At 43.1% G+C, this 135239-nt stretch overlaps 1 protein-coding gene across 5 annotated transcripts; it reads left to right on the forward strand.

Moving 5' to 3' along the window:
* The first annotated feature begins 838 nt into the window (after window positions 1-838).
* Window positions 839-104157, forward strand: NFIL3 (nuclear factor, interleukin 3 regulated). 5 transcript variants are annotated; one of them, XM_084834032.1, is made up of 3 exons: window positions 839-919; window positions 5812-5903; window positions 101203-104157. In XM_084834032.1, the coding sequence occupies exon 3, from the start codon at window positions 101403-101405 to the stop codon at window positions 102789-102791; it is 1389 nt and encodes a 462-aa protein (XP_084690158.1). In that variant the 5' UTR covers window positions 839-919; window positions 5812-5903; window positions 101203-101402; the 3' UTR covers window positions 102792-104157. The 5 variants fall into 5 exon arrangements, with proteins under 5 accessions (XP_084690158.1, XP_084690156.1, XP_084690160.1 ...); XM_084834030.1 differs by lacking the exon at window positions 839-919 and adding an exon at window positions 1000-1100; XM_084834034.1 differs by lacking the exon at window positions 839-919 and adding an exon at window positions 1103-2068.
* The last annotated feature ends 31082 nt before the right edge of the window (window positions 104158-135239 follow it).

The following is a 135239-nucleotide window of genomic DNA, read 5'->3' on the forward strand; positions in this document are numbered from 1 at the left end:
AAGGTTGTATAATATTAGGAGGGGGTGTGGCTGTGAGGGGGCGTGGCTGTGACTGTCACAAAGGGCCCCTGCACTTCTGAATTTGCCACTACACTACTGGCAGGGAGGTTTGGGGGCTTTCCCCCCAAGCAGTTAAGATTTCCAGCAGCGAATACTCTAGACCTCAGCATTTCAATACTTTCCAATAGGTAGAATGACTTTATGAGAACAGGAAAAAACGTTTACATCAAAAATGGATGCCTGACCATGCAGCTGGTGGGTGCAGTCCTGTTGATACTAATTGGTGGCCAGCAGCAATTGTGGCCGTTGTTCCTGGCTCTGAAGCCATTGCGTGCCTCTCCAGTCTGCTCCTGAAGCTCCGGCCTAGCTGAAGAAGCCAGCTAGTCATTAAAAGACAAGAGACCGGGCAGGGGCATTTGGGATTTTGGCAATTCTGCAACAAAAATCAGGCTTTCTCCTCAATGAATCAGCCTTTCACAGAGCCAGCAGTTACAGACCTCTTCAGTCAGTTTGACTCACTGGGTCATGGAAACCTTATGCTAGAACCAGCCTGCTCTGTTTGGCAAATATTGACTTTTCACTGCCTGTTTCATTTTTAGTCCCAGCCAGTGCAACTGTGGGTTATTTAGTAGCTTGTAGATGAAAGCAATGGTGGAACAGCTGATTATCCCAATGATGTTATTACTGCCAAAAAAGGAAGTTGATCAGGAAAGACTGCAAAATAGAAAATTACCTATCTGAACATGCATGGATATCTTTTGGCTTCCTTAAATGTGGAATGCTGCACTTCCTGTCATGAGTTAGGCCCAGTTCCTTGTAGGCATTGGCCAGTCTGGCTGGGAATGATGGGAGTTGCAATCCAACTCAACTGGAGGACACCAGGTCGGGGCAGGCTGTTCTAATGGATCATTGGCAGCTGGTAATTGGCATGAATCAGTCACTCTCTAGTTACTGGCTCTGATCTAACAGATACATGTGTGTTGCCCCTTTAAAAAAAGTGGGGGGGGGGGAGGAAGCAAAACCCTTGCCCAAAAGCTGTTGGAGGGGAAGGGAGGAAGGACTGGATCCACATCCTGTTCCCCCTCCCAAACAGCTGATTGGTGAGATTTTGATTTTTTGAAGAGGGGCTAGATGTGTGCATGCCTAGGTGTTGGACTGGGTGTGGGGGTGCATCTGCACAGCATGTGTTTGTGGACGTGACCATCTAGCTCAGGAATAGACAGCCAGGTGATTTCTAGGTGTTTTGGACTTTGACTCTCATCAGCCCCCAGACAGCATGTCCAGTGGTCAGGGATTATGGGAGCTGTAGCCCAAAACATCTAGAGGGCTCTAACTAGGGTTGCCAGATCCCCGGCCCTGCCCCGAGTCTCCGGGCCCTGCCCCTGACCTTCAGGTGGGAGGGGAGGGGGGAATATCCGGCCAGGCAAGAGGCCTCCACCCATTCCCTCCCTTTCTCCCTCCCTCCCACACCTGCTGCTGCTTTCCCATGAAAGCTTTGAGGAGCATGCCAGCCCCTCCAGCGCACCCCGTGACTGCTGGCAACTTCCTGGCCAACTTTGCAGCTCTCCATATTTCTCTCTCTGGCATGAAGATCTGCCAAGACTGCCCCCACTGGGAGAGATCCCGCCACCTTATACAAGGCGAAATCAGGATGAGAGCTTTCGCACCCCCAGCCCAGGGATGAGGGAGAAAGCAAGTAAGGAAGAACAGGATAGGGTTCCCAGGACAACAGAGGTGGCTGATGCGCCCTACAAGTTTAAGAGAGACTGGCTGGTGTCTAGGGCAGGAATTCCTCTCCTGCTGCTGCTGTCTGTGGCTGCAACACTGCAATGCTCTTTGTCTCTCTCAGTCGGGACCTGAGGTCATTAACGGTCACAGAGATGGCAGCGATTAGACCAACTGCTTATACAGTGCAAGGCTGGAAGGGAAGAGTAGAAGGGCTAGGGCCATAGCAGCAGCAGCTGCCCAAACAGCATCAACCCTCTGAGGTAGGGGAGGCCAAGAGTACATTCCTATACCTGTCTCTTCCAAAGTGAGCCCCACTGAGTTCAATGGGACTTATGTCCAGGTAAGAGCTTATGGGATTGCAGCCTGAAGATTTAAGAGGGAAGCAGACAAAACCACAATCAGGAGGAAATTCAGATCCAGAGAGCTGCTGAAGCTTTACTTCCAGGAATATCTCCTAATTTCATATGCCGTAAAACTAGTTTAAGATCCTTTCTTTGAGGAACAAACTACCCACTCATGTTATTTAAAAGTTAGGGGCTTGGGAAGAAGGTAAGAGTTTGAAGATACACTTCAAACTTTGACCTTAATTCCAAGTCTCTAACCCTTTGAAAAATGTTACTGGGTAGTTTTCTCAATTTGTTCCTCAAAGAAAGGATCTTAAATATGTTTTACAGCATATGAAATTAGGAGATATTTCTAGAAGTAAAGCTTCTTAGTCTGCCCCTCCAAAGAAAACATCCTAAACATGTTTACATAGGTCCCACAAAGTTTGAGGGGATTTCCTAGTAAGTATGCTTAGGATTTCAATCAAGGTCTGTCTGTCTCAAATGCTTACGGGATTTCATCTTTCATATTACACAGTCCCCTTTTCACACAGGGCATCTCTACACCAGCCTAAATTCCTGCATTTAAAACAGGGCTTTCTGCTTCCTTTTTAAATGCAGGATCATGATGACTCCCTGTTTCACCCCCTCCTCCTCTCCATATCTGAGTCTTCCATTATCTTTCATTGATCTCACTCCTCTTGTGCTTAAACTCTTTTGAAGGAGGGAACTGAAGCAGAACACAATGGGGTAATTTAATAGCTCATTATCTGCGATCTATTTAAAAAGAGAACAAAGGGCATTTAGTGCAGGAGATGTCTTGGAGGTTTACAGCGTCATGTAAAGAGCCTGCAAACTTCTGTGAAGGAGCAATCTCAATTGCAGGATAAAAGCTCTGTGTGAAGAAAGCCAGAGGTATACAGAGCTTCTCTTTTGAAAGGAAGATGGCCTAAATCCAATTGTTACTCCCAACTAGAGTAGACACACTGAATCAGTGGGAACTTGGTAAGTCCACACTTATCTAAGTTCCATTGCTTCATTGGGTCTACTCTGGTGGGGACTTGCAACTGAATTGGTGATCTGACCTGTTTCTGTTATAGCAAGAAGTGCGGAGAGTGGTACTGCTGGATCCAGAGTTCAGCCACCGGAGAATCTGTGTTTTCCTTTTTAAAAAAAGGTTCTAGCCCTTACAGCTGCGAAGGTGTCAATGAAAGTGTGTCATAATTTCCGAGTGTTTTGCGGCCTGTTACATTCTGGGCCAGGGAGAGAGACGGTGGAACCCTCGGTAGCATGCTGTGACAAGTTTGCACAGCACTTTGAAGATAAAGTTGCTCAGATTCGTCATGAATTGGACACCACCATTAATGCAGTTCCATTGGTAGAGGCATTCAGAGAACTGTCTGGTCCAGTTTTATTAGATGAGTTTCAGTTACTGAGGCCTGAGGATGTGGACAAGGTGCTTGGCCAAGTCCAATCAACCACTTCTGTGCTTGACCCTTGCCCTTCATGGCTTATTAAATCAAACAAGGAGGGGATGTCTGGCTGGGTCCAGGAGGTTGTAAATTCTTCCTTGAGAGAGGGAGTGGTGCCTGCCGCTTTAAAAGAGGTGGTAATTAGACTACTCCTGAAAAAGCCTAACCTGGACCCAGAGGATGTTAACAATTATAGGCCAGTGGCCAACATCCCCTTTCTGGGCAAGGTGCTTGAGTGGGTGGTTGTAGGACAGCTCCAGGCACTGTTGAATGAAACAGATTATCTAGATCCACTTCAATCGGGCTTCAGGCTTGGTTTTGGAATGGAAACTGCCTTGGTCGCCCTGTGGGATGACCTCTGCCGGGAGAGGGACAGTGGGAGTGCGACCCTGTTGATTCTTCTGGACCTCTCAGCAGCTTTCGATACCATCGACCATGGTATCCTTCTGGATAGGTTGTCTGGGTTGGGAGTTGGAGGCACTGCACTACAGTGGTTCCGCTCCTACTTAGATGGCCGATTCCAGAAGGTGGTGCAGGGGGATTATTGCTCTGTGCCATGGCAATTGTGCCATGGGGTTCCACAGGGCTCTATTTTATCCCCCATGCTGTTTAACATCTACATGAAACATCTGGGGGAGGTTATCCGGAGGTGTGGGCTGAGGTGCCATCAATATGCGGATGACACCCAGCTCTACCTCTCTTTCTCATCAAAACCAGGTGAGGCAGTGGCTGTTCTGAATCAGTGCCTGGGCACGGTCATGGACTGGATGAAGGCCAATAAACTGAAACTCAATCCAGACAAGACGGAGGTACTGTTAGTGGGTGGTTCGTCTGCCCAGCTAGGTGATATTCAACCTGTTCTGGAGGGGGTTGCACTCCCCCTAAAGGATCAGATTCGTAGTTTGGGGGTGCTCTTGGATCCAGAACTGTCACTTGAGACACAGGTGAACTCAGTGGCACGGAGCACTTTTTATCAGCTTAGGCTGGTATACCAACTACACCCTTATCTGGACAGAGATAGCCTAGCTACAGTTATCCATGCTCTGATAACTTCTCATCTGGATTACTGCAATGCGTTATATGTGGGGCTGCCTTTGAAAATGGTCTGGAAACTTCAGCTGGTCCAAAATAGGGCAGCAAGATTGTTAACAGGGACTGGCCTGCGAGCTCATATTACGCCAGTACTTTTCCAGCTGCACTGGCTGCCAGTCCATTTCCGGGCCTGATTCAAAGTGCTGGTGTTAACATTCAAAGCCCTTAACGGCTTGGGGGCAGGTTACCTGAAGGATTGCCTCCTCCCATATGTGCCTGCCCGGACATTAAAATCATCATCAGCGGCCCTTCTATTTGAGCCCCTGCCAAAGGAAGTGAGGCGGGTGGCTACTAGGAGGAGGGCTTTTTCTGCTGTGGCACCCCGGCTGTGGAATGAGCTCCCTAGTGAGGTTTGCCTGGCGCCTACATTGTATTCCTTTCGGCGCCAGGTGAAGACCTTTTTATTTTCCCAGGCATTTTAGCTTTCTAAATTTTTAGCTTTGCTGTTTTAAATCTGTATTTTAAACTCTTGCACTGCTGCTAGGTTTTATTGTGGTTGTATTGTTATATTGTGGTTTTAATGTTCTATATATTTTAAATTGTTTTATTGTGTGCTGTTTGGTTTTAATTTTTGTGAACCACCCAGAGAGCTTCGGCTATTGGGCGGTATAGAAATGAAATGAAATGAAATGAAGAAAGAAAGAAAGAAAGAAAGAAAGAAAGCCTGCTGCAATCTCAGCATTTGATTTCTTTGATGTGATGTAACCCACTTTTGTTTTAAAGAGACATTTTTGTAAAATAAAAAACAAATTCTGTTTCCCAGGCACTGTTGATTCTCCTTTTCTCTCCTCTTTTCCTACCTTTACCTTAATGCTAAAACTAACTTTGTAGTTGTGATTGTCCTGTCAACACAAAGGATGTCAAAAGAAAAGAAAAGAAAGGAGCTGCTTGCTTTGGACTCATCTCAGTTATCATGCTGGTACGGCTGTGTAGATGTCAGCAGAAGAGTAGCATTTCACATGACTGGGTGTGTTTTGACAGTGGTGGAACCAGTGCAAAAATCCCACTACTCTAGGATGTAGTATGTGGGCAAATATCTTACAGTTTCTGTTGTGATGGCTACATATGTGTAACAAATGCAGTCATGCTGGGTTTCCTTACTGTTATAGTTGGATGCAAGGTTGCAGTGTAGCTTGCTGTATTACAATCTGAATTGAGGCATCTTGTGAAAATAATAGTTGGATTTCTTTGAACAGAGAATGATCAACACAAGAAGCTTCAGAGGGCTATGGATAATTTTGAGAAGCCTTACCAACGACAGCAGAATCCTCACGATATCTACACAGAAGTAAGTCCCATTGAGTTCTATGGAGTTTAGTCTTCACTCATTAAGCGTGTTTAGAATTGCATTGTTCAGGGGCATCAGTCTTTACCATTGAGTGTTCCCATCTAACTAACATCTCTACAACACTAGGCTCCCCTCTTCCTACAGTGGCCTTCAGGTGACTGGCCTGAGGGCATTTAAACTCTTCTTGCCAGAAGTCAATAGGCTAGATTAAATGTTCCCTACCCAGGCTTTGTAAACAGGTGAGAAGGAATGGTCCCCTCACTTCAGCTGGACCTGGGAACACCCCCTTTTAGCTAAGATTTGTATCTTAATTTCGAACCAGAGGAACATTTTCTAATTTGTTAGACGTTGTGTTTTTTATTTGAATTACATGCTCCGAGCAACTGTGGTTGATGCTTAATGTATCATGCTTAATGACATCACCGAGGCCTGCCCCCTGTGACATCACCTGACTCTCTAGGTCTCAGGATTGGGCCCTGAAATCTCAGGGCCTGGGATGTTTTGGACCTGGCAACCTTACTCCCAACCCTTGATCTCATTTCTGTGACTGCATATCCCACTTCTACACTCATATGTCTCTTCTAGAATTATTGTCTTTAAATTGGGTTGGGTTTTCAGTGAAGGCTATAAATTTCTTTTGCTTCATTGGAAGTGGGCAAAACATCGTAGTAATATAAAAGTCCTATCCTAGCATTATACCAATAAATGTATTCCTTGATAACAAGAGTCATCTGCATTGACACTTTATTCTATTCAAGGAATATTCTATTTGTTACAATTATTCAAGTGTCTTATTATATAACTGGATGTCGTAGAATTCTGGTGCAATAGATAAACTTATGTCTTGCTTAAGGTATGCTCTAACCCAGGGGTATTGAACCTCTTTCAGCCCATGGGTCAAGTTCCATTTTGGAGAAGCTTTGGGGGCTGCATTCCAGTGGTGGGCATGGCCAAAGACAAAAGGGGCAGGGCCAAAATACCAGCATATTTTGACTGTAACTAAGTTACTAAGCTGTAGGAGAGGCATTTGAACCTTTTAGGGGTTCAAATGGGGGAAAAAGTGCACAAGCCTGGGAAACTATCAAACAATCAGTGGTTGGGGGAAAGGGGGTGGGGCCAGGAAAAGGAAGACATCGGGTGGGCCAAATTTGGCACCCAGGCCTGAGGTTCTGCACCTCTGCTCTAACCTGTGCTTCAGTCTTATGGTTTGGAACAGGTATCAGAGTTTGAATACAAATATGAGCTATATAACACATAATAAAACCTGACTGAAATAGAAAGTCTGAACGAGAAATCCTTTATGACCTAATATTGGCTGAATCCCTAGTCACTGAAAGCCAAACAGGAAGGGCTTGCTGTTTATTTATTTATTTATTTATTTGTGCCCCACCTTTGTACCCAAAATGAAGGCAGCTTCCAAGAAATGTTTGCGCTTTTGTGGACCTTCAGAAGAAGGAACATCCATAGTTTCAGAATTGTGTTTCTCTGTGGTTCAAGGGGTAGAAAGTACCTGTGCTAGACAGGCAGATGAACGATCAGCATGCAGCACTCAAGTGGCAAGCAGGTGGTAGACTTGGCAAACAGTAAGCGGGCAGAGGGCAGACACCAATAAAACAAGACTGACAGAGTCTGTTGTTACAGAGGAATGGCGTGGTGGCCTTCCACAGAAACACATTGTCCGGACTGAGTGAGGACACAAAATCTGGGAGCTTTAGAGCAAGTAGTGGGACAGGATTGGCTCTCTCGGTGTCACCTGTTCCCCAGGAAGATTCTGTGCTGTGGCATCAACCTCCTCTTATATGAGACATTTGAGTGTTTGAGACTGTGTAATCCTTGTGTGTTTGAGACTGAAATATGACAATTAGCATATATTTTAGAGCTTCTCTTTCTGCATGCTGAACTATTGAGCAACAGAAAGCAAAAAGGACATTAGAGACGGAGATTTGGAGTTCATGATTTTGTGGTTTAGGAGGGGGACACAGCAGGGGTAATTTTATTCAGCCAGTTTTTCTTCCTCAAATGCTCTTTCATCAAAAGAGCTTTATTACATTATGCCATGTTTTGTGCTCGTGTTTCTAATATCACACTGACTTATCCGAAATGGCTTTGAAAATGTGCACTGCCTCCTTCTGAGTCAAATTCAGGCCTCATTAAAATTCATCCACAGTCAGTCAAAAGCTTGGAGCACTTGGGCAACGCTGAGAGGAGGAAGGGCCCTTTATTATATTTTATTTTTCTGATAGCATTATTATTTCAAAGAGTGTCCACATTTAGAGGCACCTTGGGTTGATATCACTTCGGGCTTCCTATTGGGAGAGCTGGTCTTTTATTAAAGCATTGTGACACGCAAACTAGTCAACAGTCTCTCAAATCAGCACCATTTCAGTGCATAATTACATTACTCCAATCTGGGGGGGGAGTAAATCTTGACACTCATTAATTTCAAACTCCTCATGGTATCAAGTGTTGCAGCTGGTGATTTGAAGCAGCGTATGAGAGCTTGGAACTCAGGCTGCACAGGGCAGTGTGTCTGAGTGATTCTGGCTTGGCGGGAGGGTTTACTGTCATTTGTTCTCATCTGGCACAAGTTTCCAGTTCCAGCTCCTTTGCACACTAAGATGACCATTCTGCAGATAAGGGAATGAAGCTTGGGGCATTTCCCCCCATGAGATACTGAAAAGAGGCTTTGACCTTCTATCCTGCTCTGCGTATGCCATTTGTGAATTTTATTGATGTAACAGAAGACATAAGAGAAACCTAAGGTACACTGGATCCACTGCAGGTTTTGTGTTGGTGGTGGAGATTGCTGTGTGTATTGGCAGTTTTTAAGAACCGCAACCGTCCTTTGGCAGCCACACCTCACAATTTTGAATTGGTCATGTGGAGTTCACAAGCACACAGAGACCTCTTTGCGCAATGACTTTGAGGATGCTTCTCCCAGCAGTACTTGGTGAGGACTCTCGATGATGTGCTCAAAGTCAATGGAGACAAAGGTTTGTGCATGCCTTTGGCCTGTGCATGACTGCTTCCATGCATGGCAGCAGTGGATCAAAGTCGGTGTGAGCTGCAGCTTATGCACCAGGCATGGTTCTGAGCATTGGTCCCTAAGCAAAGGCAGATTTACATTTCTTTTTGTGGAAATGATATAGTACACTCTTTATTCAGCAACTTGTAAATAATACGTCAATGTGAGATGAAAAGCAGAGCAGAGCCATTTTTGAAATGTACATTTGTGTCAATGTAGCATTTGCATTCCATTTCAGGTGGGAATGCAGAAACCAATTAAGGTCTCATATGTGAAAAAGGCCTGATGAATAGTCACTTGTCTGAAGCCACCTGTGAGATTCTAGATGAGCAATGATAAACCAAAGGCCAAGACCAACATGCTATCAACTGTACCACACTAGCTGTCATTTTTTCACTACTGTTACTGATACATGCTCTTTTAAATCCATTCCTAATTCAGGGGAAGATACTTATTATTTTATTATTTATTTCTCTGATGGTTTTCACATTTATCTGTTGCAGGCATAGGCAACCTCCAGCCCACAAGTCACATATCGCCCATGGGGAATTCCCCATCCAGCCTGCCAGCTTCGTCCCCAGGCCCCACTCCCCTTTTAGGAAAGTTCAGTCTGCTTTCTAGGTTCTTCTCTCACCTCATTATCAACTTGATATTGTATTAAATTCATACAACTTCAGTGGGGGATTTGAATACCTGGTGGGGGCGTTTTCCTGCCAAAACTGAAGTAAATACAGCTTATAAAAACCAGCACTTCATTGTATTGTGTAGCCAATTTATTTATTTATTTCTCTTACTGAGAACCTGATTTGAGACAGGATACTCTCTTTTGAACTCTGCTAATTCTATTTAATGATGGTAATACTATATGAGCTTATTCATATTTATCCTTAACGATTAATGAAAAGAAAGGCTAATAGCTCATGCATCATCTAGTACAATTAGGTCGCAATTCCATGCATGTTTAGACAGCAAAAACTCCCTGGCTGGGGCATGCTGGGAGTTGTAGGACTTTTTTCTGTCAAAATATGCATAGCATTCCACCCTTAGAAAATGAACATTTCAAGCAGTGGAAAATAATGTTATCTACTAGTTTCAGTAAGGATAGCTGCTTATATGCACAAATTAAATGGATTCCAGTTATGGCAGCCCATTTTTGGTAAACATAAACTGACCTATGCAGGTCTTGAACTCAGAATTCCAGATGTTGTGTTCAAGTGCTTATTTAAATGGTTGAAATAACTGGCTAACTGGGATATTTTCTTTTTGGATTATTTATTGTACAGGTGACCTATTCTTTTGGATGAAATAGACAAAGCTGAACACTAAAAACCATTTCAAAGCAGTCCTATTGAATGAGATGGAATTTTGTTTGCTTGTCTGTATTCAAAACTCTAAGAACACTGCACCAGGGTGGGCTGGGACAGAAACTGTCTACTATTTTGCTTCTGGCTGTATTGTTGCTATACAATACTTACAACCATTTGCTTTTCATGGTATTCCCTTGCACATTAGACACAGATTCTGTATTTTCATGGGTTGAGGTATTTGGATTTGAGGTGTGATCAAGGTGAGATGATGGGAGGCAAGGCTGAACTGAATCCAGAAAATATTCTAGGGATGTCTGTGGACCTATGAGGCAAATAAATAAATTTAGAGTTTTGTGGCTATGACTTTGTTTCAGTCATGTCCCCTCCTTCCACTTAAAGAATTTCCAAATTTTTATATGGAGACCATCATGAAGCAATGAAAGAACATACGGAGTTGTGCAATTGTCACATGCAGATCAGAATTCAGGAGTCTGGCCTAGACTCCTGCTCATCTCTCTTGCACTGCACTACAGCCTCCAACCCACTTGAATAAGGTCAAATCACACCAAGGTCGTGCATGTGTGCATACATGCATGCTTGCATATGTGGTACATCTTAGACTGTGCTGTCAGATAATGGACTTGACCTGTTGGCCACCAATGATGTAAAGAATAACCATGCATATATATGCTCTGTCATAAGGTTCATAACCAAGGAGTTTTTGCGGTTAGGAAAATACAATGAAATGAATCCTCAATAGAATCTGATAGGTATGTAGTTATTAAATGATAATCTTGCTCATTTTTTTCTTTTTCTCTTGTTTGCTTGTTTCTTTACCCTGCCTCCAGTGCAGGATATAATGTACATTCCATACCCGGTTAAACCTGATAAATTCTTGCTCTTATTAGTTGAAGCTTTCACATAAACTGAAATTACCCAGCCATATCTAATTTTTGTTGTGATTATGGTCATTTATCACTGTTATTTTCATTCTGGCAAATACCCCAGGAATAACCCAAGCTACCTTTATCACTTACTGGAAACCGCCAGTCATCTGGTTCCATGCTCACTGATACAATAACACAAAAACACTCAGTTCTCCGCAGTGCACTTTTATTGTGGACTTAACACATTCTCCCGTGCAATTGCATGACCTGATTTAGAGGTCATGAAGTGTTCTATTGAACCATATCCTGGAGCTATACTTATCTCCTACCCATTCATATCAAGGCCATCTTTCTTTTGCCCTTTTATCTTTTACTCTGGGCAGGCCACTGGTGTTTAAATGCTACCCCCTAACTTGGGAGCTTGGTTACTGATACTCACATCCTATGAAGAAATGCATCCTAAGCCAGCGGTAGGCAATGTGGTACCCATGGGCACTAATGCACCCCTGGACATTTTTCTTGGCACCCACCAAGCTGCCCTCCCATGCCCAATTCTTTTAGAATAAGGTAACAGCAGGTGGGATTGCTTCAAAATAAAGTCAGGGTTGCCAGCTGCTGCCATCTTCATTTCCCCTTAATGTCTCTGAGCTGCTTCTCTGCCTTCTACTCAATCTTTTGGGCAGGTTACTTGTCCTTTGTGACTAGCCACATTGCAGCTATTTTGTAGTGGTGCCTAGCTCAGGGTCAGAACCAGGACTGCTCCTCTTTCAGTCTCCTGTTTATACTGTAGAAGTGACTCCAATCCGACTGCTTTTCAGTGATGGCTTTCAAAGTGAGATGGGACCCACACTAAGGAGATGCAGGCAGTTCTAAGGGAAGTACCTATTTGATAGCCGATTAACCAGGTATTTTGGGCCTGCTTGCGAGAGGTAAAGATTAAATTTTTCATATTGCATTTCCTTTGTTAGCTATATGGTTCTCTTGAAGGGTTGGCACTATGGCATACAGAATGCTGAATTGGAGTTAGGATTTGACCATTCCTTATACAAAGATTTGTACAAAATAGTTAAGCAGAAATTTAATATCTGACTTACCATGGAGCCACTATGGTCAGGGCCGGCTCTGCCATTAGGCAGAGTGAGGCAGTGCAAAGCAACAGATACTGGGAGGCAGGGAGTGGCGGTGAAATGCGGGAGGACAGAGCTGTATGTGCCATGTGGCCTGCCCTGAGCCCTCTGAGCTAGCCTGGTGCCCTCAGATGCAGTGGAGGATGTTGTCCCATTGCCAGTATTGAAGTAAGATTCAGCTGCCATTCCAGTTGGCTTCTGTGCATGGAGTGGCAGGGGGGCGAGGAGCACCGTCTTGTCCTTTGCTTCGGGCAGCAAAATGACTTGGGCCAGCCCTGACTGTGCTGCATGCCTTCTTATACAGCTCATGAAAGAACTTTACTTGTAGCTCAGTTAGGGGAATGACTAATTCTTTCTGTATTATAGTGACTCATTATTTGTTCTGAGAAACAGCTTTTCTTAAGTTATGGTGCCCACTCAGTTATTCCCTCCCCAACCCTGTCAAATGTACTGCTTATCAACCCAAGCAGACTAATGGCACCCCTGGAAATGATCCTGCAGCTGTCTTCCACTATGTTTTATTAATAAAACTATTATGTGTTACATGACTATATGTAATTGAGTTGTTTTCTGCATCTCCATGGAAAATGTCTGTGTTAAATCTGGAATGTAGTACAGAATTTGGATTTACGAGCATTTCTGTTATACGCATACCTGCAATAGAAAAAGCAGACTTCTAGTCCTCAAGAATTTTGAAAATGGGCAGGCAGTAACTGTGCACCAGTTTATACAGTATGGCTTTAACATTACAGATATTAAAGTGTTATGAAATGTGGGTTTTGTGTGTTAAAGAAGGACGTTCTGATATGATGTATTTCTTGTATAAAATTCAGAACCGCAGGAGCTACAGTCAAACTGAGCGAGTGGTTTTTTCTAACGGGGACTCTAACGGGGCTATCCAAGGTGCTGGACCTATTTGAGGGATAGGGTTCAGCACCTTGGATAGCTCCTTTAGAGGTTTGGCTGGTTCTGACTGAAACTCAGAATGGAGTCACACCCCACCAAAATCAGAACCACCATCCTCCATTGGCTGGAAGTACTAAGTAATTACAGTGGTGTCGTGGAGCCAGGGCTCACAGGGATGCAGCACCAGCGCTTTTTTATTAGCAGGGGCACTGATGTCATCTGTCAGCCCCTCAGACTTCTCTGTTCCCTCTGAGTTTAGCTACAAATCCTCTAAGTAGCTGAGGGAAAATGAATTTTCCCAGCAAAAATATATTGTTCCCTGTTGGGAAGCAAAGTATTTTGGAGTGGCTTGGTCTTGAATAAGCAATTAAGACCCATTAGCTTTACGAAAGACCTGCTGCTGGTGGAGACCAAAGCTGCTAGAACTGGTTTGTTGATGTAGATCAACAGAGCTGCCCACATTTTGCTTCTCCTTGGGGGCGTGGCAGTGGGAACTATCATGATGAGTGCCTGCATGTCAAAATGTATCAGTATGCCACCGGTAGTATACGGTCATCTGTATTTGCCCTCAGCCTTGCATATGGTGCAACAGTGCCCATAGCATTTCTGTCTTTTCCAGCTCTCTCTTGATAGACAGACTGAGTGGTAGGGAAAGCTACAGAATTACTTGTACTTTAGCATGACACACTACTAAACAGACAGCTTGTTAATGGATTAGAATCCACAAGTTAAGTGAAAACCTAAATTTGTGCATCACAGGAACATTTACCAGCATTTTGCTTGTTTCTTAGCTTCCCAATACAGTATTCCATCATTCGTCTGACAAAATGATTCAGTCATAAGAATTGCTTCTGGGCGATTGCTTCTTTTAGTGTTGCCTTCTGTTGCATCTTTGAATATCTTAGAGACAGGGAACACGTACAGCAGCCTTCTCCAACCTGGTGCCCACCAGCTGTGTTGGATTACAACTCCCAGAATCCCCCAGCCAGCATCTGGAAGGCACCAGGCTGGGGAAGGCTGATGCAAAGACACCTTAATTCTGATTGGGGAATATGAAGTGGATAGATCTATTTCAGCATATAAGAAGCACTTTTTATAGTCTCCTGAGATGAAGATTTTGCTAGGTGAAGATACCAGAGGTAACTGAATGCATCACTGAATTGGCAGGGAAAGATGAAACTGAGATTCTTAAAACATGAAATTATTTGATAGCTTAATCAAAGTATGGGTGGGGGGGAATTAATCAAAGGGCAGCATTGTATTTTCCAGCCACATTTCTTTTATTTCAAAGCAAAAGGAAGAAAAGAATATCTCCCTTCATCTTAGTCAAATATGTATAACATTTGTTAAGTGTTAGAGAGCTGTGTTCTTTCTTTCTGCTGTACTTTATGTATATGACAGTATGTATATTTTCTCCTACACAACATTTTCCTCCATGTAGGAAAACTGTTATGTGTGAAGCAGCTCCTAGATGTCCAAAACCGATGCACATTCTCATGCAGCATAGCACAGTGATGACTACAAAATGGAGACTAAATTGTAAAGCACAAAGCTCACTCCAGAACCAAAAGGTTCTCTGTTTAGCTGGTGTGCAATAGGGGCAAGGTGGGTTGGGGCAAGAGAACGGAAACTTTAGCCACATTTTCTGTTCTTAGGTTCCTCATATGGGTGTATACATAACAAACTAGACTCAGTTACAGTGTAATCCTATGCACATTAACTCACAAGTCCCATTGACTTGAATGTGGCATAATCCCAAGTAAGAGCTTTTCTGCACAAGGCTATTAATCTGCTACATAACCTCTAGGTACCACTGTGGCATAGTGGAATAGTGCAATTCACAAGTGGAAATAGCATTTTCTTTTGCTGTATTTAAATAATACCGCATTTTCCATGCTCTACCACCCTCCTCCGAAAGTGCTTTTTAAAAACAGAAGCGAAACTGGAGGGTCATGACATCGTCTAAAGAACCCATAAACAACCATGAGTAGGGAATGATGAGCACACAGTAAATGCCTAGTGTAGAAAAGCTCCTGGTGACTATGGGATTTCTCAAGATAGAAGTTAGGATCTGGAGGGGAACAAGTGAGAGGGTGACTGGGTGGAATTGGAGAGAACCTGCCCTGACCTCAAGTGGAAAATCATGGGCTGTGATGGAACACTGGGCAGGCCAAAGGCATTTTGCTGCCTGAGGCAAAAATGGAACCCCCTTCTTCCCCACCCCCCATTCCATGTTCAGAAGCTGATTGGACTGGCAGTGCAGTGTTATTTTGACACTGGAGATGGCACAGCATCCTCTTGAGGGCAGCAGGATAGCTTAGGAGACACTGAGCCAGCCACATGGCCCATATAGCTCTATCCCACAACACTTCACCACCACCCAGCACCCAGCAAACCTAATGATATGGCCAGCCTTGATAGAACAAGGCGGGCTGGAATCACAGTACCTCAGAGAGCTCAAAGTGAGCAACTGGCTCCGACATGTCTTGAGGCTGACGTGAGGCCTTTTTTCGCTGCAAGCCAGATCAACCCTCAGATCATAAGCCATCCTCATCCTCTGGCCTGGAGCTTAGCACTCTGCCTCCTTTCTGTTAGTTCTCTCGAGGCTCATTCCCAGCACCAAAAGGCAGGCATTGGGGTGCGTGGTGCACTGGTGTGGAGTGGGCCCATTCCGGAGTGGGGCAGGTACAGGAGTTACTATCTCTGGAGGTCCAGTTCAGGGGTCCCTGGCTAAGGGTGGGGGCTGTAGAACAGGCTCAGGCTTGATGATGGGGACTGTTTCAATTGGTATCCAGCACTCTGCCTCCAGTGCTGCTAGCCCATCTGGTCCCTCCTTGTCTGGGTCAGAGACAGGGTTTGAGCTGTTGCTCAGGATAGGCGGCACTGACTGCAGTGGGAGGAATTTGTGTATGTTTTTAAATTTATTTGTATATCAGCCTCCCAAAACAGAAGTATTGATACAGAAAAGCACCAATAAAAATTCATAGAATAAAAAGACCAGCAACTACACTCTAGATAAAATGCCAGCGACAATTTGCAAAAGCTAGATAAAGCCATCAGACCAGGCTCCCCCAATCTCATGCCTTCCAGATGTTTTGGACTACAGCTCCCAGCATTTCTGACCATTGACCATGCTGGCTGGGACTGATGCAAGTTGAAGTCCAAAACATTCTGAAGGGCGCCAGGTTGGGGAAGCTAAAATATCACAAGCCTGAGAGAATAAATGTGTCTTCACTCGACTCTAAACAGACAACAGAGTTTGGTGCTAGGCAAGGCTCTCTTTGGCAACTGTTCCAATGTCAGGGTGCTACAACTGAAAAGGCCTTACCCCAGGCCTGAAATGCCTTAACCCAGATGGTAGAATGACCCTCAGATGGACCTCCAATGAGCAGGTTTGTGGGGCAGGAGGATGTTTTGAGGTAGTCTGATTCTAAACTATTTAGGGCTTAGACAGCTGACCATCAGCTTGAAAAGGACTTGGAAATGGGCCAGTAGCCAGTGCAGCTGTTTCGGGACTGGTGAACTGTTTCCCATTCATCCATCCTAGCTAGTAACCAAGCAGTTGCATTTGGACTAAGGCCGCGGTGCTGTCTGGATGAGATATGCAGCCATGGATGTGACAAGGAAAGAAAGTGGGAGTCAACATGATGGGTTACACATTATAATAAATTCCAAAGGATGGTGGCTGCAGAAAGATTGTAGGGGCAAGATGAAATATTTTTGTAAATATTTTCCAGAGTATTTGTGATTTTCGTTATAGTTGCAAATATAGTTTCTGAGGTGATAGTGAGTTATGCCAGCAGAACTTGTGACCCACCAAGCTGAACACATCCCATCAGCCAGGGATGAGGGACCACCTGGGTCCCAATTGACCTTGTCTTGCTTTCTTCCTTGGACTGCAAAAAGAGGAATGGTGCCAAGCACCTGGCAGAGCAAAATACATGGCTGCTAGGTGGCCATGTGTCCTAACAGTCATCTGAAGGTGTCTTCTGTTTGAAGGGCTGTTCCAAGTCTGGTTTAAAGATAAAGAACCATAAGAAGGGAGAGCTTTGCTCTGAAGTTGCCCATCAACAGTTAGCTAGACAGCACACAGGTTACCTGGTAACAGTCTCCCCCACTATGGTGAGATTTATTTTATTTGTATCTACATGATCGTCATTTCCAAATGTGCATTTAAAAATATAAATTAGTGTATGCAAGTTCTATACAAATCTGTGTCCTCCTTTTAGGTGCTGCATAAACAGTCATCCTAAAGTTGTACAGCACTGTACTTGGTATTGGACACTGGTATGATGCTAATGGAAAACATCCAGGTCCCTCACCAAGTTCCAAAATTCATGGTCTTGTTTTCTACATCACTTTACATCCCAGAGACTTCTACACAATTTAGTTTAGAGTTACATTTGCAAGTATTTAGAGAGATATTATTTTAATGTACATTTTTTCCTGCTAACTTCCAAAGGCCCTTTTATTGCCTTTTGTAAAGTTCATTTAAATGAAAAGCTGTTTTTCTTTCTATGCTTTGTTTCTGATAAACATATCTGAGTTCTTTCCATTAGACATTTATGCAATTATGGTTCTCTGTGCTCTGAGTCCATCATATACATTATCCCCATAACCCTTACAGTAGGGATGGGGAATATGTGCCCAACCAGATGTTGTTGGACTGCAGTTCCCATAATCCCTCACCATTGGCTATGCTATCTAGGCTGATGGGAGTTGCAGTCTGACAATATCTGAAGGCCATATTTTCCCCACCACTAAACCCACTAAAGAAGCAACCCACTAAAGAAGGCCAGTATTATTAACCCCATATTTCTAATGGGAAGCTGAAGCTGAAAGAAGATGGCATATTAAAGGCCATCTAGTGACCATGGTAAGATTTGAGCCAAGGTTGTCTTGGCCCATTGCTCACATTTGTAGTCATTAGACCACACGTTAAGGCTAAAAAATAAATAAATCATGTGATTATTGTGGACTTCCACATCACTGGCATCACCTTGTTTGAACTGTGCCCTTGGAACTTTTTGAATTCAATTATTTCCTTTCAATCCGTATCTGGTCTCTAAAAGGCCACCTTTACTCAAAGGCACAACAGATGACATCTTCCATTACGTTTAAATTAAACATTAAATGCATCTGCATCAAGTGCTGTTTGAAATATCTTTAGGTTCGTTCTTCCATTTTCTATTTTAATTGGCTGCTTACCTTTCTCTCATTTTTAAAGATAGGGTCATCTTATCAGGTAGAACATGGGATAGGTCTTGTTTTTATTCTCATATTATCTTTTGAAAGACATAGTTACAAAAAGTTTTACAAAAGATTCATCCGTAATGTTTCCATACCTGTTGTCAGCAACAATTCATTCAAATAACCATCAATAGCTTGGTTAACCCAGCCAATTACAGCCAGTTCACCTTTTGTGGAGGAAGGTTGCTAAGCGTGTGTGGCAGAACAACCCAAGGGCTTTCTGGATAAGAGTGGAGACAGCTTTGGTCATCCTAGCAGAATAATCTGTATTTAGAGGTGGATTGACAGTAGGAAATGCTGGTGCTGCTGCTACTATGACTACGATGACGACTACTATAGTGATTTAAACCTCTTTACATTCATTGTCTTGTTGCAATCCTTAAAACAATCCTGTAAGGCAGGCCAGTATCCTTAATCCCTGTATCACAGATGAGAGGCTGAGACTGGCTTGCTTCTGCCATGTCACCTACACATAAAAGGCCATTTTCTGTGTACATGGCCGAAGCAAGATTCCAGCTGTGGACCTTCTGGGTCATTGTGCAGTCTTTGAGCCACAAGGCAATACCTGAGAGTTTGTCCCTGTAGATATGTCTAGATTTCTCTGTCACATTTGATACTGTGACCAACCATATTTCATTGCCTTGTTTGGATCTAACTAGTTTGCTTCCAGGGGGCGCAGTGGAGTGTTAGGACATGTGCTTTAAATTCATCATCATCATCATCCTGCCTTTTCCCCAACACAAGGCGCCCCATACAACATTAAAACTTGTACAATTTACATGGATGTTCATATCACATACATGTAAATCAAACACATACACGAGGGATCTTTTGGTGTTTGGGAAAACCTGATACTCCAAATCTGAGAGAATCAGAGACCACAACAAGGTCTTTGAAAGCAATAGAGCCAGTGTGGTGTAGTGGCTAGAGTGCTGGACTGGGAGCCGGGAGATCCGGGTTCTAGTCCCCACTCAGCCATGGCAGCTCACTGGGTGACTTTGGGCCAGTCACAGACTCTCAGCCCAACCCACCTCACAGGGTGGTTGTTGTGAGGATAAAATGGAGGAGGAGGATTATGTACACTGCCTCGAGTTCCTTGGAGGAAAAAAGGCAGGATATAAATATAATAAATAAATAAATAAATAAATAAGCAATTCTTTGTTTTATTAAAGAAGAATTTAAAATGAATTAAAATCATGCATCAGGGGAATCAGAATCAGACATTAGCACTGAGAAGGTTAAAGATAATCAAACATTTAAAGTCAATAGTGAAGCTAGGTGCACTGGGATGCATAGACAATCGTGTGTGTGTGCGCGCGCGCGTGCACGTGTGTGTTTAAAAGAGGTTTGATAGAAGTGCAGCACCTCAGAGAGCAATTTTAACTTTTAGTGATGTGTGTGTGTGTGTGTGTGTGTGTGTAAGTAACTGATCATGGAGGAAGGGGGAGAAAGTGTGGGAGGGGGAGAAAGAAGTTTCAGCTTGGGAAAATCTGAATGGGGAAGAAACAGACTCTTTGGGGGAACTGTGAGAGTTTGGAGGAGGGGGTTAGAGCAAAGGTGGGGGTTTTGGAAGAAAGTGGATGAAGAGGCATAAAAGAGCAACAAGAAGCTCTAACGCCAAGGGGTTTTGGAGTTTGGAATGGGATAGAATATTAGGAAAAGGGGAGGAAAGAGAATAATTGGAGTATGGAGCAATTGGAGTACAGAAGAAAAACAGAAGATAATGCAAAGATATAGCTCTCCTTATTTGCTGAGTTGTGAAGCGATGGGAAGCTTTGTTGAGCTCCTTCTCTGGAAAAGAAGGGGTGATGGGAGGAAAGGAGGGGGTTCTCTTCTGAGCAGAAAGGTTGGAAGGAATTCTCTTTCCTTCTCTCCCTCCCTGTGTGATCCATGAATTTGAGTTGCTGTTTTTATCCTTCTCAGGTTTTAGTAATCAGAATAAAACAAAATAGTATTTCTTCTAAGATTGCTTGTGGATGTTGGAAAATGGATTTTTAGGTATCAGACATTAAGGGAAGAGAGAAGACAATGGGATTCTCTGACTTTCCTGATGTGAAGAAAGGATGGGAGTTGCTGGGTGCATATCTCTGGCTTTCACAGGTCCAGGTGAGCAAGATAGCCAGAGGGATTTTGGTGACTTGGTTTTGGGTTTCAGTCAGAGCTCTAAAGGAGCGATCTAAGATTCTTCACACCTTGGATAGCTCCTTTAGAGCCCTGATGAGTTCTGACTGAAAGCCAGACTGGATTCACCTCCCCACTGACATCAGAGCCACCAGCCTCCACTGTGGGGTTGGCAGGGTGTGGGAGGTGTGTCCCTGAAGTGGTTCCATTCATTCTTTAGTGGTTAAGAGCTGAAGGATCCAGGGGTCAGGAGAACATGGTATTTCCTTCTTTATTTCTGTGGATATGGATGAGGGAACACTCACTGGGACAGATGAGCTTCCAACTTCCCTACCTTATGGCCAAGAAGAAGCAGGAGCCACAGTAACTTCAATAACCTTCTTTATTCATAACAACAGAGCATCTTGGTAGCTTAGACTTAATTATATAGACCAGGGATAGTGGAATGTGTGGCCCTCCAGATGATATTCGACTGCATCTCCTATCAGCCCTAGGTAGTATAGCTGTTGGTGAGGGATGATGGGAGGTGCAGTGCAACAACATCTAGAGGGCCACACATTGTCCATCCCTTATGTACACAAACACACACAAAACCAGTTCTAGCTGGATTATGGCGTCAACCACCCAAAGTGGAAGGGGAGTTACAATCCCAAGCATGTCGCTTAAAGAGATACGTCACACATGCTACAGAGGGAGGAGCTGGATCTAGTTTCATTTTGCATGGGGCTTTTGCAGAAGGCAGAAGCAACACAAGCCTCTTGCGCTGCTTTTGTCTTCTGCACAGCCAGCACGAAGAAAGATGGACGTCTCTTGTCCCCTGTGTGCTCTTCAGTTCAGGGAGAACATGGGGGGAGTGGTGATTATCAGAGTGGGAAGGACCCATGTCATTGGTGAACCAGTCAGATGATTTTACTTGTGAAGCCCTGCCAATCGGACAGAGCTTACAATCATGTTTCTTCCAATAGTGTGTTAATGTTTGGAGCTGCTGTTATGATCTTAGCTCATATTTGCCTTATGGTCCCAAGCTTCATGCAGCATGATCATCTCTAATACTTATTCTGTTATACTTTTCCTCCCAACAACGTAAAAAGAAAAAAGTAAATTCCCCATTTAAAAAGAGTAATATTTCCTGAATTCTACGCATAGTGCAAATCATGCTTGTAATATGTAACCCCATTTGACCTGGAATGAAGCTCCTGTCGCATCTACTGATGTAATGATTTTGTTATTGTTGACTGCATCTATGCCCTGTTAGATGTTTCCTTTTACACAGGCCATGTATCATGAATCTGTTTGATCCTTCTTATTCAAGAGGTTTATACATATTTCCAGTTCGTTTGCCAAAGTATTTAGAAGCATAGAGGCTGGTGGAAAGATTTTGATTTTCCATGCTTTTAAAGCTGACAACAATATTTTGCTCTGTAAGCAGTTTGTTTTGGCTGGCCAGACTTAAACCATGCCAAGAGCTTTAGTTAGTAGCGAGGGTGTGTGGCAGTGTCTCATTTGGTCTGGAAGGTGTCCAAAGCATTTCAGTAATCAGGTGCTCATAGAATGGAGCTATTTACAAAAGGTGACATTGAGTTAAATGGGAGTTGGGGTGAATATGGAGAAAGAAGAGTCTTCCATATACGCAAGTGACATAATATCTCAGCTGGAAAGAAACTGATGCCTTTGGTCTTACTTTCTGAAGATGTTTAAACCACCTAACAGTGCAACCCTGAACATGTTTACTCAGAAGTAACTCCTGTGAGTTCAATGGGACTTACTCCCAGGTAAGTGAGTATAGGATTTCAGCCTAAATAGAATTGTTATGGTCATCTCTATCACCTAAACCAGGGGTAGGCACAGTGGTGCCCATGGGCACCAATGTGCCCCAAAACACCTTCCTTGCTGCACACTGAAACACCCTGCTTCTCCCAGTTTTTATTAAAAATATTTATTTATATTTGCTTACTGGCAGCTGGGATTGCTTCAAAGTGAAATGGGAACCTCTAGCTGCTGCCATCTTAATTTCTCATTAATGCCTCTGGGCAGGTTACTTGTCCGATGTAATTAGCATTGCCCATACATAGCAGCCATTTTATGGTTGTACCCAGGACAGTTTCTCACATTTCCAAATATGCCTACAGGCCCAAAAGGTTGCCTACCCCTGACCTAAACTGTTTATCTAATTTAGGGCGCAATCCTATGGCCACTAGTCAGTGGCAGAGCAGATCAGCCCCATGCTCCATGCTCAGAAGAGCAGCATGGCACAGGGGAACCAGCGCATTCCTGGGGGTGGGCCAGGCCAGCGAGGTGGGAAGCACTGGTATGACACTTCCTATGTGTTGTCCGGCCTCCCCACCCCATGCTCTGAGGTCCCATGGCTAGACAGCCAAAATCAGCTGTATAGGCGCAAAAGCAGGGCGAAGATGTACTCCTCACCACTCCTCCTTCCCTGCAGTGGATAAGTGGTCACCCCAGGTTCGGAGGCGACCACTGATCGCCATAGGATTGCTTTCTCCGGGAATGTCTCTTAAGAGTAGTATAACTGAGATATTTGTTTGTAGGGATTCATTGATCAGTCAGTCTTAAAAATGGGCCTTGCTATTAATTGAACTCCCCTTCATGGATCACTGCCTTGTTGTGGAAAAGGGGCTTGTGTAACTCAGTGAAGCCATAAGCTATGCCGTGCAGGGCCACCCAAGATGGACAGGTCATGGCAGAGAGTTCTGACAAAATGTGGTCCACTGGAGAAGGAAATGGCAACCCACTCCAGTATTCTTGCCAAGAAAACCCCATGGAACGTATCACAAGGCTAAAAGAGATGACACTGGAAGATGAGCTCCTCAGGTCGGAAGGTGTCCAATATACTACTGGGGAAGAGCAGAGGGAATTTCCAAGTAGCACCAGAAAGAGTGAAGCGGCTGGGTCAAAGCCAAAAGGACACTCAGCCGTGGATGTGTCTGGTGGTGAAAAGAAAGTCCGATGCTGTAAAGAACAATATTGTTTAGGAACCTGGAATGTCAGATCAATGAATCAAGGTAAGCTGGAGGTGGTAAACATGAGATGGCAAAATTGAACATCGACATCTTGGGAATCAGCAAACTAAAATGGACAGGCATGGGTGAATTTAATTCAGCTGACCATTATATCTACTACTGTGGGCAAGAATCCCTTAGAAGAAATGGAGTAGCACTCATAGTCAACAAAAGGGTGGGAAAAGCAGTACTGGGGTACAATCTCAAAAACGATAGAATGATCTCAGTACGAATCCAAGGCAAACCATTCAATATCACAGTAATTCAAGTCTATGCCCCAACCACTGAGGCCGAAGAAGCTGAGGTTGATCGGTTCTATGAAGACCTACAACACCTTCTAGAACTAACACCCAAAAAAGATGTCCTCTTCATCATAGGGGATTGGAATGCTAAAATAGGAAGTCAAGAAATAACTGGGATAACAGGCAAGCATGGCCTTGAAACAGGACAAAGGCTAATAGAGTTTTGCCAAGAGAACACGCTGATCATAGCAAACACTCTTTTCCAACAGCACAAGAGGTGACTCTACACATGGACATCACCAGATGGTCAGTATCGAAATCAGATTGATTATGTACTTTGCAGCCAAAGATGGAGAAGCTCTATACAGTCAGTAAAAACAAGATCTGGGGCTGACTGTGGCTCAGATCATGAGCTGCTTCTTGCAAAATTTTGGCTTAAATTGAAGAAGATAGGGAAAACCACTAAACCATTCAGGTAAGACCTAAATCATATCCCTTATGAATATACAGTGGAGGTGAGGAATAGATTTAAGGGATTAGACCTGATAGACAGAATGCATGAGGAACTATGCACGGAGGTCCATAACATAGTTCAGGAGGCAGCAACTCAATCCATCCCAAAGAAAAAGAAATGCAAGAAAGCAAAGTGGCTGTCTGAGGAGGCCTTACAAGTAGCTGAGGAAAGAAGGGAAGCGAAAAGCAAGGGGGAAAGGGGAAGATTTATCCAACTGAATGCAGAGTTCCAGAGAATAGCAAGGAGTGACAAGAAGGCCTTCTTAAATGAACAATGCAATGAAATCGAGGAAAACAATAGAATGGGAAAGGCTAAAGATCTTTTCAAGAAAATCGGAGATCTCAAGGGAACGTTTTGTGCAAAGACGGGCATGATCAAGGACAAAGAAGGCAGGGACCTAACAGAAGCAGATGAGATTAAGAAGAGGTGGAAAGAACACACAGAAGAACTATACAGGAAAGATCTTAATGTCCCTGACAGCCATGATAGTGCGGTCACTGAACTTGAGCTGGACATCCTAGAGGGTGAAGTCAAGTGGGCCTTAGGAAGCATTACTAACAATGAAGCTAGCGGAGATGATAGTCTTCCAGCTGAGCTATTTAAAATCCTAAAAGATGATGCTGTTGAAGTGCTGCACTCAATATGCCAACAAATTTGGAACACTCAGCAGTGGCCACAAGACTGGAAAAGGTCAGTTTACATTCCACTTCCAAAGACGGGCAATGCCAAAGAGTGTTCAAACTACCACACAATTGTGCTCATTTCACATGCCAGCAAGGTGATGCTCAAAATCCTACAAACTAGGCTTCAGCAGCATGTGAACCAAGAACTACCAGAAGTACAAGCTGGGTTTCGAAGAGGCAGAGGAACTAGAGATCAAATCGCCAACATTCGCTGGATCATGGAGAAAGCAAGAGAATTCCAGAAAAACGTCTGTTTCTGCTTCATTGACTACGCTAAAGCTTTTGATTGTGTGGATCACAACAAACTCTGGCAAATTCTTAATGAGATGGGAGTACCAGACCACCTTACCTATCTCCTGAGAAACCTGTACGAGGGACAAGAAGCAACAGTAAGAACCAGACATGGAACAACCGAGTGGTTCAAAATTGGGAAAGGAGTACGACAAGGCTGCATATTGTCGCCCTGCTTATTTAACTTATATGCAGAGTACATCATGAGAAACGCTGGGTTGGATGAATCACACAGGTCAGAATTAAGATTGACGGGAGAATTATCAACAACCTCAGATACGCAGATGATACCACCCTAATGGCAGAAAGCGAAGAGGATCTAAAGAGCCTCTTGTTGAGGGTGAAAGAGGAGAGTGCAAAAGCTGATTTGAAACTCAACATTAAAAACAACTAAGATCATGCCATCTGGCCCCATCACTTCCTGGCATATAGAAGGGGAAGAAATGGAAGCAGTGACAGATTTTATTTTCTTGGGCTCCAAGATCACCGCAGATGGTGACTGTAGCCATGAAATTAAAAGACACGTGCTCCTTGGGAGGAAAGCTATGGCAAACCTAGACAGCATCGTAAGAAGCAGAGACATCACCTTGCTGACAAAGGTCCGTATAATCAAAGCTATAGTTTTCCCAGTAGTAACGTATGGCTGCGAGAGCTGGACTATAAGGAAGGCTGAGCGCTGAAGAATTGATGCCTTCGAACTGTGGTGCTGGAGAAGACTCTTATGAGTCCCCTGGACTGCAAGGAGGTCAAATCAGTCCATCCTAAAGGAAATCAACCCTGAGTGCTCATTGGAAGGACAGATACTGAAGCTGAAGCTCAAATATTTTGGCCACCTAATGCGAAGAGAAAACTCCCTGGAAAAGTCAGTGATGCTGGGAAGGATTGAAGGCAAAAGGAGAAGGGGATGGCAGAGGATGAGATGGCTAGATAGCATTACCAATGCAATGAATATGAACTTGAGCACACTCCGGAAGAGAGCGGAGGACAGGAAGGCCTGGCGTGCTATGGTCCATGGGGTCACGAAGAGTCGGACACGACTTAACGACTGAACAACAACAATTAATTGAACTAATTTTGATCATTGGACTGCATACTTGTTCCTTCTAGAGATGCTGAATTCATGTTTTAACCACTTCATTACTCTTTCGGATAAATATCTATTCATATAGAAACAAAATGGCATTCTCTCTATCTGCTGGTTTAGCCTCTTAGATATTGGACTTCTCTAATGACTTTGCTTTGGACCGCGGTGGCTTAGTGGTTAAGACGCTGAACTGCAGACTGGAAGGTCAGCAGGTCAGCAGTTCGAGACCCGAGTGCTGCGTGACGGAGTGAGCTCCCGTCTTCAGTCCCAGCTTCTGCCAACCTAGCAGTTGGAAAGCAAGAAATTGCAAGTAGATAAATAGGTACCGCTTCGGCGGGAAAGGTAACAGCGTTCCGTGCACCTCGGTGTTCAGTCATGCTGGCCACATGACCACGGAAGCATCTTCGGACAGCGCTGGCTCTTCGGCTTAGAAACGGGGATGAGCACCGCACCCTAGGGTCAGACACGACTGGTTGGGGACACCTTTACCTTTACCTTTTTTAATGACTTTGCTTTGAATATGCTTGATGTTTGTCAGACACTGATGAAGTGGCAAAACAACTTGTTTAAAAATGTCAATTGAATTGAGAAACCTTAGTAACCTCAGTATCACAGTATCACATGCCGGATCATACTATGGGTAGGTTCTATATTCTATGAGATTGCACAGCTTATTGGGTAAAGGGGGCCTTCTCTGCAGTGGCCCCACACCTTTGGAAGAAGTTGCCATTGGAGGTCCGCCGTGCTCTCTCATTGCAGGCTTTTAAGAAGGCCTTGAAAACATATTATTTTACCATGGCCTTCTCTTGATATGACTGCTGTTATTGTTGCTGGTTTTATTGTCGGCTTTTATTGTTGTTTTTATTGCTATTTTATTGTGTTTATTTTTTTTATCAATTTTAATATTTTAACTGTTTTTATGTATTTTACTGCTGTGAGCCACCTTGGGAGGGCTTCTGCCCTGAAAGGCAGCCAAGAAAATTTTAAGATAAATAATAAATAAATAAGTGGGACAATATGTAGTACCTAATTTAGCCTTCCCTGACCTGATGCCCTCCAGATGTGTTGGACTGCAAGCTGCATCATTCCCACCCTGCATGGCAATGGTCATGCTGGCTGGGAATGATGGACACTGCAGTCCAACACAACTGGAGGGCATCAGGGCCAAATTGACACCTCATGTCATATCGATACGATCCCATCATGGTGATGCTATATCCCTCTTGCGCATTTATACCTCATAGCACTCATAATGACATCTTTTGTGATATTTTGGATAATACAGAATAAAAAAGTTGGAAATAATGCTAGAAAAGCAGTATATGGAATGCAATAATGTACTCCAACAGTTATCAGTGCACTTCAATCTTGATACAAAGCACTAATGTAGATCTAGCCCAAGTTGCAGAAGGCTGGCCTAAAGGGATACATGAGAAGCTGAAACCAGGGAATGGAATTCCCGACTAAGTGGAAATGGGAGGACAGTCCTACAGTAAAGAAGCTATTATCATTTTGAGAGGAATTGCTTGAGTTCTTCTGGTTTCTAGTCAACCTTAAATCGAAGTGAAGGGCAGGCCTTGAGCAGATGTGGTGTCATTGTGGCTGTCTGCCTGTTTGTTTCTTGCTTATTATTGTATGTGTATATGGTGCTTTAAGAATAATGTCAGCAAGAGATGGGTGTCTGAGGAGTTTATAATCAACATTACAAAGTGGGTCAGACAGAGCAGAAACTTGTTCGTACAGTTCTTGACTGGCTGATGGTAGACATATTACCAGTTCTCACCACTAGAGGAAATCTTCCTGGATTATGCTCAGCCCTGTGACCTCTGCTTCACTGCCTCTCGGGGCGTCACTTGGATTTGCACGGATCATTTTAAAATTGCAGATACCAGCTGCTGGGGGACTGCAGCATCTGCAGCATCTTGCAAGAGGGGTTTACCTCTGGGTAAGAGAGAAAAATAACCTGCCAGTGCTTTCTCTGCCAGACTACCAGTTCCTCTGCCTGAGAGCCAAATTGGATGGGACAAGGTATGTATGTATGTATGTATTTTGTTCATTAATTTCATTTCTATACTGTCCAATAGCCAAAGCTACAGAGGGGACACAGCTTTGGAGCCAGCCAAAGAGGATTCCAGGGGGAGGAATGGATTGCTTCCCCCCTGTGGGCGGATTCCCCACGGACCGGCAGGTAGGGAATCCGCCCATCCCTACTTTTGCCAACAGGCTCAGCTGGGAGAGATGAGAGGGAGAGCAGGGCCATTCCACCAGCCCTGCTAAAAGAATTACCCCCCCCCATTCCTTTCTCCTGGCATGTCCCATCTTTTTAGATTGTAAGACTGCAGGCAGGGACTGTCTTGTTTAATTGATTACATGTAAGCCACTCCAGGAGACTTTTTGGCTGAGGAGTAGCATAAAAATACTTCAATTAAATAAATAAATAAATAAATAAATAAATAAATAATTTTGACTCAGTTGCAGGCTTTGTTTTCTTACTTCCATCCCTTCCAAATATGCTGAAGCAGCTCCAGTATCTTAGTATAACTGTGAACCAAACTCTCCAGCAGTTGAATAATACATTATACTAATATATACAGCTTCATGGCTGAACTGAGACATTTTGCTACCTGAGGTGGAACAGCAAATGGCACCCCCAGTCCCAAAATGCCCCTTCAAGGATCACTGCCTTGTTGTGGCAAAGGGGCTTGTGTAACTCAGTGAAGCCATAAGCTATGCCATGCAGGGCCACCCAAGACAGATAGGTCATGGCAGAGAGTTCTGACAAAATGTGGTCCACTGGAGTAGGAAATTGCAACCCACTCCAGTATTCTTGCCAAGAAAACCCCATGGAACGTATCACAAGGCTAAAAGAGATGACGCTGGAAGATGAGCCCCTCAGGTCAGAAGGTGTCCAATATACTACTGGGGAAGAGCAGAGGGAATTTCCAAGTAGCACCAGAAAGAGTGAAGCGGCTGGGCCAAAGCCGAAAGGACACTCAGCTGTGGATGTGTCTGGTGGTGAAAAGAAAGTCCAATGCTGTAAAGAACAATATTGTTTAGGAACCTGGAATGTCAGATCAATGAATCAAGGTAAGCTGGAGGTGGTCAAACATGAGATGGCAAAACTGAATATCGACATCTTGGGAATCAGCAAACTAAAATGGACAAGCATGGGTGAATTTAATTCAGCTGACCATTATATCTACTACGGTGGGCAAGAATCCCTTAGAAGAAATGGAGTAGCACTCATAGTCAACAAAAGGGTGGGAAAAGCAGTACTGGGGTACAATCTCAAAAACGATAGAATGATCTCAGTACGAATCCAAGGCAAACCATTCAATATCACAGTAATTCAAGTCTATGCCCCAATCACTGAGGCCGAAGAAGCTGAGGTTGATCGGTTCTATGAAGACCTACAACACCTTCTAGAACTAACACCCAAAAAAGATGTCCTCTTCATCATAGGGGATTGGAATGCTAAAGTAGGAAGTCAAGAAATAACTGGGGATAATAGGTAAGCATGGCCTTGGTGTACAAAATGAAGCAGGACAAAGGCTAATAGAGTTTTGCCAAGAGAACATGCTGATCATAGCAAACACTCTTTTCCAACAGCACAAAAGTCGACTCCACACATGGACATCACCAGATGGTCAATATCAAAATCAGATTGATTATGCCCTTTGCAGCCAAAGATGGAGAAGCTCTATACAGTCAGTAAAAACAAGACCTGGAGCTGACTGTCGATCAGATCATGAGCTTCTTGTTGCAAAATTTCAGCTTAAATTGAAGAAGGTAGGGAAAACCACTAAACCATTCAGGTATGACCTAAATCATATCCCTTATGAATATACAGTGGAGGTGAGGAATAGATTTCAGGGATTAGACCTGATAGACAGAGTGCCTGAGGAACTATGGACGGAGGTCCGTAACATTGTTCAGGAGGCAGCAACGGAATCCATCCCAAAGAAAAAGAAATGCAAGAAAGCCAAGTGGCTGTCTGATGAGGCTTTACAAGTAGCTGAGGAAAGGAAGGAAGCGAAAAGCAAAGGAGAAAGGGGAAGATATATCCAACTGAATGCAGAGTTCCAGAGAATAGCAAGGAGTGACAAGAAATCCTTCTTAAATGAACAATGCAAAGAAATCGAGGAAAACAATAGAATGAGAAAAACTAGAGATCTTTTCAAGAAAATCGGAGATCTCAAGGGAACGTTTTGTGCAAAGTCGGGCATGATAAAGGACAAAGAAGGCAGGGACCTAACAGAAGCAGATGAGATTAAGAAGAGGCGGCAAGAATACACAGAAGAACTATACAGGAAAGATCTTAATGTCCCTGACAGCCATGATAGTGCGCTCACTGAACTTGTGCCGGACATCCTAGAGAGTGAAATCAAGTGGGCCTTAGGAAGCATTACTAACAACAAAGCTAGCAGAGATGACAGTCTTCCAGCTGAGCAAGTTAAAATCCTAAAAGATGATGCTGTTAAAGTGCTGCACTCAATATGCCAGCAAATTTGGAACACTCAGCAGTGGCCACAAGACTGGAAAAGGTCAGTTTACATTCCAATTCCAAAGAAGGGCAATGCCAAAGAGTGTTCAAACTACCATACAATTGCGTTCATTTCACATGCCAGCAAGGTGATGCTCAAAATCCTACAAGCTAGGCTTCAGCAGTATGCGAACTGATAACTACTGGAAGTACAAGCTGGGTTTTGAAGAGGCAGAGGAACTAGAGATCAAATCTCCAACATTCGCTGGATCATGGAGAAAGCAAGAGAATTCCAGAAAAACGTCTATTTCTGCTTCATGGACTATGCTAAAGCCTTTGATTGTGTGGATCACAACAAACTCTGGCAAATTCTTAAAGAGATGGGAGTACCAGACCACCTTACCTGTCTCCTGAGAAACCTGTATGAGGGTCAAGAAGCAACAGTAAGAACCAGACATGAAACAACCGATTGGTTGAAAATTGGGAAAGGAGTACAACAAGGCTGTATATTGTCGCCCTACTTATTTAATTTATATGCAGAGTACATCATGAGAAACGCGGATTGGATGAATCACAGGTCAGAATTAAGATTGCCGGGAGAATTATCAACAACCTCAGATATGCAGACGATACCAGCCTAATGGCAGAAAGCGAAGAAGATCTAAAGAGCCTCTTGTTGAGGGTGAAAGTGGAGAGCGCAAAAGCTGGTTTGAAACTCAACATTCAAAAAACAAAGATCATGGCATCTGGCCCCATCACTTCCTGGCATATAGAAGGGGAAGAAATGGAAGCAGTGACAGATTTTATTTTCTTGGGCTCCAAGATCACCGCAGATGGTGACTGCAGCCCTGAAATTAAAAGACGCGTGCTCCTTGGGAGGAAAGCTATGGGAAACCTAGACAGCATAGTAAGAAGCAGAGACATCACCTTGCCGACAAAGATTCGTATAACCAAAGCTATGGTTTTCCCAGTAGCAACGTATGGCTGTGAGAGCTGGACTATAAGGAAGGCTGAGTGCCGAAGAATTAATGCCTTTGAATTGTGGTGCTGGAGAAGACTCTTACGAGTGCCCTGGACTGCAAGGAGGTCAAATCAGTCCATCCTAAAGGAAATCAACCCTGACTGCTCATTGGAAGGACAGATACTGAAACTGAAGCTCAAATATTTTGGCCACCTAATGCGAAGAGAAAACTCCCTGGAAAAGACCCTGATGCTGGGAAAGATTGAAGGCAAAAGGAGAAGGGGACGGCGGAGGATGAGATGGCTAGATAGCATCACCAAAGCAATGAATATGAATTTGAGCACACTCCAGGAGAGAGCGGAGAACAGGAAGGCCTGGCGTGCTATGTCCATGGGGTCACGAAGAGTCAGACATGACTTACGACTGAATAACAACAAATCCCCAAATGCATGGTACCCAAGCCTGGCCGAATTATTTCTGAAAATCCCACAAGCACCTCTCACCCTCTCTGGCACAAAAAATACAATAATACATTATATAACAGAGGGAGCAATGCTATGGCCGCTAGTCAGCGGCCAGACGGCCATAGGATATGTCAGTTTCCGGGAACTGACCTCAGAGCCCGCGCTCTGAGGTTGGTTCCCGGAGAACTGACCTTCCCCCCTCCTGCGCTGCCTCTCAGGCAGCTCAGAATGGTGCCACGCTCAGAAGAGGAGTGCGGAGTGGTGAAAATGGGGCATTCCGGGGGGCTTTTGGGGGCAAGAAAGGCGGAAATGCTGGTATGACACATGGTATATGTTGTCCGGCAGTCGCTTCTCCCACTCCACCTTCCCGCAGCTAGACAGCCATAATTGGCTGTAAAGCCACAAATGCAGGGTGGCTGAAGTGTGGAGGGGACAATCCCCTCCATGCTTCTCCTGCCCTGCATTGGATAGACGAATTTGGAGGCAGCCACCTATCCCTATAGGATTGCACCCTAATTTGATTTCTTTCATGACACTCAAAATCAGCTGGCTGGGGCAGCTCCCTCACTCTTCCTAATAGTAGGGCCAGTCTGGCGATATGCTTAACAGAACAAATGAAATTAACACATTTCTAAGCATAAGTTTAAAAGCCCATACATGTTTACAGTGGTGTAGCTATGTAAGGCCCCACAAACCTGAGAACAATATTTTGTGTTCTCTCATCTCAGTATTGTGATGCTTCACTGAAATAGCAGTGGGTACACCAAAGCTTAAGGATTTATTTATTTATTGGTAAGGAACACTTTAGGATATGTTCAAAAATGTGCCTCAGAGAAAATAGAACGTATGTTTTAATAATTAATAATTGATAGAGGAGGAAGAGGAAGAGGCAGAGGAGGAAGCTCTCAGTGTTATAGCTTGTGGTGCTATGTAGACTATTTTAAACATTTTTTTTTGCTGCTGCATTGAGTCTTAGGATCAGACCATTAATATGTTTGCTGAATTGATTCAAAACTCGCTGCATTGATACTGGAAATGCTGTGCGTGTCATATGTGTATACTTAGCATAAGACACCCTACCAGGAATGTTAAATAGGCTGTTGTGTTTACAGCTTTCTGAAATGGAAGAAGATCAAAAACTGAAAATAGCTTTGACTTGTACAGTATTTGAAGAGGCTTAATGTATTTTCTGTCTATTTTGAATCACGATCACTATTAACAGGGAAGGGATGGAAATCTGAACAGTGCAGCCTTCATAATTTCAGTTCTCCATTGAGATCAGGCCAGGAGCAGTCTAAAATATAGTTTCTTGGGATGGGCACATTTTTGCTGAAGTAGGTCAAAAGGGTGAAATCCCAATTTCCTCTGCCTGCCTTGTAAAAAGAAGCCACAATGTATTTCTGCCTCTGATGTTTATTTTCTCTTGGGAAATTTTGTTTGATTTATAAAAAATAATATATAGAAGTAGCAAACTCCAAAATACCTGGGATTTTCAGTGTTCTGTACTTGTGTTTTGCACGTTTCACATAGCTTAAAAACACAGAATAACACAATGATGCTTTGCAAATTGTTTTATTCGTTATATTTTATTTAGTGACATGGCATGAATGACCCCTAATCAGATTACAAGAATGAATGAGACCAAACAGCACCTTACATAAACATGTAGTAGCCATAGTGAAGGCTGGAGAGTTGTACATGTGTTCACAGATTTGGCTAAAGATACAGAGGTTGGGGAGCAGGATCAGTGAGTGTGATCCTGCTCCTATACATTCACACACATTACACAGTGGAATTGTGTGAACTGTTGTGTAAATCTAAGGCTTTCATTGGTCTTGCATTTGTGTAAAGGCTCTGCCCCCATCCTATGCTCATTCTTTAAAATGTCTGTAGGGAACCCCTGGATTTCCAGCTATGTATGCAGAGGCTCCCTCCCCCATATATGCAGAGGCTCCAATAGGGGTTGGAATATACCTCCCCCCCACACCGCACTTGTTCTACAGAAATGAATAGCTTACATTTGAAAAGGGCTAAAATGTCACCTGAATGTAGCCCTCACTCATGTCTAGCATTACTTGGGTTTGATTACTTGTGTGTGTTTGCGTGGGCTTGGGAGTTCATCCCATTCTGCAAGCCACACCGAAACAGTGTTCTGTGCTAATCTCTTGCTAATCTGCATAGCAAACAAAGGGAATTGTGTGGTCATCACTGTGAATGGCACAAGCCTTACAGTGAAAAGATGCGCCAAACCTAGCTGTGTGGTCCTTTTTTGTTTCACAAATCTGCTTCCTTTCCATTAAAAGGCTGAAGTGAGAGCATGGGGTATGGACACGTGTGCCTCTTGTCTCTGTGCAAGTGCTGGGGGAGAGAAGCATAGTGCTTTAATTGCACCATCGCCTTACCTCATACAAGGAATTTTACAGGGAATCTAGAAATGTGCTTCCACTCATTCCCCTCCTGTGTTTTGCTAGAGCTTCTTCCATATTTACGGTTCTGCACAAAACCTACTAAGGAGAAAAAGATGGAATAGCTGCACAGTAGCTACCTTCTCACTGGTAGCACTAGAAGCCCTCTGTCAGGAAGCACCCACAGAATCTGGGACAGGGTACAGAATTAATTCAGTGTCCCAAGAATCTCTATTTTCATTTTGGGCCAATCTACACTTATGCGTTTTTTTGCTTCCAATGAGGTTTCACCACCCGTCTTTCACACTATGCACTACCTGCCTCGAATTGGAACTGGAATTTCCCACTTCTGTGCCCCGCTTTCAATACCCTGATATCCCGGTATTTCCTCTTAATGTGCTCTAATTTTCCACCTTCGCTACTGTATCTGGTTGTAGTCCCTTCCCCTGCCTGTCCATATATGGCAGTGTTTGTATTTCCCTCCTGTCCAGTCACAGCTCTTGACAGCCCAATGTCATCTTCTGGCTACTGATCACATAGTTTCTTCAGCACTCAGTGTTTCCTCAGCAACAAGCAAAGGGCTGGATGTGAGCGCACTTGTCTGATCTCGGAAGCTAAGCAGGGTCTGCCCCGGTCAGTAGTTGGATGGGTGACCACCTGGGAATCAGGCTTCCTGCATTGAGCAGGGGGTTGTTCTATCCCTTCAAATGAGACTAAGTTTTACCCCCTTCTATCCCCCGCTTCGGCTGTTGTTGTTTTTTTAATTAGGGCATTATCCTCGAAGAATCGTGGCTTCTCCATGATTTTTTTTCTCTAATTCAGGCATGATCTTTGAAGATTCGAAAATTCGAAGATTTGAAGCTTCAAATCTTCAAATTTTTGAATCTTCGAATCTTCGAAGATCATGCCTGAATTAGGAAAAAAAAAATCACGGAGAAGCTACAATTCTTCAAAGATGACGCATTTCATGTGAACCAGGGCAGACCGACCAACCGACCAATATAATTAACTAAAGATCTATAATGTTCTGGGGATGTAGATTTCAGATTTCTGTGCTGTTATCTCACAAGCACATTGATAATTGGGCATTGTGCTGTTCAGTAAATCCTTCTTCAGCATATTATTAGGCAATTTAACATTTCAGCAGGCCCTGAAGTGTCTGAAATAGTTGGGGGATTTGTGCAATGACAGAAATAGATAAGATGTTTGAGAAAAACAGTTTTGCTCTGTTTGGGAAAATCTCCACAGGATTTAAGAACACACTGATGTAATACAATTGGTGGTTTTATTAACATTCTTCTGGAATAACATCTACAGTAAAACCATAACCATATCCCCATTACAACCTTTTCCTGACCTCCACATCAGAGGCTGAGGTAAATCCCTCTTGAATAATGATGTGAGTCAAGCCAGTTGAAACAGTGCAGGAGATAGAGGGAACAAAATGAAATATGAAATATTTAGGGAGTTTTAGCCCAAATTTTATTCTTTTAATTGAGCTACAGTGGGTGTGGAAACTCTGGCATGTCAAGCCTCTGCACCTTCAATGAAAAGTACAGTTAGAAGATGGCCTGCCAGATGCCTTTTGAATTATAACAGGCTTGAGCAAATCATGCGATAATGCCTGGTTCCTATAAGAGGTTCAGGGCCAGGCTTCCTCTTTGACCTGAGCTCCAAGGGGATTCAGCTTGCGGCTGCTGCTCCCTTATATTTCCTTGGCCACCCTTCACCCCACCCTACCTGGATTTTACTCCCCCTGGCAGGACCACTATAGTTTATTGCTTATTTGGATGGTATTCCAATCATAACAAACTACATAGCTATGACTCTGGAAATAGAACTTAGAATGGCACCTGGGAGTGAGAACAGTTGCAGATAGGGGGGGCATTTACACATTGCCAAAAAAGAAGAAACACATCACATAAAAAAGGACACCAGAGGACACAGATTTGCATAGAATTAGCATATCTCAATTTCTAAGTGTAGATGCAGATTTGGAAATAATTACTATAATGTAATAGAAGTACCATAGTGGGGAAGACTGTGACCAAGTGACCTGTGTGCCTACTCAGTCTGCTGCTAGCTGTTGACAGGAAACTCCAAAGCCCCTCTTTGCTGTCCCTTCTTCTGTTTCTTAAACTTTAAACCAGACTTGGACTGGAGAGCCCTTCAAATAGAGGACAGCTTCAAATAAAGGACCATCCTCTGACATCCCTTCAAGCCGAGGACTGTCCTCTGTAAGATCTTTCCCCCTGCCTATGCTATTTATACTCATACCTTTCCGGCTGCATAGGACAACTAATGATGGGAGGACTACCACTGATATGTTGGACTAAGATGATGTAGTCCAAAGTATCAGGCGGGCACCAGGTTGGGGAAGGCTAGCATTGGAACTGAGCCATACCCTGAACTCTTCTTAGACTAGGAATCCCAAGGAAGAAGTTATTCATAATTTCCCATCATGGTTATCTCCAGTGTGTTGATGATGTGGGAGGATGTGTGCCTTCTTTGCATCTGTCCCATCAATTCTAACTTCAGAACTGTTGCTTCGGTCCCCTGCTGGGATATTCATAACAAATGCTTGAGGCCTGAGTAATCTGAGGCTGGGAATCCTTTTCAGTCCATTAGGCTGAGTAGATATCATGAATTGTTTTTGTTATTGTAAGTTTCTTATATGCCAAGACTAAAGAAAGTTATATAATGCTATAAAAGTGCTTGCATTATGCAGAAGAAGGCATTTCTGGTAAATTCTTTGGAAGTATTTACATGTTAACATCTCTTCTATACAGTCTGTAGACAAATGTATTTCTTTGTCTTCAAAGATACCTGTGTATGAAAGTGTAGATCTTATATAATTATATGAAAATTACAGGGCCAGATATCAGCATGCTGACAAGTTATAAGCAAGCATGGAGTCATATTAAAATGGCAATTATGAAATGACAGTTAGGCTCTTTTTCTTCCAGTCTGTTGCCACTATTCTTGAATATATCACACCAGCTTCATATTAAGGACAGACGTTGCCAGTAGAATTCATATTTTACATAATATTATCTGGAAGACATGGCTAGTGTGTCAAGACAAACATACTGTTCATATCAGTGGGGAAAGTGAAATAAAAAGGGAAGTGGTATTTGTGGGGCTAAGAGATGAATTGCCATGCTATTGAATTTGAAGTCTAGTTCTCTCCATTGAAATGAGAAGCTTATTTAATGAATGCTGAGCCAAGGAAAGGAAAGAAAAAGGTGTGGAAGTAGGAATTTGGCATTTCTCTCCATGCCACAGCAGGATGCATAAAAGTGCAATCTATTTTCCTGGATGAGCACAGAAATTATACCTAGAGAGAGAAAATGTGCTTAGAAATATACAACTAACTGTTAGTTTTCAAAGAGAAACAGTGCCTTTCATCCAGAGCTTGCTGCGTGTTCTGATATTGCACAGAGCTTCCCCTATTGAAATGACTATTAAATTCACATCCAGAGATATGGGCATCTCTCCTTCTGCTCCTTTGGAGCAGGTTTGGGGGATGCAGAGGCTGCAGGAGGAATCAGTTCCACCAGCACTGTCTGTTCCACTGGTGGATGGATTCTGGTGGATGGACACAAGTGGATACAACCCATTGGTGTTATTTTGCCCACAAGGAATCACTGAGCATTTCAGCATCCTTGTCATACTTAACTTTGAGTATGTATTTTTGTACATACAAGACTAGTACACTTCTCCTGACAAATAGTTTAATTAAACGCTTGACATGAATTGAGGGCCATGTACACCAATTGTATTTTGTTATGCTTTTCTGTCTTCATCTCTTCTTTGCCTACTGCTGGTAGGTAGATGTTGGTATTGGGTAGAGTTTGGACAAAAAGCTGCAAGGTATTATACTCATATAATACCTGAGAAAGGGAGGTGTATACAACTATCATAATAAAGAACAAGACTATGCAACATCCAAACAAACTAGGTAGTTCCATTAATTTAAGAGCTCTGGGATGGGAAGATGTTGATCGGATCTGCTATTCCCATCCCCAGTGCTCAATTTATGTGGTCATGATCAGTTACCTAATTCCCTCTTCTACTTGCTGTAAAGGTGAATAGACAGCCAAACTACAGGAATACGAGGCTCCTTGATACGGAAGGAGTACTCTCTCTGAGCCAGGAGGTGGCAATGCTAGCTGTAAGTGGTATAAAAAGTATGTTGATAGATTTTAAAAACTCTATTGTCCAAAAATAAAATAAACATGCATATGCATCTTTAATTTTGCGAACAGTATTTGCTATGATGACCCCATTCATCAAATCTCAGTTTCATTTATAAATGTAAAGAATTTTAGGGTGAGGTGGGGGACAAAAACAGAAGAGTTGTTAGAAAACTGCATTGAAAGTCAGTGTGAATCTTTTAAAGCTTAACTATGCTTGTCAGAATCTTTCATCCCAGTCTGCTGTACAGGGAAAATCGTGTATAACTTCAAGTTTATATGTTGCATCCTCTGATACTATCCTTAGTATAGTATCTCTTAGAATAGTATCTCTGATACTATTCTTAGCCACTTTATGTCCTCTCATGCTCTTTATTGTTGTACAAGCAGAGTAATAAATCTTCTGTTCCTATATGTTCTAATGTAATTATGTCCAACAAACTACGCTGCCAAGAGACCAGTATAGTAGAGCAGGAAGATCTTTTTAACTGGCAAATAACAAAACTTTTTACTGGCATCACTTCTTTCTCATGCCATCTTCGGAACATGGAAAAATAGCACCCAATTTATGTGACATAATAGCTCTTCTTGCAGCTACAATAAACATACAAGGAGGGAGAGTGTTTTTTCCAGGGATCTGAATCATGCAGGGAGCCTCCACAGACAGAGAAGTGGTTGTCCTCTCCACCCACTGCAGACAGCTCACCCTCAACATGTGGAGAGAGATGAGAATGGCAACAGAGGGTGGCAGAACTACCTTGCTCATCCTTGCTGTCCCTCTTCACATGTTCATTGAACCCACAGCAAGAATGCCTGCATAAAGCTTATGCTGTCTTTATATCCACCGCCTTTGAGTATATGAGCTTTTCTACATGAGGCTGTTTATTGGGTCCTGAGCCCCTGCATTTACTTTCGGATTCACCACAGAATTGAGATTTAAACACTACATAGAGTGTTTCCTGCTTTCCACCACATAACCTCTAGATATCACTGTGGTGTAGTGGAAAAGCCCAAATACACAAGAGGAAATCACGCTTTCTTTTGCTTTCACAGTTAAATACCACATTTTCCCTGGTCTAAAAAAACTTGCCAAAAGTGCTGGTTAGATGGAGAAGCAAAATTGGAGGGTCACAACATCATCTAAAGAACCTATAAACAATCCTGAGTAGAGAATGATGAGTGCTCATTAAATGTCTTGTATAGAAAAGTCCTGTGTTTCCATATCCTTGTTTCCTTTTTTTAAAATCTCCTATTTACTCCAAAGCAGTGGCCACAAAGGAACTCAGAGAATGCCAACACCCATAGTAACTCCAGTTTCCTCCAAACGCTTGGAACTGCATGGATAGGGAGAGGGGGCAGCCCCTGTGATGGGGGGCCAGGGCCAGCAGGGACATGATGGCAGGGCTGGGGCCTGCAGGCACAGCTAGGGTGGCTATATGTCCCCTTTTACAGAAGATAGCCCTATATTTGAAGGGCTGACAGAGGACCATCCTTTATTTTGAACGCGTCATCTATTTGAAGGGCTGTCCAGTCCATGGTAGTCTACAACCTATGAAGGAGCTGATCGTGGATTGTGGGGTAAAAGGGGAAGCGGTTGTCATGCAGTGCAGGCAACACACCCGCTTGTGCACAACAGTCCATCGGTTTTTAAACTGCCTTCTCCCTTATCAACCTGCCCAGTCACTGAGGTCATCAGATGGCATGCTTCTAGTGGCCCCACATGGACCTTTTGGCATGACTGGAATCCACCAGGAGAAGAGCCTTCAGCATGGCGGCCCCCTTTCTTTGGAGGTCCCTGCCCCTGGAGGTCAGGCAGGCACCAACACTACGTTGTTTTTGTCGCCTCCTGAAAATAGCACTGTTCCAAGAGGCATTCCTTAATTGACCAGTTACGGTTTGTATTGGCATTGTGTGTTTTTTAAAAACACGTATAATTTTAATGTGGTGTTTTAATCTTTTTATTCTTTTATTGTTTTATTTCTTGTGTTCACCACTCCAAAATCTGTTCTAGATATGGAGTGGTATATAAATATTATAAATAAATAAATCAGTAATTGCACATTTATATAAACAGAATGTCTGAAAAGCCCCCAAGTATACTGACTTTAAAGTATCCTAGGAAATCAATAGGACTTAATGAAAGAAACCGCATTTCAGAATGACGTTCTTTCCCCTCCTCACCCCCCTTAAAATTTCCATGTACTTAATAGGCATCTGAAAAGTTGCTGGGTGGTGGCCCTTTCCAGCTAGCTGGCAATGAGCTATTTTTGATCATAACCCTGAAGAAACTTATCCTAATGATCAGCCTTTGCTTGGCAGAAAAATAATCTTCCTCAACAAGTGGATTAAGTTTGAAACAGTAGGAGCATTGAATAGTGTAGAAGATTCCAGTGCTGATAGGTGATTTGTCATAGAGGCTCTAGTACACTGTGTACTAACTAAGAACAGTTTACGGGTGGGGGGTGGGATGTCTAGACTAGCTTCAGCATACAATGCCCTCAGCATTTCTTTCATCCTTCCTAGTCAGAGACGTAAGTATTGCAAAACAGCATGGGTGTTTAGACTGCAAACCTGGTTGCATATACTTGAAAGTACGTTTCACTGAAATCATTCAATCTTCTGAGCAAATATGTCTAGCATCAGGATGCCTCATTTCCACACATCTCGTTTCTAAATAATATTGCTGTAAACTTGCTGTTTGGTTTCCACATGACTAGAGATCAATGCAGAGTGTTTTCCTTTTTTTAATCCCTGTGTTTAAAATGGCGAATGACCACATGTTTTGTTCTTTTTTAATTTGGGGATTGGCATCTGGTTTCTTAACCCCTGATCTGGAGCCACTTTCTTATCTCCTGGCCTGCAGCACACGTTGCTCTACGTCTCTGCAAAACCCTTTCCAGGTACACAGTGATGTGTGCAGTTCAGCCAAGATTACAGTCTGACCCACAAAGAACAGCTTGGTCTTGGAAATGAGAAGACAAACAAAGAGCTGCATGGGGAGAAAAAGCAGCAGCATTCTTGCCATGTTGATGGCCTCACATCTATAAAACATGCTTTTTATAAGATCCGCAATGATTTCCTGCATTGCCCCTTAGGAATTCCAGATGCAGTCTCCTCCAGTGGAAAGAGCATTAGAGACTTACGACATTGCAGAAAATCTGGGGGGGGGGTTGTACTTTTGAGCTGTAGGACTGCCAAATGTCCATTGATTTTAAGACAGGGATGCAGAACCTCTTTCAGCTCGACTTCATTTCAAAGAAGCTTTTGGGGGCCGTGTTCCAGTGGTGGGTGGAGCTGAAAGCAAAACCAGTGGGAGTGAAACATACAAAAAAAAAAATCACTACATTCTAGCTTCAAGTTCTGAGCGCCAGTCACTAAGCTTTAGGAAAGGCTTTTAGAAAACCTTTTAGAATGGGGGGAAAACTGTGCAAGAGCTGGGAAACCACCAAACCACTGGTGGTTGGGGGGAAAGGGTGAGGGGGGAAGACCTTCTGGGGAATCGCCAAGAGTATTTTACAGAATTAATTAATTAATTTCATTTCTATACTGCCCAATAGCCGAAGCTCTCTGGGCGGTTCACAAAAATTAAAACCAAGGAACACACAATAAAACAATATAAAATATATAAAACATTAAAACCACAGTATAACAATACAACTAGACTAAAACTAGAATAAAACCTAGCAGCAATGCAGGGATTTAAAATACAGATTTAAAACAGCAAAGCTAAAAGTCTAGAAAGCTAAAATGCTAAAATGCCTGGGAAAATAAAAAGGTCTTCATCTGGCGCTGAAAGGAATACAATGTAGGTGCCAGGTGAACCTCACTAGGGAGCTCATTCCACAGCCAGGGTGCCACAGCACAAAAAGCCCTCCTCCTAGTAGCAAACCACCTCACTTTCTTTGGCAGGGGCTCATGGAGAAGGGCCATTGATTATGATCTTAAAGTCTAGGCAGGCACATATGGGAGGAGCTGATCCTTCAGATCTCCTGGGCTATCTTTCTTCTACACATCCCATTTCTAAACTGTATGGTTTTCACTTGTAATCCTGCTCTTTGGCTATGCCAAAAAAAGGCCTCTCCCTCAAGACTTTAAAAGAATTGTTTGCTTAACGGTGCATTGATGGCTACTCCAAGCCACTGGAACCTGGGTCACACCCCACCTGCTTGGGGGTAGCGTAGCCTGAAAGAAACAGTTCTGCCATAGTGAACCAGGCCGGATAAAGCCGCAGACATTGCCTCTGGTTGGCAAGAAGCAGCCTCGGGGAGCTGGAAAGGTGTGCTGTTGCTTTGGGGAACTGCTTTAACATCAGCCCTGCCTGCCTGGGCTCATGTTTCCTGTTGCCGCATCCTGTTACAAAAGCATCCTAACTCAGGTTCACCCTCTCTTTTGTACCACCTTCATTTATTTCCCAGGAAGGCCCAAACTTCTTATGTGCTGACTAACCAAACAAGGGAGGAATCCATCAAAAGAAAAATGACAATGCTCACATGATGAATGCATGCAGTCACCATTATTTTGCAGGGATATATCTCAATCCAGATTTACTCAGATATTTTGCTGCCCCAAGCAGCTGCACTTCATAATCAGAGACGTACCCTTGCAATGGATTACATGCCACAATAAAGGTGTTAGTTTTAAGGGGCCATGTGGGTCTTTGGTGCTTTTTATACAACAGGATAATGTGGCTTCCCTTCACTTCTTATCTTCAGTGGGTGGATTTCCCATGGCTGTCTCTCTCCATCAATGAATCCTCTCCCAGAACTGGCCAAGATGGTAAATGGAAAGATGCTGCTTGGAAGATCTTAAAAACTGGATCAGATGGTTTTCAGGCATCCTGAAATACATTGATGTGCGCCTTGTTTATTTGCATACTGCATCCATGTCATTTAGGAAGTAGGGCAGTCTGAACTGAAACTGATTCAGTCAACAAACTCGCCCAGGTGCAGCTTTCACAGCACCATTTTTAATTAAAGGCTAATTGCTGCTCCTTGAGTGAATCCAGCAGCATTGACTGATGTAAGACATTGGCAGGCCTGAAATCAAAACCTTCTGAGGTCAGATCAGATCCAGCATAAGGAAAGCTTGATGCAATTTTCTGCTTTTGCCAAAGTGGTACTTAGTCATTTAAAAAGGTACAGGAGAGCTGTTGTAGACAGGACAGGAACATGCTGTGGCAGAATATTTATGCAGTAGTAGGAGGAAAAACAAAAGGATTTGTATTTGATATGGGGAAACCTCTGGACTAGTTAAGCCTAAAAGAAAAAAAAGCATTATGAGCTGGGCTGAGGAGTGGTACGCCAACTTGTGGCAGTCCGGTGGCCATGAACTGTGTTCATGGGGCCCCTGGGTGGGTTCAAATAATCACTGGTGGATGTGGGTAGCTTGAAAAATGTACTATGTGATCCTGACCCTGTAGGCTCCAGAGTAGTCTTCTCCAACTTGGTGCCCACCAGATGTTTTGTACTTCAACTCACATCAGTCCCGCCAGTATGGCCAATGGTTAGGAATGCTGGGCATTGTAGTCCAAAACATCTGGATGGCACCAGGTTGGGGAAAGCTGCTCCAGACACTTAGTCTTGATTCTCACATTGAAATGGAAAACCTTTTTGGGGGTACTCTACCTTTTCTGGCTGCAGGTGGAAGGGTGTCACATTTATGAATGCTCCTCCATACAACAACAACAGATTTCCCTGCATATAGAAAACTTGCTTGTCAGGGAGAATAGGCTATAAGCTTTCTCTCTGATAACTAGTATTCTATGTGCAGCAAATATTTTTGTACAGAGACAAGTTCAACCATTTGAGATACACATACCTTGCAGTTTGAAGCGGTACAGTCCAGAAAAATTTACCAGCTCATTGTGAGAGCTAGCATCACCCTACTCCCAAAACAACTTGGAAATCTGTGGAAGCAGCAGCCAGCAAATGATATTTGAATCCATGTCATTCGTAGACTATTGAGGCATGAGGTGATTTCTGTGGTCAAATGAATGGAAGTTGTTGTCTGTCCAATCAGCAGGGAAGACATATAGGGAGGACCTGTCTTCCTATCTGAAGATTGCCAATCTCGTATTCAGAACTGAGGCTGGCCACAAGTTTATTTGGGCTCCCAGACAATCAGAAGACTAAACCAGAAATCTCTTAACTTGTCTGTAAAAGTGGGGGGGAAATCAGTGTAGGATCAGTCTAGCTAGTTGGTTGAGTCATAGGAACACAGGAAGCTGCCTTATACTGAGTCAGACCATTTATCCATCTAGCCCAGTATTGTTGACACTGACTGGCAGTGGCTTTCCAGGGTTTCAGGCAGGATTATTTCCTAGCTCTACCTGGAGGTGCCGGGGATTGAACCTGGGACCTTCTGCATGCCAAGCAGGTGCTCTGCCACTGAGCTACAGCCCTTCCTCCTAAGCCTGTAGGCCCCAAAAGCCTGAGAGTTGTTCCGGCCAACACAGACAGACCTTTTACCTTTTCATACTTGAAGTCTTCATCGTTTAAATGTAGATATAAAACATTTCTTGAGAAATGTTAAAATGACAGCCTTTCTAAAAATAATTTTAAAAGGGAGCAAAATCACCTATTGTAAACGTCAAGTCCTGTTTCTTCTTCCTGCCCACTTCCTGCAACACTAACTGAGGTCTGTACAGAGAAGGGGACTGGGGTAGTTCCTACTTGCCTGTTGTAACAGAAGGCCTACACTCCGCTGCACTGGTGAGGCAGAAACAGGCTGAGATGCACTCATAGGGAGGCCGTTTATGCATTGCCAAAAAAGAAAATGACAGAAGACACAGATTTGCATAGGAGTTGCTGGAACTAATGTATCTGTATAGATGCATATTCAGGAGTATATTCATACTATAACATAGATAAAAGTCTCCTTAAAAGTATGGGAGATGATCCTGTGACTAGATCTAGTTCTAGGACTTGTCAGGGGGAGGCGCGTTGTCTCTCCTAGAACCCTGCAGGGACCTCACCCCTCCCCTGCCACTGGGAGAGCTGTTTGGCTGGCTACATTGGGAGCCCAATTATACTGGGACACAAAGCGTACACTGCCCACGTGCCTTGTTTCCCAGCAGTATCGCAGGGATTTTTCGTGGGGATGGCAGCAGAGACTGGGTGGGGGCTGCACAAGTAGCCATGGGCTGCATGTTGCCCACCCCTGGGGTAGACAGAGTGCATAGTCAACTTCAGGCTTGTGATTTAAAGTATATTTTTATTAAGGAGTCAAGATAAAGCAGGATAGAGAGATAGGTTGAATTAAAAATAAAAGTTAGAATAAGATTGTCTATCTCTAATCCTTACACTTCATATAGATTCTCAAGTAAGTTCCAGGAACATACATCCAAGAAGCATCTGTCTTCATGTCAAGAAGCATCCGTCTTGTCTCCTGGAGGGAGACAAGAGTTTACTCAGGCAAAACAATGAACAGAGACAAAAGCAGCCCTACGTATGGTGGCTTGCGACAGAGGCACTTCCACTATACACATATATGGTAAAAAAATGTAAGGAGCCAGTCCCCAAATGTGTGTTTGGGGTGGGGTGGGGGCTAAAGCTGGGTCCTGGTTCCGCTTTAAATTATAGGCCTACATACAGAAGAAAATGTAAAACCACCCATGTGGCTTTTGCAAAATGTTGCCATCAGTCTAAAGCTACAAATAGAAAGATGCTGAGAGACACTCAACATCAAATGTTTGTGCCAGTGCCAACAAAAGCAGCCCTCTGCCAGAAAGCATGAATTGCATCAGTGTTTATTCAGTGCTCTTAAATACAAATAAAATGATTGGGCCAAAGCCAGCCCTGAGGGAAGCAGGCTGAATTCCAAGAATGCTAGGCGTGCTGCTCCCCATTTTCACCAGAACTGAATTAAGCCTACTGGTCTGTGTTTTAAATGATGCAAAGTTTTAAAATGGGTTATACTTGGATTGATGCTCTAGTCTTAACCAGCAGAGTGGATTCTTGGGTGTGAATCAGGAAAGAAGTGCCAGGTGTAATTTTGAAAGCATTGGGAAGGATAGATAAAACACAAAGCAACTAGACTTTGTTTCAGACTCTCTCAGGGTTCTTCAATCACAAGACTACTGAGGATTATAATACTAAGCATGGGGTCTCCAGGACCCTCATGGCATGAGACTTGGACCAACAGTAGCGAGCTACTGTTAGCTTTGTATATGCACTCTGGGTCTTTAGCTGTGGTAAGAATCAAGTGTGTGCAACCACAACCCTTGCAACTGGTAGGTAGTATGAATCCTCTGGTTTGGACGAGCCCTTTCTCTGCCTGTTTCATTTCTGGTTCCCATTTTCCAACCACTGACCTTGAAGAACCTGAGCTGGAAAACCATCCCACAAGTCTAGATTTGCGTATGTCTGGCCATGACCAAGCCCTGTTTGTATCAAATAGATGTGGTCTATTAAGCTGATTTGTCTTCAAAATAGGCTTCCATTTTTCCTCACAGGCTGCCTTGAGGACAACAGTTTAATGAAAGGTGTATTTCTCACGGGGGAACCATTCACACAACATGCTAGCTCATACTCAGTGGTTGAGTGTGGGTTGTTTTGAACCAAGGGTTGTTTGTTGAACTGTGGGCTAGTGTGTTGTCTGAACACAGCACAGGGTGGGTTTTCGTGTTGTCTGAATGCAGCCAGGATGGCTTGTTAACCATGCACTGCGGCTTGTTTCTAACAACAACAAACCATGGGTTTTCAAGGTGGCTTGTTTCAGAAATAAGCCATGCTGCATGGTTAACCAGCCACCCTGGCTGTGTTCAGACAACTTATTAACCCACGATGCAACAAACAACCGATGGTTCAAAACAACCCACACTCATTCGCTGAGTGTGGGCTAGCATATTGTGTGAACAGCCCCAGGGAGAATCTCTCTACTGCTTCCTATAACCACAGGCTATAGGAAGTTTCCTTATATTAAGTATAACTGGTCCATCTAGTTCAATATTGCCTTTACTAACTGGCAGCAGAACTCTAGCATCTCAGTTTGAAGTCTTTTGTATTATACCTGCCAGTCTTTTGGACTTGGGTGTCTCACTCATACTTCGTATGCTGCTGAAAGGAGGAAGGAAACAGACTGAGCAAGGAGAGGCCCCATCTCTCCCTGAGCATCCCTTGTGAGATTAAGAGGCTGGGACTTGGGAAAGCTACCAAAACAGGGCTGCAGCTTGCAATTATGTTCCATCAGCATTCCCCCTACCCATGGCCATTATAGTCACAGGTGGATTGTATGATGCAATATGCAAGTGAACACATGGTTCTCTTTCTTCTCAATCTGCCATGGCAGGGAAGAATAGAGGCTAAATGGTCTCACAGAACCAGTTTCAAACCTATATTTGTTGCCGTGAAAACTAGAAACTTACTTAAAGAAAATGAATATTATTTGAATGCTAATCTCTGCACTGAGTACAACATTCTGCACTTGCACCAGACAAAGGCCATAAGGAAGCACACATGGACAGCAATCACATGCCATGGTGGTCATTTAGGGCTAGCAGTATGTTTAGTGAAGCATGTGCAAATGTATTTATTTAAATCATTTTAACCCCACTCTTCACCTGAAAAGGCTCATGGTCAGCTCTGGTGCAAACTCTCCCACTGCATGAGGCGGGAAAGCATCTGTGCCACCACTGGCCACCCCTGCTGGCACCCTCTTCCTCCCCCGTGTCTGTCTCCCTTCTCCACCTGCTGCGTCTCCCCCCCCTCCGCCTGCCTACCTGGCCTGTCTCCCTCCTCCCCTGCCTGCCTGCCCACCGAGCCCATCTCCCTCCTCCCCCATCTCTCCCCCACTACTGACTGCAGTGCTGCCACTACTGCTGCCTGCTCTGCAGAGCAGCTGAGCTTCCTGAAGACCCACATCAGCTGGAAAAGAGGCTGGTGCAGCTCTTCAGAGAGGGGGGCCATGCCTGGCTTGAAGGGTCCTTCCTCAGAGCGAGGCACTGGGGGATGCCTGTACTGCAGGCGAGCTCCAGGCAGCCCCCTCCTTCTTCAGAGAACTCGGCCATCTGGTGGCAACAGTGGGGCAGTGGGGAGGGGGCAGAGCAGGTGGGTGACATTGTGGTGGCGGTGGTGGCTGCAGCAGCAAAGGGTGGGAGCGCAGTGGAAGCAGGTCTTCCTGGCGTGGTGTGGGGAGGGTACAGTTTGCTGCTACTCCTGCTCCGCTCCTAAGGCAGGGGCTTCACCCAGCCTCATTGGAGTAGGGGTGGACAAAAGTCACTTACCTGTCATCGAAGGCCGTTCGCGGTGGGGGGGAGGCGCTTCGCTGGTCCCCCCGTGAAGTTCAGGCCGGGGGGGGGAGGCTTCCCGCCTCGGCCCGGCCGAAATTCAGGCTGGGGGGGAGGCTTCCCGCCTCGCCCGGCCGAAATTCAGGCCGGGGAGGAGGTTTCCCGCCTTGCCCGGCCACGAACGCGAAAGTAAAAAAAAAAAAACGCCCCCTGATAGGCTACGTGATGATTCACGTAGCCTATCATGGCTAGATCTGCAAAGTCAGCCGTGATAGGCTACGTGAATCGTCACGTAGCCTATCACGGGTGACTTTAAAAAAAAAAAGCACGTACGCGAATGGCGGCCCCCATAGGGAGCCGCCATTCGCGTTCCTTATTTAGTTGCTGTAGTCTACATAAACATTTACGTAGACTACAGCGACCAAATAAGGAACAGGAATGGCGGCTCCCTATGGGGGCCGCCATTATCCGTACACTCTTTTTTTTTTTTTAAAGTCACCCGTGATAGGCTACGTGATGATTGACGTAGCCTATCACGGCTGACTTTGCAGATCTAGCCATGATAGGCTACGTGAATCATCACGTAGCCTATCAGGGGGCGTTTTTTTTTTTCTTTCATTGCAATGGCGGCGGCGGCAGCCGGTCGAAAGACCGGCTGCCGCTCCCGCCTCGCTCAAACACCCACCGAACCGCCGGCCGGACCAGCCACCGGGAAGGACATTCGGTGAATGTAAGTCCCATCCCGGGGGGGGTGCGGGGGCGGGGGGGGTGCAGAGGATTTCTCCCCGAAACTTGTTTGGGGGGCCGAACACGTTGGCGCTCGGCCCCCCGAAGTTTCGGGGAGAAATTCTCCGCCATCCCTACATTGGAGGGCCAGACCTGTTCGCAGTTTACATGCAGTGAAGAAAAAGAAGACAGTCTCTGCCCTCAAGCTTACAATGTAAAGGCTGACACAAAATGAAAAGAGGATGAAGAGGGAAGAGGAACAAAGCAAATTTGGACAGCAATCCATAAAGTTTAATAGTAGTTCTTACAGTGACCAGCTGGAATAGAAACTGTTAAGAACATAAGAAGAGCCATGCTGGATCAGACCAAGGGTCCATCTAATCCAGCATTCTGTTCACACAGTGGCCAACCAGCTGTTGACAGGAGACCCAAAAGCAGGACATGAGTGCAACAGCACCATCTTGCCCATGTTCCCCAGTAACTGGTATACATAGGCATACTGCCTCTGATTACTTGAGGTAGCACATAGCCATCAAGAGTAGTAGCCATTGGTAGCCTTCTCCTCCAGGAATTTGTCTAATCCCCTTTTAAAGCCATCTAAATTGGTGGCCATCACTACATTCTGTGGCAGCGAATTTAACTATGCACTATGGGTCCTGAATCTTCCACCAATCGGCTTCATGGGATGACCCTGTGTTCTAGTTCAGGGAGTGGGAAGCCAAATGTAGCTGGCCTCTCAGCTGAGCTGATGGAATGCCCCTGTTTCCCATCCCTCCCTCTGCTGCAGCTTGATGGAATGACTGCTGCCAGGTGAAAGTTCAAGGAGCCTGATGGAGCTGGTCAGTGGCTTGTGCCCGATGGAGCCCAAGCCACTGAACTGTGCCACAGAAGAATGAAAAACTAGCCACTCAGCAATAACAACAAAGATCAGGGCCACCCTATAGTCTGATATTTGTAGGTCAATGGTGGCAGGTGGTTCAGTGAGAGCAGTACCAAGGAGTTCCTATGCTCTCTTCCCAAGTAAGTTGAGTAGTTAGATTATGGGAGTAAAAGCAAAGTGCATCTGTTAACCACTGTATATGTTACCCTTTAGTCCTAGCAATTTCTTTACCCCTTGATTTCTGTCCCTCCTTCTAAGAACAATAAAACACCAAGACTGAAAAAGAATGTGGTGAACCACATGAGTTGAGAATGTGTTTTTAAAACCTGAGTAATAAGTTTATCATCATGAGTCATGTGTACTGTTAATATGCAGGTAATACATCTGATTAAGTTCACTAGTTAATACATTCATAACTGTTTTCTATGGTGTATCACTTGTACATGAGGAAGTCCGATCACATTCTTAAGTACTGAAGGCCATGAGTTATATTATTGTCATACTCCACACAACTCTTGGCTAACACTGTGTACAACAACAAGATTTTTCATTTTATTTTTTATTTTTACAGCAAGTCAAGAGTAAATTTCATCACAGAGAAGTAGCACTGTTTGGATTCGAGAGTTTGGCAGAAGTGACATTATATATTTCAGCTCCTTTGAAACAAATCCCAAAGTGGTTTACCAAAGAATAAAAACAAGACAAACCAAACAATAAAGACCACATACACACACACACACACACACTAGTATCACAAGGATGGTACAAAGATAGTGCTTGACTGGGGGAAAGCCAAAGCAAACAGAAATGTTGTCAACGAACACCTAAAACACCCCGGAGTTGAGGCCTGACATACTTTGGAGGGGAGATCATTTCACAGGGTGGGCACCACTGCAGAGAAGGCCCATCTCTGTGTTGTTGCCAAGCAGAAATCCATAGGCCATGGCACGGACAACAGGGCCTCCCCTGAAGACTGCAATGGATTGGGAGGTTGGTATAGGAGAAGACGTTCCTTGAAGTAACCTGGTCCTGAGTTGTATAGGGCTTTGTATACCAGCACCTTAAAACTAGCTTGGTAGCAGACTGGCAGCTAGTATAGGTCCTTTAACACAGGTGTAAGAGATACATGGTGAGGCACCCCAGTCAATAATCCCACTGCTGCATTCTGCACTAGCTGCAGCTTCTGAACCAGCATTAAGAGCAGCCCCACATCAAGCACGTAACAGTAAGCCAGTCTCGAGGCTACCAGTGCATGGATCACAGTGGCTAGGCTGCCCCTGTCCAGGAACACGTGACGTTGGCGTGCCTGCCTAGGATTGTAGTAGGCACCCCTACGTGGTCACTTGGGCCTCCGATGACAGGGATGGATCCAGGAGCACCCCCAAACTGCAAACCTGTTCAACCCCATCCAGAGCTGGTATTTCCTGAAACTGCGAACCGCTCACTTACACACAGTGGCTCCGTCCTATCGGGTTTCAGTTTTAGCTTATTGACCCTCATCCAGCCCACCATTGCATTCAAGTAATCTATGTTATTAATGGCCTCTCCTGATTCAGATGTAATGGAGCAATACAGCTGGGTGCTATCGGCATACTGATGGCAACTTGCCCCAAATATGCCGATGGCTGCACCCAGCGCCTTCATACAGATATTAAACAGCACTGGGAGACTGTGGCAAGACTGCCATGGCCCAACCTATAGCCCCCCAACACTATTTTCTGAAACCTGCCCTGTACATAAGAGTAGAACCACTGCAAAAAGTTGCCCCCAACCCCCAGTCCACAGAGGCGATCCACGAGGATACCATGATCAAAAGCTGCAGTGAGATTGAGTAATAGTAACACAACTGGAGTCCCTCTGTCCCTCTCCTCACAATGCCTTGCTTTGAGGAAGGACTCCTCAAAGTGCAGCATTCTGGCCTGGGCAGGTCTCAGGAAAGGCTGCCTGCCTGATCTCTTGTTTGGGGGAATTCTCCCAGAGGGAGAGTTCAGGCAGGCCGGCTCTCTGGAGTGGCCACCTGCCTGCCCAATCTCTCGCTCTGGGAGAATCCTCAAAGCAAGTGATTGGGTAGGCAGGTAAGCAGCCTCCCCAGTGGACCCACCTACCTGATCTCTCACTGAACCCTCTCATGTTGGGGTGCTCCTTCGAGGATTCTGGCTTGCCACTCTCTTGCTGTGGCATTTGTGGTGCGGTGGTTACAGTGCCTGCAGGGGCTCTCCTGGCAGTGGTGGTGATTCGCCACTCCTCCTGATCCACTGCCTGAGCAGGGGCTTCACCCTGCCTCATGGGAGGGCTGGCATATTGTTGCTAGGAAAATCCATTCCCCCCACCCCCGCCTACTGTGAAGATTGCAGCTATGCCTAGAGGGAACAGGGAAACCCAAAGGAGGTGGCAGATTATGTCTTCCTTGCTCATCAAAAAGTCCTGGGTCTTCATCTTTGTGAGCCATGGCTCTACACCACCACTGAAGGGTGAGACAAATGTTCACTCTCTGAGTTGATATAGTCATCTTATGGGTCAACCAGTTCAAGAGTAAAGTGAGAAGTCACTTGTTTGGAAACCCTCCCATATGAAAATTGGGCTCTGTGCCCAAACATACTCCCTCACAAAGAAGGTCAATTTTCAGGACTTCTTTGTGTGGTGGAAAATGTAGATGTGCAGCAGCACAGTTGGAGTGTGCGTGCGTGAGCATGCGCACTTTCAACTCTCTTTGTGTAAGCTAGCATGCTACAATCTGGCAGGAGAGAGAGCAGTATCTCTTCAGCCAGTCAACATTTGAATTGGCTCAACTTGTTACCCTGTTTTCCTTCCGTTATCACATACCAAAATAATGAAGTTTACAGACTCTTGTGTAGGTGAGTAGGTAAGATACATCGTGTGCTTGTAGGCTATCTAGTCACTTGTTTGGCACAAGCCTCACTTAATTGACATTTGCTGAACAAACCACTTCTCTGTGACATATCTCACCCACTTCCAAATCATCCAAAATCATGATTTTGTCAGCATATTATAACTTCAAGGACACAGTGTTATATGCATGAAACTCCCTTTTCTTAGCCCCTGTGGCCAGTGGGGGTAGGGGGGAGGATTTTGGGGAAAAGGTTTAAACCTCCCCTAGCTGCGCATGGTGGTCCCAATACCCAATATGAATCAGGGCCCCGCATGCATACATTAAGGCAAGATCTGCATTAGTGTTTTTTTTATCAGTATTGAAGTGTACTGTTAACTGTTGGGGCACATTACTAGGCCTGTGCATGGACCCCCTGATCCGACTCAGAGGCCACTTCGGGGCTTCCAAGGTGGGCCTGATTTGGCTCGGGCTGATTGGGGGTGTGTGTGACTCACTTCAGCCTATGAAGCTGAAACAAGATTTGGACATCCGAATCCTGCTTCACCACCACATGCTGTCCAGCCCCCAGCTCCTTACATGGGCCCTTTTTCTGTGGATCAGGGAGGCTACAGGGGAGCCACTGCCAGGGGAGATACCAGGGAAGCTGCCGCCGCTGCCCATCACAGCCCACCAACTGCCTGTTCTGCCCTCTATGCAAGGAGGGAAGAATGGGCAATTGGCAGGAGGCATCGGCCACCTGTCAAGCCTGCACGGCCTCTTCCTTGCATGGAAGGAGACGATGAAGATTTGACAGGTATGAGGGCAGGAGTCGCCCTCCAACTGCGCCTTCTCCCTTCCTTGCAAGGAGGGGAGGGTGCACGGTTGGATGACGACCCCTGCCTCTGCTCAAGCCTTCATGGGTTCCATACTTATGAAGAACCCATGAAGGCTTGACTGAAGCCAGCGGTGGGAGCTCGCAACAAGGGCAAGCTGCCACCACCAGCTCCTAGGCCCTCTGGACATGCACCAGCAGCCATCTTGTTGTTCTGGGGAATGGGGGGAGCCTTTTTAAAATGGTGACACGAAATATAGGGAGTCATCATTTTAAAAATGGCTCCACCCCTCCAGAACAACAAGATGGCTGCCAGTGCATATCCAGAGGACCCAGGTAAGGAGCTAGGGGCTGGGCAGCAGTAGTGGTGGCAGCATGGTGGCTGGGCCTCCAGATGATTCCAAAATGCACTGAAGTGCTTCGGAGCAACCTGATTTGCTTTGGGCCACTTTGGGCCCCCTCTGCCTTGCCTCGAAGGTGAGCCGAACTGGCCCGAAGCGCCCTGCTTTGACTTGGAGCTCGGGCTTCAGGCTGAAGCAGTGCATAGCCCTTCACATTACGCATTCCGTATAATGTTTTTATAGTGTTAATTCTAGGGATGTACGAAAGTCACTTACCTTGAACGAAATTTTATTCGCGGTGGGGGGGAGGCGCTCCGTCCCTCCACCCCCGAATCCATAGCCGCCGCCATTTGCGTCCCTGCAGTCAGCCGTGATAGGCTACGTAAATGTTTACATAGCCTATCACGGCTGAGTAAATAAAAAACAGAAAAACACGCGCGTACGCAAATGGCATTTTGGCATGTCTAGTCTACGTAAACATTTACGTAGACTACGGCGAAAATAAGGGGAACGCAAATAGCGTAGCGTCTACGATATTTGCATTCCCCTTATTTTCGCCGTAGTCTACGTAAATGTTTACGTAGACTAGACGTAAAAAAATAAGGAATGCAAATGGCGGCGCCAATGGACGCCGCCATTTGCATACACGCGGTTTTTTGTTTTTGTTTTACTCAGCTGTGATAGGCTATGTAAACATTTACGTAGCCTATCACGGTATTTTTTAAAAATCTAGCCGTGATAGGCTACGTAAATCTTTACATAGCCTAGCACTTTTTTTGGTTTTTGTTTTTTTTTACTGGAAATGGCGGCAGTGGCAGCCGGTCGGAAGACCGGCTGCCGCCGCCGCCGCACCACTGCTGCACCGCCGCCACACCGGAGCCGCTGCCGCCAGGAGGATTCGCCCCAGGTAAGTCCCGTCCCGGGGGGTGGGCGGGGGGGGGCAGACCGTTTTGCCACCAATTTCAGGGGGCCGAATGCACTGGCATTCGGCCTCCCCGAGTTTCGTGGCGAAATTCTCTGACATCCCTAGTTAATTTCCACTTTTTATTCTGTATTATCCCAAATACTTATTCTGTATTATCCCAACAGATGTCATTGTGTTCTACGAGGTATAAACGTACAGGAGGGATATAGCGTCACGATGATGGGATTGTATAAATATGACACAAGATGTCAATCTGGCCTAAGGTAAACAAAATGGTAACATTCAGCAGCATGCCCCATATTAAAATAGTGTATAGTTGAGCCCTGAAAACACTTGAAATGCAAGTTGGGTGGGATGAGAAGACAAAAGTCATGCAGGGCCTGGTGAAGGAGGGGGCAAAAAGACAGTTAAGGACAGTAGTCAATGACTGCAGGGTCAAGGAAGCGGCGGTGACCTAAATTAGGAATGTGAGAAGTTTCAGCAGCATTGGATGTGTGTGTGTGTGTGTGTTTGAAAGAGAGATAAGTGAGTGAGAACATAAGGAAAGTGACCAAGGGAACATGAATAGGTACAAAGAAGTTGCAACCCTATACAGTTTCTCACAGTTGTTCTCACTAAAGAGGAGGCTGCATACAAATCTATCTAACAGGTGTGATTTAGGTCTAGGGCTATTGCTCTTGGTTAGCTAACTTTATGATTCTAAGACCAAAAGTACAATTACAATCTAACAAAACAAAATTAGAGTGAATAAGGAAAACTTGGCAGCTGCTTACAGTAAAATTAACAGTATACCAGAAATTTTGTGTCATGTATTAAAAAAAGAAGAAGAAAAAAGTAATAGACGACTGGAGACTGGGAGTGGGTGTAGAAACGTTTCCACAACTTCTATTCCAGATCTTGGTTATTTGAATTTGTTCTTAGCATTTTGGTTATATTAACTCATAGTATTTTTTAGTGCTGTGCCGAATCCTGCCTCCTATTTTTGGAAACTTTTTCTCTCCCTGCGAAAGAGGCATTGTTTTGCAGGCAGAGGGAGAATTTGGGGGAATTTTCTCCTTGAGGAGAGGGACAGGGTTCCACATACGTTTTTAAGTGTGGGCAATTCTTGAGGGGTCATCTTTTTTTTTTTTTAACACCCCCTGCTGTTGCAGGAGCCCAGGACTCTTCCCCAGCTCGGCAGCTCTTTCTGAACTCTCAGGCAACCATGTGACCTCACCCTCTCCAATAGGCATTCAGGAAGAACTCCCAGCTGGAGAAAAGTCTTGGGCTCCTACAAGTGCAGAGGATGTTTTTTTTTAAATAAATAAAAAATAGAAAGAAGACCCCTCAAGAATCGCCTACACTTGAAAAGGTATGTGGAAACCCTGTCCCTCTTCCCAAAGAGAAAACTCTCCAAAATTCTCACCTCTCCTTGCCTCTTTTGCCAAGGTTTTCATTTTGCCCCTGGCCCCCTAGCCCCACGAAATGCCAAAAATGGAAGAACTGGAAATTTTGGCACAGCATAAATATTCTTATTGTTTAGTATTGTAGTAATGAAAATTGAAATTTTGTCTCAACATGCATATGTGAGATGTTTTAAGAAATGTTAAAAAGTGAAGGGGCTGAAAACAGACAGAATTCTGTTTCTTAAAATCAAAAATTATGTTATGATTTGTGTTATTGAATCCTGACAGCATGAGCTTTCATTTAAAAAACAAGTTTGTAGCCCTTAAGTCTACAAAAATAGTCTAAGAGCACAATCCTGTGGAGGCACTGTGGAGCCCGTTCTGCTCCCTGGTATAGTGGGGAACCGCGGTCAATGAAACAGGCTGGATGTCGGCTGCAGCGCAAATGGTGCAAGACTCGAAGTGAAGACGACTGAGCACGCTCTAGAGTGCATAATTGTGCCTATTGCGTGGCAGTGCGGGCAGCAAAGAAGGTTTATTTTGCTGCCTCCATTGCGTCCTCAAGTAGACGTCCAGTGGAGCTCTTCCGGGTGGTCCAGCGGCTGTTAACATCTTCCCCAGTAAATGGGGCCCAGGCCCCGTCAAGGACCCGCTGTGACCTTTTTGCATCGCACTTTGAGGACAAAATCGCTTGTCTCCGCACGACCTTGATGCTGTTGTTAGTGCACTACCAGTTGAGGTGTCTGATGCCACCGTCTGCCCGATTTTGTGGGATCAGTTCCAGTTGTTATGGCCTGATGATGTGGACAAGATGCTTGCAATAATATGACTGACCACGTGCCCTCTCGATCCCTCCAGGGAGTGATAAATGCTTCCCTATGGGAAGGGGTGGTCCCTGCTGTCCTTTAGGAGGCAGTAGCGCAGCCACTCCTGAAGAAGCCCACCCTGGACCCAACGGTATTAGACAACTACCACCCAGTTGCAAATACCCCTTTTCTAGGGAAGGTACTTGAGAGGGTTGTGGCGAACCAATTTCAGGCACTCTTGGAGGATACTGATTATCTAGACCCATTTCAGTCTGGGTTTCATTCTGGTTACGGCACTGAATCAGCCTTGGTCACCTTGATGGATGACCTTCATCGAGAGAGGGACAGGGGGAGTGCAACCCTATTAATTCTGCTCGATCTCTCATCGGCTTTTGATAACATTGAGCATGATATCCTCCTGGATTGACTCCATGGGATGCGTATTGGAGGCACTGTACTACAGTGGTTCCAGTCCTACCTATGGGGCCGATTTCAGACAGTCACATTGAGTGCAGAGTCACATTGGGTGACTATTCATCGGCCCCTTGGCAATTGAGCTATGGAGTGCCGCAGGGTACCATCCTGTCCCCAATGTTGTTTAACGTCTATATGAAGCCGCTGGGAGTGGTCATTAGGGGATTTGGAGCTAAATGCCATCAGTATGCTGATGACACGCAGCTCTATCTCCCTGTGACATCTGAATCAGGAAAGGCTGTGCAAGTCCTGAATCAGTGCCTAGACACAGTGATGGGCTGGATGAGGGCCAATAAACTGAAGGTGAATCCTGGCAAGATGGAAGCCCTGTGGGTGAGTGGTTCCTGGGAGATAGGCTTATTGCCTGTTCTGGATGGGGTTGCACTCCCTCTAAAAAATCAGGTCCGTAGTCTGGGGGTACTCCTAGATCCATCATTGTCACTGGAAGCCCAAGTGGTTGCGGCAGCTCGGAGTGCCTTTTACCAGCTTTGGCTGGTTCACCAGCTACGGCCTCTCCTGGACAGGGATAGCTTGACCATGGTGGTACAGGCATTAGTAACCTCAAGACTGGATTACTGCAATGTAGGAATGTCAGAGAATTTCACCACGAATCTCGGGGAGGCCGAATGCCAGCACATTCAGCCCCCCGAAATCAGTGGTGGAACGGTCTGCCCCCCCCCGCCCCCCTCCAAGACGGGACTTATCTTGGGCAGATCTTCCTGGCGGCGGTGGCGGCGGTTCCCTGCGGAGCAGAGCTGGCCGGCCAGAATTTCAGGGGGGAGGGACAGAGCACCTCCCCCCCCGGCCAGAATTTTGGGGGGAGGGACGGAGCACCTCCGCCCCCCACGAATGTCACCTTTTGAAAAGGTAAGTGACTTTCGTACATCCCTACTGCAATGTGCTCTATGTGGGGCTGCCCTTAAGGCTGGTCTGGAATCTGGAGCTAGCGCAGAATGCAGCAGCTTGGCTGTTGTCGGGAGCTGCCCCTTTTCAGCGTGTAACTCCTTTGCTGAGGGAACTGCACTGGCTGCCTATTCGCTACTGGGCCAGGTTTAAGGTATTAGTACTAGTGTACAAAGCCCTAAACAACTTGGGACCAGGATACCTGAGAAAGCGCCTCCTTCCCTAACAACCTGCCCCGTCACTGAGATCATCAGAGGGCATGTTCCTGGTGGTTCCACATGGACCTATGGCCTGGTTGGAGTCCACCAGGAGAAGACTTCAGTGTGGTGGCCCCCTTCCTGTGGAATTCCCTGCCTTTAGAGGTCAAGCAGGCGCCAACATTGTTTCTTTCCAGCACCTCCTGAAGATGTTGTTCTTTCAAGAGCCCTTCCTTTCATGACCAGCCATGGTTTGTTGAATTCCACTTCGTTGGGATTTGTCTTTTTAAAAATGTTTTAACTTTTTAAAAACTCTTTTAACCATTGTTTTATTCTTATCATGTTGTTCACCACTCTGAAATCTTCTGATGAGGAGCAGTATATAAATATTGTAAATAAATAAATAAATAAACAAACAAACAAACCCTATGCATGTCTTTTCAGAACTAAGTCCCATTTAGGCTGCAATACTATACCCACTTACCTGGGAGTAAACCTGCAGAACTCAATGAGACTTACTTCTGAGTAGACAGGTATAGGATTGTGTTGTGAAAGTACATGAGCAATGCCTGACAAAATAGCAGAAGCTAGAGAAAGGTGCAGGGTTAAAAAGGAATTTACTGCCTCAATGCATTGCCTAGCTCTGTGTCCCTCCCCTTGACTAGCAGAATTCAGCAAGAGAAGTACATATATGCAGATCTGCATAATATATTCACTTTGTGAAATTCAACATTTTGAATACAGCCCTTGGCTATAGATGTATTTTTGTTCAATCTATAAGACTCCTCTATAAGAGGCAGATGAGTATCGTAAATATACTTAAAATTGTGATGATCTTGCTGTTCTTTCAGCCAGCCCTGTTGAACAGACTTTACTATGGTTCTGTATGCAGGGTTCAGAGCTGACTGTATGCCAAGATGCAGCTTTCTTGATAAGAGTGGAAATATCATAAATTAGAGGGCTTGGATGCCCTCCCTTTCTCTTCTTCCCCTGCCTCATTGTCCTTGTATGAATCATTCTGGATTGACAACACGTCTGAGGCTAAGATCCGGCTAAGATTATGTTAGCAGCTTTGCTTGCCCACAAGCATTATTAAATGATACTACAATATTAGATACATACGCAGAGTACTTATTCTTCCTGTGCTACCACCCGGGGGGCGAGGGGGAATAAAAGGAAGGAAAGTAGTTGGTGGCATATTGGAACAAGCCCTGGGTCAATGCAGCAGATGCTCATCCAGCCACGCAGTGTGGATGATTTCAAAGATGAGCTGAGTTTATTCACCAGTCACACACTCTGCTTTCCCCCGCCCCCTCCAGTACTGAGTCATCACTCCTTGACTGTATGCTGTCAATGGCAAAAAGTAGAATACTACAGATATGGTCATGACCTTTCCTCGTCTTTATCCAAAATGATTTTTCTGTGCCTCGGTTCCAAGCTAATCCCCTTGTGTGTTTTTTCAGATCTGGGATTATTTTTGTAACTTGCATTGCTGGCATGAAAAGAAATTTACCACCTTTCAGGTTAATAGTAGAATAATCCATGTTAATAGTAGAAAAACTGTTTTCCTTAGCAGCCGTATTTTCCTCCCAACATGATCCTACTGCTTAAATGCAAATCAAAAATTATAAAGAAGGTAAACATTCTGTTTTTTGAAATAGGGGGAAAGAAATGTTCCTCCCCCCACCGTCTTCTTTATCAAATCTCATTTTAAGAGTTTTCAATAAGGAAGTAATTATTTTATATAAACCACCAAAGTGCAAAGCTGGCGAAACAATTTCTAGTGCAATCTTATGCGTGAGTTCAATGGGGCTTATTCCCAGGAAAGTGGGTATAATATTGTAGTCTTAAATCCCTTTGTTTATTCCAAATGCAGCAATAACAATTGTTTTTACTGAGTCTAAAAACAGCCACCCCTGCATATAGAAGCTAGCAATACTTCAAGCAGAGCATTATAAAACTAGCATTATGAAGGCAGGGAAAAGAAAGTCTCCCAAACCAGAGAGAGTATCTAATTTGTTTTCCTGTATCTTGAGCTCAGTTTTTGATAACTTACAGTAGGAAGCACTGATTCTGCATGCATTGAAGGGGAAGTGAAACAACAGGAGTCACAAGCCAATTTAGATCCTTTCTTCAGTCAAAATGAGACAGCAGAAATTCTTTAACTCAGCTGTGGAGCCGCAGCAGCATGGCACATACAAACTAATCACTGTTCACAGTTGGTGTGTGGTGATGTGTGTTCTTTAATTCTGCTTCTTGCTATTGGTGCACTGTGATCTGGGTCAAGTAGTTTAATCAGGCTGGATTGATGTGTGAATGATGCTACTGCCTTAGAGCAGGTGGTTAATGGCCTTCTGCTGCCTGGTAGCCCTGTGTTTCTGTTTTTAAAAAAATGTAGCCCAACTGGAGAAGAACTGTATAGCTCAGTGCTAGAATATGTGCTTTGGAGAAGCTTAATCTCAGGCCCAAATCAAATGTGACATTAGTGGCAGGTAGAAGCTGAAAACTGCATACACATGGGTGGGGTGGCATAATTTGAGTGTCATGTTTGCAAACAATGAACCACCTTTTGGGTGCTATCATTGGGTCGCCTCTCTTCTAAGGCAGGGTGCAGTATTGACATAAGAATGTTCCATAGGATAGCATTGTAGAACTGTATAGTTCCCTGTTTACCAACAGGACACTTTGGAGTGCCCCACCTACAGGGAATCCATTTCCAGGGGCTACCACAGTAATGTAACATTTGAGTTGGGCCTCTAGCGCTCAGTGGCATCTGTGGAGAGTACAGTTTCTCCCTATTCAGACTTCCTGATTTCAGGCCATAGGTTCCTATGTAGAGCATCGCATATAGCTTTGTTTGAAAGGCCTAGTTTAGATGGACCATTGATCCAGCTCAGTATAATGCCTCTGTCATATATTTACCGAAAGCAGAGAATTTTGAGCAAATGCCAGGGCAGGCCCTACCATAAGGTTAAGTGAGACAGCTGCCTCAGGCAGCAGATGCTGAGAAGTGGGGTGTGGCAGTGAAGTATTGGGAGGACAGAACTGTATGTGCCACAGGACCTGCTCTGCACCCCCAAAGCTAGCCTAGGGCCAATCTACATTGCATCTGCTAGCACATCGAATTTGGTAGACTGCCGAGGTAAATGCCATCGCATTAAAATGTGATTATCCACACTCACCCTTTTTCCCCGTTGCAGTACTTCATCAAAAGCACAAGCACGGTTAGGGGTGCACGAAAGTCACTTACCTGGGCTCGCAGCTTTTCGCGGTGGGGGGGAGGCGCTTCGCTGCTCTCCCCCTGAAGTTCAGGCTGGGGGGGGGAGGCTTCCCGCCTCGCCCGGCCGAAATTCAGGCTGGGGGGGAGGCTTCCCACCTCGCCTGGCCGAAATTCAGGCCGGGGAGGAGGCGCCTCGCCTCGCCCGGCCGCGAAATAAAAAGTAAAAAAAAAACAACACACCCCCGTGATAGGCTACGTGACGATTAACGTAGCCTATCACGGCTAGATCTACAAAGTCAGCTGTGATAGGCTACGTAAATCGTCACGTAGCCTATCACGGGTGACTTTAAAAAAAAAAAGCGCGTACGCAAATGGCAGCCCCCATAGGGAGCCGCCATTTGCGTTCCTTATTTGGTCGCTGTAGTCTACGTAAATCTTTACATAGACTATGGCGAAAATAAGGGCAACGCAAATAGCGTTGCCCTTATTTTCACCGTAGTCTACGTAATCTTTACGTAGACTACAGCGACCAAATAAGGAACGCAAATGGCGGCTCCCAATGGGGGCCGCCATTAGCCGTACGCGCTTTTTTTTTTTTAAAGTCACCCGTGATAGGCTACGTGACGATTTACGTAGCCTATCACGGCTGACTTTGCAAATCTAGCCGTGATAGGCTACGTTAATCGTCACGTAGCCTATCACGGGGGCGTGTTGTTTTTTTTTTAGTTTTATTGGAATGGCGGTGGTGGCAGCCGGTCGAAAGATCGGCTGCCGCCCCCACCCCTGACGAAGACCCGACGAACCGCCGCCGGGACCCGCCGCCGGGAGGGACATTCGGGAAAGGTAAGTCCCATCCCGGGGGGGTGCGGGGGGCAGGGGGGTGCGGAGAATTTCTCCCCGAAACTTCTTCGGGGGGCTGAACATGTTGGCGCTCGGCCCCCCGAAGTTTCGGGGAGAAATTCTCCACCAACCCTAAGCACGGTTCACACTCGAGCGCTGTGCTATTTTCCTGCTCTTAAAGACAGCGGCTCTCATTGGAAGAGCGGAAACTCTTCCTGTTTCTGCTGATTCCCTGCCCACCGTCCCTCTCTTCCTGTATTCCTGTGTGTGTGTAGGGATTGCATGAGCAATTTACCCCCCCTTGCACACCAGTTCCCTCAGCAAGAAGAGGGGAAAAAGGCAGCGCCTCTCATCCTCCCCCCATCATTGCTACAATAGCAGTGGCGCGGGAGAGGCTGGTAATTTTCTTCATGTTTTCCTGGCCTTAGGGAAAACAACCAGCTTGTCCCTTGCCGCCGCTGCTGTAGTAACTGGGGGTGGAGGGAAGAAGGAGGCACTTATCCTCTTCTTCCCCCCTCACCTGCTGGAGGCCAGGGTGAGAGGCTGGGGGGCGTCTGCCGATGCTCTTTTCCCCGCGCGAGCCCTTGACAGCAGGCGCGAGGAAGAGGGGCAGTGGCGGCAGCACACAGTGCTCGCATTTGGGGTAGGGTATTAGCTTCTTTGAAGCTTCACATCTTCAAAGACCGCCCTGTGTTAGTCCCCCACTCCTGAGATGATGTTAAAATTGTCCACGGACATTTTTATCGATCTTAGTCTGTGGACACTGAGAACTGTCTGCCTGGATATATGTGTGTTTTTCTTTCCATGCAGTGAGCATGGATGGGACTATGAAAACATCTCCACTTACCTGGGCTTGCCCGGGCAAGTTTGCAGAGCAATCGGGCTGGAGAAGTTACAATTCTTCGAATTTTCGCTTCTTCGAAGATTCGCTTCTTCAAAGATTTGAAGATAACGCCTTACTTTTTTTTTTTTTTAAGCCGAAGTGGGGGATAGAGGGGGGTAAAACTTAGTCTCATTTGAAGGGATAGAACAACCCCCTGCTCAATGTAGGAAGCCTGATTCCCAGGTGGTCGCCCTTCCAAGTACTGACCGAGACCAATCCTGCTGAGCTTCTGAGATCAGACAAGTGCTAACACATCCAGCCCTTTGCTTGTTGTTGAGGAAATGTGAAGTGCTGAGGAACCTATGCAAACAGTAGCTGGAAGATGACATGGGGCCATTGAGAGCTGTGATTGGACAAGATGGAAATACAAACAGCACCGTATATGGACAGGCGTGGGAGGGGACTACGACCAGATACGGTTATGAACGCGGAAATTTTTTTGCATTTGCATTACAAGCAAGAGTAAAAAAAATCTCTGATAACTTTCAGTTCCAGAAAACAGAGATACAAAGTCCTACATAAAACAAACAAACAGCAAAAACCCATAGTGATTTTCAATGGAGTCTCCGTTGAAAAATCTCTCTCAGGAGTCTTAAGCCTGTGGATTTGTGTCCATAGCAAATGTGTGCAATGGGAGGTGGAAGTGCAGGGACAGAGAAACATTTTTTAGTAGAAAGGTACATTTGACCAATAGGTTCAAAGTTTAGTCTGCAACACAGAATTCCAGGAACCCTGACAATTAAATGGATAGCGAAGGAAAAAGAAACAAAAGTACTGTGGCACATTTTGTAAGGAGTCTTTAATAAAATATTGGATGTTAGAAACAGCCAAAGGAAACTAGAGCTATATCCTTACAGAAGGCTACATGGGTCCAGTATCGAAGCATCAACGACAGTCAACTAAGCTATTCTCTGGCCATAGTATGTACACAGTTATTTTAAATGCAAACAGTGTTGCACTTCACATTCATGAACAAACTACCATTTTACTTTCAAAAACCCTATGGCCCCTTCCTGCTGGCACTCTATTTCCATAGAAGATGCTTGTGTGTGTGCATGTCCATATTTCCCATATCTGCATGGTGATGTCACACTGTTTCACATTGTGCATGTTCAAATATTAATGCTTTTATGCTCACAGAAATATTTCATTCACCATTTTTCGTGGTGACCAGCCCACCCACCCCAGGAGGAATCACAGGATGCTGTATTTTTCTATGGAAAAATGTTATTTATCAGTGGCAGACAACATCTGTTCTTCAGAAAATACATCTGCCACATCGTACAAATTAAATAATCACGTTTCTAGTAATTTTTAAAATGTATTTTCCCCCATGATGCACCTCTGTAACAATATTGACAATTTTTTTTAAGTGTTAGGTAATCTCTCCCCCCCTTCCCTCCCTCTCTTTCTCCCACTCACTGCACCCATTTCCCACCAGAGCTTCTCTCCTGACCCCTCCCTTCTCCAAGGGGTGGGGGCTTCAAAGGCACCTCGGTGGCCAAATACAGCAGGATTGTTCTTGTGTTCTTATGACATTTTAATTATCTGGACACGAGACTAGTGTGACACCCATGCTATCAAAAACTGTCAACATATATGTCCTGGGAGACATTCTACCAGGAGTCATTAACAGAAAGTTTTACCTATTCTCCTTTGATTACATAGTCCCAATTTTCATACATTCACCCACTGCTGCAGTAGCATGGTAAAGGACTAGTAGAAGCCCCAACTACCACAATACAGATAGCATGTAAGTGTGACCTGCGCTCTACATGTTAATGGTCAATCTTGGGGGTCTGGTCTGGGTGATCCCCTGTATTTTTTGAAGGAGGAAAATGCAAACTGTTTAAACATTTGTACAGAGGCCCCAGTTCACATTGCAGGAGAGTTGCATAAAGGGAAAGAGGGGCTTGCAGTAGTACTATTTTTATTTTATTATTACATTTCTATCCCGCCTTTCCTCCAAGGAGCTTAAGGTGGCTAACATATGTCTTCTCCATCTTTTATCTTCACAACAACCATGCAAGGAAAGTTAGGTTGAAAGATAGTGACTGGACCAAGGTCACCCAGTGAGATTCATGGTGAAACGGGTATTTGAACCCAGATCTCTCCAATCCTAGTCCAACACTCTAACCGCTACTCCACACAGTGCAGCCACCTCTGTCCATGATGTACCAACATGGGCAGAATGTGGAGAGCTAGTGAGTGAAGCTCCTCACCCATGGAGGTAATTGTTGAGCATATTGGCCTACCGTTTAGCAGGTGATTGATAACTTTTGATCCCCTCCAGCTCTATGACAGTGTCCTTGCTGGCCTGGCTTTGAGCCACCCAGTGCCTGAGAACTGATGTGTAGCCCTAAGCATATTACTGTACAGTATTGTTTGTTCTGACCCTCTGAATGTCATAGATGTTCTCAGAAGAGGAACCCTTGAATTCTGTCTTCCATTGCTGTGCTGTTTAGGAGGCTTGGGGATGATGGCATAAAAGGGACCAGGCTTATGACTTATACCAGTCTTCCCCGAATTGGTGCCTTTCAGATGTGTTGGACTGCAATTCCCATCAGCATGAGGAAGGCTGACGTAGGGTGAAATCCTATGCATGTTTGGACAGAAAAAAGCCCTACAGCTCCCAGCATTCCCCTGCCAGCATGTAGGACTTCTTCTGTCTGAACATGCACAGGATTGCATATTCTGCCCAAGTAGAAGAAATAGTCAGTCCGACTCCATACCTATCTGCTTCCCTAGTGTACCAGGCACAATTTGGAGAATTCGCAAAAGAACAAATGCATTTTGTTAGTGTACTTGAAACAATTTGGTCCTGACAAAAGCCTTTTGATAATGATGACATAAGGCAATTTAAATTAAGTTCCTGACTTTGTGGACCTCTGGAGGAAAACTGATAGGTGCTGATGAACATCTGGTTCAAAATGACTCATCTATTAGAGATGATGTGCTTAAATGTGATGTGTCCTCTGGCAAGCAGCACATGAAAATGAAGGGGAACTAAAGTGTCAAAGGGAAAATTACACACCCAGGGGTCTTTAATGAAGCATAACATATGTAGGTGTTTATATGCAAATGCTAGAAGCCTCAGTGCCAAGATGAGTGACTTAGGGCACAATCCTATGTGGATAGTCTGCCGCCTCCAAACTCAGAGGCGACTGACTATCCAGTGCAGGGTGGGCAGAGTGCGGAGGGAATCTTCTTCTCTGCACTCCAGCCCCCTACATTTGTGGCTAGATGGTCAATTTCAGCTGTCTAGCCTGGGTGGCTCGGAGCGGGTGAGGGGGAGGCTGGATGCTGCATAGGAAGCATCATACCAGTGCTTCCACCACCCCCTCCCCTCCCCACCCCCAGGAACGCCCACTTTTTGGCCACTCCATGCTGCTCTTATGAGCATGGAGCCGGGGATGACCCGTGCGCCCTACAAGGTGGCAAAGGAAGGGATGAGGAGGCATTTTTCTGAGAACTGACCTTGGAGCGCTGGCTCTGAGCTTGGTTTCCAGAAAATGAAAAATCCTATGGTCATCTAGCTACTGTCTCGTGGCCATAGGATTGTGCCCTTAAAGTTCCTGGAACTAAAAAAGGTATAGTGGATTTAAATCTATTGGAAACATGGTTATCAATGGGATATTATAATTCCTGGACATGAACTCTATAGACAAGTAGGGGTCACAATGCATCATATGTAAAAGGGTGGGGGGAAGGCATACAATTGGATCCAGATGTAGAGAAACTTAGAGGGGACATAAGTCAGTTATAACTAAATTAAGTCTCATGTTTTTTAATATGTCTGCTTTGAGGATGGCTAAGTCTGGATCCAAGTCATTGATTACAAAAAGTTTGAAATCTTACAAGAAATACATGTAACCATAGAAGGTGCAAACCCACACACAGTTGAGCACAAGTAAGCCTGCAGTGAACCTAAGTATGGCTAATGCAATTGGATTGTGACCAGAATTCTTGTGAGTATAAAGTTCAAGCAAACAAGCAACATCATATTAGGAACTGCTATCAACCATTTGAGCAAAATTCATATTGTGATCTTGAGGTGCAGACAGAAACCAGGAAGACAGCAAAAGAAGAAAATGTAACAATAGAGGGTAAATCCAGCTGTACTTGAATTGACTTGATAAATTTGGTCATGACAATGATACATATTTTAAAGTACATTAAATGATAGTGACTGTTCAGTTTTTTATGGAAATGGCAAGAGGAGAGGAGCATAGGCATTTATCAGACACACATCTTCTGGTGCCACTTGGAAACAGTGCTCACAGTCCTACCAAATATAATGAACAGGTGAGGGGAAATTTTCCCCCAAAGTCATATTTGATTTCAGAAGCCAATCTCTCAAAAATTAGTGACTCAGTTAAAAAGAAGCTGCAGGATGTGGTTAAGAGGGTCCAATTTCTTCAGGAAACTTGGGTGTGGTTTTTGTAAAGAAGTGATAATAGATTATCAAACAAAATCTACCACAGATTAGGGCAAAACATTAAGGAGGCTATACATGACAAGAATATTTGTTTTTAAAAGTGGAAGTTTTGCTCAGATTTGGAAAAGAGAACAAACTCTTTCATAAATATACAGGATGGAATTTGAAAAGCAGATTGCTAATGATACAAACAAGTAAATTTTTCTTTCTTTCAGTCAGAAGCAGCAGTTCAGCCAAAGACTCAATGGTACAGTTAGATAACCAATTTGCCATACGAGCATTGAAAGAAGACAGGGAAATTATTAGAGAGAAGCTAAACATGTTACATCAGTCTTTTACTGTGGAAGATGTTGGAGGAATACTCAAATGGAAACATTTGTTTCTGGTGATTCATGAGGAACTGTGTGAAATCAGAGCTGAATAAGAACTACGTTTTAGAATGAAGTCACCTGTTAACAGGTAACAAGCATCTCGTGCTGAATGGCATTCTCTAAGAGTTCATAAAGAACTCAAATATGAAGTTCCAGAATTACAAATTAAAATATGAAACATCACTGAAATCAGTGCCTTCTTACCAAAAGTGGTCAATGTAACACTGTCACAAAGTACAAATGTAACATGTATTGTTGGTAAGAATTCATTGTATTTCACTGGGGTATATTCCATAATAATCTGTGTATGCTAACTGTCAGTATAACGTGACTAGCTATGTATGCTATAAGCTAGTTTGAAGTCCAAAAAGTCAAGATGCACAGATGTGTGTTTAAGATAAAAGAACTAGAGCTATTATTAGGGTTAGATGGTAGAACTAAGAGTAGAGGTATGACCAGGTCCAAAACTTAGGATGATGTCATCAACATAAGGATGAGGTCATCAACAAACATAATTATAAAAAGCAAGGGTTTGATCTGATATCTCAGAGAGATCCTGGGAGAAGGAGAAGCCTATGAAACACAGATGCTGAAGAAGCAGAAGGAGATCAGTTCTATGAGGATCTGCAGCAACTACTGGATAGTACACCAAACAAAGATGTTATTTTCATTACAGGAGACTGGAATGCTAAGGTGTGTAGTCAAATGACACCTGGAATTACAGGCAAGCATGGTCTGGGAGAACAAAATGAAGCAGGACATAGGCTGATAGAATTTTGCCAAGACAACTCACTGTGCATAACAAACACTCTCTTCCAACAACCTAAGAGACGACTTTATACATGGACTTCACCAAACAGTCGACACCGAAATCAGATTGACTACATCCTTTGTAGCCAAAGGTGGCGGACATCTATGCAGTTGGTAAAAACAAGACCTGGAGCTGATTGTAGTTTAGATCACGAACTTCTTATTGCACAATTTAGAATCAGACTGAAGAGAATAGGGAAGACCCACAGATCAGTTAGATATGAGCTCACTAATATTCCTCATGTATATGCAGTGGAGGTGAAGAATAGATTTAAGGGACTAGATTTAGTAGATAGGGTCCAGGAAGAACTATGGACAGAAGTTCACAACATTGTTCAGGAGACGGCAACAAAAAACGTCCCAAAGAAAAAGAAAATGAAGAAGGCAAGATGGCTGTCTGCTGAGACACTGGAAGCAGCCCAAGACAGAAGGAAAGCAAAAGGCAACAGTGCTAGGGGGAGATATGCCCACTTAAATGCAAAATTCCAGAGGTTTGCCAGAAGAGATAAGGAATTATTTTTAAACAAGCAATGCACGGAAGCGGAAGAAGATAATAGAATAGGAAGGACAAGAAACCTCTTCCAGAAAATTAGAAACATGGGAGGTAAATTCCAGGCAAAAATGGATATGATCAAAAACAAAGATGGCAAGGACCTAACAGAAGCAGAAGAGATCAAGAAAAGATGGCAAGAATATATGGAAGATCTGTGTAGGAAGGATAATAATATTGGGGATAGATTTGACGGTGTGGTCAGTGAGCTAGAGCCAGACATCCTGAAGAGTGAGGTTGAATGGGCCTTAAGAAGCATTGCTAATAACAAGGCAGCAGGAGATGACGGTATACCAGCTGAACTGTTTAAAATCTTGCAAGAGGATGCTGTCAAGGTGATGCATGCCATATGCCAGCAAATTTGGAAAACACAAGAATGGCCACCAGATTGGAAAAGATCAACTTCTATCCCCATACCAAAAAAGGGAAGCACCAAAGAATGTTCAAACTATCGAACGGTGGCACTTATTTCACATGCCAGTAAGGTAATGCTCAAGATCTTGCAAGGTAGACTCCAGCAATTCATGGAACGAGAATTGCCAGGTGTACAAGCTGGGTTTAGAAAAGGCAGAGGAACTAGAGACCAAATTGCCAATATCCGCTGGATAATGGAGAAAGCCAGGGAGTTTCAGAAAAACATCTATTTCTGTTTTATTGACTATTCTAAAGCCTTTGACTGTGTGGATCATAACAAATTGTGGCAAGTTCTTGGTGGTATGGGGATACCAAGTCATCTTGTCTGCCTCCTGAGGAATCTGTATAATGACCAAGAAGCAATGGTAAGAACAGACCACGGAACAATAGACTGGTTTAAGATTGGGAAAGAAGTACGGCAGGGTTGTATACTCTCTCCCTACCTATTCAACCTGTATGCAGAACACATCATGCGACGTGCTGGGCTTGATGAAGCCAAGGCTGGAGTTAAAAGCGCTGGAAGAAACATCAACAATCTCAGATATGCAGATGATACCACTTTGATGGCTGAAAGCGAGGAGGAGCTGAGGAACCCTCTGACGAAGGTGAAAGAAGAAAGTGCAAAAGCTGGGTTGCAGTTAAACCTCAAAAAAAAACCAAGATTATGGCAACCACTCCAGCTTGATTGAGAACTGACAAATAGAGGGAGAAAACGTGGAGGCAGTGACAGACTTTGTCTTTCTAGGCGCAAAGATGACTGCAGATGCTGACTGCAGCCAGGAAATCAGAAGACGTTTACTTCTTGGGAGGAGAGCAATGACAAATCTTGATAAAATAGTGAAGAGCAGAGACATCACACTGACAACAAAGGTCCACATAGTTAAAGCAATGGTATTCCCCGTAGTAACCTATGGCTGTGAGAGCTGGACCATAAGGAAGGCTGAGCGAAGGAAGATAGATGCTTTTGAACTGTGGTGCTGGAGGAAAATTCTGAGAGTGCCTTAGACTGCAAGAAGATCAAACCAGTCCATCCTCCAGGAAATAAAGCCAGACTGCTCACTTGAGGGAATGATCTTAAAGGCAAAACTGAAGTACTTTGGCCACATCATGAGAAGACAAGATACCCTGGAGAAGATGCTGATGCTAGAGAAAGTGGAGGGCAAAAGGAAGAGGGGCCGACCAAGGGCAAGATGGATGGATGATATTCTGGAGGTGATGGACTCGACCTTGGGGGAGCTGGGGGTGGCAATGGCCGACAGGAAGCTCTGGCGTGGGCTGGTCCATGAAGTCACGAATAGTCGGAAGCGACTGACCGAATAAACAACAAAAAGCCAACCATTACTATGGTGCAGTGGTGAGAGTGTTGGACTGGGAGCTGGGAGATCTGGGTTCTAGTCCCCACTTGGCCATGGAAGCTCACTGGGTGGCTTTGGGCCAGTCACAGACTCTCAGCCAAACCTACCTTACAGGGTTGTTGTTGTGAGGATAAAATGGAGTGGAGGAGGATTATGTATGCCACCTTGGGTTCCTTGCAGGAGGAAAAAAGGTGGGATACAAATGCAATTAAATAAATAAATAAATAAATAAATAAATAAAATCTTAATGATGACTGCTTTGTTGGTTGAGAGGAATAGAACTTTAATTTTACTAAGACAGATGCTAGCCAGTATTTCTATTATGTTCTAATCATCCTAATTGCATTGTATGTAGTAATGTGTTCTGCTTGTTTTATCATTTCAAAGTTTTGTTATTCTTTAATATTGTTTGAGCAATAAATATATACTTTGTGGTACCACTTTGTGTTATTTGGCTTGAATGGTGTTTCAGGGACCACAACCAATATAAATTAATTCTTGAAGCCCAGAACACTCAGCTGGGATTCATACATCTGTTGCTGAGTGGGGTCTGCTCTTGGGCAGGTGAGTCACAGACACACCTGTTCAGGGAAGAGAAACAAGCTAGTAGGATGAAGTGGGAATGGGTCTCCTGTCTCAAGACCACAGTCTTGTGGTCCCTGGGAGTGTGTCCCAGGGGTCACCGGATTTGACAGATCTGCCTCTCTGCCTGTGGAGAGGGAGATGTGTGGGCAGAGAAGAAGGCCTGCCCTTGCAGCCCCCACTCCTTCATTGCAGGCATGGAAACCTTCCCTGCCCTTGTTGCTCCAAATACCTGAACAGCAGTACTGGCAAGTGCATATGCTGGTTTATTTATTGATTTATTACATTTATATCCCACCTTTTTTCCTCAGTAAGGAACCCAAGGCGGTGTACATAATTCTCCTCCTCTCCATTTTATACTCACAACAACAACCCTGTGAGGTAGGTTGGGCCGAGAGTCTGTGACTGGCCCAAAATCACACAGGGCCGATCTACACTTACGGGTTTTTTCGCTTCCAATGAGATTTCACCGCCTGTCTTTCACACTATGCAGTACCCGCCTCAAATTGGAACTGGGATTTCCCGCTTCCGTGCTCCCGCATTCAATACCCTGATATCCCAGTATTTCCCCTTAATGTGCTCTGATTTTCTGCCTTTGCTACCATATCTGGTTGTAGTCCCCTCCCTTGCCTGTACATATATGGTGGTGTTTGTATTTTCCTCCTGTCCCATTATAGCTCTCGATGGCTCCATGTTGTCTTCTGGCTACTGATCACATAGCTTCCTCAGCACTCAATGTTTCCTCAGCAACAAGCAAAGGGCCGGATGTTCACGCACTTGTCTGATCTTGGAAGCTGAGCCAGGTCGCCCCAGTCAGTAGTTGGATGGGCGACTGCAGGGGGTTGTTCTATCCCTTCAAATGAGACTAAGATTTACCCCCTTTGGCTTTTTTTTTTTTTTTTAATTAAGGCTTTATCTTCGAAGAATCATGCCTTCTCCGCATTTTTTTTTCCTAATTCAGGCATGATCTTCAAAGATTCGAATCTTTGAAGATCATACCTGAGTTAGAGAAAAAAAAAATCACGGAGAAGCCATGATTCTTCGAAGATAATGCCTTAATTAAAAAAAAAGCCCAAGGGGGTAAATCTTAGTCTCATTTGAAGGGATAGAACAACCCCCTGCTCAATTCAGGAAGCCTGATTCCCAGGCAGTCACCCATCCAGCTACTGACTGGGGCCGACCCTGCTCAGCTTCCGAGATCAGACAAGCACACGCACATCCAGCCCTTTGCTTGTTGCTGAGGAAACAGGCAGTGCTGAGGAACCTATGCGATCAGTAGCCGGAAGACAACATGGGACCGTCGAGAGCTGTGAGCGTGGTGGGTGTGGAATCAGCAGAAACAGGAAGAGTTTCTGATCCTCCAATGAGAGCCTCCATCTTTAAGATCAGGAAAACAACACAGCGCTCGAGTGTGAACCGAGCTCGCGCATTCGATGAAGCACCGCAACGGGGAAAATGGGTGAGTGTGAATAATCACGTTTTAATGCAAGGGCATTTAACCCGACAGGACACTGAATTCATTGCGTAGATTGGCCCCCAGTGAGCTTCCCTGGCTGAGTGGGGACTAGAACCCACATCTCCCGACTCCTGGTCCAACACTCTAGCTACTACACCACACTGGTGGTGGATCAGGGGAGACTTTGAGTTTTCTGGATCCAAAACCCTCCCATTCTTCTGACATCCACCTCCTGAACAGGGGGTGGAGAAAGTACATTACTTTATTTCCCCTCATGAGCTCAGCCTGGCTTTGGATTTGGTGATTCCTCCACCTTGAGTTCTCATCTCCCCCACTACTTTTGGGTTGCTCTGCAGCACTGCCCATGAATAATTCCACAATTTCATATCTTAGTTCTTTATGAACTCTCAGCTGAATGCCATCTGGCACCAGACACTTGTCAACGTGTCAATTAATTCTAGACCTTTTTTCCTCCTTTTGTCAGCTCTCTATTTAACACAGTTCCTTATGCACCACCAGAAACAAATGTTTCAGTTTGGTCTAATCCAAACATGAAGTTCTTATGTTCACAGAAGACTGGGAAATTGTATGTTGTGATGGGGAGACCTAAAGGTGGACAAGTGGTCTCATCTGAAACCTTTCCACACTTGTGGCTCCAGAACGGAAGGGATCGAGAGTGTGTTTTCTTCCCATCCTTCCTGTTCCATTTTTTAAAAAGCAATTGAATGAGTTTTCTTCCATTGCAGCCAATGGCAGGCAGTGGTGTAGTGGTACATTCTGAAGTGCAGGTGCCTATCATGACAGTCCACATAGCCATGCCCCCAACGAGAGTCCCCAAATCCAAGCAACTGGATCGATCCATATCCACAGTTCTAACAGTGCTTATCTCCACCAGGAGCAGGTCTTTTATAAAATGTAATTGCCCCTTCTTGAGCAAACACCCCCAAATACTTTTCATTACAACAGAAAACAACATATTGTTACTGGGAAAATTCACTTCACTTCCAAAGTTCAATTAGACAGGCACCAACCCTCCTGGATTTTTGGCACCTACTTGTTCCAAGAAGCTTTCCTAGAATGGTGATCTTGTCTGGGTGTTAGTTATATGAAGCATGATGTCCTATGAAAGTTTGCCATATCCATTGTGTTACTTTAAATCAAATCGGAATGACTCATTTCTTGCCAGCTCAATTTGGATAATGTACCTCTGGATATGAATGCATGGTTTGGGGGGTGGGGTCAGTGGGAGAGTGGAGTTGCTTTGCCCACACCCTAGCTGTGAATGCAGCACCTGCCATACAGGTGCTGATATAGAAAAAGTTTTGAGGGGTGGAACTTGGCGGGGTGTGTGTGACTCGGAAACTTCACAATGAAGACTGAGCATGCTAAGTGGATGTCAAATGCTGATTGACTGTTATGGGGAGAGGCTGGAAACCTGAACAGAAGTACTCTGCAGTATAACATTTTATTGCAGGTCCTGCTTATTAATTCTAACATCCAAGCTGCCGGAGCATAGATTCATCCTGGCTGGTTAAGAATCAGGTTAATGCTGTGAAGATCAAACCAGGGGACATGTGCCTTGATGCGTCAGGGATGGTGCCTTCATGGCTAGCACTTGAAAGTATCCATGGGTGAGCCCTCAAGTGTTCTACAGGGCAATGTCCTGCTGGATTGTGTCCATAGCTTTCAGCTATGGACAACAAGTTTAAAAACTTGTTGTTTACGCCAACAAGTTTAAAAACCAGTCTCTGTGCTTTTCCTCCTGTAACTGACTTCTGAACAAATGTTATAAATGGTTTGTTCTTACAAATTATTGCTCCAATAGTGTTATTAGATAAATTGCTTTCCTTACTTTGGTGGTCAAGGATGACAGAAATCCAAACATTTTGGTGCAAATGCAAAAGCACCTAATTACCACAGTTTAGTACTGTAAACCTTTCTTCTTCATATGAATAATTATCGATAATCCCAAATAATTACTCACATGAATAAGACTTGTGTAGTTTACGTGGCTGGACTAAACAAAGTAAAAAAGCAAACATACAGCTTTAATGATCAGACACAATTAATTGCTACCATATTAAACTAGAGCAGCTTCCCTCAACCTGGTACCCTCCAAATATGTTGGACTACAACTCCCATCATCAACAGCCAGCATGACCAATGGGAATCAGGTTGAGGAAGGCTGAACTACAGATTCACTGATGGATGTGATATCAATCATACGATATTTGTTATCAGGCAGAAAAAAGAAGGCCTGATATGAATGCCGTCAAAGGCCTGAACAACTTTGAGAAATAGAGTTTTGGTTGAAGAATGCTCAACACTAAATCTCCAACCATTAATATGTGATCTAACTCTCTGCCTGTTTGTGCAAACAAAAAATAACATCCATCTCTGCAAGTGTAAAAACTTAACTGCAAGTCTGAATCAGTTTGATCAGTTTAGATGAGTCAACTAAAGCTAGAGTTGAATAATGGGTGAGGACCAGTTTTGATCAGTGGGGCTGCATGTTATTTATTTTTGAGACTACTTACTGCTGGTAATTCTATATTATTAGAATAAGGAATGAAAAAGAAAATATTAAACACCTTTTCCTTCTAACAATGAGGTAACTTTGCCTGCAAATTTAGCCATCATGACTAATAGCCATTGGTAGGCATGGTCATACAAGAATATGACATGGCTGGCTGGGGAATGCTGGGAGCTGTAGGGATTTCTTTCTGTCTAAACATGCATAGCATTGCAACCTAAATCAATCTAAGATAGCAATCATCCCGACACCTGTGGCAGTGAATTCCATCAAATTATTATCCATTGTGTGAAAAACACAGTGTTTCTTTTTCCTATTTTTGTTTCTTTCTCTTGTTGCAAATCAATTTTATCGGATGACTCCAATCATGAGGGAGGGAGAAAAAATTTCTCTATCCACTTCTTCACATCAGGTTTAATTGTATGAATCTCTTTCGTGTCAACCTTTCATCACCTTTTTGTTAATCTAAGAAACCCCAATCATTGCAGCCTCTTTTTTTCCTCGTAGGGATGGTGTTCAACCTTTTATTATTTTGGTTGCCCTTTTCTGCACCTCTTCCAGCTCTAAAATATCCTTTTTGACATGGGGCAGGCTGGAACTGTACACAATATTCCAAGAGTGACAGTGCCATAATTTTGTATAAGGGCATTGCCATCCTGAAATTTTTCTTTTTAATCCCTTTCCTAATAATCCCCAATATTTAAGTCTCCTTTTCCACAGCTGCTACACACTGGGTTGATATTTTCATTAAGTTATCCACCACAAACCCATTGCCAATTCATACCCCATCAATGTATATTCTATTTATTAACTTGTTTATTCCATTGATATTCCTTTTCCTCCAAGGAGGTCATAGTGCTTGCCTCATTATTTCCTTACAACAATCCTGTGAGGTAGGCTAGTGTGTGCGTGTGTGCATGCATGTGTGTGTGAGAGAGAGAGACTGCCACAAGGTCATCCAGTGAACTTCATGGCTGAGTTAGGATTTTTGTCCCAAAATGTATCCCTTTACATTAGCCTTCCCTAACCTGGTGTCCTATAGTTTTTGACTACAGCTCTTAGCAACTCCAGCCAGTGTGGCCAAGGGCCAGGGATGATGTGAATTCTAGTACAAAACATCTGGAGGGCATCGAGTTGGGGCAGCTGCTTAACACTTACTTCAAACTTCTTTCTCATTTTGCTGTCCATGCACCTACTCTGGAGAGATCATTTTGGAGCTCTTTGCAGTGCTGTTGGGTTTTCACCATCTTGAATAATTTGCATCATCATCAAACTTGGGCTCTATGCTGCCCACCCCAACTCCAAAAGCACCAGTCCCAACACAGTGAGAACTATCCATTTATTTATTTTTATCAAATTTGGGCACCTTGCTGCCCATCCCAACTCCAAAAGCACCAGTCCCAACACAGGGAGAGCTATCCATTTATTCCTACTCTCAGAATCCTGTTTTTTTAACCAGTTACTAATAGATAAAGGACCCATGGATGGCTAAGCTTACTCAGGAGTCTTTCACTGAGTGTAAGTGTGATCTATCCATCCCCTCCCTCCCTCCCTCCCTTTATACAGGGTTGAATCTAACATCACACTGGCAGAAGGGAGTTCAAGCTGCCTATCTACCTGTCGTGTGGGTTGGGAACCCTCCTGAATGGACTGGGTTGTGGCATGGAGAGTTGAGGGGAAGGGGAGATTCCCCCCAAATTGTGCAGAGACACTTTCCATGGTAGAACTCCTACACATGGAAGATGCCTCTGTCCAATTTTGGGGGATCTCTCCTTCCCTTCAGCCCCCACCCCCAAGCCCTAACCATTCAGGAAGTTCCTAACCCTCAGCAGAGGTAAGGGTGAAGAAATCACCCTCTGTGAACTCCCTTCTGAAGATGCTTTTGGGGGACTTCTGGGGGCTGCCAGGGGAAGAGGAAGACACCTTCTGTGAGCTCCGTTCCAACCAGTGTGCCATTACATACAATTGGTGATGTCTTCTAGATTACCTTATCCACACATTTGCTGAACTCCAAAAAGCTGGTGAGGCAGGACTTCGCTTTGCAGATATATGCTGATTGAATTAATTAATTAATTAACTGGATCTGTTAATAGGCAGATGAGTAATCAAATAACATCTTTATTTTATTTTATTTTAATGTGATAAGAGCCCTAATACTTTTTATTTTGGGGGGGGGGGGTTGGACTTGATGGCCTTGTAGGCCCCTTCCAACCCTACTATTCTATGATTCTATGATTCTAAGGATTTCTTCCTTACAAGAAATCTGGAGAAATACCTTATTTTGTCATGGTAATCTCACTATCAACTTGTTCAGGCAATACATGAATTACAAAGTGGGGAATTGGTTTAAATAAATGATTTAATTCCATCTTTTTTTCTCCTTGAAAATTTTAAATCACCAATTAATTGTCTTTATTTAAATCTGTTCACTCTGCTGATTGGAGAAGGCATCTGTGCAGTGCAGTCTCATACAGTGCAGCAAAGTTATGGATTGCAAATTTTATTTTTGCTTTAATTCTTTAAATATTTTGCATTCCAGTATCACTATGGGTTTTTGCTGTTTGTTTGTTTGTTTGTGTTATGTAGGACTTTGTATCTCTGTTTTCTGGAACTGAAAGTTATCAGGTTTTTTTACTCTTGCTTGTAATGCAAATGTTATGAATTAACCTTAAATTGGCTGCTGCAGAGTAAATACTGTAATGGCTGTTAAGTGACCATCTTTCGAACTTGATTGCTTGCTGATGATCCATGGTTGTTCTCAATGGGCACAAATCTCTGCAAAATATTTCTTCAGCAACCTATTAAGTTCAGTGGCTAGGACACACCCTGCTGGCTGGGATGGGCTGTAGAGAAGTAGTGGGAAGAAGATGCAATGTAGCAAGCAAGGGAGAAAGGCATCTGAGTTTTGGGTGGAGTTTTGTGTGCCAAGTGAATGCTGATTGCTTTTTGGTGTGAGGGCAAGAGCTGCTGCTTTGCAAATTAGTCCTGTCCGTCTGGGTGCTCCTCCATATGCATATTTTGTGAATAAATTGATATCACAAAACATCTGTACATCCCTAGTGCTTTCTTATCCAAAAGGGAATGGGTTACACTGATGGAAGTTTCCAGAGTGGTAGCCGCGTTAATTTAGTGCAGGAAAAACAACAAATAGTCTTGTGCCACCTTAAAGACTAACAGATATATTCTGGCATAAGCTTATATGGACTATTGTTCACTTCATCAAATGCATGTCGCAAGGAAGTGGAGAGCTCATAACAATACACACAAGTTTTCCTTTTCATTCTGTGCAGTGATTGTGCAATATCTGGTGTTTCTTCACACTGAGCAGCTCCAGTAAACATTGCCTCATTGGTCTCAGTTACAATGTAACCATCAATTTATTTTGGCTTGCTCTTAGTAAATGTACATTAGAGTACAAATAGGAAGTATGCAGTTGGCTCAACCAGTGTTGCAGCTGCAAGCAGCTGCTTTGTTTAATGCTTTTAACAACTCTTAGAACTGGACAATGAATGCAATTTCTAGCCTTCCTGTATTGTAATGATAGTAATCATTTATATTAGTTAACCTGAGAACCCCTTAAGCAGAAGTCATTGGACGAGGTTGTTAGCTTAGGTCATTTTTTTAATACCCCAGACGTCTGAAACATAAAGTAATACATGAAGTTATCTGGTTAGGTTTTAAGATATTGTGGTGCCTGTAGAAAAACTAAAGGGCATCAGGAAATGATTTGTGTATTTACTTCTGTTTAAAAGCAATTTTGCCACCACCCCACCCTATCCCTCCACACACACATGATTTCTGCTTGACAGTATTGTACTGTTTGACCTGGTAAATATTTGCAAAATGTATTGCATTTCATAATTTTGCTGAAGAAAGTCAAAAATAAAGATTGTGTGGTGTGTCTGTGTGTGGTGTATGGAATCAATGTGTTTGTATGGAATTTCAAGAGTATGAGAGGGATTAGGACATTTCATGTATCATTTTGCATCATTTTGTTGTTTTCTGTTTCTGCTATGCAGCCTCTTTTCTGACTTTCTGTAACTGAATTTAATTTTGGATCAGGAAGACACCACTCTATATCTGTTTTTTTTTTTAATATATGTACTGCCACAATAATATGTACCTGTTAAAAGCCAGTACAACTGTCAAATGATGCTGTGAAAGTGGAGTGAAGGGACAATCTTGCCAGTGAAGGAGCCCAGGTTCACTTACTAGAGGGCTAAGATTAAGGCTCTTAACCCACCCACTGATGTGAGTAAGACTGCTAGGGACAGGTATGGAGTGCTAGCAGAACATTTTTGCCCACTTACTTTGCTAAGCTTAGGACAAGAACAAATGTTTTTTCAACCCACAATCCTGCCTGAACCTTTTGCTCATTCTCAGAAGTCCTCCTCTGAGCCCACTGCTTTCTGAAGTTAGATGTGCTTGACCAGGCAATGGGACTTCTCAGCTGTGACACCCCATATGTGGAATCTGACATCCTTTTGGAATCTGACGTCCAGATCTGACGTCCTTTTGATGCCTGGCAGTTTCCAAGTTGTCCCTCGTCTTGACAGTAACGCCCTTCTTTTCAGTGAAGCACTCGTAAAGCATTCGGTCCTAAGGTAGCTAATTAGGTTTTCTCAAAAGGATCACTGTTCAAACTACTTACAGTCTTTACAGACACATGCTACAGAATACATCCAGCTTACATTTTAATCACATTTTATTTTTATTTATTTTTAAAAGACAACTTCGTGTCAGTTGAGAGGTTTAAGATAGTAGCCATAATAATAATAATAATAATAACAACAACAACAACAACAATAAATGGTTTTGATCAATTGATCCATTGCTTCTTGAGGCAAATTTTTCTTTCACGCAATGGCAAACCAACCCGATTCTCATCTCAGAATGACACACCCAGACTACACTGATCCATCCCCACACACCCCACATCTGCCCACTGCAAACTCATTTTGTGTACCTGGTGGTCTGGCGGTCTGGCGTGTGTATTTATGTGCGTGCGTAAGTTCTCTAAGCTTCGGGGCTCAGCGTAGAAGCAACGCAGCCATAGCAGGAGTTTTTAAATTGTTGTTGTTGTTATTATTATTTGCATTTGGGGTGGGGACGAGGCCAGAGCGCGCGCGAGCGACTGCCTCGCTGTGTTATTTTCGACCCTCGTTCCAACACCCTGCCCGTCTGTGATGTCAACTCGACAATATGACTACACATTGCCGAGCGTGTTTAACAGTCTGGAAGGCAGAGAGAGGTTGCGGGCAGCAAAGTCTCCACCTTCATTCTGGCCTCTCCGGCTCTCCATTGGGCAACTGCGTAAATGTCAGCAGCCTTCTCTTTCCTCCTCCCTCCCTCCCCGCCCGCCCGCCTGGTTATGCAATACCCAGCGCATACATCTACTGTACCACACGCACCGCTCCGACAGGGCGGGGAAAGTGTGAGGGGAGCGAGGGCGGGCTGGGAGAGAAGGACAGCAACGGGGAGGGGGAGGAAGGGGTTCAATTCAAGTCTGGTCCTGCCCTTGTCACTTCCCTCCTGGAGGCCTCCATTGGCTGCTCCCGGACAAGCGCCGAGCTCTGATTGGGGCCGAGCAACCGCCAGTCATCTGCAAAGGCTGGCATGAGGATTGTACGTTGTGAGGAGTGTACAGTATTGACCTACTAACACAGATCTCTCTCCGGCGGCGGCGGCGGCGGCATTAGCGGCAAAGCATTAGCAGCGACGGCAGAAGACGCACTCTCTGCTCCGCCTGGCTCATTCACTCACTCTCTCCTGCTCCTCGCCCTGGAACTGCTTCGGGCTCTTTCTGGGCGAAGGCGGCGGCGGCAGCAGCGCTCCCATTGACAAGGGGATCTTTCAGAGTGCCTGCCCTGCCTCCAGGCTGCCCAGCCCGGAGCCCTTTCCACCTCTCAGCCTGCGCCCCCCTCCAGAGTAATCAGCAGGCGAAGGAAGCGTGCGGATGCCCTAAGAATCTCCTGGGAAGGCATACGCAGCGTTGTCGCACTCCGCCGGAGGAGACAGCCGAGGTATACAACCTTCCGTGCTGGAGCTGTACGTTGTAATGCTTTCCTGCCGTGGACCCTTCTCCTTCTTCTCCCTGTTCCTTTTGGACATTTCTGTCTTCGCGTGTGTAGACCTTTTAAATAATAATAATAATAATAATAATAATAATTTTAAACCTAGCTAGATCTATATACGTGCCTGCCTTTAAAAAAAAACACATTTGTGTGCATCTTCCTCTATCCATCTAGTAACTTTTCTCACCCTTTGGCACGTCAGCGCTCGGGAGTCGGGACTCGCCACCTTACGGTGGTTGCTTTGATTGCAGCGCCCCTCGGCTCGGAGCGCGGGCTGCGACTGTGGCGGCGGCTGCTTCTGCTTGTTTGTTGGCTCTTTTTGGCTCCACATTGCTATTGCATAATGCGACTCCTTGTTTGAGGAAAATTGATGTCTTGAATGAGAAAAGCGACAGGGGGGAGGGCTTGATCCGGACACCGAGCATGCCCGCCAGGGCAAGAGAAGGACGCTTGTTGTTTGAGTCGGGGTGGTGGCAAAGGAAATGAATCGGAGCTGGGTTTTTTTGTTTTCATGGGGAGCGGGGTGGGATCTGCTGAAGACGTTCTTGGTGGTGGGGAAAGGATGAGAAAAATGTCAGTTTCCAAGTTGCATGCGTTTGAGAAGAGTTCTTTTAAACATACACGTCCCCGCGCCCCTTGCGAATGCCATAACAACCGGAGGGGGGGAGGTTGGTGGGGCTTGTTATTTCACATATTGCATAATCCGTCCGCTGTGAATTAATGGCAAGCGTTAAGCTGGGACGTGAGCGTGCAATGCTTTGATAATTTTTTTGGTGCAGAGTGAGGGAATTCTGCCACTACTTACACATCACACCCATTCTGGATATTTTATAGGGGGAAATGTTTTTGGGATTTTTTTTTTTAAGCCACATGATTGATTAACTATCGGCTCCTGCACGTAAGGAATTTTATTTTTAAAAATCCTTACATTGTGTTCCAGGATTCTACTTTTCAACAACTATAAAAAGAATGCACATCGTTTCATTCTCCCTGGGTTTTTTGTTTGTTTTGCTTTTATGTGTTTGGGTGTGTAGTTGCGTGTGTTTAATACTAGCCGATGCCGTTTGCTCCATATTGGCAACTGGATTTCAGGCAATGCGTTTCCTCATCGTTCCTGGAAATGTTGCATTATGTAACCACAGAATTTGCTGGCAGTCAGGCTAGGGAGGTAATTACGCGATTTTATAAATCTCGCCACAAAGAAACTAGCGCAATCTCGGCCTTAGAAACGTCAGGCTAACAGATTTCCAAAGTCGTTCCTCTTGCTCCCCCCTCCCGTCCGCCTCGCCCCTTCCAGAAAAGTAGATCGCTGTGTAAAGTAGGGAGGCAGCTCGGCTTGTTGAATGTGTGCCATGTCCCTTAAAATGAAAATTGCGCACGACTATATTTAGCCCTATCACATTTGAGCAATTGTAGCTTCATGGGCTATTTCTAGTCTTTTCTCCAGAGCTGTGCAAATAGACGTTCAAGGACACTTGGTTGCGTTCGGAACTCCACGCCTTCGGAGACGTTTTGATAAGGCTGGTATTTTTAGGAAGGCATTTCGCCCAGACATCAAGTGGTTTGGTAGGTTTGGCTTTCGTGTATGATCCCCCGTCCCCTCGCTCTCTGCAAAAGAAAAGAAAAGAAAGAAAGACCTTTTAGGAGATGGTTACGCATTTCGGGGAAAGTGCGTGTCCATCACCTTCTCGCCCCTGCAATTGTAGTGAAGAATGACAAAGTCAGGCTGACGCGGAGGATGACGGCGAGCAGTCTTCTGTATCCGTATATGTTATGGTCCGGGTAACATATTTTGAAAACCCTTCATCTAGGTCAGTATTACATTTTAAGTGGCCATAAATCTAACGTGTGATCGTGACATTTGTTGCTCGCACAGTCTCTCCCCCTCCACACTTGCCCTCACTTTTGCAACAATTTAACCCACCTGCCCCGGGAGACGGGGAGTGGGGATATGATCCAGAAAGCTGGTGTGTGTGTGTGCGCGCGCGGGCGCACGCACACGCACACACACACACACACACCGGATTCCAACGTCTGTTTATTTTCTATCGCTGAGCTCCGGGTGGCTCTTTTAGTGTGTGTGTGGGGGGGGGGGAGAGGTATTAATTACATTCAGAGAGCTCATTCCCAGATTTAAAATGCGATCATTCCGACCCCTTTGGAATCAGTCTCTCGGGTTGGTGCCTGAATGCGTGGGGCCTTGAGGGGGGGGGGGGTTCGGCCGGGCTGGGGTGAGTCTTCGGGGAGTCCAGGGAGAGTCGTCCTTTCCCGGGGCAACCGGGGCTTGCGGCCCCGCGGCGGAGGGCGACGCGGGTGGGAGGGCTGGAGCGCGAGCTGCCGGCCGCACGAGTCTGAGGAGGCTCGCAGAAGCCTGCGGCGCGGGTTGTTATGGCTGAGAGAGGAGCGCGCGCTGAAGGGGCTGGATGGCGCTGCCGCCGCCGCCGCGCTCCGCATTCCTTTGTTCTGCGGAGGGGGAGAGAGAGACGAGGCGGCGGCGGGGGCGGGGGGTGAGCCGGGGGTGGAGAAAGAGAGGGAGACGGCTGGCTTGAGCCGGGGAGGCGAGAGGAGTAAATAAGGCTGGCGAACAGTTGTTTTGTACCGACAGGGAGCGAGAGCAGAACAAGCTGGCCGGAGGGAGGGATGCGTCTCCAGTCACGTAGTGCGTGTACTCGCGCTGCTCTACACGGGCATGAGAGAGGAGGGAGGCTGGAGAGCCGCTCTTCTCCCTCGGCCCGCCCGCCCTCGCTCGCCCGCCCGCCCGCCTGCTCGCTCTGCGCCTTCTGGCTTGGGCATGGAGCCGTGTTAAGCCCGTCAGGCGGCTCCCGCGTTCCCCGCCGAGCCACCCAGAGGGGCCCTGCCCCTTTGGGCCTCGCTTTGGCAGCCTGGAATGCTGCCTCTCCTTTCAGCCCGACGGGCTGGCCAGGACTTCGCTCGGGCTTCAGTGCCGGCCGCTTGCGTGCCTTCACTTGTCGCGCTGCCAAGACCTGGTTGTTTGCTTTATATTTTTTAAATGGTCTTTAATGTAAACTGTGTGGGAAATGGAAGCCAAAAATACCCTGGACTATGTATAAAGGAGGGCTATTGGCTCCCACGTAGCACACAGTTGCTTCAAAGCAACATCCAGCCGGATTTGCTCACTCTACCCTCCTAGGCCCAAAGCTTTCGTCAGAGGTTCCATCTTCTTGAGATTTATTGGTTGGGGGCAGGGAGGTAATTCTTGTAAGGCAGCCTTCCCCAAGCTGGTGCCCTCCAGATGTTTTGGACCACAACTCCCAGCCTCCTGACCATTGGCCATGCTGATGGGAGTTGAAGTCTAAAACATCTGAAGGGCGCTAGATCAGGGAGGGGTGCTTTATGGGATGTTTACTTGAGGCAGAAAAGTTGCTATTCTGGTTAAAACAACACTGGCATGCTCTGAGGGTCATATCCATTGCCAGTTCCCACCAGCGAAGGGGTTTCGATTCTGCAGGTGCCATTTTCAGAACAGAAAAGGTTTACTGCTACCGCCAATAGTGTTGTTACTCTTGTCATTTCCAGGCCTTGTATATATGAGAGTGTTGTTGTTTTGCACAGTAGTTATGAATTAATTGGTACCCCACTGGTGTTAACTGCTGCCTGGAAAACAAACTTTACCATCCAGCAAGCAATTCCATGCATATTTATTCAGAAGTAAGTGGGACTTGCACTTCCATCCTATACATGTTTACTTAGAAGGTAGTCCCACAGTGTTCGGTGGGCCTTACTCCCAGGTAAGCGTGCATAGGATTGCAACCTTAATCCCATATGTAAGTCTCAAAGGACTAGAGCCTAAACTTGAGAGCAGTTATTAGCTGTGCTAGTAACAGCTGTGTTCTATGATTTAAAAATTGCCATATGCCACTGGTGGTGACAGAGAATAACTCCAGTGGCAAATGTTTGTACAGCCAACTCTAACTAATTATATCAGGTATTACTTCACAGGTAGTATTAGCTCTTGTATCTCCAAAGTAGCTATTACCACACAAGGAATCAGAAAATAACTACTTGGTGACAGTTTATTAGCTATATAAACTGAAAAATTCCACCCGTACTATATTTAGAATGTTTAGTTTAAGTACCCTTTAATGTTTTTCTTCTAGAACATTACAATGATTAGAATATTTTTGGGTTATCTTTCCCTCCATTGTCTGACTCTCCCTGCTATTGTTGTAGGAATTTCTAGCAGTTTTCATTGATTGTGAGTTCCCTGATTTCACTGAAAATCTGGCAGTGCTGATAACCTTGTAAAGAAGTTTAAGAAGTATTGACTTACTAAAATGCTTTGCCATTTATGTCTCTGGGCTGATCCACAGCCTACTGAACCTGAGTAGGCAGTTTCACTGCTGACTTCGTTGTGCTTGTGCCAACACATAGGCTGAACTTCTGAATCAGTCACCCAAATAATGACATTGAAACAAATTTTGATGTGTTGCTGTTAAAAAAGTATACCTTTTTTGTTAAGCCTTAAGGAATAATTTTTCCAACCTTTTTGGAATTATGAAAGAGAATGTGTGACTCTCAGTATCATGTGATTAAGGTCATCCTTGCCCTTAATCTCATGTTCTTTTTTAAAACGAGTACATGAAAATATTTTACGTACAAGTTCATGTAATCTGTGAATGTAACATTCCCATAGTTGGCAAACATATGCATCATATAAATATACTCAATCTGGAGCTGGAAATCCTGGTTTTAGTAGTTCATAATGTTTCATTGGCTCTTAGAAGAGCAACAAAGTAGCAAAGCAAGAGCATGAGTTTGGAAGATGGAGGTTTCCAGGGCAAGGATGACCGTATGTATGTGCCCCATAAACAGTTGGGTCAGAGACATGAACTGTGAAGATCTTCCACATCTTCTGGGACACTGTCCAACTCCATATTGGCTTGGGAGAGACATATGACTTCCTCTGACCCCTATTAAAGCTTCTTGAATGGTCTCAGAAGATAACAAAAGATGTTGGTCATTATACTTTTCAGGATGCTTGCATTGAAATTTTGGTCCCTTACATTGCCATGATTTCACATATGTTCTAATTTTCACTGGGCAAACTTAAGGATAACTTTTGAGAAAATGCTTTAAAAGTTTGTTCTAACTGTTGGTATCATAAATAAAAACAAAAGATTGGCAGCTGTCCAGTTTTATTTCCCTTGAAAGTTCATCACAAGGTGGCAAAATATTTTAGTGGCATAGCCATGCAGAAATGCAGGTTTGGCCCATTGCCTGCGATCTGGCTTTCTTAATGTTAATCTACTGAATTTATAACAAACCGTAAACATAGATTTCATATAAGGTAGTGTAGTGCCATAGTACTGAATTATCTTATTACCAAACTTCCACAGTTAAAATAATATAGGTTCCTTCATGATTATTTCTGGAAAGATCGTAGGAAGTCAGGATGGGCAGTGAGTTCCCAAAATGTGCTCACTTGGCAAATTATGTGCTGCCATTATCTTCACACTTAACACTATATGCCATGCTTGCAGAGCTGGTGATGATGATAAATGGCACTCTGCGTAGTGCATCAGATAATTAACAGAACAATCGTATGCATGTCTAAGTTCAATAGGACTTACTCCCAGGCAAGTGTGTGTAGAATTGCAGCCTGACTGGCTGTAGTTACTCTAGTGCACTGAATCATTTAGGGTGCAATCCTATGCATGTTTAGACAGAAAAAAGTCCTACAATTCCCAGCATGCCCCAGCCAGGCATGCTTTTTTCTGTTTAAACATGCATAGGATTGAGCTCTTAATAAACTTCTTCAGCCTTCCCCAATCTGGTGCCTCCATTGCTTATATACTGCAGGTACTATGCTACCTTCCTATTTTACTTCCATACTCATTCGGGAGAAAACAAGCTTCAGTACTGTTAAATACACCCTTATTTGTATACAGAAGCCTCAGACATTAGTTAGTTATCATGCGTAAGACATTTTCCTGCAGTTCAAGCACATGAGGAGCTTTAGGCACACTTGAGCACCTTTCCTTTGAACCCAGAACCACACAGAGGTTTAGTGGCAGCACTTAGATGGATCCCCTTTTCATATGTAGGACAATCCTTTCTATACAGAAAAGCTATTTGTTGGTTGCTGTTGCTTAGAGACTTCTGGTTTCTCATTTTATCATCAGAGCTACTTTCCTACTACTGGCAGTATTCCTGAGAAACTTAGAAGAACCAGATTAGCAGAATCTGTTGCTATTCTGAGTTCGTCTACCTTCCTGTCCACAGCTTTGGACTTTGGCCATTCAGTCTCAATCACATTTACTGTTCTACTTCTTTGGCTCAACACATCACTTTGCCTGATTGGGCATCTCAGTCTGTGCCACAGCATTGCATCTTGTTGTGACTTCTGATTAGCTGGCGTGATCCTGTTTGTATGCACCATGAGTTCACTGCCCTGCAAGGCTCCTCAGTCTCTTCATGCCAAAGTTGTGCAGTTCTAATTCATCCCCCTCCATTATTCCATAAGAGCAATGCAGTTCTTATTTTTGTCATAAATATATATTACTATTTTTCCTGAGTAATGGTTATAAACTCTGGCTCCAAGATTTAAATAATCAATATTATTTATAATCCTCCAGAATGCTCATTGTGCAAAGTGCTTTGCAATGTTTACTTCATTTCATTTCACAAACATCAGGTTATGTGTGTGTGTGTGTGTGTGAGAGAGAGAGAGAGAGAGAGAGAAACTTAAGTTGAGAAATAATTATTTGCCCAAGGCCACCCTCAGACAGAGAAACTGAGACAAAAAATGGATTCCAGATCTAAGACAACCCTCCATCCTCTTATCTTCTCTGGCGCTCAAGGAGATCCTTTCTACAATATCAATATGGGATATTGATAAATTAATGCCTACAATGAGGATGCCTTTCATTGGTCATTAATGTGTTACTAGGTTTCACAACAATTATTCTCGCCTTTCTGTTTTTAATCACCTTCTATTTTTAATCTTCATTATTCAAGGAACTGCTACCTAGTCCTTACACTTTCTAGTTTCCTGGATCTGGTCTTACAGTTTCAGAGTTCCATTGAAATTTATTTCTTTAAGGCAATCGTTTTAGAATTGTTAAAAAGCTTAGCTTGCCCATGAGCAATTTGAGCTTTCTCAGATTTCTTGCAGTTTATCTTCTCCTGTGAAGGAAAATAGTGTTAGTAATGCATGTATAATCTCTACAGGACATCAATCACGGTTGTGTACCTTTATCTTGAAACAAAACATACACCTTTAGCTTATTTTAAACAGGGCTTATTTTGCTAAAGGTTGTGCAAACTTCATTTATGTAATGACGTTCTTTTGTCCAGATGGCTGCCTTGTTACATTATTGTTCTGTTCTGCTGTTATTATAACATCACTGTGATGCAATAACCTGAACAATAAATGCTTTGTTTCAGGGTTATTGCATGCTGTTAAGCAACAAATCTGACTCACTGGCTTAACAGATTCTTCTAGATGACCTTGCTATGGTTGTGTGGTCTTTTGTGAGGGATACATCTTGCAGTCCTCAGGCAAAACCTCAAATGATTTTCAACCAATAATATATTCAATTTAAAGCTCACTTTGTAGAAACGTTTCAGTTGCAATACTTGCAACTTTACAGCAATGGTGGCAGGTTTGACAGCCAAAAGTAAGACACCAAAACAGTTAAATTACATTCAGCTTCTGATCAAACTTGTGGTATCAAAAAGCACTAGAAAACCTTTGTATTTTTTGTTTGTTGAGAAATTGCCACAAGTTATCAGCATTACTACAATGTCTGATATCTTTTTGCTTTTCTAAATTACATTTGTGTTGGTCTTTGCCCAGATTAGCATTACATTAATGTTTGGCATGAGTATTATGTAAGAGACCTTTACTCTAGAAGAGGTTACTTTTATAATACCTCACTGCTGGGAGTAGATTATTATGAAATACAGTGACAGTTATCCATTGCTGGAAAAGAGTGTGAAAGACTGACAGACAAATAATTGTTTAACTTTAAATGCACTTTGATATTTTTTAAAATGATAAACTCTGCTTTGAGATAATAGGATTTTTAACGTATTTTGTTCTGAAAGTTCATAGTGATTAAAAATCTTGCTTAATTAGGAGATTTTCAGTCTCTGTAGTCTGAAACTGCATGGGTGGGATCATTTGGGGAAACTTGGAGGTGGAACTATAGAATTGTCATTGTCTTCACATTCTTCTCCCACCATGGTCTGTGATCTTGTTTTCCAGGTTTTCAAGGTCTACCCTGAAAAAACTGATACAAGCCCCCAGAAGCATGACTAACAGGCATACATACATTTTTGTGTGATTCTTATAGGGATGTATTTCTTTTCTACACATGTTCTTGTGTAGTCCTTAAAACCAGAAAAAAAGTACAATATTTCCTATAGGAATGAAATTGGTTAGCCTAAGGGTGGCTTTTAATTTGGTATAATCAAGTTCATATCTCCTTGAATTTGGCGACTATGGAAAACAGCGGTAATTAGGAAAATCAGCCAAAAAGAATTTTCCATTCACAGAATAGCTTCCCTCTCACCCCTGTGCTGGTGTGTTTTTTCACTGTTAATGGCCAAAATGGATATCCAACAGCCGCCTTACATGACCTAATGAAATCAGTAGAACTTCTTGTGATAAGTAGTTCTCACAGGGAGGCCCCTTATAAACATAAGATGCACACATCCTATTACAGTTTTGCCATTTAGTATGACTGTAAATGTGTTAAAAGAAGGAGACCCCTTTCTTTCTTTCTTTCTTTCTTTCTTTCTTTCTTTCTTTCTTTCTTTATTGCATTTATACCCCACCTTTTTTCCTCTTGCAAGGAACCCAAGGCGGCTTACATTATCCTCCTCCTCTCCATTTTATCCTCACAACAACAACCCTGTGAGGTGGGTTGGGCTGAGAGTGTGTGACTGGCCCAAAGTCACCCAGTGAGCTTCCATGGCCGAGTGGGGACTAGAACCCGGATCTCCCAGCTCCTAGTCCAACACTCTTGCCACTGTAGTGTGATTGACTTCAGTGTGGCCATTTGAGTGTACACCAATTAACAGCGGATTCAGTCCATCAGGTCTGGCTTCAATACGCTAGGGATGGGGGAGAATTTCTCCCCGAAACTTCGGGGGGCCGAGTGCCAACGCATTCGGCCCCCCGAAATCGGCGGTGAAATTCTCCGCCCCCTGCCCCCCCCGGATGGGACTTACCTTTCACGAATGTCCCTCCCGGCGGCGGGTCCCGGCGGCGGTTCGTCGGGTCTTCGTCAGGGGCAGGGGCAGCAGCCAGTCTTTTGACCGGCTGCCGCCACCTCCATGACAAGTGCAGTAAAAAAAAACACAAAACCCCGTGATAGGCTACGTAACGATTAACGTAGCCTATCACGGCTAGATCTCCAAAGTCAGCCGTGATAGGCTACGTTAATCGTCACGTAGCCTATCATGGGTGACTTTGAAAAAAAAAAGCACGTATGCAAATGGCGGCCCCCATAGGGAGCCACCATTTGCGTTCCTTATTTGGTCCCTGTAGTCTACGTAAATCTTTACGTAGACTACAGGGACCAAATAAGGAACACAAATGGCGGCTCCCTATGCGGGCCGCCATTTGCGTATGCGCTTTTTTTTTTCTCCAAAGTCACCCGTGATAGGCTACGTGACGATTTACGTAGCCTATCACGGCTGACTTTGGAAATCTAGCTGTGATAGGCTACGTTAATCGTTACATAGCCTATCATGGGGTGTTTTTTTTTTGTTTTTGTTTTCGCGGCCAGGTAGACGGGGCGCTTCTACCCGGCCTGAATTTCGCCGGCGAGGGATGGGGTGCCTCCCGCCCGGCCTGAATTTTGGCCGGGCAAGGCGGGGCGCCTCCCCCCGCTCGCATGAACTTCGGGGGGAGAAGCGAAGCGCCTCCCCCCCACCACGAAGCAAGCTTCGAGGACAGGTAAGGGACTTTTGTCCATCCCTACCATAAGCACACGATGGAAATAAACAGGAACTATGTGATCAGTGGTTGATGCATTACACTAACCATGGGGTTTTGAACGGATGGAAATATACTAAGGTTAATCCAACAGTGAGCCATTTGTTTTAAATAGAATAGAAACTTTATTTGAGTATCAGCTTTAGAATTCCATTATCCTTTTGCTTGCTGTGGAGTGGGGAGGGAAACAACAACCCCCCAAAAGTCTTTATCATCTGCAAATCTTCAATTATTTTATAAAAGTCAATTTATTACCAAACAATTATAAACATGGGAAAATAAAATCAGGGAAAAGATCTATAATACACTATGTCCATGTGTGTGTTTGTGTGTAAGGTAATTGGCCCACTGAATTCTGTGAAAATATATAAGTGATGTGAGAATTGCCTTTTAAGGCAATGCTGAGCTTAAAATAGTGATTCTTTAGTGTTACTTTTCTTTTTCCTTTTTAAAATCTATCATCTATCTGTATAATTGTGGATTACTTGTACAAATCTCCCCTAGGCACTCTACATTAATGACAATTATTTTTCTGAGTCAAGTATTACATACTTATTTTGCAAAAGAGATAGAACATATGTAGCACCATCCTTTGCATGTCTACTTAGAAGCAATTCCTATTAAGTTAAATGGGAACTAGTCTTAGGTAAGTATGTATAGGACTGCAAACTAAATTAGACTCTCTAGGTCAGTGGGAAAAAGGTCAAATGTAGGACCCCTAAGTTTAGCTGCCTAAAAAACAATTTAAGCATGTAATTTCTGTAACTTACTTCTGATGTATAGATGTCCTTTGGTATATAGCTGCCCCTTGGTATATAGCTGTGCTTCAATGAGTTACTTTGTAGTTATTAGAATAGCCAGTAATGTTGTTATTCATAATAAGGAAAATGCATCAGTTTATGAATCTTACAGCTTGGTAAAATAGAAGTGGTATAGAACTGCGTGTAGCTCATTTTTTCATTTGTATATGATTGAGAACAGCGTCCCCTGTGAATTTGATTTTCTTATATTTAATGTATTATTATTTATTAAAACTCTAGACCTGAATCAACAGGGTTTGGGGGGGTAGGGCTTTCAGGGGAAGGAGGAATCTCCCCATTCTGCTCACAGAAGCCATCCATTGGTGGAGGATTTTACCCTTAGACAAGCAATTGACTTGCGAGATTGGTATGTCCTCAGCAGCACAGGACTGAGTGTTAATAGCATGACATCAGAGATGCAAGTACTAATCAAGAAACACAGTAAAGTCTGTGCTGTAACATAAAGTATTGTTTTTACCAGTGTGGCCACAGAAAATCCAAATTCTAGAATATAGAACTGCTTTGACTTACAATCCTGTTGCACCAAGCCCCTTAGCAGGTAATCTCTCTGTTACTTAATATAGACTTAGTCTTGTTAATAACTGCCTGTGTCTGTTTCAGCTTTTGTCCCCAGCAGCATGGGGTCTCCTTATTAGGTATGAGAAACCTCTTGCTTAGCTATGTCTCTCCTCTGTTTGCAACCTAACTTCCCAAATACTATATTTTATTATCAACTCATTTTATTGGCAAAATAGGAATGGTAATACTTCTAACAATTTTTGGGAAATATGAAGTGGAGAAATGCAAAGACATCAAATCGATGATGATTTATCAGTTATATAGCCTTTTAAATCAGTAAGGGAGCAATCCTATGGAGATAGGCAGCCGCCTATCCAATGCAGGGTGGGCAGAGGGCAGAGGGGTCTTCACCTCCGTGCTCTGGCTTCCCTGCATTCAGGCCTAGACAGCCAATTATGGCTGTCTAGCTGCCAGACTTTGGAGCGTGGGAGGGGGGGAGCCGGATGGTACATAGGAAGCATCCACTTCCACACTCCCCGCCACTCTCCACCCCCAGGAACTCCCCTTTTTGCCCCACTCCACACTGCTCTTCTGAGCGTGAACTGCGGGGACAATCTGTGCCACCTACGAGGCAGCGGGGGAGGGGGCAGGGACGTGGTTTTCCAGGAACCAACCTTAGAGCACTGGTTCTGAGGTCAGTTCCCAAAAACTGAACAATCCTATGGCCATCTAGCCGCTGTCTAGTGGCCATAGGATTGTGCCCTAAACTTTATAATTCTTACTGTGTTCATCATTCCAATAGTCTTGTGATAGTGACCGTGTGCCATTTTACAGAGAAGCAACTGAGGTTAAGACTGACAATGCAATCCTATGCATGTCTGCTCATAAGTATTTCCATTAAATTCAGTGAGATTTACCGATAGGTAAGTATGTATAGGGTTGCAGCAGTAGTGATTTATCAAAGCCAAACCTAAATTTGTGTTCTAGGCCAATAATCAAAACAGTTGGCAACACTCTCAGTTCAGTCAGTTGATATATTTAGTATCCTGAGGACAATACTGTTAGCGTTTCTAATTCTGGACAGTAGAATTTTAGCTTTGCTTATTTAGGTACCACCATGATCATATTTTAGCTATGACTTTAAACATAAATAACATTTTACAAAGCTATTGTAGAAAGCTGAAGTGCAATTAAAAGAGATGTTTTCCAACAGTAGTATAGTTAATCTACTCAGTCTAAAAAGAAGATAATTAAATATACCCATATAAACAACCATTGCTAAAATGTTGCGAGTTCTGTCCTTCAAGGTGTGGAACTTAGTATTAAAGCATAACCATTTGTGCTTAATGATAAGAACTCAATTAGATCCTTTGATGTAAAATGAAACTGTTCACTTGCTTAGAATTAAGTGTGTTAAGTATTTTGCCCCATCACAGAGAAAATTGTGTGCATCTTGCAGGAAATAGTAAAGGTTTTAAGGTCAGCCCTGTTGATAATGTATATTAGAAATGTTCTTGGTACTCAGGTATGTATTGAAAAATGTTGGTCTTTAGTAGTCTTGATATCTATTTCATTTTATTTTTTATGTTTTATATAATAACCTGATACTGCTCACAACTTATTCACTGGAAAATGGTATATAATTGGAGCAGTATTGGTTCTCTAATTTTGCTTGCAGTAGGGGCAGGGAGGACAAAAGAGAGAACAGCTTTCAAAGCTGGGATGATAATAACCTGCAGCTCTATGATTGCAAATGTATAATGGTCTGGAAATAGATGGCAGGGACAGAAGCGTTATGGGGCCCTGTTCACTTCTTAGTTTCTGAACTGGTAGGAGAATGATATGAAGCATAAGCTGATGTAGGTTGGTGATAGTTGCCTGTAGCCAAACTCTGATGATATGGATTTTAATGGGGACGAGCCATGGCTCAGTTGGTAGTCTACATGGCATGCAGAAGGCCCCAGGTTCAGTCCTCGTCATCTCCAGGTAGGGCTGAAAAACTTCTGCCTGAAATCCCAGCTAGCCATTGCCAGTCAGTGTCGACAATTCTGGGCTAGATGGACCAATGGTCTGGTACAGTATAAGGCAGCTTCCTATGTTCCTAATCTCTTTCCCAGTTGTAGGAATAGTTTTGTGGGTAGCTTTTTGAATGTTTACATAATGATACCTGAATTTCCCACATGGTGTACAAATTCTAGTTGTAGCACACACACACACAAAATAGGAGACCCAACTGCACATCAGGTAATGGTCCCCCCACACTTGCTCATTATGGGAAAGGCAAAACAAGAGAATATAGCATTGTCTCAAAGCCAATCATACTATAGCTTTGTGGACCTTCACACCAGCCTGAGCACCCATCTTTGGCATCTCTTCCACGCCCTGGAAGGAATCAGGCCCACACCAAAAGACTTGAGGCTGTAGACCTCTCCAGCTACAAACAGGTTATTACAATCATAATAATACTACCCATGCAAACCCGTTGGCAGGATTGTGACATTAAGTGAACAGGGCAGTGTATTGAACTGATACTCAACAGTGCAAACTTTTAGCAGCATTTTTAAAGCCTCAGATCTTTCAAGAGTGACTAATGGAAGGCAGTATTCAGTATTGGCTTTAGACTATTTTATGAGGGAGTGATAAAGTAATTGCAAAATTAATCATTGGGGGAAACGGTAGAATTTGAAATACATTAACAGGAGTCATTACAGTTTGTTAGTTTATATGTAAATATTCATGCTTTCCAGGGAAATTATAAGTAACAGCCAATGTTAAAATAGCTTGTTTTATTAAAGATATGTTGCCATTATCATCAGAAGATATTTGAGTAACAGAGAGAGAAGGGGGAGAAAGAGAGAGAGAAGGGCTTTGTCTTTGTCATTTGGATAACTTCTGGATAATAAACTGTCCAGGGTAGACATTGATAAAGCAATTGTAGTCATGTAGGGGTTTGGTGGATATACCAAAAGCATGTAGTTTAGAACAGTGACCCTTTCAAAAGACACAATGTGAGAAACGAAACCACTGTAGCTTTGTGGCTAGTGTAAATATTAAGTTTGTTATCAGAAAATTAATCCAATTCTAACCTCAAGAATACATTTCACATTGACAAAGGAAGTGGCACTTCATCTACCATTTCCTTCATACAAATTATGTTTTTAAAGGTATAGCATAACAAAAAGGTGCGTCTGTCTTTGAAACAAAGCATGCAGTCTACACATCCTAAATCTACTCCTAGCTGAAGCAGTGTGAAATATGGATTTCTGTATCATCATAATGTGTTCTCCTTCTTCATTACTAGCTTTCTACATACCCATCACTATGACACTACGGCAATAAAGTAATTTTGCATAGATATGGGATAAGTAAGACTGAATGCCATATTTAATGGTAAAGTCTAATTCAGATAACATCTGCAGTTAATGGTACAGGTTGCCATCTTGCCCCTTTGTGAGTGGAGCAGGATCTGGTGGGGCCTTTCATAAAAACCTGATGTAGTCATGCCTCACCAGAATTACTCCACAGTTTGCCACTGACATGTTGAGCACATTGCATCTCAGAATGTCCATCCCTCTAAACAGAGGCCCTTTTCACATCAGGGCCCCCAACAGCTTGCCATTACTTAGGCCTCCATATGCAGGTCTGCTGTTATTCACTGGAAACAGTTGAGTGTCAGGGTCAGGATGAGCTGTTGGATGTCTTTAGGTATGGCATGGAGGGTCTCCCATTTAGAAGAATGGGCCTGTCAAGATAAATTGCATTTGGTGCAACTGCAGTACAGTAATGGCAAAAGTACCCAGTTGGGTGATGGGAGACTGTTTTGGCTTGTTCTACACCCTGCTGCAGTTGCACAGTGGACACAATTCCTGCCTTAGACTGTTTTCCTTGGACCAAGCCTAGATCTTCCCTTCCATTTTTCATTTGAAAATGAAAATAATTATTACAATGGCCTGATTCACACATAATGACAACCCAGAGTATGGGTTGAGCATGGGATGCAATTGAATCATGGTTTCTTGTTGAATCATGGGTTTTTGTTATGTGTAAACCCTGTGCTATGGTTTAACTATGGGTTGTTAGCTACAAACAACTCAGTAAGAGAATCCATGGTTTGTTGTTGGGTTGTGAACTCTTGACATAGTACTATGCATATCTTTCTTAGTTTACCTGACTTTCCAAACTGCCATTTAACCCTGCTATATCAGGAATACAATGTTTCAAAGCAGCTAAAGTAAAGTTAGGCAAAGTTTCTGTACAGCAAGTACAAGGCAAAGAAATAACAAAAGTAATATTTATTTAGGAAAGCAGAACATAAATTTATGTAAATACAGTGTAAGAGAAAATAGCATTCTATCTACTGTATCATCTTAATTTAAAATGCTAAATAACCTAAATAAGAGTAAAATATTTAGGGCACAATCCTTACTTGCTCAGATTTTAGTCATTTTTTCTTATTTGTGTGTGTGTGTGTCTGTGCACGCGCTAATTGTTTACTGGAATTTTTTAAATAGATTGCTAGTGAAAGGTTATGTCCCGTATGGAATTGTGACATAATTATATATTGGAGGGGACTTTCCTTGAGTTGGCCAAATGAAGGAGGCTGGCTCGACAGGGATATAGGAGGCATGCACAGGTCTTATGTTCCCTGTAATGCTCTGGCACTCTGACTGTACATGAGGCCATACCTCTGTTGAGAGGGGAGTGGGGGTGGGAGGAGAAACAGGGATTTGTAATGCCCTGCCTTCCATGCACATCCATAGAATTAACAGACCAGACTTCTAGAAAACCTCTCTGAGTCTGTTTGCAGTGGACATACAGCTTGTATTCATAGAGATGATGAGTCTGTAGACAAGCCAATTGACCTCAGTTAAGCAAACTTGTTTAATCATGGAGGAATTTGGTGATGTCTCAATCCTATTTAAAGATTTTCAGTGGAAAATGAATTAATTTTACAAGCATATGAAATGCAGAGGGGGAGCACAGTAATGGAAGTGACTAACTAAAATCTTATGAGGATAATAGATATCCTAATAAGGATCAAAGGATACTGTCATAGATGTCTGACAGTGTAGCAGGAGTTCACAAGGTCACATAAAAAAAGGATGCTGAGAGTTTTCATTATTCAGTATAGGAACTAATTTAGTGTGGAAAGCATAACCTTTTGACACGACATAGGCCTGGCATTTAAGATTACTACTTTTTTCCAGCCAAGATAGTTATAACATTAATGTACAAAACAAGCATATTCATTCCAAGATACCTTCAGATTTCTTGGCTTTTGGAGATACTTTTATATTCATATTCTGTCTCACCAATAGCATGTGGAATGTGAATATTTAAAATCATAATTTATCATCTGGGGACCCATCAGAACTCTGTCCTTTTTACCTGCCTTTTAAAATTACATGCTCAATAGTTGGAGGTGCTGCTATGCTCTTAGCCATTCTTTCCTTATCTCTTGCCCAATGGTTGTAGTGTGGAGGAAGGCTGATGTATTTTGAACAAAGAGGTGGCTTGGAAAAAGTGAATGAATTGTGTCCCCTTCTGATAATGACATCAGCCACTCCCACAAAGATAATGTGAAAGGTAACCAAGGAAAATATAGTTAGGCTACCATATTGGCCTATAGATTGTATTAGTAACCCTAGGTTACTAATTTTTACAATGGAAAACTTTAGTGGCAAGTAAAGCAATCGTAGCTAAATTCACATATAGAATAGCATTCTCTTATCAAAGGCCATAGTCATTCATTACAGTTTGTAGTCTAAAATATTTTTAATAAAATATAAAATATTTTCTACAGCAAGAAAAAGTCCACTTGACAGTGATGATCAGAGAGGTGGGATAGAGGTTAGTTATCAGCCACCACTGTTGAATGTGGAGACTCAAATGGAGGGGACCCAAAACCTCTAGCAGGTTTCATGAGTTAGTAATGGAGACAGGGGTGCTAATTCAGGCCAGCAGCACCCAGCACATCTACCAGTATCCTAGCTAGGGTTCTGCTGGAAGTTGGAAGCAGCAAACTTGCACAATGCTGATCCTGCAGTCTTTGCTTTCACCACCACCTCATGATGACTGCCAGCAGGAGAGTGCCTCTCCTTTCCTAGTTGCTGCTCAGTGGCAGCCAGTTTCTACCCCCTACTCTGCCTCACCAACTCCCACTGCCACTTGATATCAGACTAAGTACTCCCCCATAATGGCAACCAGTGCTGGATGAACAGGAAACAACTCCTTACCTATTGCACAGCTACTGTTATTCCACATAAGCCACCTATATTATGCTTGACACAGTTCCTGACAAAAGGTCATGAACTCTTGGTTTCCCCAAGAGTCCTATATAATAATATATTGTTAGGTTGCTTATACATGGTAGCAGAAATGCAGATATAGATTCCTTCGTAGTGAATCCATTTGCTACAGGACTGAGCAATCTAGCATAGAGAATATGTCCAAAAGGTGCTTTTTAATACCACAAATTCAGCCCTAGAAGCATTCAAAAGGGGGGCACTCAGGTCTAATCTTATAATATCTGGATTTTTCAAAATATGTAAATTTGCAAAATGGAAATTGAGAGAGAAGGAAATAGTTTCACTTACTTTAGATTTTTATTTACAACAACCTATTTATGGCTTGATTCTAAACATTAACTTTGAAGTGAAGTACAACTGATGTAAATCAGTTTCCTAGTAGATGTGCTTTGGACTGCAACAACAGTTAAACTGGTACAGCCTTATGTAGAACTCGCACTTAGCATTGTCTTGTGAGCCACCACAAGACAATATATATTTTCTTCTGCTGGCATTATTTTAATTCTTTTTAGATAGGCAAATACTATGTTTATTAAGATATAACCAATAACTTAGTGGCTCAGTGATTTATGACTTGAGCTTTTTCCTCTTGTTTGTAGGGTTAATGACTAAAAAATACTTTAAAATGTGTTTTTTAAAAGAGGAATCTAAAACCAATAACTGAATAATTATTCTTTTGTATGTCACAGGTTTTTTTTAGAAGATTGCCAACTGAATCTGCTCAGAAGCAAATTTGATCAAGACAGTTTGATGCTTGAGAATATGGAATAAATGGAAGAATGCTTATGGATTTAAAATTATTGTATTTACCCAGTTGTTATGGTTCAAGAAGTCCTGGAAGATTAATTTACCCTGTTACTATTTGCACACCTACTAAAAATTGCTTCTGATGCAGCTGAGGAAAATGCAGTCCATTAAAACAGAACAGGCACCTGCTGATACAAGTAGCAATGTGGACAAAATTATGGTACTTAATTCTACATTAACAGATGTATCTGATGACTTAGCTACTGGAGATGAAATGCTACTCACTGAAGGAGGTATTGTAAAAAACAAGTCTTCAGCATGCCGAAGAAAGCGGGAATTCATTCCTGATGAAAAGAAAGATGCAATGTATTGGGAAAAACGGCGTAAAAATAATGAAGCTGCCAAAAGGTCTCGTGAAAAGCGGCGACTGAATGACCTTGTGTTGGAGAACAAACTAATTGCACTGGGAGAAGAAAATGCCACTTTAAAAGCTGAGTTACTTTCACTGAAGCTAAAGTTTGGTTTAATTAGCTCTTCAGTATATGCCCAAGAGGTTCAGAAGCTCAGCAATTCAACGGCTGTTTATTTTCAGGAGTATCAGAATTCCAAATCAAGTATTAACACTTTCATTGATGAACATGAACCAACTATGGTGGGCAGTAGTTGTATATCTGTCATTAAGCACTCACCACAAAGCTCTTTATCTGACGTATCTGAAGTGTCATCAGTAGATCATACTCAAGCAAGCCCTATACAAAATAACTGCAGAAATTCTGAAAATAAATTCCAGCTCATAAAGCAGGAGCCTATGGAACTGGAAAACTATGCAAGAGATTCACGAGATGAAAGAGGCTCCTATACAACATCCATGTATCCAAACTTCATTGGAAGCAACTTTAGTGGCTATTCACATTCCCCTCCATTGTTACAAGTTAACAGATCCTCCAGCAACTCTCCAAGAACTTCAGAGGCTGATGATGGTGTTGTAGGAAAGTCGTCAGATGGAGAAGATGAGCAGCAAGTTCCTAAAGGTCCAATCCACTCTCCTGTTGAACTTAAAAATACTCATGCTATAGTTAAAGTTCCAGAGGTGAGCTCTTCTGCACTGCCTCATAAGCTTAGAATTAAAGCCAAGGCCATGCAAATTAAAGTGGAAACATTGGAAAATGAGTATGATGCTACCCAGAAACTATCATCACCAATTGATATGTCATCTAAAAGACATTTTGAACTTGAAAAGCACAATGCACAAAATTTGGTACATTCTTCTCACACTCCTTTCTCTGTTCAAGTGACTAATATCCAAGACTGGTCTCTGAAGCCAGAACACTGGCAACATCAAAAAGAACTCACTGAAAAAACCCAGATTGGCTGCAAAACTGCAGTGGCCGATGTTAAAGACAATTCCTACAACGTGTCCGAGACAGAGAACTTGTATCTGAAGCAGGGCATAGCAAATTTGTCTGCAGAGGTCGCTTCACTTAAAAGACTTATAAATACACAACACATCTCTGCTTCGGACTCTGGCTAAATGACTACTGAAGAAATGCTTATTGTTTTAAAGGATGTCATTTGCAGTAGATTGATATGTTTTGTATTTTGCTGAATTTTCACTGGACTTGTGATGTCATTTCACTGTAATGTTCACATAATGTCTGATGGATGGTGTCTTTTTGTGCACAGATGACAATGGGGACTAGATTGTCACGATCACTATGCCTTGTGTATAGTCAAGTAGCCTGTGCAAAGGCTGTATATAGTGAACATTATTTTTCTGTTGTTCTGTTACTATAAAGTGTGAAAGTTGCCAGTTCCAATAAACAATTGGTGACAAGCACAGAACTGGTGTGCAGTCAGTCCATTTCTATTAAACAGTTAATGCTCACCACAGTTCTTAGTTATGTATTAGTCAAGGGGCAGGGGAATTTTCCCCCGCAAACCCTGTCCTGCATGGCAGGCTGCTTCTGAAAACCAGGGGAGTTTGAAAGGTAATTTTAAATGAGGCATCAAGGGGGCAGTTACAAGACAAGAACAAAAGACATGCAGAAGACCTTGGAAAAACCACAGTGATCTTTCTAGATTGTGGTCATTGTGTTTTAGATTGGTTTATTAAATTATATTATTGTGATCACAAAAGTTTATTTTTTAAAAGAAATAAAAAATAAGTGCAATTTATGATGTACAGATATAGGGAAACTGAAATATTTTTTCTCATATGAACTTGATAAAGAGAATGGAGACATTCTCATTCAATACATATCACTCAAAAGCTGTCAGATTGAACTGGTGTGACAAAGATCCATTATATACATAGGAATGATGCAGACACTGCTGATTATTCAGTCACTGTCTGATTTATCCAACCTATTCCCAGCTATTTCTCAGAGGATTAGAGATGTCTTTGTAGTCCAAGATATTGTGAGACTCAAACCTGAAGCCTTCAGGATAGTAGGTGAATATCTTATTTTTACCCATGGTTCTTTGAAAGGATTAGTAATTAAATACACTCATCATCACCAAATAGGTAAATATAACTTGAATTTGTCTCTTGAAAAACCAGCAATACTGGCATGCTTTCCTGCAATCTCCAGTGCTTTCCCCACAGACCTCAAGTACATCTTCTTTCAAGAGAGCCAATGAACATTGGTATGTCCCATCATGACTGAATGAATTTTCAAATTAATTTTAAGTAGTAGTCATGGAGAACTAACCTATGAGAAGCCTGATTTCCCTTTGGCCCCCTTTGTTACATGAAAAGAGACAATTATCCATGCTGATTGATTGTAGGTATTTCATGTGATCAGATTAACTATAATTATAATGTGCTGGAAATGTATCCACATACACATTGATTTTTGTGTGACTTGTACAAGTAAACATTGCTAACAATGTGCGTAGCCTACACTGAATGTCCTTTGGACTACACTTTCTAGGTTTTAGAAGTTCTAGCACTTCATAAAATAAGTACTAAGCTTCCCACAATGTTCATTAATGCTAGAAGCGTGTGTTTGAAGTTTTGTAACGTCTTTTACCTTGGCAAAGCTCCCACTTCTTTACCTCCAACAATAGCAATGCTTTTTGTCCTTCACAAAATACATTACAATGTTCATGTGAAGATGTATCCAAAGTAATATTTTCCAATAGGCACTGTATTTCATCTCTCCAGCTCTCTTGCCTTGCCCATTTCTGTGTACTTCCAAAATGACAGATGCAGCTCTCCTCCATTTTATTTTTTTTACATCCCAGGAAAGTTAGCATTTAAGGCAGGGCTGGGGAAGCTCTTTCACCCTGAGGGCTGAGTTTGATTTTGGAGATGCTCTTGGGGAGTGCATTCCTCTGGCAGGCAGGGCCAAGGGGGTGGGGCCTATGACAGAAGTGACAGGGCAATTAAAAACAACAACAGTATATTGTAGCTTAAAGCTCCTAATGCCAGTAACAAAACCGTAATATGTGGGGGAAAACTGCACAAAAGCCATGAAACCACAAAGTGATTGGGGAAAGGGGGTGGTGCCGGTAGAACTTAGAGGGCTGGATTTGGTCCCCAGCTCTAAGTTCCCCAGCCCTGCTCTAAGGGCTATTTCACATACATGTTCACTTCACCATTGGTTAACTGTAACACCAAGTTTTAACTTGCACATGTGAATGAACCACAGAAGTAGAAATACCACAGATAGTGTGAGTGTATTTCCTCACATCACTTCAAATGCAACACATTTCAGTGGAATCACCTCACACATTCAGCTGCCAGTCATTCATGTACATTAATGGTGACTGGCAGAAAAACAGGCAATAAGAGAGGTATTTGTCTGGACATATGTAAATCTGAAGTGATTCAAAATTATATAAATTAAGCCCAACTTCAAAACACTATGGATCACACTCAGTGATACATCCAAAGTATGGAGTTCAATTTTCCTTGGTTTGTAAAATTTAGATTAATTAGAAGGAAAGCCCAAACCTCTCTGAAGTTTAGTCTCAGCTCTTAATTAGTTTGGTTCACTGTCCCATTATCACCTAACAATGGTGGAAACTGTGATGATGAGATGGCTTCATTAGGGCCTATATCAGTACTGTATGTGTGTCAGGATTCCAGGGTCCTTAGTAATCCTGGTGTTCAGGATACTGTTCTTGCAGCATTCTGTGGCTAAAATGAGGTTCTCCCTACTGCCACAAGGTAAATATGGGGAAAGAAGGTGAGGCAGTGTAGGGGGGACTTATGAAGGGGTTCTGGTAGGCTTACAAACCGGTTTATGTTTCCTAGCAAAGGGCGGCTAAGCAGGATGTTGGAGAAGGGAAAGACTCCAAGCCTCATTTGCTCCTGTTGACATAATTGGGGGGTGCAAGAAGAGCTGGAATTCAGAAAATAACTAATATTAGCTCATAATATTAGCCGACTTAGCTCATTTTAGGTGGGCCCATTCTGAACTGAATCCAGGGAAGTTCACCCACCCCTAATCAAAATGGAGGGACACAGGTGCAGAAACAGCCTAATACTTAATGTATACGCTTCCCTTGATAATGTTATTAGATTGGTTAAATATAGGGAAGGTAAGGAAACAGAACAGCTGACTCAGTTTTCTCTAATAGTGGAGCTCTATAACATCTATTCTCCTAAATATGTTGCTATAATTTCATATTCTAAAAATACAGTGTCTCACTCTAACAAAGAAACGATAGGCAACGCTAATGATTACCACATAAAATATATGCAAATATCCATATCCACATATATATTGTCCTTTAAGGTTGCAGTCCTAAACACACTTGCTAGGGAATCAGCTCCACTGAATGACAGTGAGATTTACTTCTGAGTATACATGCTATAAAAATATAATGGTAAGGGTTTTTTAAAAAAATTAAATATGAAGGACTTCAGCAACGGCTTCACTACACAGCTAGCTGTAATGTGCATTGAAGTTATCATGCAGCCATGCCTAATTTAATTGATGCCTATACACATGCTTAAGAAGTTATTTCATTCCATTATTCATTTATTACATTTCTATACCACCCAACAGCCAAAGCTCTCTGGGCAACTGATCCTCAGGAACACCTTTTTGAGGGCACAACTGCATGTTACAACAGACATGGGAGCCCTATTCATGTATTACACACACATAAAGCACTCAGGTGTTGAAGTAGGAACGGGGTCATGCTGATGACCTTGTTTCTGACATTCTGTGCCTCAGCTTGCCTCACCCCTAATGTCCAGTGTCAGCATGTAGATATCAGTAGGAGCAGCTAACTGAGGCATGCAATGTCAGGGGTAGGGCCAGCAGCACTCCTACTTGAAGATATGAATGCCCTACGCACATGTAACATGAATAGGTTTGGGGCTGCTGCTGAAAATAGTGCCTCCATATTGAGTCCTTTTGCCCCTGTACTATGTAGTATGGTTTACTTCATGTCATGACAACATTATACACTTCCCAGCCCCCACTCTATAGCATTCCCTTCTGCTGGAGGGGATATGGAAATGCTCAATGTGATGTCAGAGAATGGGGGTAAGTGATGCTAGACTTTTCAGTGAAGAAATTGGCACAGAAATGCTATTTTTTTCTGGTAACAGTTCCATGTCAGCATAACATGTAGTTCCTCCCTGTGACACCAAATCCTGTATCACCCTATGACATGAAACCGGGATTTTAAAAGCACTTCAGAACTAAATTGCAAGCAGTGTTTGAAACCCTGTGTAAGGGTTATTCTCTTGCCTTCTTTACTTGTCTGCTGAAGCAAACAAGAATAATCCATTTCACAGTTGGTAGGTGAGGGAGGTTGTACAATAAAATAAAGGAAGTGCAATACAAGGGGAGGTATTCCAGTTTAAAGTTATGCAGCTCTCTACTAAAATGTGGGGGATGGGACAGGGGGAAGAGTTTGTTTGTATGTATACGTGGAGAGCCTAGCCTTGGTGGGATCCTCTGCTCTAGGGCCATCCCACCACTAACACCAAATATGGAGAATCAGCCCTCACCACCAGGCAATCCCTCCCTTCACTTCTGCTGTCACCATTAAACTACACCCCTTTAATATAGGTCTTTCCCCCCCTAAGGTAGCTGGTCATTAGGCATGAGACAAAACAGACCAGAGGTACCAGGAAAGTAAACAAAAATATATGGTATTTTATTAAAAAATAAAACAAGACAGTTTATTATTTAAGATTGCTGTTACTGCTTTCAAAACAGGGCTTCTACATGGTTAAATTCACCACCAATCAGGTGTTAGAAGCCCCAGTTCCTAACTCTAACCAAACTTAAGCTAATTCCCCCATCAAGCTCTACCTGTTAACTCACAGGCCTAGCACTGAGGCTTGAAAGGCAGTCTTCTTTTTGGTAGGGTTTGACTTCCACCTGCAACCTTTAAGCCTGTTCACCTGGCTTCCCCTGAAGTCTTCAGTTAGGTCCAGCAGCTGGTCTGTTTTCAGACTACCACCACCAGCTGACACTCAGGCTTCAGCTCTTTCCTCTGTGGGCTGCCCCAGGACTCTTCCTCTCCTCACTTGCAGACTTTCCTCAGCTTCTGCCTCAAGAGCTCTCAGCTCGGCCTCCCAGTCTTGCTGCTGCTCTTATTCCTGGCTGATGGCTTCTTCAGTACTCCCCAGCCTCTCTCAAAGACTCCTCATGAGGACTCTTCCTCAGGCAAAACTCTCTTGACAGACTTCTCCAGATGTCTCACAACAGCCCCTTATATTTGCTCAAGTCAGAACCTGCCAGCCAATCAGCTCTGGTGTGGCCAACCTTCCATAACACCACCTCTGTTTAAACTCAGGACCAACTGACATCTTTAGAATATTCAGTTATTTTCCAATCAGATGGTACTAATTTTGATCCTACCTTCCCATATATAAAGACAGAAACCTAGCTTCATTTTCACCTCTTAATGGTAACAGGAACAGCCACCACACAAGCACACTGTATTTACAATGTCAGAGCAGTATCCTATTAAGCACTGATGCTAACGTAAATTACATTGCGCTGATGTAAGCTATCTCTAGCACAATGCCAATAGTGACGGGTTTCTGGAGTGACAGGTTTTCTGGGGAAATCCAGCAAAAGCTGTTGGTGTTGCATTAGAGTAGCTTATGCAAGCACAATGTAATTTACATCTTCATCATCATCAATCATTATTATTTCCTGCCTTTCCCTCCAATACTGGGACTCAAGGCGGCTTTACAATGTTAAAACTTATACAATTAAAACCTATAAATAGAAATATAAAGCCAAGTGTACAAAAGTTAAAACTATAATTAAATCATCAATATTAAAATTGTAAAAATATCAAAACATTAAATGACAACCACCACAACAAAAATAGTATCCATACATCATATTTTCACAGGTCCAGACTAGTTAACTAGTGTGAAAAGGATACTGTCCTTACTGTTCTCAGGCAGAAGCCTTGTGTAAAAGGCGAACATTTTTCTTCCATTCTTTAATCCATTCAGTCCTTTAGTCTTTGAAACAAAACGTTCCAGTTAAACGTTTACCTCAGTTTCTTCACAGTATATAAAATCAAAACAGCTGCATTCTCATTACATACTTGTATAGCAACCATTTTAAAGTAAAAAAACACACACAGTACTTTCAGGATTTTTATTGAATTGGTTTCAAATTTTAAAGTTTCATTTAATTTCTTCATAGTGATATATGGCCATGTAATTCAAAATGCAAAACAAAACACTGCTGCTAGATGAATGCCAGTAAAATGAGTGGAGCACAAGTTAAAAATATGGCCTTTATTAACACCATACTGTTTTTAAAATGCTTTTTACAGCTCATTGCACAACATAAGCCGAGTAACCACATGATTACAACAAAACAATTTTCATTGCAAAAGTTTAACTAGCATGAGTGTTCTGGTACAGAACATCACGTCCAAGAGTAAAAGATACAAGGCCAAATGCTAAGATCCTTATTTTATGCACAATTCTGAAATGAAAGGTTCCGTGACTGCAAGAAAACATGAGAACTCTAGCTCCCACCCTTCCAGCACAGGGTAACAGTTTTTTGTTTTTGCTTTTACTACACCATGGAGTGAGAAGCTAGGAGAAAAAAGTGTCAGCCTGTTATTTTATACAGGCTCCTATACAGAATGTGGAAGTTTGGACTTACTGACCCTGGAGATCCATTACAGAGCTATGTGGCATAAGAGATATAGTGAAGGATTGAGCCTGGAGCATCATTCCAGAGTCCCGAGAGGGCAAAAAGCTACTCAGACTTTAAAGTTGCAATCCTAAACACACTTATTAGGGAGTAAGCCCCACTGAAGACAGTGGGACCTACTTCCAGGTAAACATGCATAGATTCCTCTCCTCATCTTCCTCTCATTGGTGAAATGGGGCAATGCATTTTAGAGGATAACACTCCTGGGAAGACAGAAATCTAACAATCACTGTGGAAATTATGGCAGAAGCAGGCTACTGTTTGGTTGGCAAACACATGACTGCAGATGAGCTCATTGGAACTACACGATATAAGGGCACCAGAATTTTGAATTTCTATAGAATACGTTACTCAGATCTTCTGGCAAACACCCACTGATTCTCAGAGGTTTTGTGTCAAAATGTTCCTGACATTTGTATTATTTATATGACTTATTTCATCTGCCATGTTAGGTTATTCTTAATTTAACTATGTGCTTATAATTTAATTGAATTTCTAGTGGTACTTATGGGAAGGGCTGTGGCTCAGTGGAAGAGCACAAGTTCTACATGCAAAGGGTTCCAAGTTCAATCTATGGCATCTCCAGGTTGGGCTGGGAAAACCCCTGTCTAAAACCATGGCGAGCCACTGCTAGTCAGTGCAGATAATACTGGGTGGATCAAGCAACTCACTTGATATAAGCAACTTCTTGTGTTCTTCACTACTAGTGTAAAGCAAAGCCCATGTTGCCATGGGCGATAGTCTGAAGGCAAAACATACTGTTACTTGACTCATGCTATGTCAGTCCTCCAGAAGCTGTATGGAGGTTACATTCGCTGCCACCTCCACCACCTTCGCTGCCACCAATATGGCTGCTCAGAGAGTGGGCTTGACTCACAAAGCCCAAGGCCCTCCTTCTGTCCCCATCTTTGTGTGTTTTTTCCCTGTGTGCCTGTGTGGCGCAGAGCTACATGGCAGCTATAGTTCCCCAACTGCCTCAGGCTCCTAGCCAGGGTATGGAAACATACTGTTTGGGTATTGAAGCTCAAGCTTTGAACTTTTTCAAAGTTTCAAAAATTTCTGCATGTTTATACTACTCAAGCTTCAGTTTTTAAAAAATGAGCAAAATCAGTTTGGTAGATCTCTAGTAATAAGCGTTACACTAATGTATTCTTATATAAGAAGATGAGCAAAATCAGTTTGGTAGATCTCTAGTAATAAGCGTTACACTAATGTATTCTTATATAAGAAGATGAGCCATTATAAGGACTGAACAAATTATGAATTGCAACTATGGAAGACACTGAATTACATTGCCACAGGAGTACCAGAGCAAGAGGAAATTATGAACAAATTCACATGAACAAGATCATGCAACCATACCATTCCTGTTTTTCTGAGAGTAATCTCTGGTAATTTGCATCTAAGAATATACATTTGCTCCCTGATGTAATTTTCCTAAATTGCTGTGGGACCACAAACATGTGTTTCCAAGAACAAAATTAATTACCTTGTTTCCCCAGACTATTCACATGAACAATTATTTTCTGGATCATTCTGCACAGCTATGATGTGTGAGGGAATAAATTCTTTAATCAAAATATTGAAAATATTCCTATTTGAGTCTAAGTAATTCCAAAGTAGAGGCACATCCCACAACAGATGCAACAGAGGATTTATCATTTGATATATGTGACTCACTACAAACATTCTAAAGAAAGGGAAGAGCTGAACCATAGGTGCTTTCACTCCCCACACTTAGGGCAAAATAAAGTATGAAATTAAAAAGAACTTGCAGAGCTTAAACACACCCACTCTTTCTGTCTGGCATTTGCACATTTAAACTGTGCAAGTTCTATTTCATATGTTACTATTATTTTCCATAATGTAGAAAGAAGAAGCCTATGCTTCCACTCCCTGACTTCTACAGAATATTTAAAGCTGATCCAAGAAGTACGCTTCATACACAGGTATGTGTGTGCTCATGGATGGACAAAGAAGGGGTAAGTCCTCTCCTTCAGAATTCTTTCTGTCTATACCTAACAGTACGGATATAATTTTGTGTTAAGGCCTAATTACCTGAACATATGAAGCAGAATGGCTTATCCATTGTACATCTGAAACATTTCTCTCAGGTGCTATCCTTGAAGAGACGCAAACTGCTGGGTATTCTTACTGCAGTGATATTTACTGGGCAGTAGTACCACTAGGGAAATAGGAAGCAAGTCCTGAGAGAGACAAGGAATTTGAGCTGAGGTAGCAGGGTTATGTGAAAGACAATCATCCAGCTTTTTAGTCCTTCAGTTTTGTTTTTGAATGTGTTGTTGTGTATGAAGATCTTTCTTTGCTGGTGTTTTTTTTACTCTGGCTTTATTCTGTTTTAATTTTTTTAAGGTTTTATATTATGTTTATCATGTTGTATTTTAGGGTTTTAATTTTGTGAACTGCCCAGAGATCTTTGGTTAGTAGGCGGTATAGAAATGTAATAAATGAAAATAAACCCAGCTTAGTGCAGGACTAAGTATGAGTGAAGGAATACTGGGCTGAGAATAAACAAGAATAAAAGCAGGGACAGAGACATCCCTTTTGTGACCATTACTTAAGGGCAGGGGTGAGCGAATTGTGGTCCTCCAGACTACAACTCCCATCATCCCTCACCATTGTCTATGCTGGCTAGGGCTGATGGGATTTGTAGGCCAAAACATCTGGAAGGCTACATCTTGCCCACCCCTCCTTCAGGGCTAAGCACAAAAAGGCTCTAATTAGGGCTCCTAAGAATATATGGAGATTGTTTTAAAACCTGACCTTGATTACATTTGTCAACCAGCCCTGAAGCCAGAAATTTGGCCAAATTTTTAAGAGAAGAATATCTACACTAAATTATTGATGAGTCCAGATAGTTTGGCAGACATCACAACAAGTGTTTATACTAAGGAACACCTTGTTTAGTTAGGGGTAGGCAACGTGGTGTTTGCAGGCACCAATGCACCCCTGGATGCCTTTCTTGGCACCTGCCAAGGCCCCTCCCAGTTTGTTTTTAATTTTTTTATTTTTTTACGGGCAGCTGGGATCGCTGTGAATAGGTTTCTGTTGGTACTGAAATCTGGGTTCAGATGAGTTGTTCAGTTTGTTGGGTTGTAGGCCCCACTTCAGTTTTGTACTCCCAAAAGTTTTGCCTACCCCTAAATGTATGGCCATAACTATATGAATTTATCCTTACATACATTTCAAGCACATTGTGCTCATTTAACACCCCAATGGTAACACAGGGACTTGAGTCATCTGCTGGGTCATCTTCTCACCTGTTCACTGCCAAGGGTGGTTAGGCTGGTGAAAACAAGGTCATTGGTTGTCCTGCACCCCTAGAATTGGCATTCATCAGGGGTTTGTCAGGGCCCTTCTTTGTTCAGGAAGTTTCTGGAGACCCACTTGTTCTTGCTGGCCTTTCCACAGTCTGTGGGCTGCAGGATTTATTGGTGTTATCTGTTTTTAATAGTATTTTTAATTGAACAGTTATTTATTGCTTCATTTCTGTATTTATTTCTTTATTTGCATATATTTATATTTTTATTGTTATATTATTTATATTATTTAATATATATATATGTTTATTTATATTTTATAATATTTATATTATTTTTATCTTGTACACTGCCTTGAGAGGGTTCTACCCTTAAAGGCAGACTAACAATCATTTTAAATAAATCAAAACAATAAATTAGGTTGCAAAGAGGAGAGGGTATTAAAATCGAACTAATAGCAATTTTTTCATTATTTTAGCTGCCTAGATGGAAAATGGTTTATTTTTATTTATTTATTTATTTATTTATTTCTATACCGCCCAATAGCCGAAGCTCTCTGGGCGGTTCACAAAAACTAAAACCAAACAACACACAATAAAACAATTTAAAATATATAGAACAATATATATTTGTTATAAACCATATAACATGGTTTGTTATAATGGCCAGCTTTTTTTCTCTTTAAAAATCCACCTTATGCTTTCTGGCTTAATTTCAGTTCATAGTCATGTATGTTGAATAGTGATATTCCTTGTAACCACGTCTGTTTTGCTCCATTCAAAATATAGGAAAAAAATAACCTGTTCTGGACACAGATGACTTTAGAAATATTTCCATTGTTTTGACAGGTGCAAAACTGCCATCCCAATTACACCTGAGCAGCATAGATTGCATTGGGCTGTTGAAGGAAAGAAGCAGAATAGATCTTCTTGCCAACCCTTTGCAATAAATCTCTTCCAAGTTAAGTACACTACTCTGCAGGCATCTGTATATGTCAAGACATGGGTTTCACAAGGACAGCCCTACCATTAGACAGAATGAAGCAGCGTCCTGAAGAATCTTATTTTGAATGTCATGAAAGGGCAGCAAATGATTAGCTATTTTATTTATTATCAGTGTATTTTAACTGACATGAAGTGGGAGAGGCATATGTGGAATTTTCTTCCTCAGGTACCAAAATAACTTGGTTAGCAGTAGTATACACCTTGACTTGGGAAGGGTGGGGTGTCATTGCTTCTCAGCCTCATGTAGCAAATTATCTTGGGCCAGGCCTGGTCAGGAATGGTGCCAGATTGTTATGAAATGAGAACTACTTTAAAAAAAGGAGATAAAAAAAAAGAGAAACATGATAACTGCTACAGCACGTCTATGACTAAAAGATGGGCAGGCAGTGACTGGGGGCAGGGGAGAAAAGAATATCACATGACATGTAAAGAAGAGGGCAAATTTCTGGAACATGAATTGTTTTTCTTGGAAGTGTTATGGTCTACTTTGCTGCTTGTTTATTTATATTAGGAAAAGTGATCCAAGCATTTTTTTTCCCTGCACAACATGTAAAATGTCTAAATTGTGATTGTAGATATAGCAAGACATTGAGAACTGAATGCAAGTGAAAACAACAACAACAAAATTATGGTCCAACAATTCTACCTTTCCCTCAGAATTGATGAGGGTACCCCAGGAAATTATATATATTTACAGTAGTTGTAAGCATTTGATCTAGTACATTTCATTATGGTTTGAGATAATATAGAAATATTGGACTGAATTTCTACCAGCTGTCATTCCCCCACCCAAGCCTGAAAATCTACATTGGCTGCTGAAAATGGTCTGCTGTTTGTTTTATGCCTCAGCACATTTCCCCAATTCCACTAGTGCAATGGGAATTCTTCTGTTCTGGTGTTTGACTAATTCTGGCACTTAAAGGTTATGGGAACTAACATTAAAGTGGGGTGAAATGGCAACAAAAATATAATGAAATCAAAAGAATTTCTCTCAGCATAACTGATTAACTACAACATCAGGCTGAAAGTTAAATAAACAGAAAGTCATGGGAAAAACTACACAAGGGAAAATGGATAGATATCACTTCCCCCCCACCTCAAAACCCTTTCATTACTAAACGTTGAATCTGCTTTTTGAAGCAGGTCCTGTCAAACTGAAACCATAACCACTTGCAGCATGGTGGGGGGAGCAATTGGGGAGGGGAAGAGAGCATTTGGCCTGTATGGCAGATGTCACTAGACAATGGACTTTGCATTTAGAATGCTGTCAACAGATCAGGAAGAAACACTTTCTGATCATCTGCCAACTGTTGCACAAGCATTTAAATCAATAAATAATCTTCTGGCACAGGAAGTGTATGTCCATGTTCCCACAATCGTTTAGCAAAACGGCTTAGCTTGTATGTTTCCCAGATGTTTCTTCAAGACTAAGAAAGCTAGATAGAGCACCAAAGAATACATTTGTCAAAAACCATTTGAGACATCTTACAAAGTCACACACAAAGCTGATGTGTGGAGGTTTGTTTGTTTACTAATGAATCAAATCTAGCAATTAAGGTCCCTTAACAAACACTTTTATTTATTTGTTTGTTTGTTTATTTATTTATTTGTTTGTTTTCACACACATTTCTATACCACTTTATAAAAGGATACCAAAGTGATGAACAACATAAAAATAATAGTATAAAATACAAATAAATCACCATGTGATCAACAGCAAGATAAAAGATTTCAGGGAAAGCCAATGTAAAAAGATAGACCTAAAACTGTAGGTGCTTGCCTAATATCCACAGGGAGAAAGTTCCACAAGGAAGGTGCTGCACCACTAAGGGAGCAATCCTATGGCCGCTCATCAGCGGCTAGATGGCCACAAGATATCTGGTTTTCAGGGAACTGACCTTGGATCCCGTGCTCCGAGGTCAGTTCCTGGAGAACCAATGTTCTCCCCCATTCTGCACTGCCTCACAGGCAGCGCGGAAGAGTCCCCTGCTCCACATTCCGAAGAGGAGCACAGAGTGACCAAAACGGGGCGTTCCAGGGGGTGTTCCGGGGTGGGGAAGGCAGAAATGCCAGTACGACACATCCTATGTGTCATCTGGCAGCTTCCTCCCCTGATCCATCTTCCCATGGCTAGAGAGCCAAAATCGGCTGTCTAGCTGCAAATGCAGGGCAGGAGAAGCGCAGAGGGTTCCTGCATTGGATAGGCGGTTACCTCCGAGTCCGGAGGCGGCTGCCTATTCCCATAGGATTGCACCCTCAAAGTCTGCTTCTGGTGATCAGCACTAAACATGTGGTGTCACATGACTCAGAGGACTGCAGTTGACCAGGCAGAGACATAAGAGGTAAGGCAGTCCCTAAGGTAGCCTGGTCCCAAGTTGTTTAGGGCTGTATATGCTAATACCAAGACCTTTATATAAACAAATCTTTCGCGTTGGAAGATGTTAATTTTGTTTCAGCTTTTTAAATGCTGGTACAATCAACCAGTCATGAGTCTTACTATTTCACGCAAAGTATAAAGATGGGATAGGAATATTGTTCAAAAGAAGTTATCTGCATAAATATATACTCATATCATTTTCTTAATCCAATATCAAATACGCAATACTCCAATATCAAGTGACAATCAAAACAATCATATATATTAATAGGGAATTAATTCTCCAAGTGCCTATTGTTAAGTAGCCAAGACAGCACCATCCAGGCACAAGAGAGAAGTAGCAGCAGTCCGGAGGAACTTCAAGCTTTGTGGAAGTACCGCCCTGCCCCGCCCCCCAAGAAACTTTAGGGAAAACAGCCTAAGGTGGGAAACCCCCTGAAAACAGACTAATGAGGACGGAGCATGCTCAGTGGGCACCAAATGCTGACTGATTGTTGAGGGCAGGGATGAAATGGAGAATCCTGGAAAAGGGCATGTTGCTACACAGCAACATTTTGTTGCAGGTCCTATTTGTACATCCTACTAGCAAACTGAGATGCCAAATTACAATGGCTATGTTGCCAAAACAGGGCTACTGAAAAACAAGAAGGAAGTCTCAGCAGGCTAGGAGGAACCCCAATGTTTGAAGAAATAGGGAAAAAAATCTTTAGAAGAAAAAAATAAGGGGGTAAAAAAATCAAACCGCCCTGAAAGGGCAGTCCTCCTTAGTGACTAATCATACTCAGTGGCCACTGAATGCTAAGTGTTTGTGAACCGCCCAGAGAGCTTCAGCTATTGAGCGGTATAGAAATGAAATAAAAATAAATAGTGTTTGCTGTGGGGTGGGGTGGGGTGGGGGGGAGGAAAACTGGCTGTGGCGGGGGGCAGGGGCTTGGAATGCCTGATAAGTCATGGCTGAGTGTCTGGAATACGGAACTGGAGCACTCCACACTGCAATCATTTTGTTTCAAGTGCCATGTCAAAGTCTTTATTCTTTATTAACTTGCATTTCATCACTATATTCTGTACCTTCAACTGGCAATACATTCTGAAAACCTATTAAAATTACCCCAGAAAAAAATTGACCATGTTTCACTTGACATAAGATACTTGTCAGAGAGATTTTAAGGAAGGTGGATAGGTCTGTTACAAAAGCAAAGTCATATTCCAAATTTGCAATAGACAAGAAGAGACTGCTGTCTATTCCAGAGCATGATGATAAATAGAGATTCATCGTTTTCATTATTTATGTGCATTTTAATCCTGCATTTTCTCCCATCTTAGCCACAGGTGGCACCACAGGGAACCGGGGGGGGGGCAGTTTGTCCTGACCTCTCCCCTTGTAGCTGGGCCCCTAAGGTTAATAGAAGGAAAGGCACATTTCACATACAAATTCTTATTACTGAGTCATAAACTGGAAATTAAAATAAGTCTGCAGTCCTAAACATGCACACGTAAACATTATTTCCCTCAACATCAACAGGACAGCAAGGATGTGTTGTGTTCCTATGAGAGCCAGTGTAGTGTAGTGGTGAGAGTGACGGACTGGGAGCCAGGAGATCCGGGTTCTAGTCCCCACTCGGCCATGGAAGCTCACTGGGTGACTTTGGGCCAGTCACAGACTCTCAGGCCAACCTACCTCACAGGGTTGTTGTTGTGAGGATACAACAGAGAGGAGGAGGATAATGTAAGCCACCTTGGGTTCCTTGCAAGAGGAAAAAAGGCGGGATATAAATGCAATAATAAAAATAAAAAAAATAAATTCCTATGGCATCAGCATGCTGGTTATCAATGTACTCTGTTTTCAGTAGAAAAAAAGAAAGTGTTATTTCTGTGAAAGGACCACTTTTCCCAAGAATGATCAATCTGAAACTCTTCTAATCCAGCTCAAACAATGGTTTCTTTGATCCAAGACAAACCACCATCACCCTCAAAGAGGCAAGAACTTTCCCTTGCAAGGAGAGCTTACCAACAATTTTCACAGATGATTCTCTTGTGTCATATTAAAACTAACTAGGATTAGGAGTGGGTAAAGAGCACATGCGATTTCTGCACATTTATGCAATGATCCAGTCTGCCCTCTCAGATAGGAAACTGATGCAAACAAATGCATTCAGTTGGCAACAGGAAACCTTCAGCTTAAGCCTTCCAGCTCTTGTTACCGTACTTGATTGGCGCCCTTGGCAGATAGGTGTCTTCCCTGCTGCTGCTACACTCAGTGGACCCAGCCTGTGCTGCTGCTGTTGTTTCCAGAGATCTAGAAATTGCTGCAGGCAATAGGATTCCTTCCAGCTTTGATGTTACAATCAAAAATTTGAACCCATGTCATTACCATTATTTTATTTGTCCCCTGCCCAAAGAGCAGCCCTCTGTCTTAGCTTGATTTGGAAACTAAACCAACTGCCGCCTTTGCTGGGATCCTTTTATATTTCTATTGTACTGCGCATAAGAAAACATATGCTGCTCTAGATAGTTTTTCCGGGATACACTGTGCAGGTTATGTTAAGAGAGATTTGGTTCTTGATGTCTTTCAAATGCAAAGATAAAACAGAGCTATGCTTATACATATGATACTTTTAAGGGCGGTTTATTATGCGAAAAGCTAAACTGTGTGACAAAGAGTTCTTTTTAAAGGAGATTAACTGAGTCAGCTTCTTAATAATGTGTGAATATCTCAAACTGTAAGCTGAGAAGTTTATTTAAAAAAACACTTCTGAAGTATTTGCAATTTTCTGAGCTCACTATTTTAAATAGAATTCTATCTCAGGCAAATAGTTGAAATTCCACAGGATGAATCATAGGAATTTGAGGACAAAACTAATTAGGTCTCATCTTCTTCAACAGTGCTGGAATTTGGGAAATAGGTGGTGAGCAACCACACACACATGCTCTCTCTCTCTCTCTCTCTCTCACACACACACACACACACACACACACACACATTTTCTGCAGTCTTCAGCTAGCCCTGACCACAAGCCCACAAGACTTCGTCACCAGCAGTTGTACTGCAGGAAAAAAAAGTACATCAGGTTCAGTAATGTGAGGGGGATTTATTTATGAGCAAATGGTTTCAAGATTGCCACCTTAGCTTCAAATACTGAATTATTTTATTTAAACATGTCCCACCCTCTCATGACAGAAGCTAACATTCCCATAAGCTGGGGCTGAGTGGCTCTCCCAGTTGTCTTTACGGCCCATTAGAGTGAACAGCAATGAGCATCTCTATGGCTGCCATTCTTCCAAGGAACTCAAGCCAACATGTGCTCTCCCATATTCTTCTTCTCACAGCATATTATCCCACATTATTGTCATACCAACCCTGTGAGGTAAGTAACACTGAAAGACAGTAATTTGCCCAGTGAGCTCCATGGCTGAGCACAAATGTTGACCTAGGGGGGCCTAAAGATACACCTTTAAAAGAGGACACGTAGTACTATATTTCTCCTGTGGAGCTCACCATCTTCCTCATCTTCAGAGTGCATTTGACAGACAGTGAATCCAACGTTGATTTTAAGTCATTTGAGTTGCTCCTCTCCCAATGCTTCAGGCAGGCTGTCTGTTCTTTTTATTTCTTGAAGCACTGCTTACAATTTTATCCAGTTTGATGCTTGTCTGGCACTTAATTTGCTTTTTTTTTTAATGCACCTTTTTTGTTGTTGAAAGAACTGCTGTGAGGAGAGGGATTGGTGATACCAGGACTCAAGGGATAGTATCCAGTGTTAGTCCTACTTAGAGAAGACCAATTTCTCTAAGAGAAATCTCTCTACTTAAAGAAGACCAATGGAAATAAATGAATTGCACTTAAGTTAGTCATGACTAGCTTAAGATCTATTTAAGTGGATCTATTTTATTTTATTTATTGCATTTATATCCCGCCTTTTTTCCTCTTGCAAGGAAACCAAGGCGGCTTACATTATCCTCCTCCTCTCCACTTCATCCTCACAACAACAACCCTGTGAGGTAGGTTAGGCTGAGAGTCTGTGACTGGCCCAAAGTGACCCAGTGAGTTTCCATGGCTGAGGGGACTACAACCCAGATCTTACAGCTCCCAGTCCAACACTCTCACCACACTGGCTCTACTCTAAATAGGACTAACATTGGATACTACCCAAGAGATGCAGATTCAAATCCTCACTTAGCCATGAAAGTGACCTTGGCTGGAAAGTAGGGTATAATGTTTCCTTTTAAAGACACATAGTGTTTATGTATCATTTTTGAACAATTTTATTGTCATCCCCCCTCAAACAGAATCTGCAGAAGTGGTTAGCTTCTGTGTAATATGAACTATCCAACAATAGATGCTAAGGCTAATGCATAAAAGACACATTCTGTATATTGTGTATATAACATAGGACAATGGCCCTATATCTAAATGAAAACTGTGTAAGGCTGAGAGTAGAGCAGTAATTTCCTCTTAATAAGCTAATTTGTAGGAACATCAGAATTTACCAAAACATCCCCTGAGCAAATACTATAAAGCCACATTAAAAATGTTGAGCTCACTAGCTGATACTGACCTGCTCATCCAATTATGCCCATAACTCATTTTTTCTACAGCAGACAAATATACACCATGTTTCTTTTATGCATTAGCCTTACCATAGATTGTTGGATAATTCCTATTACACAGAAGCTAGCCACTTCCACAGATTCTAATTTGAGGGGAGATGACAATGAAATTGCCCCAAAATGGTCATAAACACTGTGTGTCGACAATAGGACACATTAAAAGTAAAAGTCTGCACAAAATCATCATGTGAAAACCTATTAATCTACTGTTATTACTTACAGTCTTCATTAACTTTAATGAGGTGTTTGGATGTGTAAATCTTATTTGCCAACTGCTGCCAGCTCTAACAAAGCACAAGATCTAATTTCTTGCAAAGCAGATACAATTTCATTTTCCCAGCTAGCTGCACAAACTTGCCAGTTGTACCTCCCAGACAAAGGGCTATGGATCCAGGCTGTATATAGTGACACATGAACAGATGCTATGTGAAAAGTAAATATTTGTTTCTAACTTGTCTATGACACTGACACTAAAAATCAGTCTTTCTTATGTGAATCCTTTGTTCCCAGTTCAATTGCAGTCTTAGGCAAAGCTTTTGCAAGCAAATAAAAATAAATTACAATTTAACAAAAAATAGGGGCCTATGCTTTGCTGCTACATTTTAGTAAGGACAAGGTAAGAAGCTGGGGGCAAGCCCTCAGAAGATTTAAACTATAGTATTATTTAATTTACTAAAACAGATACCCAACCTCTGGTTTTCAGAGCAGTAGAAGAGGACTGACCTGCTCTGAGGTTATTTTATTTTTTTAAAACTCCTCTGTGAGAGAAAGAGGAATGGAAATATTCCCAGAGAAGGTATGGAGGAGAACTCCTTGTAGTAGTTAGATCCTTGATGGAGGAAGCCTGCATGTAATGCATACACACATACAGAGTGAGCATGGTGTTAAGACATTCGCTCACCTGTGATGCACTTAGTTTCATCTGAAAGTGAAGAGTTCCCAGATTTGGAGAAAACCAACAGCTGGGTTCAAACTAGCATTTTCCAGACTTATTCCTCCTGGATATTTACTAACCCAGCCATTGAGATTCCAGAGTATTAAATCCATGGGCCAAGTAACCAGAGGGTTTGGGGAGGGGTGCCCCTTTCTTTACTGAGAGGAGAGGTTGATTTGGGCTGCTCACCCCCCCCCCCCAAGTTTGCCTCCAGCTTCTTTCTGATTGCAGCTTTAGACTTCAAGAACACTCACTATTTCTGTGTGTTTTCTTTTCTGGTGGTATACTCAGTTTAACTGACACATGCTCCTATAAAATGAAGCCAAAAGAAATATAGCTGTCAGGTTTCCTTTTTTGTCCCTGCTGTAAACTTCAGAACCCAAATCAAAACACAGACAAGAGGCTTCTATCCATGGCTCTTTAATCCTTTTACTTCAATGGGTCATTCAGATGCAAATTGTCAGTAACTCACAGTCTACAAAGGAAATGCCTTCAAGGAGTTCAAAGGGAAGCTACCGAGGTTGAAAGTTGCCCACCGTTTGAGAAGAGGCAGGCACGCTTTCCTAACTTAAGGGGTGGGGGGATCTCCCTCTATCTTGTGAGGTCTCTAGGCATAGCTGTTCCCGCAGGGCCAATCGGGCAGATTGCCTAAGCTCCACCCCTGCCATCTCTCTCTTGGCTCTGCGTCTGTGTCTGGTGTCTAAGAATTCAGGCTCTCCCATCTCTCCCTATTCACTGTCTCTCACAGGGGTGTGTGAAGAGAGGCCCTCTCCATCCAGTTGGACTACTGAAACCTGAGAAGTCTGTCTCTCCCTGCCTGGAAGAGTCTGGGAAAGTTCCTCCCCCACATTTTGCGGTTCCTCTTTGAAATCTTAGCTACTCTGCCACTGCCTATGCTCAGAGGAACCCCTGACTCCCATGAGGCCCCCTCTCTTGCTCCCCCCCTAGGGTCATGGGCTTCTGGGGGTACTGACGGTGGAAAAGGCGTAGCAGCAAAGGGGCATGCAAATGTTCGGCCAGTTCCCAGGAACGTTCATCCGGGCCAAACCCCTTCTAGTCCACCAAGTATTGCAGGTATCCTTGGAAAAGGCGCGAGTCCAGGATGTCAGTGACTTCAAACTCCTCCTCCCCCACGTTTTGTGGTTCTTCTTCAGGAATCTGAGCTACTCTGCCACTGCCTATGCTCAGAGGCACCCCTGATAATAGCTGTTTTGGACAGTGTTTGCCTTTAGTTTGCCAGTATCATTACATGGATCACTGCTCCATTTGTGGAGTCTAGAGTCTATAGCAGGACCCTAGACTCTCTAGATTCTCTTTCAGCCTGGGGGCCAAATTCCATGTCAAAGAACCTCTTGGGGGCCACATTCCAGTAGAGGGTTGGACCAAAGTCAAAAGGGGTGGGGCAAAAAATACAGATACCAAATAGTTTAGCTTAAAGTTCTTACTGACAGCAACTAAGCCTTTGGAGAAGCATTTCAACCTTTTTTTTTTTTTGTGGGCTCCCCACAAATTTGGAAAACTTTGTGGGATACAAATTTGGAAAACCACCAAATGAGAGGTGAGCAGGGGAAAGAGAATGTGGCTATTTGGAGAAAACTGGAGGGGCAGACGAGGATCCCAGGTGAGTCAGGTTTGGCCCGCAGACCTCAGGTTCAACACCCTTGGTCTATAGTCTACTGCAGAGGTGGGCAATATGTGGTCCTCCAGATATTTTGGCTTACAACTTCTATCAACCCTAGCCAACATTGTCAATGGTGGGGGATGATGGGAGTTGCATGCAAAAAAATCTGGAAGGCTACAAGTTGCCCACCCCTGGTAATGGTATGCTTGCTCCACTTGTCTGAATGGTGAGAAATTCCAGGGGCACAGTGCTTATCCAGGTTTCATTTGCTTTGGAGGGAGGGCACTTGTCAGTTCTTGCCAGCTGACCACAGCTGGAGGCAATAACTCACTGTTCATAAACCTGTCCAAGGCTGGGAGAGGGAAAAGGAGGCTGAAGAAGGAAACTTTAACAGTTCATTCAAATCCAAGGCAATGTGGCAAAGAGAAGTCCATTTTCCAGTCCAAAGCCCAACACATAACGGAACATGAGCAAGGCTGAGGTTCGGGGTCAAGGTAAGGCTGACGAGATCTGGCATGTGAAAACAACATTGTTCTCAAACAGCCCTGCCCCAGCCTATTTCCTGCTTTTAACTGCAGTGTTCTGAAGCAGCTGCATGTAATCAGTCTTCTTAACTCTGAGAGCTACTCTGTCTTAAATGGACAGAGGCCTGCCTATGTTGTTCTCTTACATGCAGCCGCTGTCGCTTTGCTGGGATTGGTGGCATTTCGCCCTCTGAATCCTCTGGGGAGACTGCAGCTGGGCAAGGAACATCCACAGGAGGTGAGGGGCTTAGGCTCCTTCTGTACTGGTCCCTACCCCTGGGTCTGGAGCCTACCATTCCCCTTCATCCTCGGAGGAGTCCAAGGGAGGCATGACAGCACTAGAATTAGGGATGTACAGATGTTGTTAAATCTGTTCTGCTTGTGTTTCGTGTCAGGTGTCTTTCGTTCTGCTTTTCACTCATTGAGTGAATTGGACTTGCGGGGTGGGGGGTGTATGAGAATTTAGTTGCTGTTTGCAAATGCAAATTTGTGCTAATGCACATTCATGAAAGTGCACACTTGTGCAAATTTGTGCATTTGTGCAAATCCCCCCAAAGGTTTTAAAAAAACAGTCTGCAAGTCTGCAGAATCTGTGCGACTTGGAAAAAGCTGATCCACTGCAGAATCTGCAGGTAAGATTTATAGAAATCTGAACTCATTTGAATGCATTGCAGATATCTCTTACATCTGTAGCTGGAGGCCTCCTATGGCACTTTGTAGTATTTCAGTTGATTTAGAAATATAAAGCTTGAGCATTGGTGGTGTCAAATAGGTGGAAGCAAACAGCTTAAGACTAAATAGCCACACACCATTTCCCTGACCTCTGAAACTGAGGGAGATAATGAAAGCAGGTTGTGATCAGACATGGTTTCTGTATATCTTTGGACTACTATTCAAAGGGTGGGGGTCAAAAATTCTACTGGGCTAGCTTAAAGATGGCATTTGTATCCTGATTGCCATAGGAGTGGGCAGGTAAAATAATGGATGGATTATTTCCATTCATAATTGTGATCAATAGGGACATTTTGTCAGAAAGGGAAGTTACTGAATCCTATATTAATGGATTAAAAAACTGATGTGAAGTAGGGGAGAATGGTAGAAATGATATTGTTGTTAATAAGAGAGGGAGAGAGAGAATATAAGCCTAGACTTCCATAGTAGCTAGAGAAAAGATGTGTGTAGGAGAGAGAAGGAACTTGTGATCCTTCTCCTAACAGTAGACAGACAGACAGACAAATAGACAGATAGATAGATGTGGCTCTTCAGTAACTTGGAGAGGAATGCAAGATTTCACAAGTGTTTGGATTTTTCCTAGCATACTGACAAAATAACCTCAGTGACCTGGCACTTCCCCTAATAGTAAGTATAGCTTTGGAAATATAAACATTATATGGCATGATAACAATCAAAATTACATTTCCATCACTGTATCTTGACATTTCACTTGTGAATACTTTCTACATAATGTATTATGTTCTCCCCAAAATAGCTCTACAGTTGGTTTTCAATTGAAAATGAAATCAATAACAATTTGGTAAATATTGTCTCAAAGTTCATGGCAACGACTAGAATCCATTCATTCACTGTGAGCTCAGTAATTGTCTTTAAGCATTAATTGTTGCTGAAGTAAGGTAAAGAAACCAGCCAAATGGAAATGTAATTATGCCACTCTGCAGTTTAGCATAACCAAGAAAATCCTTGGTTGATTTGATTCCAATAAAGCTTATGCCCAACAAATAACATATATAAACTGTGGTTGATCCTCTCATATTATAAGACCTAATTTTCTCTTCCATTTTGCTATACACTGATTTGTCAGCTTTTTGGTGACTGACCTTTTCTCTTAGCTTGAAAACATCACAGCACTGCAGACAATGGTGGCGGGAGAATGGGACAGGAAGATGGGTTTGCAGGTGTCAGGCACCACATTTTGGGATCCAAATGAAATGTGACATGCAATGGTATGTTAATCGTCTCTCAGAAGATAGGTGTTTATAGTGGGGGGTGGGGGGAATAGTTTTACCTCTGGAAGTTTTTCTTTTCAAAAGTAGCCATCCAAGCTGTTTTTATCCCCTCAGGGTGGGGAGGGGAAGGTAAAGGTAAAATGGAAAGGTAAAGGTAATCTGAGGAAGTTGGATCCTTTTACCTATAGGTCTACCTATTATTCTGACCTATTCTGATGGAGCTAAATCCTTCAGGAGCTTTGGTTCAGCTACTACGAGCTTCTATATATTCTAATCGCCTATTCCCAGCTAGAAGCAACCTGGTTGTTGTTGTTGTTGTGAGCGTATATCATTGAACAAGGTAGGGTATTTTTTTTAGCTTATAGGGTCACATCAGTCCAAGGGGAAGATATTTTTAATGATAGCACAAGGAGAAATAAGACCATGCAAAAGAAAACAGGCAAACGTAACAGAAAAAAATGCTTCTAATTTTACTACTCTCTCTGCAGCACTGGTACCATGCTGGGCAGGTTTTAAACTTACATCTTCAGATGAATAGAAATGCCCCAGAATCTTTGCATCCTTGTAAAATGAAAGAATCTAGACTTGCAGAGTTCATTACTTTTGGCAAGGGACTATTTTTGCATTTGACAGTGGGATCTACTCCCAGATAAGGGTATATAGGATTGCAGCCTGATTTCTAGAACAAAGAGATATTTAGCAATTATCTTGAAATAGATATTTCCTAGGGATGACACTTGAATTCTATCATATGGAGGTGAGTTTATAGAAGATACACTGTAATAAAAAATAAAATGAATCCAAAAAAGAACTTTTCATCAAAACAGATATCCCTATCTACTGATTGGGAGAAAAGCAGGGTTAAGCAGCTACACCTCCTTGCCGTTCTTCATCTCAAATGCCCAGCCTCCTGAGTCTGTTTTTACTTTTTAAAAAAGCATTGGGAGACTGTACATGCCACTGCATGTCATATCTGGTTCATAGAGTAAAGGCCAAACAAGAAGAGGCCGATGAAGTTTCAGCAGGGAAGAAGACATGTGACAATGGAAAGCCACACTTGCATCAGAGAGATGCTTCAGGAACAGTCCACTCTGGACTAAACTTCTTCTGTTCTCCAGTTATCAGAGAGTTTGTGTCTTCTTTATGTTGTCTGGGCTCTGTCTTTCTCTGCAGTGAGTCAGTACTCTGGAAAGACCAATCCATGTGGCTGGACATGCACAAAACACACCCATGCTCATTTCAGTTAACTATTTTTTTTTATTTCTTTATGATATTTATATTCTACCCAGTAACATAAATTCTCTGAACAAATTCTAAAAAATGTAGCTATATAAATACAAAATAAGATCTTAATGCCATAAAATCTAATAAAACATAAAATCACTGAAAAGGCCCTCTCATAGCCACCCACCATATGTCATTTGTGGGGCACCCGGAGAAGGTCCTCAGAAGATGATCTCAAGATCCAGGAGGCATATCTGGGAGGAGAGAATCCTTCAGGAAACCTAGTCACAAGCCATTTATGGCTTTAAAGCTTAATACCATCACCCTGAATTGGGATCAGAAACAGACTAGAAGCCAGCACAGATGACAATGTATTGGTATAAAATGATCATTCCATCCATTCCAGTTATCAATCTATCTGCCCTGTTTTTGCACCAGCTGACGTTTCGGGATCATTTTTAAAGGCAGTCCCACATATAACACATTGCTCTTATCCAAATAAGTGGTTACCAGAGTGTGGATCACTGTAGCAACACTGTAACTGTCTGTCCAGTTAGGATAACAGTTGGTATGTCAGCATAAGCTGAGAAATGGTACCCTGAACCTCCAAAGCCATTTGTACCTCTAATGACAATGCTGGATCAAAGAGCACCATCAAACTGTGATCCGGATTCTATAGTTGGAGTGTGATTTCCTACAGAACAGATTGGTCACCACTCAGCTGGGCAAACAAATCACCCACTAACAGTATCTCCATCTTGTCTGAATTGAGTCTCAATTTATCAGCCCACATCCAGTCCATTAACATGCCCAGGCACGGATTCAGAACACCCATTGCCTTGCCTTGGCTTGATTAAAGACATACAGATGGGTGCCACTGAATATATTGGTGACAGTCCACATTTCTGGTTTCATGTAGATGTGAAACAGCAGAGGGGATAAAACAGAACCATGTGAAACCTCATAGCCTAACTGCCAAGGGATCAAGTATTAATCCTTCAGCACTACCTTCTGGAATTGACCATCCAAGTAGGAGTGGAACCACTGCAGCACAGTACCTCCAGCACCCTATTTAGATGGCTACCATATTGATGGTTTCGAAAGCTGTGGAGAGGCCCAAGGAAATGAACAGGGTCCTACTACCCCCGTCCCTTTCTCAGCAGAGGTCATCCAATGGGACAACCAAGGCAGTTTCCATTCCAAAACCAGGCCTGAAGCCTGACTGAAATGGATCTAGAAAATCCATTTTATCCAAGGGTCCTTGAATGAAAGCATAGTTCTATCGATAAAGTAAAAATGGCCAAATGGAAACTCCTCCTCCATTTACCCATCCCCTGGCTCTCATTGCTAACCACTCTCCACACCAGTTAAATAACCCCTAACACATGAATTCACCAACCCAGAATATATTTGTAGCATAGGCTTTAAACTTGCTTCAGCTGAAATCAATGGAACTTGGTTCTAATCTGTGTACTTAAGGGCACAATCCTATCTAGATAGACAGCTGCCTCCGAACTCGGAGGCGACCACCTATCCAAAGCAAGGCAGGGGAAGCACGGGGGGATCGTCCCTCTGTGCCTCTCCTGCCCTGCTATTTCTGCTAGACAGACGATTTTGGCTGTCTAGCCGCGAGGGGCTGAGTGGGAGAGGAGGATGCTGTATGACACATAGGATGTGTCATACACACAGATCCGCTCTTCCCGCCCTGGAATGTCCCCAGCCCTGCCCCTTTTCAGCTGCTCCATGCTCCTCTTCTGAGTGCCGAGCTTGGGGCTTCTCAGTACTGCCTGCGAGGCAGTGTGGACGAGCGGGGAGGTTGGTTTTCTGGGAACCGACCTCGGAGTGCAGGTTCCGAGGTTGGTTCCCAGAAAACGGCATATCCTATGGTCATCTAGCTGCTGTCTAGCAGCCATAGGATTGCTCCCTCCGTCTGGGATACTAACAGCCTAAAATCCATTTCATGTACCTGTGTGCTGGATATAAAAGTATCTCAAAGTTATTACCAAAGTTATGCTTTTGGGATAAACAGGATTTAAAAAGGTAGAAATCTTAAAAGAGAAACGAAAATGTTCAATCTACATGGGGTTTATTTAGTCTTAGAAATTTAATGCTGCACTAAACAAAGGGAATAGACAATTTGAGGAAACAGATGCCTTTGAAATACACTACAGAGGCAGAGCGCCAAAGGGGGAATGCCATGTGTGCTGCTTGTTTATGAATGATTGATAACAATTAGGGAATATGTTTCTGTCATAGCATTGTTTAAACAAAGAAAACAGGAGAAGACACTTAAAAAGCTTGAAAACAGGACTGGTAGTGTCGTTCCCAAGGCAATAAAATATAACTGAACAGCCACAATAAAGAAGAAAACTGCACTCTTACACTTCCGTGGCAAACATAATAGAATACGTTCAGTACACAAAAGCTCCAGGTAGGTGGTATGCTACTGAGAACTTTCATGAGCGTAACTATTCGAAAGACAGCTCCTGGAGTCCACTGATAATAAGGAAAAAGAACCAAGAAACCACAAAGGCATTGAATTTACACATTATGAGATATGCATGAGTGGCTTCATCTGAATAGCAAGGGCTGTGACTCAGAGAGTAAGCATTTCTAGCTATTACGCATTTTAGACGCCTTTTCTCTCTCCAGTTTCTATTAACATAACATGTGTTTATTAAAAGAATTACAGCAGTGCTAGCCCCAAGTGCCATTGACTGGAATGGAGAGCACAAGGGGCTGCAATCATGAAAGAAGAAGAAAAGAAATTGAGGGGCACACTTGCCCATCTCCCCCAGATTCTATTGACCTGGTTTGCATGATCATTTTCAGCCACAGTGGCTTAAATAACTCACCATGGTTTGTAGCACATGCTGGGTGCTGACAGGCACCCGTTCCGTAACCCAACCCTCGCTCGTAGGTTGCTGTGGGTTGCTGGTGTGGTTAACAAACCGCCCAGAAGACATGAGCTGTTTTAGAGTTGTGGGTGGTTTGTTAACCATGCCAACAACCCATGCTTGTTGGGTTCAGACAACACAACTCATGAGTAGGGGCTGGGTTATGGAATGGGTGCTCGACCCATGCCACAAACCACGGTGGCTTGTTTCAGTCACTGTGGCTGAAACTGATCATGCAAACCTGCCCATTGTCTCCAAAGCCCAAGACATGGGGAAGGGTCTCCTCAAAGGATTCTCCTCAACCTTCTTTATCCTGCCTCAACCATTCCCATCACAACTGCCTCCTTGGCTTTCTGCCTGACTTCTCCTTTTGTGTCTCAGTGACCACATTGAAAAATTATCTTAGTGGCATGTTCCACTGGGCCACATTTGGGAAAGCAGGTTGAAGTTCACAGCCCTCTGTAATGGGAAAAGCTGGAGAAAATGACCTTATCAGGTCAAACCTTATCAGTTCATCTAATGGGTGTAATGTTTGAATATGCCATTTATTATTACACTGCAGATTATTTTTGCCATGTTTATTATTTATTTATTTTACTTATTTATTGCATTTCTGTACCACCCAGTAACTGAAGATATCTGGATTGTTCAAAACAATTCAAACCATAAAATACAGCAACATGATAAAATATCAGACTTTTAGAACTTCAAAATAGTATAAAACCAGAGTAAAAACCACTAGCGGTGTAAAGATCTAAAATACAACAACAGATTTAAAACAATAAAAAACTGTAGAATTTAAAATGCCTAGGAGAATAAAAAGGTCTTCACCTGGCACCAAAAAGAACACAATGTAGGCACCAGGCAAACCTCTCTGGGAAGGGCATTCCACAACCAGGGTGCTATAACAGAAAATATCTTCTCTTTAGTAGCCACCCTCCTCACTTCATTAGGTGGGGGCACCCAAAGGAGGGCATCCGAGGACAATCTTATGGCCGAGCAGGTACTTATCATATTTATCTGATCTGTTTTTGTTATTTAGTATATTGTATGATTGGCTTTACACTATGCCATTGCTAGCCACCTCAGGCATCTCATTATGAGCTGGAAAGGCAGGGTATAAATGTATTAACAAATAATGTGGGTCTGTAGGCCTTTGAACTTGAGAAGAAAATGGGAAATGTTACATTGGCAGGAGGTGAACTGCTCAGTGGCACAATACATTTCAAAAATTCCTATCTTCACTTAACAGGGGTGAGTGAAGGGGAGAAAGGATGAATAGTAGCTGGAACAGAACATGATAAGGAGTTTCATAGGCTTTAACTTTAATTTACTAGCTGCATGACAGTTATATATTTAGCCAGCAAAACTTTCCTGTTACTGTAGCAATGTGACTTAGACCTGCCACATGCTTTCTTGCTGAAATAATTAAACATCCTCTTGGGTCAGGAGCTGGCAGCTTTAGCATGGGCACCTGTGGTTTCTATAATGTTTCAAATCAATTTCCATAACTTTGAAAATATATCCAGCAAATTCATATTCAGTTCTTTCTGCTATTCTTGCTCTTAAAATGAGTGGGATGAAATAAACCACAGTGAACAATGAAGGAGTTCTGTATATGGAAAACTTTGCTTTCATCCAAATCTTCTGACTCATACTTGAAATGCCAGTGCAAAGGGAGGAGTTGCTGGGCATTTTGAAAACGGCATTGTGACACTAAAAACAGCAACATACAGCAGGACTTTTCCAGTGGATTATTCTGTCACAAAGAAAGGTATTATTCAGAGAGAGAATGCACATGATTCATTATTAAGAAAAGCTACGTATACAGTGTACAATATTGTTTTATTAACCAGTTATATTAATTAATTAATTAATTAATTAATTAATTATTAAAACAGTTATATTAAACCTCTAGTGCAACACCAATAGTGCTTGTTGGATCAACAGCAGTGTCTTATTAGATAATCTCCATTATATTGTCAATGTAAGTATGATTTAACTGTCTAGGAAGTTCCTAAACTTTTCCTCAGCTGCTGAGCCAAGTCAGGGTGGCCTCATTTCAATATGATGCCAGATAATTTACAGCCAATACCTAAGGAGGTTTCAAAGACTGCAGCCCATCTTTGAAGCTTCTTGTTCTGTAGTGCATTTTGGGAAAAGCATTATTTTGCCTGCAAATATAAATGTTCTGTTTCACCATTGTAAGGGCCCTTACAGATTACCCAAAGCTGGCTTTGGACTTGTCTGTATAAGACAAGTGGGGACTTGCAGTGGGGAAGGGACAGAGAGAAGGTGTGGCTTTTCTTTCATATTTTCTCCCTCTTTTGCTCATACATACACATGTTCAAGTGCATACACCCTTCACCTTTCCCTTCTCCCTGATAATACTTTCTCTCACAAATATGCATACATCTAATCTTTCTCTTTTGCACACATGCACAGGCACTCGCACACATGCATATAAACACTCTGTATAGTGGGAATTTCATGGCTAGGATCAGAGTGCCATCTTCACCTGCTGGGGACCCTGGCAGCTTGAGGAAAGTGTACACCAGATTTTCTCAGGCCATCTCAATACTGGGGCACAATTTGACACCCATCTTATTTTCCTGCTTGAAAGCAGGAAATATATACTGTCTTATTCTGCCGTATTGCCAAATGTACCTTCTTGGTTGTTCACATCAAGAAATAGTTGGCAAATTGCTATAATAATATTGCAATAACTGAAAAATAATGCAGGCAATAATAATTGTAGGGCTGTTGAAACTGTTTATCTTGCACATTTGAAGATAAATGTTCTTCGTACAATCATTATATTTGCTAGAATAAGCAATGGACTGCCTTTAAAAAGTGGAAGTCTTCCCCAAGTAAGGAGGTAAGAAGGAACACAAATTCTGGCAAAACAAATGTAAGTTAACAGTAAGACAAGTGGGAAAAATATGCATTTATTTACAGCATTTATACCCTGCCCTTTAGCCAAAAAGATTATCAGAGCAGCTTGCAGAGACACAAAGCATGAGTCCCTGCCCTCAGGCTTAGTCTAAATGTAAGACATGACACACAAGGAATAAAGAAGAGGGAGGGAGGGAGGATTTATATAATTAAGACCAATTCTTTAAATAAATCAGAAACTGGAAACCAATAAGGGAGGTGGTCAGACCACTGGCCAAAAAACAAAGTGAAAGATTGCTAATGGAGATTAGGGAGACTGCAGAAAAACTGAATATATTATTTGTGTTGGTTAGGTCTTCATTGAGGATATTAGACAGACATCCATGCCTGGATGTTCTAAAAATGACTTTTGTTGGGGAATGTGTTATAAAAAATGAACTTATAGGACTAATTCACAAATTAAAAATTAAATTCTTAGGTCTGGATGGCATACACTCAAGTTTTTAAAGAACTGAAAAGTGAAATTGATATTCTAGGGAAATTATGCAACTTCTCCTAAGATCAGCCTCCATGTGGGCTGATTAGAATGTAGCAATCAAAGACCAGTTTAAAAAACAAAACAAAAACAGATTCACAGGGAATCCAGGATGTACTGAGAATTATGTTATTTAGTTTATTCATTCTGGAATCAGCGGTAAACCCTGAAGTAGCCAAGTTGGCAAATGACACCAGATTTTTCAGGATGGCGAACCCAAACAGACTGTGAAGAGCTGTGAAAAGATCTGTCCAACCTTGGTGAATGGGGAACAAAATGGCAAATGAAGTTCAGCGTAAGTAAGCGTGAAGTGAGTTATGCACATTGGCACATTAAACACAGCAGCAGCAAAACTAAAACCCACAACTCAACGCATACTAACTTGAAAAAAGGTTTTGAAATTGTGCTGGGGAAAAAAGACAAATTCCATACTAGGGATTATTAGGAAAGGGATTGAAAATAAAACTGCCAGCATCATAATGCTGTTATTTATGGTGTAGCTGCATTTGGAATACTGCATTGTTCGGGTTATCACATTTCAGAAACTATCATAGAGCTGGAAAACGTGCAAAGGGGGTTCGATCAAGGGTTTGGAACACCTTCTCTATGTGGAAAGGCTAAAGCGTTTGAGGTTGGGATTTTTTTTAAACCACCTTGATTAAGGCTGCAGTTTTATGCTTACTTGTGAGCTTATAGTTCTGACTAAAGATCTGTACTATAGGTTCAGGATACAAGTGTCAACATAAGAGGTTTATAGAATTATGCATATGGAGGAGTTTCAGGTTACTCAAATTGATAGACAGTAGATTCAGGACAGGCAAGTGCTATTTCAGTCAATGCATAATTATCTTATAGAATTTGTTGCTACAAATTGTAATGGCTACTGACTTAATGGCTTTAAAAGAGGATTAGATAAATTAGATGAATTCCAATTGTTGAAGAAAAACTGGGTGTAGAACTGTTGCCTTCACATCCTAGTTGTGGACTGCCCAAAAGATTCTGGATGACACTTGTGGGAAACAGGATACTGGACCAGATGGCTCTTAGGTCGCATTCAGCAGGGCTCTTCATATACATATAATACAACTTAAACAGGGCTGGAGAAGTGGTGGAAAAGCAGGATATATTCATAAACCTGAAAAAAAAAAGTTTACAGGGACAGAAAGAACTGCAAAGTTATTGAAGATCATCATTCTGTGGATTGAAACACAGGAGAGAACCTCCCCTGTGCAATGGGATTTAATTCCAATGGTACATGTACACAAGGTTAACTAAAGGAGCAATCCTATGGCCGCTAGACAGTGGCCTGATGGCCATAGGATATACGGTTTTCCAAGAACTGAAACGGACTTCCTCCCATGTTCTGGTTCCCAGAAAACTGACTTCCTCCCACATCCGTGCTGCCTCGGAGGCAGCATGGAGAAGGACTCGGAAAAGGAGCATGGAGCAGCTGAAAAGGGGGTGGGGCTGGGGGTGTTCCAGGGCGGTGAGAGCGGATCTGCGTGTACGTCACATCCTATGTCATACAGCAGCCTCCTCTTCTACTCGGCCCCCCCACAACTAGACAGCGGAAATCAGCTGCTGTCTAGCAGAAAAAGTAGGGCAGGAGAGGAGTGGGAGGAACGATCCCCCCGTGCTTCTCCTTCCTTGCTTTGGATAGGCGGCTGCCTCCGAGTTTGGAGGTGGCCGCCTTTCTAGATAGGATTGTGCCCTTACTGCCTTTGGCTACAATGTTACACTCAGCTGGGGGTAAATCCCATTGCCTGAGCAGGGCTTGCTTTTGATAGATAGGGCTAAATTTCCTGTAGACTGCATTGACATTTAAGCCATCCTCATTTGCCCACTACTGCAAACATTAAAGGTGCATGCAAGCAGTCATCAGTAATTGGGTACATTATGTGGCTCAGGACCGTGCAATGTGTGTAGGGGGCTTTAACCTTTTGCCCCTGACCC

The sequence above is a fragment of the Heloderma suspectum genome, chromosome 2 (assembly GCF_057233095.1).
Source record: "Heloderma suspectum isolate Gila_16-S chromosome 2, 16-S_ref, whole genome shotgun sequence".
Lineage (NCBI taxonomy): Eukaryota > Metazoa > Chordata > Lepidosauria > Squamata > Helodermatidae > Heloderma > Heloderma suspectum.

Excerpts from the sequence above, each read along its gene's own strand:
- NFIL3 (XM_084834032.1), top strand. The coding sequence starts at position 101,403 with ATGCAGCTGAGGAAAATGCAGTCCATTAAAACAGAACAGGCACCTGCT.